Source organism: Hyla sarda, chromosome 8, assembly GCF_029499605.1.
Source record: "Hyla sarda isolate aHylSar1 chromosome 8, aHylSar1.hap1, whole genome shotgun sequence".
Taxonomy (NCBI): Eukaryota; Metazoa; Chordata; class Amphibia; order Anura; family Hylidae; genus Hyla; species Hyla sarda.
The window spans coordinates 215,840,936-215,985,114 of NC_079196.1; the positions used below are offsets into that span (position 1 = coordinate 215,840,936).

At 43.6% G+C, this 144,179-nt stretch overlaps 3 protein-coding genes across 12 annotated transcripts in view; 2 read left to right on the top strand and 1 right to left on the bottom strand.

Moving 5' to 3' along the window:
- The first annotated feature begins 4,909 nt into the window (after nt 1-4,909).
- On the top strand, nt 4,910-67,181 carry GRAP (GRB2 related adaptor protein). Of its 3 annotated transcripts, none has more exons than XM_056535574.1 (7): nt 4,910-5,015; nt 15,130-15,219; nt 16,922-17,283; nt 25,558-25,655; nt 29,245-29,367; nt 56,732-56,894; nt 66,701-67,181. In XM_056535574.1, exons 3-7 carry the CDS (start codon nt 17,206-17,208, stop codon nt 66,884-66,886), a joined length of 648 nt encoding a protein of 215 aa, XP_056391549.1. In that variant the 5' UTR covers nt 4,910-5,015; nt 15,130-15,219; nt 16,922-17,205; the 3' UTR covers nt 66,887-67,181. The 3 variants fall into 3 exon arrangements, with proteins under 3 accessions (XP_056391549.1, XP_056391550.1, XP_056391551.1); XM_056535575.1 differs by having other exon boundaries at nt 4,922-5,015; nt 66,704-67,179; XM_056535576.1 differs by lacking the exons at nt 4,910-5,015; nt 15,130-15,219; nt 16,922-17,283 and adding an exon at nt 20,139-20,358.
- Nucleotides 67,182-79,463: 12,282 nt separating this feature from the next.
- Nucleotides 79,464-144,179, bottom strand: part of SLC5A10 (solute carrier family 5 member 10) — a 293,441-nt gene continuing 228,725 nt past the window's right edge. For all 7 annotated transcript variants that reach the window (XM_056535553.1, XM_056535550.1, XM_056535551.1 and 4 more), the window contains 6 exons: nt 116,928-117,035; nt 115,930-116,080; nt 94,778-94,946; nt 83,887-84,102; nt 80,188-80,293; nt 79,464-80,060 (listed from right to left, as the gene is read on the bottom strand). In XM_056535553.1, the coding sequence (XP_056391528.1) occupies nt 79,867-80,060; nt 80,188-80,293; nt 83,887-84,102; nt 94,778-94,946; nt 115,930-116,080; nt 116,928-117,035 (944 nt within the window). In that variant the 3' untranslated portion in view covers nt 79,464-79,866. The remainder of the gene's footprint in view (nt 80,061-80,187; nt 80,294-83,886; nt 84,103-94,777; nt 94,947-115,929; nt 116,081-116,927; nt 117,036-144,179) is intronic.
- Nucleotides 134,799-144,179, top strand: part of FAM83G (family with sequence similarity 83 member G) — a 54,749-nt gene continuing 45,368 nt past the window's right edge. Inside the window, exon 1 of one of the 2 annotated variants that reach the window (XM_056535546.1) lies at nt 134,799-135,698. In XM_056535546.1, the coding sequence (XP_056391521.1) occupies nt 135,228-135,698 (471 nt within the window). In that variant the 5' untranslated portion in view covers nt 134,799-135,227. The remainder of the gene's footprint in view (nt 135,699-144,179) is intronic. The other variant, XM_056535548.1, reaches the window with a different exon arrangement.

Here is a 144,179-nt window from a genome sequence, read left to right on the forward strand (position 1 = left end):
ACTATATAGGGACTGTATTATGTAGGCATTGCATTACAGTACTATGTAGGGACTGTATTATGTAGGCATTGTATTACAGTACTATATAGGGACTGTATTATGTAGGCATTGTATTACAGTACTACATAGGGACTGTATTATGTAGGCATTGTATTACAGTACTATATAGGGACTGTATTATGTAGGCATTGTATTACAGTACTACGTAGGGACTGTATTATGTAGGCATTGTATTACAGTACTATATGGGGACTGTATTATGTAGGCATTGTATTACAGTACTATATAGGGACTGTATTATGTAGGGATTGTATTACAGTACTACATAGGGACTGTATTATGTAGGCATTGTATTACAGAACTATATGGGGACTGTATTATGTAGGCATTGTATTACAGTACTATATAGGGACTGTATTATTGTATTATGTAGGCATTGTATTACAGTACTATATAGGGACTGTATTATTGTATTATGTAGGCATTATATTACAGTACTATGTGAGGTCTATATTATTGTATTATGTAGGCATTATATTACAGTACTATGTGGCCATTGTATTGTGGTATTATGTAGGCATTATATTACAGTACTATGTAGGGAGTGTATTGTGGTATTATGTAGGCATTGTATCACAGTACTATGTGAGGTCTATATTATTGTATTATGTAGGCATTGTATTACAGTAATATGTGGGGCCTATATTGTGGTATTATGTAGGCATTGTATTACAGTAATACATGGGCACTGTATTTCAGTATTATGATGGCGCTGCAGTCCAATACAAAGTGGGCCCTGGATTGTGGTGTTATAGGTGTATTACATTACAGTGTGGGCACTGTGTAGATGTTTAGTACAGTAATGTGGACAATGTAGGTGTTGTATTTCGGTGTTATGTAGGTATTGTTTTACAGCACAGTGTGGGCAGATTATGATGCTATTATGTAGGGGTTGTATTATAGTACAATGTGGGCTCTGTATTTCAGAATTATCTGTGTTTTGTATGACATTATATTGTCAGCACTATTGTGACATGACATAGGCATTGTTTTATAGTACTATGTGGGCACTCTTTCAGCAGTATATAAAAAGTGTTGCACTACAGGATGTGTACACTGTATTTCTGTACGGTATGAATGCATATTACAATACTTTGTCTTTGGCATTAGGTAGGTGTATTACAGCTCTATGTGGGCCTTCTAATTCGGTATAAGTGTTGTATTACAATACGCTTACACTGTACTTTGGTAATATGTAAACATTTATTACATCACTATGTGGGCACTGTATTACTGGTTTATGTAAGCCTTGTATTACTGTACTATGTGGGCACTATTCTGGTATTTTGTGGGCACTGTATTAAAGGTTTATGTAAGCCTTGTATTACTGTACTATGTGGGCACTATTCTGGTATTTTGTGGGCACTGTATTACTGGTTTATGTAAGCGTTGTATTACTGTACTATGTGGGCACTATTCTGGTATTTTGTGGGCACTGTATTACTGGTTTATGTAAGCCTTGTATTACTGTACTATGTGGGCACTATTCTGGTATTTTGTGGGCACTGTATTACTGGTTTATGTAAGCGTTGTATTACTGTACTATGTGGGCACTATTCTGGTATTTTGTGGGCACTGTATTGCAGTATTATATAGGCGTTGTATTACTGTACTATGTGGGCACTGTATTGTGGTATTTTGCGGGCGCTGTATTTCAGTATTATATAGCCATTGTATTACTGTACTATGTGGGCACTGTACTCCAGTATTATATAGGTGTTACTGTATTATGTGGGCAATTTAATGCATTATTATTTGAATACTGTATAGTGGTATTATGTGGGTACTGTATTGCAGTTATGTGAACATTGTATTGCAGTATTGTGAGCACTGTCTTACAGTATTATGTGAATACTGTATTGCATTATTGTGAGCACTGTATTACAGTATTATGTGAATACAGTATTTAATGAGCACTGTATTACAGTATTATGTGAATACTATATTGCACTATTGTGAGCACTGTATTACAGTATTATGTGAATACTATATTGCACTATTGTGAGCACTGTATTACAGTATTATGTGAATACAGTATTTAATGAGCACTGTATTACAGTATTATGTGAATACTATATTGCACTATTGTGAGCACTGTATTACAGTATTATGTGAATACTGCATTGTAGCATTATGTGAATACAGTATTTAATGAGCACTGTTTTACAGTATTGTGAGCACTGTATTATAGTATTATGTGAATACTGTATTGCACTATTGTGAGCACTGTATTACAGTATTATGTGAATACTGCATTGTAGCATTATGTGAATACAGTATTTAATGAGCACTGTATTGCAGTATTGTGAGCACTGTATTATAGTATTATGTGAATACTGTATTGCACTATTGTGAGCACTGTATTATAGTATTATGTGAATACTGTATTGCAGCATTGTGAGCACTGTATTACAGTATTATGTGAATACTATATTGCACTATTGTGAGCACTGTATTACAGTATTATGTGAATACTGTATTGCACTATTGTGAGCACTGTATTACAGTATTATGTGAATACTGCATTGCAGCATTGTGAGCACTGTATTACAGTATTATGTGAATACTATATTGCAGCATTGTGAGCACTGTATTACAGCATTATGTGAATACTATATTGCAGTATTGTGAGCACTGTATTACAGCATTATGTGAATACTGTATTGCAGTATTGTGAGCACTGTATTACAGTATTATGTGAATACTATATTGCACTATTGTGAGCACTGTATTACAGTATTATGTGAATACTGTATTGCACTATTGTGAGTACTGTATTACAGTATTATGTGAATACTGCATTGCAGCATTGTGAGCACTGTATTACAGTATTATGTGAATACTATATTGCAGCATTGTGAGCACTGTATTACAGCATTATGTGAATACTATATTGCAGCATTGTGAGCACTGTATTACAGTATTATGTGAATACTGTATTGCACTATTGTGAGCACTGTATTACAGTATTATGTGAATACTATATTGCACTATTATGAGCACTGTATTACAGTATTATTTGAATACTGTATTGCAGTATTGTGAGCACTGTATTACAGTATTATGTGAATACTATATTGCACTATTGTGAGCACTGTATTACAGTATTATGTGAATACTATATTGCAGTATTGTGAGCACTGTATTACAGTATTATGTGAATACTATATTGCAGTATTGTGAGCACTGTATTACAGTATTATGTGAATACTGCATTGCAGCATTATGTGGATCTGCATGGCAATCATATGATGCTGAAGCCTGCTATTTTGGGGCACTGTACTGAGAGGATGAGGAGGACCCCACCCGAAGTTTTGCTAATGGGCGCCCACAAACCATGACCCAGACCTTTTCTTGGTGTATGACCATTTTGTGCCTGGCTTTAGGCTGGTGCACTTGGCACAGTAAACCGTACATAGACAGACTCAGCGTTATTTATTGATATAGGACAGGAGGAGTTTTCCAATTCATTATGAATCACATCCACAAAAAATAGATATTCAAAGAGTCTGGAAGGGATTAGAGCAGATCCCAGAATTTATATGACAGCACATGGCTTTAATACCATGGAAAATAACTGGGCAAATGGATGGTAAGTAGTTGGCAAAAAGTCCTGCCAGCATTCAAAGCAACAGCTAGAGGCCTGCCATAGCTAAAGGTTAATCATACAGCACACCCTAGTGGGCAAAGCTAAGCACTACATATGTACACTCCATGATTTTTATTATTAATAACTAGAGATGAGCGAATTTACAGTAAATTTGATTCGTCACGAACTTCTTGGCTCGGCAGTTGATGACTTTTCCTGCATAAATTAGTTCAGCTTTCCGGTGCTCCGGTGGGCTGGAAAAGGTGGATACAGTCCTAGGAGATTCTTTCCTAGAAATGTATCCACCTTTTCCAGCCCAACGGAGCACCTGAAGGCTGAACTAATTTACGCAGGATAAGTCTTCAACTGCCGAGCCGAGAAGTTTGTGACGAATCGAATTTACTGTAAGTTCGCTCATCTCTATTAATAATAAAATAATAATTTATTATTATTAATAATAATAATAAATTAATAATAAATTATTAATAAAAATCATGGAGTGCATATATGTAGTACTTAGCTTTGCCCACTAGGATGTGCTGTATGATTAACCTTTAGCTATATAAAATAATAAAATTATAATAATAATATTTTATATAGCTAAAGGTTAATCATACAGCACATCCTAGTGGGCAAAGCTAAGTACTAAATATGTGTACTCCATGATTTTTTTTTTATTAATAATTTATTATTATTTATATAGCTAAAGGTTAATCATACAGCACACCCTAGTGGGCAAAGCTAAGTACTACATATGTGCACTCCATGATTATTATTATTATTATTTAATTATTTACTATTATTATATTATTATTATTTATATAGCTAAAGGTTAATCATACAGCACACCCTAGTGGGCAAAGCTAAGTACTACATATGGGCACTCCATGATTTTTATTATTAAATTATTATTATTATTATTATTTATATAGCTAAATATTAATCATACAGCACACCCTAGTGGGCAAAGCTGTGTACTACATATGTGCACTCCATGATTTTTTATTATTATTAGTTATATAGCTAAAAGTTTAATCATACAGCACACCCTAGTGGGCAAAGCTAAGTACTACATATGTGCACTCCATGATTTTTATAAAAAAAAAAAAAAAAATGAATTATTTATAATTTTTTATTTATTTTGCTTATATAGTGCAGCATATGCTATTTCTGTGTATGCCTTGTGCTTACCTATTTTAGCTGATGTGGTAGGCATGGGATTTAAGCCATTTATGATTACAATTCCAGCTCTAAATTGACTTGATAGGGCTGCCTACATTTCCCATGAATCCTCTGGCTTTCGGTGTGGAGTTTGATCACTGCACCTGGTCATCTCATCAGGCTGCTGGTGCTGGAGGTTACCCAGGTGAACTTATTAGATTATTAAGCGGGTTGAGGTCAGTTCACATTATGTGCAGTTTTGATGCAAACCCATTCATAGTGCATTTTCTTTTAAAGAGAAATATTACCACGAGGAGAAATTGATCTGACAAATAAGGAGTTTTATGGGTCACGAAGCTGAAACATCAACCCGGAGTCCTCTCCTGTGCAGCGATGCGGTGGGTGGTGCAGAGCGCCAAACTATAATATAAATTATCCTAAAGCTACATTGTATCAACCACAGGTTTTATTGTATCAACTATAAGGGTACCTGGAACTGGATACAGTAACACAAAAATACAACAACACAAGAGGTGGCTGTGTACAATTGACTTTATTTACGGACTTTTTATCTATTTATTTTTTAAACTATTCTTTAACTTATCATATTCTGTGCATTTATCTTTGGTAAAGTCCATAGCAAGGGCCCTGCTTGGACATTTATCTACTAACTTATAAATATTATTGTCATACTATATACAACTAGCCTTATTCACTATTTTTTTTTATACATATATATATTAGTCTGTATCCCACATTCATTATTTTCAAATCACTTTTCTCCTCATGGTAATATTTCTTATTTTCATGTGAAATGTAGACAGCATTACAGAACCCCCATCACTGTACATTTGTAAACAAAGAGAGCCATCTCATGCCTGCTACAATAGCAAAAACAGGTAAGCACAAGGCATACACAAGAACCTCTACCTTATCTAATAATCTACTATGCTGCGATGGTGATCTGGGAAAAAAAAAATCCCATTGTTCTTTAAATGTCTATCTGTGGCAGTGTTTCCCAACAAGGGTGCCTCTAGCTGTTACAAAACTACAACTCCCAGCATGCCCGGACAGCGAACGGCTGTTCCGGGCATGCTGCGAGTTGTAGTTTTGCAACAGCTGGAGGCACCCTGGTTGGGAAACACTGGACTGTGGACTTGTATACCCAATCGGAGAGAGACATAGGATAATAGGAATAGAGGGGGTTGTCAGGGCATGATGAGAGTTGTAGTTTTCTAGCAAATAGAGAGCCAAACCACAGAGCATGAATGAGATTTTGTTTTCGCAAGTTTAACCCCTTAAGGACAATAAAACGTAAATGTACGTCCCGGTGCCCTGGTACTTAACGCACCATTTACGTCCTGTACATAAAACACAGGAGCTGCGCTGTCTTCATGAACGGCAGTTCCCGCCGGTAATAGCGGACGTCATAGATTGTGCTGATGTCCGCCATTAACCCCTCAGATACCGTCATTAATACTGATCAAAGCATCTGCAGCAATTCGGATGGCTGATCTGGTCACCCGTGGTGACCAAATCAGCCAAGATGGTGGCCAGAGGTCTCCTTACCTGCCTCCTGCTGCTATCATGGGGTCATCATGCCTTCTAGCAGACCAAAGAAGTAGATCACAAATCATACTGATCAGTGCTTTGCATAGCACTGATCAGTATCTGCAATCTAATGATTGCTATGAATAAACCCTATGGCAGTGGTCTTCAACCTGCGGACCTCCAGATGTTGCAAAACTACAACTCCCAGCATGCCCGGAAAGCCGTTGGCTGTCCGGGCATGCTGGGAGTTGTAGTTTTGCAACATCTGGAGGTCCGCCGATTGATGACCACTGCCCTATGGGGACATAAAAAGGGAGAGATTTATCAAAACCGGTCCAGAGGAAAAGTTGCCCATAGCAACCAATCAGCGCGCTTCTTTAATTTTTAGCAAGGCCTCTGAAAAATGAAAGAAGCGATCTGATTGGTTGCTATGGGCAACTCAGCAACTTTGCACAGATTTTGATAAATTACCCCCAAAAATAATAAAATAATGGTTAAAGAAAAGATTTAAAAATAAAAATCTCAACTCAGCTGTTTGGTCACATCACATTCCAAAATAACAAAATAAAAAAATAAAATAAAAAGAGTGATTAACCTGATAACGACCATGGACGTCTATGCTCGTCCAATGGCCATTACCGGGGTATGACGCGGGCTCCCGACTCGAGTCCACGTCATAACGGCCGGCCCCCAGCTGATTCTTGTAGCTGGGGGTTGGCGTTAATAGCCGACATGCGGCGATCGTCGCGGGCGGCTATTAACCCTTTAGATCGCCGCTGTCAAAGTTGACAGCGGCGTCTAAAGGTATCCTGTACCTGGCGGTCCATTGGGGTGGATCGCCCCCCTGCAGTGCGATCGCGGGGGTGGGGGGGGTTGGGGCGGGGTATGGATCCACTACTGTGGCAGCCTGAGGGCTTACCTCTCCTGCTGCAGGGGCATCGGGGCTCTGAATGATACGCCAGGCAGGACCAGGCTTTATCAATCGAGCGCAGAGCACACAGATCATTGTGGTTTTATGAAACCACAATGATCTGTAGGAGGAATCTAATGATTCCTCCTAAAAGTCCCCTAAGGGGACAAAAGTGTAAAATAAATAAATAAAAAGTTTTAAAAAAAGTTTAAAAACACACACATTAACCCCTTCCTTATTAAAAGTTTAAATCACCCCCTTTTCCCAAATTCCATATTAAAAATATGTAACCATAATAAAAATACACATATGTGGTATCGCCGTGTGCATAAATGTCCGAATTATAAATATATATCATTCATTAAACCGCACGGTCAATGGCGTACACGCCAAAAAATTCCAAAGTCCAAAATAGCGCATTTTTGGTCACTTTTCATACTATAAAAAAAGGAATAAAAAGCGATCAAGAAGTCTGATCAAAATAAAAATGGAACCGATTAAAACTTCAGATCACGGCGCAAAAAATTAGCCCTCAAACCACCCTGTACGTGGAAAAATAAAAAAAGTTATAGGGGTCAGAAGATGACAATTTTAAATGTATAAATTTTCGTGCATGTAGTTATGATTTTTTCCAGAAGTGCGACAAAATCAAACCTACATAAGTAGGGGATCATTTTAATCGTATGGACCTACAGAATAAAGATAAGGTGTCATTTTTATCGAAAAATGTACAGCGTAGAAACAGAAACCCCCAAAATTTACAAAATGGTGCTTTTTCTTCAATTTTGTCGCACAATGATTTTTTTTTCAATTTCGCCGTAAAGGTTTGTGTAAAATGACTAATGTCATTACAAAGTAGAATTGGTGGCGCAAAAAATAAGCCCTCATATGGATTTTTAGGTGCAAAATTGAAAGGGTTATGATTTTTAAAAAGGTAAGGAGGAAAAAATGAAAGTGTAAAAACAGAAAAATGCTTGGTCCTTAAGGGGTTAAAAAGTCACATACATGCAAAAGTGGTACAAAAAAAAATGTAAAAAAAAAAAAAAAAAAACTACAGATCGTGGAGCAAAAAAATTTTGCCCCATACAGCCCAGTATACAAAAAGAAAAATTATAGGGGGTCAGAATAGGGCAATTTTAAACATTTTGAAAATAAAAAGTATTTTTTTTTATTTTTTTTTTTTTTGCTTTGCAAAAAACAAGCCTCATATGGGTCTGTGGATGGAAATAAAACAAAAATGCAAAAATAACATTGGCTGCGTAGTACTCAATAAAAGTCAAAAGGTGGCGCCGTGAGAACTTTTCATTATATTTTATTCCCCCCATGGTAAATGCAAAATGTGATCTCAAGGCAAAAAGCTGTAAGTGCAGTTATAGAACAGTAAGGGTCTATTCACATGGCAGACTTTCCGAAGTGTCAACGGGAGGGTGGAATCCCTTAGAAGTGTATTGGGCTTTCATTTCACACGGATTCTGCTGGCGGTAATACCGAGAAAAGGCTTTAAGAAAATGAGGAGCCATAGAAGTATTTCCACTATACAGGACATTGTATACATTACATCACCGCACAGTCAGAGATACAGGAATCAATTCTGCTGTTTATTTCATCCGCCAAAAGTGTGTGACATTTCGGCAAAGTGCCTTTATCCGCATGATACAATTCCTATAATATTGCCTCCTATGTACAAGAATATAACTACTATAATACTGCCCCTATATACAAGAATATAACTACTATAATACTGCTCCTATATACAAGAATATAACTACTATAATACTGACCCCTATATACAAGAATATAACTACTATAATACTGCTCCTATATACAAGAATATAACTACTATAATACTGCCTCCTATGTACAAGAATATAACTACTATAATACTGCCCCTATATACAAGAATATAACTACTTTAATACTGCCCCTATATACAAGAATATAACTACTATAATACTGCTCCTATATACAAGAATATAACTACTTTAATACTGCCCCTATATACAAGAATATAACTACTATAATACTGCCTCCTATATACAAGAATATAACTACTATAATACTGCCTCGTATATATACAAGAATATAACTACTATAATACTGCCTCCTATAGACAAGAATATAACTACTATAATACTGCCTCCTATAGACAAGAATATAACTACTATAATACTGCCTCCTATAGACAAGAATATAACTACTATAATACTGCCTCCTATATGCAAGAATATAACTACTATAATATTGCCTCCTTTATACAAGAATATATCTACTATAATACTGCTCCTATATACAAGAATATAACTACTATAATACTCCTCCTATATACAAGAATATAACTACTATAATATGCTCCTATATACAAGAATATAACTACTATAATACTGCTCCTATATACAAGAATATATCTACTATAATACTGCCTCCTATATACAAGAATATAACTACTATAATACTGCTCCTATGTACAGGAATATATCTACTATAATACTGCCCCCTATATACAACAATGTAACTACTATAATACTGCTCCTATGTAGTGTTGAGCGGCATAGGCCATATTCGAATTCGCGAATATATGGACGAATATTCGTCATATATTCGCGAATATTCGCATATTCGTAATATTCTCGATTAATTTTTCGCATATGCGAAAATACGTGCATGCGAAAATTAGCATATACCCTAATTAACCTAAACGTAAATTCGCATATGCGAAGATTAGCATATGTTAATTTTCGCATATGCGAAAATTCGCACACCGGTCTCACACAGTAGTATTAGAGCCTTCTTTACACCACACAAGCTAGAAGCAGAAAGGGATGATCACTGTGATGTGTACGGTGAAAAAAAAAATTAAGTTAAAAAAAAATGAATGAATATTCGTAATTACGAATATATAGTGCTATATTCGCGAATATTCGCGAATTCGCGAATATGCGATATTCGCGAATAAATTTCGCATTGCGAATATTCGCGAGCAACACTACTCCTATGTACAAGAATATAACTACTATAATACTGCTCCTATATACAAGAATATAACTACTATAATACTGCTCCTATGTACAAGAATATAACTACTATAATACTGCTCCTATATACAAGAATATAACTACTATAATACTGCTCCTATATACAAGAATATAACTACTATAATACTGCTCCTATATACAAGAATATAACTACTATAATACTGCTCCTATGTACAAGAATATAACTACCGTATATACTCGAGTATAAGCCGACCCGAGTATAAGCCGAGGCCCCTAATTTCAACCCAAAATCCCAGGAAAAGTTATTGACTCGAGTATAAGCCTAGGGTGGGAAATACATCATCCCCCCCGTCATCATCCAGACCCCCGTCATTAACATCCTCATCACCGCCTGTCACCATCCAGACCCTCATCATCATCACCTGTCATCATCCCCTTGTCATCATCCCACCCCCCCCCCCTTCATCATCCCCTTGTCATGATCCCACACCCCCCCTTCATCATCCCCATCATCCCCTTGTCATCATCCCCACCCCCCTTCATCATCCCACACCCCCCCTTCATCATCCTCTTGTCATCATCCGCCCTCAGTGGTCTTCAACCTGCAGACCTCCAGAGGTTTCAAAACTACAACTCCCAGCAAGCCCGGGCAGCCATCGGCTGTCCGGGCTTGCTGGGAGTTGTAGTTTTGAAACCTCCGGAGGTCCGCAGGTTGAAGACCACTGCGGCCTTCGACATCATCCAGCCCCCTCTCACCCCCTTTAGTTCTGTACAGTACTCACCTCCGCTCGGCACTGGTCCGGTGCTGCAGGGCTGTCCGGAGAGGAGGTCGTCCGGTGGGATAGTGGTTCCGGGCTGCTATCTTCACTGGGGGCGCCTCTTCTCTGCGCTTCGGGCCCAGAATAGAGGCGTTGCCTTGACGATGACGCAGAAGTACGTTGGTAATGAACGTACCTCTGCGTCGTCGTCAAGGCAACGTGACTATTCTGGGGCCGGGCCCGAAGCGCTTAGAAGAGGCCTCCCCGGTGAAGATAGCAGCCCGGAACCACTATCCCACCGGACGACCTCCTCACCGGACAGCCCTGCAGCACCGGACCAGCGCCGAGCGGAGGCGAGTACTGTACAGAACTAAAGGGGGTGAGAGGGGGCTGGATGATGTCGAAGGCCGCAGTGGTCTTCAACCTGCGGACCTCCGGAGGTTTCAAAACTACAACTCCCAGCAAGCCCGGACAGCCGATGGCTGCCCGGGCTTGCTGGGAGTTGTAGTTTTGAAACCTCTGGAGGTCCGCAGGTTGAAGACCACTGCGGGTGGAGAGTTCACTCGAGTATAAGCCGAGGGGGGTGTTTTCAGCACGAAAAATCGTGCTGAAAAACTCGGCTTATACTCGATTATATACGGTACTATAATACTGCCCCCTATATACAAGAATATAACTACTGTAATACCGCCCCTATGTACAAGAATATAACTACTATAATACCGCCCCTATGTACAAGAATATAACTACTATAATACCGCCCCTATGTACAAGAATATAACTACTATAATACCGCCCCTATGTACAAGAATATAACTACTATAATACCGCCCCTATGTACAAGAATATAACTACTATAATACCGCCCCTATGTACAAGAATATATCTACTATAATACTGCCTCCTATATACAAGAATATATCTACTATAATACTGCCTCCTATATACAAGAATATATCTACTATAATACTGCCTCCTATATACAAGAATATATCTACTATAATACTGCCTCCTATATACAAGAATATATCTACTATAATACTGCCTCCTATATACAAGAATATATCTACTATAATACTGCCTCCTATATACAAGAATATATCTACTATAATACTGCCTCCTATATACAAGAATATATCTACTATAATACTGCCTCCTATATACAAGAATATATCTACTATAATACTGCCTCCTATATACAAGAATATAACTACGATAATACTGCCTCCTATATACAAGAATATAACTACGATAATACTGCTCCTATATACAAGAATATAACTACTATAATACTGCTCCTATATACAAGAATATAACTACTATAATACTGCTCCTATATACAAGAATATAACTACTATAATACTACTCCTATATACAAGAATATAACTACTATAATACTGCTCCTATATACAAGAATATATCTACTATAATACTGCTCCTATTTATATACAAGAATATATCTACTATAATACTGCTCCTATTTATATACAAGAATATATCTACTATAATACTGCTCCTATTTATATACAAGAATATATCTACTATAATACTGCTCCTATTTATATACAAGAATATATCTACTATAATACTGCTCCTATGTACAAGAATATAAAACTAATATAATGTAAAAAAAAAAAAAAAAAAAAAAAAGAGACACAGCCGCACATCCACCATTTGTATGTTGATCTATTTGCTTCTCAGCATAATTTAAAAAACGAACAGGTTGTTATTATACATTTTGATCAAAAAGTACAAGCCCACTCACCACATCAAGACCACCTAATCAGAGTGGGTCCCTGACCTAACACTGGCGTAGCGCCGGGTGGTGACCACTGCCTCTGAGACACCAAGCCCATAGGGGGAACGACCCAGTTGCCAGGAAGCCCCACTGCTTCCCAACCAAGCCCCTGGCTCCGGGCCACATCACTCCATAGACAAAGCATCACAGAAACAATGGCCGCCACAGAGCACCACACCAGTGCGACCACCTACCATGTGCTCCCTGGAAGTGCGGCTATGTTTCTGTTTCTCTATTTGTGTTGTACATTTGTAGTCTCTCCCTCCTTCCATAGCCGGCACTCCACTCCACCCATTCGGCCCAGGCGTTTTTAATTAGTAGGAGACTGTGTATGGGTTTCCTCCTAGCATTCTCCCAGCCCTATGGAAGGGAGCACATGGTAGGTGTTCACACTGGTGTGATGCTTTGTCTGTGGAGCGATGTGGCCTGGGGCTTGGTTGGGTAGCAGTGGGGCCGCCTGGCCATTGGGTCATTCCTCCTGTGGGCTTGGTATCTCAGAGGCGGTGGTCGCCTCCATTCGCTACGCCAGTGTTAGGTTAGTGGGCTTGTACTTTTTGTTCAAAATGTATACAGTGACCCCCCCCCCCCCCGACCTACGATGGCCCCGACATACGATAATTTCAACATGCGATGGCCTCTCAGAGACCATCGCATGTTTAAGGCAGCATCAACATACGATGCTTTTGTATGTCGGGGCCATCGCATAAACGGTTATCCGGCAGCACAGACTGCTTCAGCTGCCACCGGATAGCCGTTTACGGTGCCCTGTGTGGTCCGGTGATGATCACTTACCTGTCCTCGGGGCTCCGGCGCGTCCTCTTCGGGATCCCCTGCATCGTCAGCGCTCTCCATCGTCGTCATCACGTCGCTGCGCACGCCGTCCCGTCATCCAATAGGAGCGGCGTGCGTAGCGACGTGATGGCGGCGACGGAGAGTGCGGATGCCGGGGAAGCAGAGGCCTTACCAGAGCGTCGGGGACGCGGCGGCAGCGATGGACAGCAACATCCAGGGCAGCGGTGACGGTCCGGTGCGGCGGGGACAGGTGAGTACAACTTCCTCTAACAGTGGTCTACAACCTACGGACCTCCAGATGTTGCAAAACTACAACACTCAGCATGCCCGGACAGCCAACGGCTGTCCGGGCATGCTGGGTGTTGTAGTTTTGCAACATCTGGAGGTCCGCAGGTTGTAGACCACTGTCCTATACTTTACATTGCACGGACCCCTCAACATGCCATGGTTTCCACAAACGATGGTCCGTTTGGAACAGATTACCATCGTATGTTGAGGGACCACTGTACTGACAACCTGTTAATTTTTTTTAATTATGCTAAGAAGCAAGTAGATCAAAATGCAAATGGTGGATGTGCGGCTGTGTTTCTCTATTTTTGTTGTACATTTGTAACTGCTATAATACTGCCTCCTATGTACAAGAATATAACTGCTATAATACTGCCTCCTATGTACAAGAATATAACTGCTATAATACTGCTCCTATATACAAGAATACAACTACTATAATACTGCTCCTATATACAAGAATATAACTACTATAATACTGCCTCCTATATACAAGAATATAACTACTATAATACTGCTCCTATATACAAGAATATAACTACTATAATACTGCTCCTATATACAAGAATATAACTACTATAATACTGCCTCCTATATACAAGAATATAACTGCTATAATACTGCTCCTATATACAAGAATATAACTGCTATAATACTGCTCCTATATACAAGAATATAACTGCTATAATACTGCTCCTATATACAAGAATATAACTGCTATAATACTGCTCCTATATACAAGAATATAACTGCTATAATACTGCTCCTATATACAAGAATATAACTGCTATAATACTGCCTCCTATATACAAGAATATAACTGCTATAATACTGCCTCCTATATACAAGAATATAACTGCTATAATACTGCTCCTATATACAAGAATATAACTGCTATAATACTGCTCCTATATACAAGAATATAACTGCTATAATACTGCTCCTATATACAAGAATATAACTACTATAATACTGCCCCCTATATACAAGAATATAACAACTATAATACTGTTCCTATATACAAGAATATAACTACTATAATACTGTTCCTTTATACAAGAATATAAATACTATAATACTTTACTTTAGTACATGTGTATAGACACAACACAGTGACAGTGACTTATCCTGGGACTGTCATGCGGCCTTGTGTTTCAGCTCAGTGTTTTACAGTAACATCCTGTTTGTCTTTATCTTACACACAAAAAAAAAAAAAAAAAAAAAAAAAGACTTTTGCGGGAGAGAAAAGAGTCTCTTCCTTTGCAGGCTCAGCAGAGCGGAGATGAAACTGCAGTCACAGCATCTCACAGTCCTATTAGGTGAGTGGTCCCCAGGATTGACGCGGTTAATGGGCTTCCATGTGTAACAGGTGGGTTAATAAAAGGGCCCCCTCCTATACATTTGTTTAATGCAGCCCTAGCTCAGTGTTTCCCCAACCAGGGTGCCTCCAGCTGTTGCAAAACTACAACTCCCAGCATGCCCGGACAGCCTTCGGCTGTCCGGGCATGCTGAGAGTTGTAGTTTTGCAACAGCTGGAGGCACCCTGGTTAGGGAAACCCTCCCCAAGCCACATTCCTCACAGCTGCTTATGTAGAGCACCTGTATCGTCTCAAGAAGGTAGCTATTAGAGATGAGCGAACTTACAGTAAATTTGATTTGTCACGAACTTCTCGGCTCGGCAGTTGATGGCTTTTCCTGCATAAATTAGTTCAGCTTTCAGGTGCTCCGGTGGGCTGGAAAAGGTGGATACAGTCCTAGGAGACTCTTTCCTAGGACTGTATCCACCTTTTCCAGCCCACCGGAGCACCTGAAGGCTGAACTAATTTATGCAGGAAAAGTCATCAACTGCCGAGCCGAGAAGTTTGTGACGAATCGAATTTACTGTAAGTTCGCTCATCTCTAGTAGCTATCACAATGGCTTAAAGGGGTACTCCGGTAACAATTTATTTTTCTTTTTTTAAATCAACTGGTGCCAGAAAGTTACAGATGTGTAAATTAGTTCTATTAAAAAATCTTAATCCTTCCAGTACTTTTTAGCAGCTGTATGCTACAGAGGAAATTATTTTATTTATTTTTTTGTCTTGTCCACAGTGCTCTCTGCTGATGCCTCTGTCCGTGTCAGGAACTGCACAGCATCAGATGTCAGCAGAGAGCACTGTGGACAAGACAAAAAAAAAAGAAATTCAAAAAGAAAAGAATTTCCTCTGTAGCAGACAGCTGCTAAAAAGTACTGGAAGGATTAAGATTTTTTAATACAAGTGATTTACAAATTCGTTTAACCAGTTGATTAAAAAAAAATTATAATTCCAACAAGTATCCCTTTAAAGGGGTACTCCCGTGGAAAACATTTTTTTTTTTTTTTTAAATCAACTGGTGCCAGAAAGTTAGACAGATTTGTAAATTACTTCTATTAAAAAATCTTTATCCTTCCAGTACTTTTCAGCGGCTGTATAGTACGGATGAAATGCTTTTCTTTTTAGATTTCTCTGATGTCACGACCACAGTTCTCTCTGCTGACACCTCTGTCCAGTTTAGGAACTGTCCTGTGCAGCATATTTTTGCTATGGAGATTTTCTCCTGCTCTGGACAGTTCCTAAAATGGACAGCAGAGGTCAGCAGAGAGCACTGTGGTCATGACATCAGAGAAATCTAAAAAGATAAGCATTTCCTCTGTCCATACCAGGAACTGTCCAGAGCGGCATAGGTTTGCTATGGGGATTTTCTCCTGCTCTGGACAGTTCCTGATATGGGCATCATATGTCAGCAGAGAGCACTGTGGACAAGACAAAAAAAAAAGAAATTCAAAAAGAAAAGAATTTCCTCTGTAGCAGACAGCTGCTAAAAAGTACTGAAAGGATTAAGATTTTTTTTAATAGAAGTAATTTACAAATCTGTTTAACTTTCTGGCACCAGTCGATTAAAAAAAAAAAGTTTTCCACTGGAGTACCCCTTTAGACGCCACCTATATGTAGCCTACTTTTCTTTGCATTAATGTTGCACTATTTTTTTCCTCTACCCTAGGCACTGGCTGGCGACGTCTTCTCTTGGGGTAGAAGCGGTCCACCCCTCTGGATTTCCCAGGCCCGGCCTCCGGTCTTAGGCATGCATGACTTGGTTTCCACTACTAAGTTCTCTCTGCACTTCTTCTTCTTCTTCAGCACTTGAGAGCCCAGGGGAGGCTGTCACCCACCCAAATACTTTCTTTTTTATTTTTTCCGTCGCTGCATGTAATCTGCTGCCAGTGGTCATTTAACCCGCTGCGAGTGCGAGGTCCTCCCTCCCCCACCCCACTCAAACCAGAAGACATGGAGGCCATGGCCATATACAACTTCAAGACCTCCGAAAGGGATGAGCTGCCGTTCAGCAAGGGCGACATACTGAAGGTGAGACCCCCCCCCCCCCCCACTGATGATGATATAGTCATATTGAGAAGTTATAAAGACGGTGATTCTTTAAGGGGATTATAAGAGGATGATATCATCACATATGATGTAATATATAGAGGTTATATCAGTACTGGAGCGTTATAAGAGGAGCGGCTGATATCACATATGATGTAATATATAGAGGTTATATCAGTACTGGAGCGTTATAAGAGGAGCGGCTGATATCATCACATATGATGTAATATATAGAAGTTATATCAGTACTGGAGTGTTATAAGAGGAGCGGCTGATATTAGTCACATGATGTAATATATAGAGGTTATATCAGTACTGGAGCGTTATATGTGACTGATATCAGTCGCTCCTCCTATAACGCTCCAGTGCTGAGATAACCTCCAGACATTACATCATATGTGACTGATATCAGCTTCTTCTCATATAATATAATGTCTCTGGAGATTATATCAGTACTGGAGCGTTAGAAGAGGAGCAGCTGATATCAGTCACATGATGTAATATATAGAGATTATATCAGTACTGGGGCGTTATAAGAGGAGCGGCTGATATCAGTCACATGATGTAATATATAGAAGTTATATCAGTACCGGAGTGTTAGAAGAGGAGCGGCTGATATTACATATGATGTAATATATAGAGATTATATCAGTACTGGAGCGTTATAAGAGGATGATATCAGTCACATATGATGTAATATATAGAGGTTATATCAGTACCGGAGTGTTAGAAGAGGAGCGGCTGATATCATCACATATAATGTAATATATAGAGATTATATCAGTACTGGAGCGTTATAAGAGGATGATATCATCACATATGATGTAATGTATAGAGATTATATCTGTACTGGAGCGTTATAAGAGGATGATATCAGTCACATGATGTAATATATAGAGGTTATATCAGTACTGGGGTGTTATAAGAGGATGATATCAGTCACATATGATGTAATGTATAGAGGTTATATCAGTACTGGAGCATTATAAGAGGAGCGGCTGATATCACATATGATGTAATGTATAGAGATTATATCAGTACTGGAGCGTTAGAAGAGGAGCGGCTGATATCACATATGATGTAATATATAGAGGTTATATCAGTACTGGAGCGTTATAAGAGGAGCGGCTGATATCACACATGGTGTCATGTCTGTGGAAGTTAAGTTGTGGTGCCCACAAGGAGGATAGGAGTAGTAGTCCAGGACCAGCTGGGGGTCCCAACTTTTGTAATTGGGGGTCTGCATAGTACGGGTGGTCCTGGCCCCTGGGGTACACTATAGCCAAAGGCTGTCCAAGCATGCTGGGAGTTGTAGTTTTGCAACAGCTGGAGGCACTCAAGTTGGGAAAACACTGCATTCTAGTTTTACTCTGTGTTGGTCCCATGGTTTTGACCAATATACCAGATGTGAACCAGACCTAAGAAGGGGAAGAACAGTTCCTGTTTTTTATTATTGCAGAATTTCTTTATCTTATCTGTATCCTTTGCTTTATATTGAGAATTATAAGCACTTTTGCAGAGTTTCCCCCCTGGGTTAGAGATAAGAGAATTCGACAGAGAACTTTTGGGCCAGTTACTTCATACAAACTCGATACAAGGGTCAGGAACTGGTTTCTATGGGACAGACGCAGTGCCGTGCATAGAAGATAGGGGGCCCCATAGCAAATATATGTAAGTAAATGATAGGTCGGCCCTGCAATATTCTCCCGGTGCTCGCGGATAGGTAACAGTAGTAGATAGTGATAAATCCCGGCACTCTAGAAATTATTTTAAATGCTCTTTACTTTGCTTCTTACTGCATATACAGCATTGAATGTAGCAGCACGCGTTCCGGCAAAGATGCCTTTCTCAACTGACAGTTCTTTGCCGGAACGCGTGCTGCTACATTCAATGCTGTATATGCAGTAAGAAGCGAAGTAAAGAGCATTTAAAATCATTTCTAGAGTGTCGGTATTTATTACGATCTACCATAGCAAATATAGGCCTCCTGGGGAGATTTATCAAAACCAGTGTAGAGGGTTAATTGTGCAGTTGCCCCAAGCAACCAATCAGATTGCTTCTTTCATATTTCACAGGCCTCTATCTGATTGGTAGCTATGGGCAACTGCGCAACATTTCCTCTACCGGTGTTTGTTTCACCCTTTGCTTTCCATGACCCATAGGCCAATACCCCCCTACACATTAAAGGGGTACGCCGGTGGAATTTTTTTTATTTTTTTATTTTAAATCAACTGGTGTCAGAAAGTTAAACAGATTTGTAAATTACGTGAATTCAGGTAGAAGAAACAGACATGGTCGCACATCTACAAATTTGTATATTGATCTAATTGCTTCTCGGCATAATATCAAAAACTAACAGGTTGTTAGTATACATTTTGATCAAAAGGTACAAGCCCACTCGCCACTTCAAGGCCACCTAATTTGAGTGGGTCCCTAACGTCCCTAGCATAAAATGATGTAAATTACTAACGCCACGCCCCTTCCCACAGGCTTGCATAGAGGGGCGGAGCATGACGTCACACGGGGGCGGAGGCGTGACGTCACACGCGGCCGGCCCGGTGGTCGTCTGTAATCAGACCCAGAGCTAACGCACTCCGGGGACTGATTACAAACTGGGTGCCGCGTGCAAGATTCCGGGGGTCCCCAGCGGCGGGACCCCCGCGATCAGGCATCTTATCCCCTATCCTTTGGATAGGGGATAAGATGTGTAAGCACCGGAGATCCCCTTTAAGATTTTTTTATTGATTTTTTTTATAGAAGTAATTTACAAATCTGTTTAACTTTCAGGCACCAGTTAAAAAAAAGTTTTTCCACCAGAGTACCCCTTTAAGGAATGGGACCAACCAGGTTGTGGCCACCTATCCAAGGGCCCCATAGCAGCAGCATGGTCTGTCATTATGGTGCGGAGGGGATCTTTGCAGCTTAGTAGACTCCAGGGCCCGGGTGTGAATACAACCACTATGGAGCAGTAGATTCATTTACCTAAAAAAAATCTACGTATTCCGGGAAGATCAGAACTGTGTGCAGAACAATGGCGAACACGCAGCCATCTTCGTGGTATGTGATGAGAATGCTAGGACGTCTGTGAAGACTCACATACAGAATGATGGCGTAGCTGAGCTTATAATCAGTTATGTATCAGTTCACACTAAGAATATTATGTGCACAGACGCAGCCTGAATCCATCGGACATGCGCCGTCTCCATTGATGACAATGCATTTTCGAGTGGATTCCACTGAAAGAATGAGCATGTTTATTCTTTTGGTGGAGTCTGGAACTTGGAATTATCTGCTGCAGGAACTTCTCCAGTGTGCAGCAGAATTTTATTGAAAACAATGAGGGGCTGCTGCAGCAGAAAATTCTGTAGTGTGAATGAGGACTTTTAACAGGAAATCTAGTAATCGTGATCTTCTGATAAATATGAGATAAAGAGAAATATACAGATAGACCGATATGCAGTAGATATGATAGATATAGACAGACATAAGGGAGATGGGTATGGGAGATATATATGGGATGGATGGACGGATGAGAGACGGATATTACAGAGATCCTACCAGGTACAGTTTGTAGATCAGTGGTGTCCCATAAGATAGATTCCACCAATATCATCTCATTTCAGTCTACCAAAATGTTCCCCAACCTGTTGCGATTTATCCAGCTGTTGTAAAACTACAACTCCCAGCATGCCGAGACCTATGCTAATCTGCAGCATAGCACATGATCCTTTTTACTAGATAACCTCTAATGCACATTCATGTAACGGTTTGTGTGGTAGCCCTTGGGGGGTGTATGGTAGTTGGGGCGTTGTATCGGTATATGAGGGGTTAATGTTAACCCTATAGTTCGTGACGCCAGGCTGAGGGCTAGTATGCTGAGGTAATTCTCCGGCCTATCGCCGCCCTTCCCAGTAACGATAGGTGCATGTAATAAAATGACTGAAGATCCACAAGGTAGTTGAACTTTAACTTGTAGAACTTTACTTAAATGTTTGCGGTACATCCAATGAACAATAACAGTCTCAAGAAAACAGTCTCTATATATCTCAATGACTGACAATTGTTGCGGACCTTGAATGATATTAAAGTCTCTGAATTTAGGGTAATTATTGCAGATCCGTCCAGATTTAGGGGATAGATAAGGTCCGGTGATCCTGCAGAGTGCTTAGGGATTGATACTCGCGATCCTGAATAGATCAGCCGTTGTCGCAAGGCTCAGGCCTAACTCGCTGCGATAGACAGCTGCGCAGATCCTGCTCGTTTGACAGCCCGGGAACAAGAGAGAGAACAATGGCCGCCGCTCCCTTATATGGGCAGGGGGCGGGTGAATCTGATTGGTCCGAACATCCGTCATTCACCGTTAGTGTCGGGATTGACTACGTCACAGTGACCTCCAAAGGTCCTTAAGCAGAAATACCATAGAGTTCACCTGACCACGTGACCCGCAGGTCCTGCTACGCTAGGGACAGGTAATTAACTATTTATTTACATTTAAACAATCCTATATATCCAAATCCTAAATAGTTACTGGGCAACTATCAACTGGATGGGAGGTGACTAGGGGTGAATTAGACAATTAGGACCCTGACGTCCTAGGGACTCTGGCTAAGGGGACCCACATACACAGGTACCGGATAGGATACGGTACTGGGACACCACATATGTATTTACAATGAGGGGCTGCTGCAGGAGATAGGCGGCCACCAAGCACTATTTAAACGCTGATCCTGCCTCTCTTATGTCTGTAAGTGGGAGACCCACAGATGCTGCATTTCTACTGGATCGCATAGAAATCAAAGGGATCCACTCGGTTTATTGCGTTAAGTGAAAAAAAAAAAAAAAACCTGCAAAGCTGATCAAATAGAGAAGTGAAAGAATAAAACGTAATATCTGTATTTGTGTGGTACGGTGCCTGTATTTGTGTGGCATGTGCCGCCAGCATGTGGATCACAGGTTGTCTATAGTACATAGTGTTTCCTAACCAGAAGGTCTCCAGCTGTTGCCAAACTACCACTAGTTTTGCAACAGCTGGAGAAACACACTTGAAGTCTTCGATGATCTGACTTATTAAGAGGTTAATAACTGAGGAATCTGCTTTATTCTTGGTAACAGGTCAACGGCGAAAAAACATATAAAATATCTGCACAAACAGGATGTTTCTTTTCCTTTTCGCTGCAGTACACAGCCGCGCTATTCTTAGGTCTTTTACATTGTGTTTACCTGCCGCCTTGTTTTGTCTGGGTGGTCAGACCTGAAATGTCATGGGCCATTGTGTCTATCTATACAGGAAAAAAAAAAAAAAAAAATATATATATATATATATATATATATATATAAATAAATATATTATAGAATTTCTGTATAGATAGACACAATGGCCCGTGTGTATATGTGTGTGTGTATATATATATATATATATATATATATAATATATATAGAATTTTTTTTTTTTTTTTTAATTCATGGGCCAATGTGTCTGTCTATACAGATTATAAATATGGAAACCTGGTAATTGGTTCCGAAGCCCCAAAATGTCATCCAAAAGTAGGTAAATTTGAGGATTAAACAAAAATAAGTAGATAACTAATATAGATAAAGCAAATCCTTACATATAAAAGTAATAAAGATCTGCTGGAGCTGTAATCACTGTCTATGTAGAGGACAGGAGCTTCTTTGGGGTCCTGTACAGTACACAGTGTCCTAAAAAGTAACAGGGAGCCGCCCTCACCTGGTGTCCAAAGGAGCAGCTAACCCTGGTACAGGTAAATAGTACAGAACATGTAATACCTCCCTGTACTGTAGGGAGCGCTACCAGACACCAGTCAGTGCATACACTTCAGTAATACAGGTAAATAGTACAGAACATGTAATACCTCCCTGTACTGTAGGGAGCGCTACCAGACACCAGGCAGTGCATACACTTCAGTAATACAGGTAAATAGTAGTACAGAACATGTAATACCTCCCTGTACTATAGGGGGCACTACCAGACACCAGTCAGTGCATACACTTCAGTAATACAGGTAAATAGTAATACAGAACATGTAATACCACCCTATACTGTAGGGGGCGCTACCAGACACCAGTCAGTGCATACACTGGTGCTGAAATCCATTGACTTTAATGCGCCAACCAGAGTCACCATTTGACTCCGGTCAGCTAATTTCTGCCCTGTATCTGGTTTTGTGACAAACGGTGACTCCGGTCAGCTCATTAAAGTCAATGGATTTCAGCACCAGTCCTGCTGGGGTACGGGAGCGCACGGTTTTCCCCTCCCCCAGCAGCCGTAGGCTGAAAACGTGGTGTGAAAGTACTCGAATAGGAATGGAGAGCTATGGAATGGAGAGCTATGGAATGGAGAGCTAGATAGATATAGGGGAAGAGAGAAAGGTGAGGTAGGTGGATATAGGGGAAGAGAGAAAGGTGAGGTAGGTGGATATAGGGGAAGAGAGAAAGGTGAGGTAGGTAGATGAAATAGATAGAGAATATTGTCTTTCATCTATTCTTATCAGTGTTGTTCCATCAAAAACACTTTGACTAAAACTAAATAAAAACCAAGTTCTGATAACTTAAACTTAAATCTATCAACATTTTCGTCCATTAAGTAAAACTAGACTAAAATGTTAGAAGATTTGGGGAGAGATCCCACCAGAACGGACTTATTGTCTATATTCAATGTTCAGGGGCGGACTGACCGGCCGATCTCATCGGACGTGGTCCGAGGGCACGCCGGGTAAAGGACCCACCACTGTTGCCTCTCCTCAGGATCCAGGACACATGTCCCGGATCTCCAGTGGACAGCGCTGCCTTCTCCTGTATGTGCGGTACACACACATAAAGGAGAAGGCATCCCCTCTGTGTGAGCTGCATCTGCAACCTACACAGGAAACGTGTATGGGAACAAACTACCAAACTAATAGGAGGGCTACTTACTAACTACATAGGGGGTTTTCATAGTGCCCCTCCCGAGACTAGACTGTGGATCCACCACTGGGTGGAGGGGGTGCTGGCTACCTACATGACTAACTTCCTGGCTACCTAACTTTGTACCTGGATGCCTAACTACTTACCTACATACCTGGTTGCCTAACTACCTACCTACATATCTTGCTACCTATGTACATACCTGGCCTTCATACATGGCTGCCTAACTACCTAGCTAGCAGCCTACCTGACTAGTCACCTACCTACATATCTGGCTTCCTGATCTACCAACCTAGTTAACTATTTACCTGGCTACCTACCTACCTGCCCATTTACTGTACAGGACACCAAGGAGGGCATTATTACAGTTTGTGGGCTTATAGATGGAAAGATTGTGTAGAGGGGACGGCACTGGAAAAATGTCGAACAGGTTTGTCCTGCAGATGGTAAGATTGACATGGCGGTCTGATCTGTCCATCTCTGGACGGAGAAGAAAAGGGGCCGCCGCCGATCAGAAAAATCGTAATTGTGAGTCCCTTGATGTAACTGTAATCACTTATATGGTATACAGATCCTGTGCGCAGCTGGTATCTACTGCCATATGGACCTGTATATAATCACTTATATGGTATACAGATCCTGTGCGCAGCTGGTATCTACTGCCATATGGACCTGTATATAATCACTTATATGGTATACAGATCCTGTATGCAGCTGGTATCTACTTCCATATGGTCCTGTATATAATCACTTATATTGTATACAGATCTCTGTACAGCTGGTATCTACTGCCATACGGTCCTGTATATAATCACATATATTGTATACAGATCCTGTATAGTATACTGGTCTGTGTATAGTGGTTTTAGTCAGTACAGTATGGTGGTATTATACAGTTATTGTGTGATGGTATATATTTCCTCCTTGTATACTGGTATTATTGGTCATGGAAAATCTTACCTACCTTAAAGGGTTTATGTATAAAATGTAGTTTATTTTGTGTGTAGGGCTGGTGGAGGGATTTGGGTAGAATAGGGGCAGAAGTGTGACCCTTACATTTTTTTTGGTCCGGGGGCGCTGAGTGTTGTCAGTCCGCCCCTGTCAATGTTCACACCTTAATCCCACAGAGGTTAATGGCGTTCGCTTCAGGAGTATAGAATCTTTTTCTTTAAGCTTTTCTCTACTATTTGCCTTGCAATTTGACCAATTTTCATCTACTGTAAATACAGAGCGAATCCTTCTTACAGTCAGCCGGCTACAACCATAAATGGACGACTAAAATAAATGATGATTTGCTGTCAGAATTAACCCCTTTCATCCCCCCTCCTTTAGATTCTTAACATGGAGGACGACCAGAATTGGTACAAGGCCGAACTCTACGGCATGGAAGGTTACGTTCCCAAAAATTACATCAAAGTAAAACCCCACCCGTAAGTGTTTCTATCACATCTTCATCACATGCAACTAATAAAGAGAAGTATACAGCTAAACCTCCGCCCTCCGCTGATCACCCCCCCCCCCCCTGCTTCTTGGTAAATTCTAAGACGACATCTTATGATCTGTATTTCCCTGAAGACACAGATGTATAAATAAGAAACTGAAACCACAGCCGCCCGTACAAAATCTGTATTATATGTATTACTAGCGCTGAGTACATGGTATTACCCAGTCTTTCTTTGTAAACCTTGTGGGAGAGGAAAAGCAACGCTCTTCAGGAGACTGGGAAAGCTGGGTGGCACGCATAGCGTGCCACCCAGCTTTTCCAGTCTCCTGAAGAGCGAGCAGTGATTGGTTGCTCGTCCTCCCCGCACTTCTTCTTACTGCACTAGCGCTCCCTGCTCCCACACTGCTGTCTTCACTTTTCTGTTGGGGTGCAGTCACACGGCCGGCTGTCCCCATTTTTTATTTTTAGTTTTTTCCCGTTTAGGTTCCGTTGCTGCTGCTTGTAAATGGATTATAAACTGTTGTAAAATAATCCCATTGATGTCAATGGGATTTTTTTTTTTTTTTACAATCCTTTCACATCAGTTTGCACCCGTCTGCGCTCATTTCCGTTTTATTTATTAATTAATTTTTTTTTTTTTTACGGGAGAAAAGACGGTGCATACAGTAATTTTTTTTTTTCTCCCGTCAAAGGAAGAAAAAAAAAAACGGATACAGTAAATTTAACATTGAAGTCTATGGAAGATGGATGAGCCTTTAATGTCATCCGTTTGCATCAGTTTTTTCAATCTGTTTTTTGAGCATGCTCAGAACAAAAAAAAAACTTTTTTTTTTTTTTTTTGTTTATTAACTGAACAATAATGGATCCAAATGGATAACATCTGTTTGCATCCCTTATTGTCCGTTTTTTTTAAGTCCGTTTTTATTTTTGATGGGAGAACAACGGGACGGGTGTAGACGGCGGTGTGAACGCAGCCTTAGGGTACGTTCAGACGAGCGGATATTCCGCGCGTTTTACGCTGTGGATCTGCCGCGGAAGGACCTCCCATATGCTGCCTTTACATGTGCCTGCTCGGAGTGGCAATACGCCGCTACGAGCAGACACACTGGGATGTGCGAGTCGTGAGCGTGCGCAGTATACTCTCACATCGTGGCAGCTCTCTGCCTAGCTCATTGAGCCGGGTACACTGCGCATGTGCGGCGACTTGCACATCGCTTCAGTGTGTCTGCACGTAGCGGCGTATTGCCACTCCGAGCAGGCACATGTAAAGGCACCATACAGAGGGTCCTTCAGCGGTTGATCTTCAGCATAAAATACACTGTAAATCTGCTCGTTTGAACGTACCCATAGGCCCCTTTCACGCTACATAATTACTCCGTTTTCGAAGTTCCGTCAGAAAATCGGCAGTAAAACGGCAGTTACAAAATCCTATACGGCTGTTAGAAAAATCCCATAGACTGTAATGGGATTTTCTAATAGCCGTTTTAACCCGTTATAGCCCGTTTTTAATAACGGACGTTATTTTGTGACGGATAGTAACGGCAGAAATAGTTCATGAACTATTTCTCCCGCTACTATCTTCTGTCACAAAATAACGGGTTAAAACGGCTATTAGATGAATCCCATAGACTATAATGGGATTTTCTAACGGCCGTATAGAATTTTGTAACTGCCGTTTTTCTGACGGAACTTCAAAAACCGAGTAATAATGTAGAGTGAAAGGGGCCTTAGCCTGTAATAAATCTCCCCCCATCCCCTCTCCCGAACTATTCTCTGCACTTGCCTGTTGAACAGTTAAATCAAACTATACCATGATGTTGGTCCGGCGGCAGGATGTTTAATGGTAGGGTCACGGGGGACAGATCTGCAGCTTAATTTATGCTGCCTATCTGCCGATGGACCCTACAGTGTGCCTCCAGCTGTGCCTGCTCGTAGCAGAAATACGCCGCCACGAGCAGACACACACAGTGATTCGTGAGTCACCGCACACATGCACAATGTACTCGCACACATCGCGGCTGCTTTCCGCTTAGCTCAGGAAGCATGGGGGATGATTGTCTATACACTGCGCATGCGTGCGGCAGCTTACGGATCACTGTGTGTCTGCTCGTAGTGGCGGATCCATTCCGTGTGAACATACCCTAAATCTTACGGATAATCTCCAGAGTTTGAAAGTAATGAGATCAGGAGATGTTCCAGAAGTTCTGTTGACCTGCATGGGACTTCTGATACATCTACTGATCACATTACTTGGGCTGCAGAGAGTGAGAGAAACTCTACTTTATTATTGATAGTAACATGTACAAAGTTTAATGGAAATATCTCAAGCTGTTTGGAAGTACATATATATATGTGTGTATATACATCTATACACACTTACATATACATGCATATACTGTATACAAACATGCATGGATACATAAATACATATAGATGCATAAATACTTGAATAGTCATATATACATATAAAACATGTACATATATAGATACACTCATACATTCACGCATATATAAATACTTATATAGATACGCTGATACATACATATTATACACATACATACACTCATACATACTCAGAGAGATACACACACTTATACATACAAATAAGGCTGCTTTCACACGGCAGTCTAGACCCGTCCCGTTCTTTTCCCATCAAAAATAAAAAGGGACTTTAAAAAAACAACTGACAATAACTGATGCAAACTGATGTTATCAGTTTGGATCAGTTATTGTTCAGTTAATAAACAAAGAAATTTTTTTAAATTTTTTTTTTGTTCTGAGCATGCTCAGAAGTAAAAACTGATAAAAAAAAAAAAACGGATTGAAAAAATGGATGCAAACGAATGACATTAAAGGCTCATCTGTTTTCCATGGACTTCAATGTTAAATTTACTGTATATTTTTTTTTTGATGGGAGAAAAAATACTGCATGTAAAGTCTTTTCTCCCGTTAAAAAAATGTAAAAAGAAAAAAATGGAAATGAGCGCAGACGGGTGCAAACGGATGTGAAAGGATTGTAAATAAAAAAAAATCCCGATTAAATCAATGGGATTATTTTACAAGCGTTTGTAATCCGTTTACAAGCAGCAACAACGGAACCTAAACGGGGGGGGGGGGGGGGGGGAACTGGGGCAGACGGCCGTGTAAACGCACCCTAATAAATTCATATATAGATACTTATCTACATGCATAAATATGTAGATACACACGTGTGTGTGTGCGCGTGTGTGTGTGTATATGTATGTGTGTATGTATATGTGTGTGTATATATATATATATATATATATATATATATATATATATATATATATATATATATATATATATATATATATATTTTGCACTTACACATGTCTAGATCACTCTCTTAATGTAAGAGTTTCCCAATCAGGGTGCCTCCAGCTGTTGCAAAACTGGACTGCCAACAACATGCTAGGAGTTGTAATTTTGCAACAGCTGGAGGCACCCTGGTGTAGATGTTTTGTTTTTACCTACCATCATAGACCAAGTTATTTATCAATCATTATCCCATACCCACAGTCCGCTCTTCCTCACACGCTGTGTTCCCCGTACAGGTGGTATGGTGGCCGGATCTCCAGGGTAGTAGCAGAAGAAATCCTCTTGAACCGGAGGTTTACCGGAGCCTTCCTAATCCGAGAAAGCGAGAGCTCCCCGGGGGAATTCTCAATCTCTGTAAAGTAAGTCAGACCCATTCTGGTTTGAATTTTGAGGGGGGACTTTATCATTAGCGGCAGAGCGGTTTTCTTGTCTATTATAGGTGCCAATTTTTGGGTGTGCCCCATTTCTTTATTTATTTATTTTTTTATTGATAAATTTGGCTTAAGTACAAAAAAAAACTGATTAGCTGAAATCTGTGGTGTTCATATTTCTTGCAGCACCACCACAGGACAGTTTAGGTATTACACAGCTATCAGATTGCCAGGGAGTGGGAGATGTTGTTTATTAAAGCCCCCATCCAATCAGACGAGTAGATAAAGAGTCCAGAAAGCGCCGACTATTAAAGGGGTACTTTTTTATTTTTTATTTATACATTTTTTTAATCAGCTGGTGTCAGAAAGTTAAACCAGTTGATTAGCTGCTATATACTACAGCGAAAGCTTTTTGGATTTCTTTTTTTTTTTTTTCTGACCCCAGTGCTCTCTGCTGACACCTCTGTCCGTAACAGGAACTGTCCAGAACAGGAACAAATCCCCATAGCAAACCTCTCCTGCTCTGGACAGTTCCTGATACAGACAGAGGTGTCAGCAGAGAGCATTGTGGTAAAAAACAAAAAAAACTAAAACGTTCTCTGTAGTATACAGCCACTAATAAGTACTGGAAGGATAAAGATTTTTTAATAGAAGCAATTTACAAATCTGTTTAACTTTTTGGCAACAATTGATTAAAAAAATTTTTTTTTCCCACCGGAGTACCCCTTTTAAAAGGGGACCCTGTGAAGGATAGGACATATCTAGAACAAGTCGTGGATCCTGGAAATTCAGAAATACAGGAACTCCCCATTAGAGGGCAGGATAGGAGTGCGGTTGTTCTCTTCCAGTATAAACCACTAGCCGGAGTGCCAGAAACAACTATGATTCACAATGATTATTTTCAACCATACAAACATCAATATAATTATATTTCAACTAAGGTGCCTCCAGCTGTTGCAAAACTACAACTCCCAGCCTGCCTGGACAGCCTTTGGCTGTCCAGGCAGGCTGGAAGTTGTAGTTTTGCAAACACTGCTCTGGAGGACCTCTCCTGTCCTGTATCCCACTAATAACACATTTGAATGGACATTGTGTAATACTTTATTTCACCTGTGGGAGCGCTGCAGGGAAATTTACATGGACACTTACTTCCAGGCTTCCCAACAGATAAGAGCTGATGTTTTGAGGTCTTAGCTCGGGGGGCACTGTGGGATCAGTTTATTATTTACCAAACTTTCAACCGAAGCGGAGAACCCCTTTAAAGCATTAATGGGGTACTCCGCCCCTAAACATCTTAGGGGATAAGATGTTCGACGGCAGGAAGTCCGGCCACTGGGACCCCCCGCAATCTCCTGGTTGGCCTGGAGCTTATGTTCGTGACGTCACGCCCCCTCTCTACTCATGTCTATGTACATGTGTGGTGGTCGCTAGAGATGAGCGAACTTACAGTAAATTCGATTCGTCGTGAACTTCTCGGCTCGGCAGTTGATGACTTATCCTGCGTAAATTAGTTCAGCTTTCAGGTGCTCCGGTGGGCTGGAAAAGGTGGATACAGTCCTAGGAGACTCTTTCCTAGGAATGTGTCCACCTTTTCCAGCCCACCGGAGCACCGGAAAGCTGAACTAATTTACGCAGGATAAGTCATCAACTGCCGAGCCGAGAAGTTTGTGACGAATCGAATTTACTGTAAGTTCGCTCATCTCTAGTGGTTGCCTTGAGGGTGTGAGTGGTGGTTATAAAGGGTGTTATTAACCCTTGTCAGTCGTGACGCCAGGGTGTGGGTTAAATGCTAAGTGTATTGGCCTATCGCCACCCTTCGCCAGGACGATAGGTGTTTGCAGAATAAAGTATTGTCCACAACCAGAGCTTCGCTGAAAACTTGCATAAACTTTACTGAAGATTTTCTGTAACATGCGAACATAAGAACAGTCTTTGTACAGAGTCTATGAATCGCTTGGCTGAGATTGACCGTTGGTTGGGACTTCTAGTAAGTTCTTTAATTTGTAGGGATTTAGTATGTGCAGATCCGCTGGATATAGGGTTATATTTAGGTCCAGGGTCCTTGCGAATAATTGCGGAGAATTTAGAAGTGCTATTCAGCCGAGGCCGCAAGGCTTTGGCCTAGGAATTGTCGTTGAAAGTTGCGGAGGTCCTACCTCATTCAGTGACAGCAACCCGAGAGACAGAATAATGGCCGCAGCTCCCTTTATATGGGCAGGGGCGGCCCGTTCTAGGATTGGTCCACGCCATCTGTCAATCAGCCTCACAAAGCATTGTGGGTATCACATGGCCTATGAACCTCCAAAGGTCCTTTGCATTAACCATAGAGACTAAACCTCGTCACGTGACCCGCAGGTCCTGCGACGCTAGCGCAAGGTAAGTACACTTTTTATATACATTTACCTTAACAATATATTCACTACCTAAGGGGTGGCTAGGGGAAGACTAGACCTGAGGACCCCACAGTTCCTAGGAACTCTGACTTTGGGGACACATATCAAGGTACGGTATGTAATACGGTACCGGGACACCACACACGGCAGTCACCCCTCCTCCCTTAGACATAAATGGAGGGGACGTGACAGCTGTAGTCGCCCGTCATCGGACACGGAGCGAAGTTCGCTCCGTGCACCAGATGACTGAGGCGCCGGGCTAGAGATGACGGGGGGGGGGGGGGGGGGGGGGGAGAACCTGATGGGCAAGACAGTCCTATTACCCTTCATGAGAGCTCTTGTTGTACTAGTGACTCCCCAGCTGTTGCAGAACTACAAGGCCCAGCATGCCCTGAAAACCAAAGGCTTGTTTAGATAGGGCCACAGGCGGGTAAACACGGGCTTCGTGAGAGAGCAGAGCATGATGGGAGTTGGAGTTGTGCAACACCAAAAGAGCCACTTGTTGGGCCACGGCTATGATGACTTTGTAGTCTCTTCTTAAAGGGCCAGTGCCCTGAATAACTATATTGAGGTGCTCTTGCTCTTTAAGCTCTTTTTGGATTTTTGCATCTGAAAAATAATTTTAAAAAAATTCACGTCCCCCCCCCCCTCCCCCCCCCCCCCCCCTAACAACCGAGAACCTGTCTGCGGAATACAAGTTCTTATCTGCCATCTTATCTTACCATCACAAACCGCATTAAAACAATATTTATAACCGGGTTTCCCAACCAGGGTGCCTCTAGCTGTTGCAAAACTACAACTCCCAGCATGCCCGGACAGCCGAAGGCTGTCCGGGCATGCTGGGAGTTGTAGTTTCGCAACAGCTGGAGGCACACTAGTTGGGAAACACTGCCTTATAACCTACAAATTCCCATATAAGGGAGATTTTAAATATATATATTTTTTTTTTGGCAAGGTAATTGCCCCTTCTATGTAATGCCCCTGTTCTGCCAGCAGGGGTCAGTGACATCAGATTGGGGGGGGGGGAGGTGACACATTCTTAATAACTTTTAAAGAAAATCGTATAATATAATGGTTGTTTACAGCCCAGCGCCGCTCGTGTGACTTCCTCTACAGCTAATGCGTCCGGAATGTGCGCCGCGCCACACCGTGCCACTCAGGAGTATAATAGTTATAGAGTTAACCCTTGGTCTGATGCCAGGCCTCGGTGATTGTCCGGATTAGTTCCTCAATCCGATTCCCTGTAATGAGAATTTTATTCACCATTTTCCAATGAGTCAGTGTCTAAATAGGCGCCGCATTAATCTCCCTTTTATAGCGGGCGGCACAGATCACCGTGTTGCCGCTGCCAGGTACCTGTAGTGGCGTTGATGAACAATGGGCGTATGTCATTGTCAGTGATCAGCACAGCTAGAGAGCGGAGCATCAAACCTGCAGTCATAACGACGTACATAATACGGTAATACCCCATGTAAAATTTCCCCATAATAGTGCCAGCTAGAGTGCCCCCCCCCTTAAGGGTGGCAATGGAGCCCCAAAGCGGTGCTTGCGCAGTGCACCCATGACTAACGCCATGTGCCAAAAGCAGCATCACCATACCAGCAAGATTGTCCCATAACAATGGCTGGAACTGTTACGGGGTACTGTGGCATAGCTATGGGGGACATTGTGACACTGCTTTTGGGACATTTATGGGATACTATGGCATTGTTCACTGGTGCACTGTGACATTGTTTTGGGGACAAAATGGCTAGAACTGTTTTAGGGTACTGTGGCATTAAAGGGGTACTCCGGTGGAAATTTTATTTATTTATTTTTTATTTATTTTTTTTTTAAATCCACTGGTGCCAGATTTGTAAATTACTTCTATAAAAAAAAAAAAAAAAATCTTAATCCTTCCAGTACTTATTAGCTGCTGAATACTACAGAGGAAATTATTTTTCTTTTTGGAACATAGCGCTCTCTGCTGACATCACGAGCACAGTGCTCTCTGCTGACATCTCTGTCCATTTTAGGAACTGTCCAGAGCAGCATATGTTTTCTATGGGGGATTTTCCTCCTACTCTGGACAGTTCTAAAAATGGACAGAGGTGTCAGCAGAGAGCACTGTGCTCGTGATTTCAGCAGAGAGCACTGGGTTCCAAAAAGAAAAGAATTTCCTCTGTAGTATCAGCAGCTGATAAGTACTGGAAGGATTAAGATTTTTTTTTTAATAGAAGTAATTTACAAATCTGTTTTAATTTTCTAGCACCAGTTGATTTAAAAAAAATAATAATTTTTTTTCTACCGGAGTATTAAATAATGCCAGCTAGAATGCTCCCATAACCGTACAAGTTAGAATGTAAGCGAAACCAACATCAGAGTAACAATGACAGATAAAATGCCCCATAAGGCGGGGTTCACATCACGTTTTTGCAGTACAGTTCACATATACGTTTTCATATATATATATATATATATATATATATATATATATATATATATATATATATAATCGCTATCTATCCGTATACATTGACTCTCCATTGAAAACTGTATGCCAAATGATGCATCAGGTTGTTACCGTTTTTCCATTGGATTGCACGACTCCGCCCCCGTGTGACATCATGCCCCGCCTCCTCAATGCAAGGCTATGGGAGGCGGCGTGACTGCCCCTTTAACATGAACCTGAGTTCTGAGTCACCGGACCAGGAGCGGGAAACCAGTATTACCAAACCCCCTATAAATAGAGCCGCCCACCATGGGTCCCCCTCCACACCCTGCCAGGTATCAGGTTGTTGTGCCTGGATCAGCTCCAGGTGTGTGAATACGATCCTATCGCCTGTATATAAATGATCCCAGTATTATAGATGGGGTGGAGTGACGTATGGCACAGATAAATCTGCCCACAGATTTGCCGCCCCGCTGGGAAGTGACGGTATCTACAAGTGGGTGGTGTCGTACTATATCATGTAAATCTTGGATGAGTAATCAGATGGCAATGCTAAGAATAGAGACAGGGCTCGTCTGAGATGGCATTGCTAATTGTCCTGGGATTAATTACCCACAAAACTTTGCAATTCCCGGTCGACTAAGATTGGCACATTCAGCTGTAGTTTGGAGAATAGGTTTGGAAATTGCGTATTTATCAAAGTTTAGACTCCAAAATCCTGGAATATTTTAAAGGAATAGAAAAAACGGCGCCACCCCTGTTCTCAGGTTGTGTGTGGTATTACAACACGGCTCCATTCCCTTCAATGGAACTGAGCTGCAATACCACACACAGCCTGAGGATAGGGGGTGATGCTGTTTTTTTTAAAGAAATTAGTTCCGTTTTTCTATTACTGGATAACCCCTTCATGTCCAGCCCGTTCCTGCCAGGAACTCCCATAAGAGTCACCGAAAAATCCCTCTGATGCAAATAGGCATTACCTCCGGTTCGTAAGAAAGTCCCTAAAAACCAGAATTAGAAATTCTAAACACCCCACTCTTCACACCAGAGCATTGTTTCCTAATCGGGGTGTCTCCAGCTGTTGCAAAACTACAACTCCCAGCATGCCCGGACAGCCGTTGGCTGTCCGGGAATGCTGGGAGTTGTAGTTTTGCAACATCATGGAAGAGATCGGTCACGCTGTCTTAGGCCTTATTCACACTACGGAATATCCACCCAGAGATATTCCTTGCGGAGTCTCCATCTGCTGCCGGAGTCAATCGGCTCTAGGACTGGGTAGACCTGCGGCGTCACCATTGACGGCAATGCAGTCCGCGCAGGATTCCGGCAAAAGAATGAACATGTTCATTCTCTTTGGCGGGTCCGGAATCCTGAATTTCCGCGGCGGAAATTTTGCAGTGCGAATGAGTCAACTGTAAACCCATTCACGCCAATGTTGGAATCTACCGCTGGAATGTTCCGCTGTATGAATCTGTGTGGCGCGGATCCACAGCGTATTTTACGCTGCGGATTCGCCGCCGAAGGACACCTACATGGTGCCTTTTTAGATGTGCCTGCACGGAGTGGCACACAACGCCGCTACGAGCAGACTCACTGCTGTGATGTGCGAGTCACCGTGCATGCGCTGTGTACTCGCACACATTGCGGCAGCTCCCCCTGCTCTGTGCTAGGCCGCGCAGCCATGATGTGCAAGTATACTGCGACTCGCACATCGCAGTGTGTCTGCTCGTAGAGGCCTATTGCCGCTCTGAGCGGGCACATCTAAAGGCACCCTGTAGCGGTCCTTCGGCGGTGGATCTGCAGCGTAAAATGGATCCGCTCATCTGAACGAACCCTTAGGCCGGTTTCACACTACGGAATCTCAGGAAGGACGGAATCGGGACGGAGATTCCGAGTGTGGGCGGCGCCGACTGATTCAGTCAGCACTAGGACCACGCAGACTTTGCTGTCCCCATAGACGGCAATGTCTGCAGAGAGGAGATCCGCTAGAACATTGATAGAGTTCAGTGTTTTGGCAGAATTTTTCGAGGGGATTTTGCGGGCGGTAAGTCCGCCTCGAAAACTCTGCAGTGGGTCTCTACTACCCCTGAAATTCCACAGTGTGAAACTGGCCTTAGGGTCTGTTCACACAGAGTTCAGTGAGGGAAATTTAAAACAGAAATAATCCTCAATCAGCGGAAATTTACCACAGACATAGGCGCCGTCCCACTGACAAACAAAGCTTCTCTGGTCGATTGCGCGTGTGAAATCTTTCACCTCCGGAATCCAATTCCTCCCCGAAAGTTCCGTCAAGGATGTTCCGCCACGTGAACGGGGCACCGCAAAACCCATCGAAATCTATGGGAGGGTGCTGCAAGGTGGATTTTGTTTTCTCGTTGAATATCGTGAATGGGGCCTTATAATAAGGGTTTCTTTGTTGCCCACGCCGGCACCGTGCTTCACAGGAACCCCACAAGAGCATCCTCACACATTTCCACCCCAGTGATTGCCTTCCTCAGGTCCAAACATAAAGTTCACTCTCTGTGTGCCGAAACGCGTCGTCCGTTGTCAAATAAAATAATTGTCCTGTGCTGGCTCAAGTCTCTCCATTTGTGACCACTTTCGTGCAGCGCCTCCAAGTCCGTTTTTTTCCCCCAATATCCACAATTTGTTGCCCATAGCAACCAATCACAGCTCTGGGAAAATGAAAGTTGTGCTCTGGTTGCTATGGGCAACAAAGACTACCTAAGACAGCATGAAAAAAATCTCTGTTTTTGTCTGCCATTTTCAAGGTCTCTGCTTGCTGTCAGTGAATGGGAACATTCTCATTCACTTTTAGCGGCTAAAAACTTGTCTTAGTGATGTCCAAATAAGACATGTACATGAGTAAGTTGGACTAGTCCAGTGGTCTCCAAATTGTGCACCTCCAGCTGTTGCAGAAGTCCATACCTCCCGTTTTTGGGATCATGTCCCGCTTCTGAATTAAACTTTCCGGCTGTACAAGCAAACACTGCAGAGCTGGGAAGTTTAATTAGAACCACAACACGTTACTCACAGAGAAGGGGAGGCAGGTCACATGATCGTTCAGTGACCAATCAGGAAGCAGCACCACCAGGACACCAGGGCTCTAGTGTTCAGCTGTGCGCTCCTATTCCGCTGCCAGGAGTCTGAAACTGCAGCCTAAAGTCCAGCAGGAGCAGGAGCAGGAGCAGGACCTCCATCAGGGTAGAACAGACTGCAGCAGGGGCCCGGGCCAAATGTCTGCAGGCTGATCTGCAGGATGCTAGGTGAGCCTGGGGAGATGATCTGCAGGATGCTAGGTGAGCCTTATGCCTGGTGAGATGATCTGCAGGATGATAGGTGGGCCTTATGCCTGGGGAGATGATCTGCAGGATGCTAGGTGAGCCTTATGCCTGGTGAGATGATCTGCAGGATGCTAGGTGAGCCTTATGCCTGGGGAGATGATCTGCAGGATGCTAGGTGAGCCTTATGCCTGGTGAGATGATCTGCAGGATGCTAGGTGAGCCTTATGCCTGGTGAGATGATCTGCAGGATGCTAGGTGAGCCTTATGCCTGGGGAGATGATCTGCAGGATGCTAGGTGAGCCTTATGCCTGGTGAGATGGGGCGAGCGGGTCATAGGGGTTTTCGACAACTGCAGGAGGCACAATATGGGTCAGGTCACCTGCGTATCCGCAGCGTAAAATACCCTGCGGATACGTTGTGTTACCCTACCCTTTCAGAAGTGCGAATTTTGGGCGTGGTTAGGGGTGTGGCTGAGGGCGTGGCTTGTTCCTCTTTGCTCGAAGCATAAGTTGGGAGGTATGGCAAAACTACAACTCCCAGCATACAGCCAACGGCTTTCTGGGCATGCTGGGAGCTTTAAAACAGCTGGAGGTTGACAGTTTGGAGACCAGTGGGGTCAGTATTTTACAAGGGGAACATCTATGAACTTCATTTTAAAGTCAATGGGCTCTGTTGGTGTCCATCATGCAGCTGATCAGGTGGCTCTGTTCCTTTTTTTTCGTTCTTCTGCGCCTAGTTGTAGCCTCCGCAGATGTGAACTCAGCCTTAGGTGGCGGCTTACGACAGGACCTGATAACCATTAGGTGCAATGTCACAATGCGCCATTCCGATCTTCACGTCACATGGCCAAAGTCGTCCTGTAGTCCTAGCGGCAGAATTGTCCTCCGCCGAAATTCCTCAGTGTGAACGGATCTCGCGGAAGACCCATTCACACTGATGTTAATGTTAACTGCGCGGAATTCCGCAGTGTGAACGTACCCTTAGTCTCGCCAAGGATTTTAACTATTTCTAGATTTCCCTAAATCTCATCCAGCTTAACCTGGATGAGATATGAGCTTCCTGCAACCACATACGACAGGTACCTTGGGAAAATATAGCGATCCCAGACCACCGTTACTTTCACAGCTGTGTTTCCCAACCAGGGTGGCTCCAGCTGTTGCAAAACTACAACTCCAAGCATGCCCGGACAGCCACCGGCTGTCCGGACATGCTTGGAGTTGTAGTTTTGCAACAGCTGGGGGCACCCTGGTTGAGAAACCCTGGCCCGCAGTGTTTGTCAGTTTTAGGCTTTTGCCTGAGGCTGCATTCACGCCACGTTTTTGCAGTACAGTTCCCGTATCAGGTTTTTGATGAAAAATGGATTTCTCAAAACCCGACTAAACTGTATCAAAACGTGTGTACAAATTTTAACCCCTATAAGGTTTGAAAAATGATGTCCGGTTGCATCTTCGAAAAAAAAAGTGTACGTTTTTTAACTTTTCATTCAATTATGAATAAAGTTTCACTTGAAATTTCAAGAAAAAAAAATGTGCAAAGTAAAAAACTGGTGCAAACCGGATGGAACCGTACGCACATACGGTTCTGTACGGTTCCCATTGACTCCCATGTTTAAAAAAAAAAAAAAAAAGTATACGGTTTAAAGGGGTTATCCAGGGAAAAACTTTTTTTTTTATATCAACTGGCTCCAGAAAGTTATACAGATTTGTAAATGACTTCTATTAAAAAATCTTAATCCTTTCAGTACTTATGAGCTTCTGAAGTTAAGGTTGTTCTTTTCTGTCTAAGTGCTCTCTGATGACACGTGTCTCGGGAACCGCCCAGTTTAGAAGAGGTTGGCTATGGGGATTTGCTTCTAAACGGGGCCGGTTCCCGAGACAGGTGTCAGAGAGCACTTAGACAGAAAAGAACAACCTTAACTTCAGAAGCTCATAAGTACTGAAAGGATTAAGATTTTTTAATAGAAGTAAGGCTGGGTTCACACTACGTTTTTCAACTACGGTTCCCGCATACGTTTTCTATCAAAAACCGTATGGGAAAAATGGATGGAACAGTATGGGAAAAAGTAAACCGTATGCGTTTTTAAACAGTATACTGTTTTTATAAGTGCATACAGTTCCGTCAGTTTATATAGAAAAAAAAAACATACGTTTTTGAAAATTTTGTCCATTTTTAATGGGTGGGGACTTTAGGATTCAAATGCGCATGTGCAAAGTAAAAACGTATACGTTTTTCCCGTATGGAACTGTATACATGTGCGTTTCCAATTGACGTCCATGTAAAAAAAAACGGAGACAAAATCGTGGTCAACCACAGTTTTGACTCCGGTTTAAAAACCGTACTGCAACCGCATACGTTTTTTTTTAACATGGACGTCAATGGGAAACGCACATGTATACGGTTCCATACGGGAAAAACATATACGTTTTTACTTTGCACATGCGCATTTGAATCCTAAAGTCCCCACCCAAGACCCCTCCCGTTAAAAATGGACAAAATTTTCAAAAACGTAAGGTTTTTTTTTTCTATAAAAACTGACATAACTGTATGCACTTTTAAAAAACAGTATACTGTTTAAAAACGCATACGGTTTACTTTTTCCCATACTGGTCCATCCATTTTTTTCCCATACGGTTTTTGATAGAAAACGTATGAGGGAACCGTAGTTGAAAAATGTAGTGTGAACCCAGCCTAATTTACAAATCTGTTTAACTTTCTGGAGCCAGTTGATATATATATATAAAAAAAAAAAAGTTTTTTCCTGGATAACCCCTTTAATACGGTTTTCACCCGGACCAAACCGAGGTAAGCTACAGTTTTGGGGAGGGGGAAACCCGGACAAGACGCAAAACTGATGTAACTGGATGCGTTGTTTGGCATCCGGTTTTCAATGGAGAGTCAATGCTTACGGTTTTCAATAGGTTCCATACGGTTTTCACATTGAAAACGTATACGGGAACTGTATTGCAAAAACGTGGTGTGAATGCAGCCTTACAGACAGGAAAGGTGGGATGACATGTTTTGTATAGATTTTTAGAGATTGCAGCTATTATTGTGTTACATCACCCTTTCAGTGTTTGGATAAGTAATGGGCACATAGCTTGTTGAAGGTAGGGCGACCTGGGTTGAGTGGAGGTACTATATGTGATGGTCTCGTGACCTTTCCCAAAAACGTTCTGATCCACAATGATGTATTTTCATACCTCCCCGGAGCGATGCTGATGCCACAAGCTAATTGCCGGGTGACACTTATCGATCACAATGTTCCCGTCTGCAGTCTCTTCGCTCCTGTTCGTAAGCGTCGTAAACAAATGAAATTCTGATTTATGACGCTCCACCTCATGTCACCTGCCAAAACAGATACATCCCCGAATATTGGAGGCAATTAGCTCACGGCAATCTTCACACAGGATAAACAGGCAAGGTGTTATTCTACGGGATAATGTCAAACCAAACAGTGTTAAGTCATCTGTGTAGTCATCCAAGGATGCACTGTGGTCCCTGGCTGACTAACAATGGAACGGAGAAGTCATATGGGGTTACAGCGGATGAGGATGAGAGCAGGGTAATGCGGGACCATTGCTTCTCATCTGCGCTGAAGACGATCAACATTTCACTTTGTAGCGGTGACCTGTAGTGGAATACACTGGTCTTTGTATTATAGATCCCTCAGGATAAAGTGACCCTTAGGATGATGTGTGATCTTTGTTACATCATAATTCTGGATCCGACCTCATTATGTGCCAATTTGTTGGCTTCAACTTCCTTCCATCTTTTATATAAGTGGTGTTTCTCAGGTTGCACGTATCGTTTGGGTCTTTAGACTTCTCACTGATGCATTTGTGGTGCCACGGGGTGGTGTTAGGAGAAATACCTGATCACTTCGTGACGCCAGGGCACCGTTATCCTACACACTGACATCAGGTTACAGAGAACTGTCTTTACTGAGCTGGTGCAGATGGTAATACACATACAGCTGGCTTTGGGTGAAAGAGTGCAGCGTAACCCATTGGGAGCCCTGTTGCCTTGCTGGGACTTGTGGCGCTTACACCAAACAGATTAATACTGACATGGGAGACGGAAAGATGAATCCTGGTAGCTGGGGTCCTGTCAAGGTATTGAAGCCTTTTCTGCTGGGGTATGAACTTCCACCGTGCGAGTGATCCGTGCAGAATGACCAGCTTGAATACATTTGATCTGGGCCTTCCCTTGAGACTTCCACACACAACACACTTGAACCACACTGTTGCTCAGACTTGCACTAGGCTCAACTGGCCTAAGACTCTCAACTGGGCCAACTCCTCCCCCACTACACTATATGGGTGAAAATTTAGGGGTTCATATTGTCAGGTAGGGTCATATGGGGTTAACTGCTCTTTTAAAGGAGTAGTCCAGTGGTGAAAAACGTATCCCCTATCCTAAGGATAGGGGATAAGTTTGAGATCGCAGGAGGTCCGACCGCTGGGGCCCCCTGCAATCTCTCTGTACAGGGGTCAGGCTCTCCGGCCAGATAGCGGGTGTCAACCCCCGCACGAAGCGGCGGCTGACACGCCCCCTCAATACATCGCTATGGCAGAGCCGTAGATTGCCGAAGGCAGCACTCCGGCTCTGCCATAGAGTTGTATTGAGGGGGCGTGTCGGCCGCCGCTTCGTGCGGGGGGTCGACACGCCCCCTTCGCACAGGCTGTCGGGGCCCCATACAGGAGATCGCGGGGGGCCCCAGCGGTTGGACCCCCCGCGATCTGCAACTTATCCCCTATCCTTAGGATAGGGGATAAGTTATTCACCACTTGTTCACTACTGGACTACTCCTTTTAAGGGTTCAGTAACACAGGAATAACACATATACATACAACAGTAATACAGTCATGGCCGTAAATGTTGGCACCCCTGAAATTTCTCAAGAAAATGAAGTATTTCTCACAGAAAAGGATTGCAGTAACACATGTTTATTCCCTTTGTGTGTATTGAAACCAAAAAGGGAGGAAAAAAGCAAATTGGACATAATGTCACCAAACTCCAAAAATGGGCTGGACAAAATTGTCTCCCTTTCAAAATTGTGAATAAATAAGATTGTTTCAGGCATGTGATGCTCCATTAAACTCACCTGGGGCAAGTAACAGGTGCGGGCAATATAAAAATCACACCTGAAAGCAGATAAAAAGGAGAGAAGTTCACTTAGTCTTTGCATTGTGTGCCTGTGTGTGCCACACTAAGCATGGACAACAGAAAGAGGAGAAGAAAACTGTCTGAGGACTTGAGAACCAAAATTGTGGAAAAATATCAACAATCTCAAGGTTACAAGTCCATCTCCAGAGATCTAGATTTGCCTTTGTCCACAGTGCGCAACATTATCAAGAAGTTGTCAACCGATGGCACTGTAGCCAATCTCCCTGGGCGTTAATGGAAGAGAAAAAATGATGAAAGGTGTCAACGCAGGATAGTCCGGATGGTGAATAAGCAGCCCCAAACAAGTTCCAAAGATATTGAAGCTGTCCTGCAGGCTAAGGAAGCATCAGTGTCAGCGTGAACTATCCGTCAAAATTTTAATTAAATGAAACTCTATGGCAGGAGACACAGGAGGACCCCACTGCTGACAGAGACATAAAAAGCAAGACAACATTTTGCCAAAATGAACTTGAGTAACCAAAATCCTTCTGGGAAAACGTCTTGTGGACAGATGAGACCAAGATGGAGCTTTTTGGTAAAGCACATCATTCTACTGTTTACCGAAAACGGAATGAGGCCTACAAAGAGAGGAACACAGAACCTACAGTGAAATATGGTGGAGGTCAATGATGTTTTGGGTTGTTTTGCTGCCTCTGGCACTGGGGGCCTTGAATGTGGTAATCCTCAGATTTCATGATGCTTTGTACAAAGGATTTTGGGTTGCACTGTACAGCCCAGTGTCAGAAAGCTGGGTTTGCGTCCGAGATCTTGGGTCTTCCAGCAGGACAATTACCCCAAACATACATCAAAAAGAACCCAGAAATGGATGACAACAAAGCGCTGGAGAGTTCTGAAGTGTCAGCAATGAGTCCAGATCTAAATCCCATTGATCACCTGTGGAGAGATCTTAAAATTTCTGTTGGGTAAAGGCGCCTTCCAATAAGAGACCTGGAGCAGTTTGCAACGGAAGAGTGGTTCAACATTCCGGCTGAGAGGTGTAAGAAGCTTATTGATGGTTATAGAAAGTGACTGATTTCAGTTATTTATTTTCCAAAGGGTGTGCAACCAAATATTAAGTTTAAGGGTGCCAATAATTTTGTCCAGGCCACTTTTGGAGTTTGGTGACATTATGTCCAATTAGTTTTTTTTCCTCCCTTTTTTGGTTTAGTTCCAATACACACAAAGGGAATAAACATGTGTATAGCAAAACATGTGTTACTGCAATCCTTTTCTGTGGGAAATATTTCAGGGGTGCCAACATTTAAGACCATGACTGTATAATTCAGACAAATAATTATTATTTGGCAATAGAATGTGAACATAACAGGTCTCTCTGGGCCCAACACAATGTGCTACCAAGCTGCCCGAAACAGTCCAAAGCCGCAGGACAGATGTTGGGGCTGGGACACCACACATTCATGACTCTTGTGGTCTTCTCCATCCATCTTGGAAATCCTTTTCCCACTGAACTAGTTATTCCCATACTACATCCAGGATATGATCTATCTTTCAGTCTGGCCAATAGTGTGTCATGTGGTTGAAAAGACTTGGCTTAAAGCCAAGGGGTTGTCCAGGATTGGAAACACATGACTGCTTTTTTTCCATAAACGGTACCACGGCTGGCCAGAGGTTGTGTGTGGTATTAACAGTCGGCCCCATTCACTTCCATGAAGCTAAGCAGACACAACCTTTGGCCTGGTGTGATGCTGTCGGCTCAGCTGAACATGCATGTCTTTTCAATGGGGAGAATTGAGCCACTGTCAGACACCTCGGTCCCAACCGGAGTTTTCTGGTGGTGGCTTATCTTCAGGGAGAACAAAAGGATCAGGCATTAAAATTCTACATGGCTGGTCCAGTCTACATGGCTGGAATTAAAATTCTACATGGCTGGTTTCCAGGGCTTAAGGGTGTCGCCATCCAGATAAAATAATTGATCAGTTCAACTGTGGATTTTCACCAATGGAGGGCATTTAGGCAAGGGTCTACTAGTCTGTAGGTTGATCAGAACCCTAATGCCTTCAGAGTACCGGAATATCTTCCAATGGGCAGAGGCTGTAACTCAATAATTACCCTCAAAGGCTCCTGCAGAAGAAAACACCATTTGGAGCTGCCCTTCAAGTCCATTACTTGCCCCAGGGGTCTATTGCTTATGGCAGTGATCCCCAATCTGTCGCTTTCGTGTTTTTGCAAAACAAGTTGTGGTTTCTCGACAGGAGATGAATAGTTTCAGTTTATGGTATAGGATCTTATTGATGATATGGCCGTACCCATGGTGGCTGTTTTAGGGTCACTTTCTCCCTGTGATCAGTCAACTCCAGCCGTGTTGATTAGCAGAGAGATTTAATGCACATGTATACAGGTGGGTGTTCTTACATGCAGAGAAACCGCTCCGCAGAAGAAAATCATACCCCAAAATAGATTACAGCCCTTTATGGCAACACTCTAAGTGTGAGCTGATTGGCTAAGGAACCCCGGTGGTTCATGGTGTATAACTTTATTACCAATCACAGGGTTCCTTTTTACACTTTTTTTTTTTTTCTTATCATAGAAAAAGCTTGTTATCCAACAAAACCCTCATTATTTACCAAGGTCATTAGGATAGTTTTTGAGCATCACTGGGCGCTGGCCAGAACTAAGACAATGGTTAATAGAAAATAGATAAAACCGGCCAACACCATCTAAAGTTATACTAAAATATACGATTCTTTTGTATGTCGGGGCAATCGCATAAACGGCTATCCGGCAGCGCAGACTGCTTCAGCTGCCACCGGATAGCTGTTTAAGGTGCCCTGTGTGCTCCGGTGATGGTCACTCAGCTGTCTCCGGCACTTGAGACCGTTCTCTTTAGGATCCCCTGCATTGCTGTCGCTCTCCTTCGTCGTCGTCATGTCGCCGCGCACACCGTCCCGTCATCGAATAGGAGCGGCATGCGCAGCAACGTGATGAAGAGCGACTATCCCGGGCAGCAGAGACGGAGCGGCGGGTACGCGGCAACAGCTATGGAAGGAGACATCCAGGGCAGCGGTGACGGTCCGGAGCGGCAGGGACAGGTGAGTGTAACTTCCTATTCTTTCCATTGCACGGATCCCTCAACATACGATGGTTTCAACTAACGATGGTTCATTTGGAACGGATTACCATCGTATGTTGAGGGACCACAGTATAAGTACATTCTGGGTGGAATTGCTTTCTAGCATCTGACATCCACCTCTCTAACCTTCAGATGACAGTTCAGAGGTTTTGGCCCTTGGATGTGACATGGCGGTCCTCCCTCTGTGGCTTTGATCGGAGCTGTACGGGATTAACCACATCAATGCTGACACTAAGCCGTGCATTGTGTTTTACATCTCATAAAACGTTTACGATGCCTGTCATGTAGCTGTGAGCTCATCACTCAGACACGCTCTACAGCTGGTGCCCGGGCTTCATGTGCCTACTGCTGCCTGACGTGGCGTCCTCTGACCCCCCCCCCCCCCCCCCTCTCTCCATCGTGGACAGATTTTACTAGCGTAAACAAACATGGAACCCACTGGGTGGATCCATGAATCCTCTTAACCTACATGAGTCACCCCAAGCATCCAGTCCATTGTTTGCTTGTATAACCCCATCTCCTGGAGGCTCTTCCAGGGCAGGTCCTCCCGGCTGTCAGTGCCCTCCAGTCCAGATTTATTGCTGGCAAAATAAAGTCAAGAACCTGATCCCTGAGGAATACAATGTCTTATTGTTTAGAAAGTAGAGCTGCAATGACGTGTGCATGAGCTTAACACAACAGCACGTCTCTCCTGTCTGGGGTCGCCACCTTTCTTGCCAAAAAATACCGGCCATGCTAATTTGCAGAATTAATTATATATGCGTGACATCACAGGATACTCGTATGCGGGGAAAATGTCCTAATCTGACCCTATAACCTTTTTTATTTCTCCCTATACGGGCCTGTATGAGGGCTCATTTTTTTTTCTTTTTTTTGCGCCACGATCTGTAGTTAACAGTACCATTTTTTTTGTTTTGATGTGACTTTTTGATCGCCTATTTTTTATTAAATTCGTGGGTTGCCGTTAGTTACTAATAGGGATCGACCGATTATCGGTATGGCCGATATTATCGGCCGATATTCACGATTTTGGACGTTATCGGTATCTGCAAATACTTTGACGATAAACCGCGGCGGCGGTCTCTGGGCAGAGGATAGGCGGGGGGGGGGGGGGGGGGGGGGGGGCAGCGGCGGTGGTGGGACTCAGGAGGACCCCAGGACAGGCAGGGGGAGAGAAGTGGGCGGGGGCAGTCTCTGGCCAGAGGATGGGGGGGGGGTTGGACTCGGGAGGACCCCCGGACAGGCAGGGGGACAGAAGCAGGTGACAGCGGCTGCGGTCTCTTCTGGCCCCGCAAATGCCGCTGCAGTTCATTGATCTAAAGTGCCCGCTTTAAATCAATGATCTGCAGCCGCTTCTTCGGGGGGTGGGGGTGGAGAAATAGCCGATAACTTATACCGGAATATCGGTATAAGTTATCGGCTATTGGCCTGAAAGGCCACAGATTATCGGTATCGGCCCTAAAAAATATACCGGTCGATCCCTAGTTACTAACTACAACTCCCAGCATGCCCTGATACAGCCTGTGGCTCAGCAGCTGCCCCAAACGAAAACTACAACTCCCAGCATGTTGGACTATATAGTAGTATATAGTATAGGTCAGTGTTTCCCAAACTGGGGCGCCTCCAGCTGTTGCAAAACTACAACTCCCAGCATGCCCGGACAGCCAACGGCTGTCCGGGCATGTTGGGAGTTGTAGTTTTGCAACAGCTGGAGGCACTCTGGTTGGAAAATACTGATATAGGTTATGGTGCAACATTATGGGAGTTGGGGGGATTGGTTGGACAAATACCGGCCATTGCATTGCCGGTATTTTTATACTAAAAATACCGGCCGGGGGCAATAATACCGGCTGTGATGGTAAAATACCGGCCAGGTGGCAACCCTACTTCTGCCCTCGTAGTTTGTTACAATATATCAGTGCAGGTCTAATTTATCTGGCTCACAGAGGATTGTCTGGATACATCTGTGACATTCCCTAAGCTGTCTCTAATGTCTCTCGTGTATGTCCCGTAGACTCCCAAAGGCCGCACACCGCCATGTTTACCCCAGATCTGTCAATGAGCAATAAGACGTGTGCAGCCCATAATTTTGAAATAATCTATCGGGAAACTATATAGAAAATTCCCCTTGTAAAAAATGAAAGGAGCAGGTTCAGACAACATAGCAGAGCTGAGCTGTGGATTAGTCACCGGGCTGCGGACTCCACCGTGTACACACTGCATGCTACACCTACTACACACCTGTCTGATCACAATGGGGGCCGCCATTTTGGCTGAGCCAGTATATGTACCATATCGTTATACTGAATGAATGCCGATTCTAATATACAACATACGCTTTTGTGGTGGCCCAGTAGAGGAGTTGTACCCTAGCTGTCCTGTCAGGCAGCCTCCCTGCGGTGTCCCCTGGGCCCCCCGCTTCTGTTCCCCTTGGTCAGTCATTGTTATGCTATGTAATGTATATAAAATATTGTAGCTTTAAGAACATCTGTCATGTGATTGTAACCCAATGAGGTATCAGTGACCATGTGACCGAAGGGTGACCTATGGGACCCCACCAGAGTTTCCCCCATATAAACCCTGGGAGGAGTCTCTTCGTTCTCTTCTCTTTGGAGACTAAGGGGAAGATTTATCAAAACCTGTGCAGAGGAAAAGTTCCTGAGTTGCCCATAGCAACCAATCAGATCGCTTCTTTCATTTTTAATAAGGCCTCTGCAAAATGAAAGAAGCGATCTGATTGGTTGCTATGGGCAACTGGGCAACTTTTCCTCTGGACAGGTTTTGATAAATCTCCCCTTAAGTCTTGGCTGAGGTCCAGTGCAGTCAAGTCCTAAGAGTGTCTGGAGTCCAGAGGAGGCCACAAGTCAACCACACAGCCACCAGTCTACCAGTCCACAACCCCCAGGTCCCAGTCAGAGCCTGGTAAGCTACAAACGGGGTATAGTCAGTCCCAGTCAAGTCAGTCAAAGTCAACCTGTCCTCAGTCAGCGTGGCCTGCACCAAAATTGTCCCAATCCACTGCAAGTCCCAACAATCCCTAAGGTCTCTGAAGTCACTGGTCACCTCCGTGGGCCTGACTACACTGTATAGACTATTCCACCTGTCTAACTCAGTAAAGCTACTGTGGTTCCATAACTCTGCATCGGAGTAGTTATTGCCCCCGTGCCTAGCCCAGGACCCAGCGATATATCTTTAGGTGGTATTGAGGATGAACCACGCCCTGGCGTCATGAATACAAGGGGTTAATGCCATCTGCCCCTAGGGTAATTCCATCTGCCCTCATCACTCCCTCTACCACACTTTCCCCTTTTTTTAGCATCTGGTTGTGTGTCTGCTTTTGAGGATGGGGACAATCATTGTATCTGCCATTACAGCTCTTACAGGGGTTCTAATGACATCACTGACCACTCGGTGCATTTATAATGACATCACTGACCACTCGGTGCACCTATAATGACATCACTGACCACTCGATGCATTTATAATGACATCACTGACCACTCGGTGCACCTATAATGACATCACTGACCACTCGGTGCACCTATAATGACATCACTGACCACTCGGTGCACCTATAACATCATTGACCACTCAGTGCACCTATGACATCACTGACCACATGGTGCACTTATAATGACATCACTGACCACTCGGTGCACCTATGACATCACTGACTACTTGATGCACCTATGACATCTCTGACCACTTGGTGCACTTATATCACTGACCACCCAGTGCCCTAATGACATCACTAACCACTCGATGCAACTATAATGACATCACTAACCACTCGATGCAACTATAATGACATCACTGACCACTCGGTGCACCTATACTGACATCACTGACCACTCTGCACTTATGACATCACTGGCCACCCGGTGCATTTATAATGACATCACTGACCACATGGTGCTCCTATAATGACATCACTGACCACATGGTGCACCTATAATGACATTACTGACCACTCAGTGCACCTATGACATCACTGACCACCCGGTGCATTTATAATGACATCACTGACCACATGGTGCTCCTATAATGACATCACTGACCACATGGTGCTCCTATAATGACATCACTGACCACATGGTGCTCCTATAATGACATCACTGACCACATGGTGCTCCTATAATGACATTACTGACCACTCAGTGCACCTATGACATCACTGACCACCTGGTGCATTTATAATGACATCACTGACCACATGGTGCTCCTTTAATGACATCACTGACCACCCGGTGCACTTATGACATCACTGACCACATGGTGCACCTATAATGACATCACTGACTATAAAGTCACCATGTAGCCCCAGCTCTTAGAAATCTCTCTATAGATCAATGTTGTTTCACCTCCAGTAATTCGGAGCCTTATAGAGAAGACGCCACTTTGTAGATAATCCCTCCTGTCAGCCGGGTGTTTTCTTTACTTCTTCACCTTTTTTGTTATGTCACAGTTATGTCATTTCTATGTCAGATTAATTTCCATGGTTCCTCTGTTTGCTTGAAATTGAAAATATTCTTTCAGTAAGATCACATTGTGGGGGAGAAGAGGGTTTTAGGATATAGTAGGAAATTGCGCTGATGTATGTAAAGATGTAACAGAGCTCAGTTTTTACATAGGACTGCGGGTTAACTTACTGGATTTAACTGCATTTAAATTGCACAAATGACCAACTCAGCTCAGCTATAGCTGCATACAGTGTATAGACTGACCACAATACAGATCCCAGCATTCATTTATTATGGGAACAGGGAGATCAAAACAAGTTAAAAAAAAAAAAAAAAAAAAAAAAAAAAAAAAAAGGAATGTTTGTTTTTTTTCTTTCTATTTTTTATTTACATTAAAAAAGTATTTTGGGGTTTTTTTTGGTTTTTTTTTTTTGTAATTCCAAAATAAAATGACACCGAATCACGCACAGGCATTGGTTTGAGAACATAAGAAATTCGAAAATCCTATGCTAGTGCGGTGTTGCCCAACGCTGCATCGTGTTCTGTCCCCCCCGACAGTGCCCCCTCAGGTGAAAGTGTGTATTACACCATCCATGTGCTCTCGGTGTAATGGTGTTTCCCAAGCAGCGTGCCTCCAGCTGTTGCAAAACTACAACTCCCAGCATGCCCGGACAGCCTTCGGCTGTCCGGGCATGCTGGGAGTTGTAGTTTTGCAACAGCTGGAGGCACGCTGCTTGGGAAACACTGGCTCATCTCGGTCCTCCCATATGGGAAGCAGACTATCTCTACAACTACATCTGTTTTGTGGCGGCGTCTTTCTGCCTTAATCTGCATCTACACTGAGTGTACAGTGAACAGTAGCCGTGTTGCGCAATTCACACCCACACAGATAATCCGCAGGATCTGCATCGCCTTTCCCCATGTTGTGTTTTTTAATGAACCCACAACAAGCCGTATAATTCCTTCATTACCTCCGTCACTGCCCAACGTGTAATCACTATTCATTGTAACCTGGCGGCAGCATTAAAAGATAATAACAAAATTGTAGGATTCAAAGATGGTATTGTATACCGCACAACATAAATGTGTAACAAAATGTAGCAAAATACAAGACGTGTTACAAGAAGTATTTTGTGAGGGGTAAATGGTCGAATGTTGGTTTGTGCCGCAGAATGTTGGTTGGTTGGTGTCGCAGAATGTTGGTTGGTTGGTGTCGCAGAATGTTGGTTGGTTGGTGTCGCAGAATGTTGGTTGGTTGGTGTCGCAGAATGTTGGTTGGTTGGTTTCGCAGAATGTTGGTTGGTTGGTGTCGCAGAATGTTGGTTGGTTGGTGTCGCAGAATGTTGGTTGGTTGGTGTCGCAGAATGTTGTGCTGATACAGTAGATTGCTTTGTGTTACCTTATATTGTGTCCTGTTACAGAATGTTGGTTTGTATCAATAGAATGTTGGCTTGCGTCGATAGAATGTTGGCTTGTGTCGATAGAATGTTGGCTTGTGTCGATAGAATGTCGGCTTGTGTCGCAGAATGTTGGCTTGTGTCGCAGAATGTTGGCTTGTGTCGCAGAATGTTGGCTTGTGTCGGCAGAATGTTGGCTTGTGTCGCAGAATGTTGGCTTGTGTGGCAGAATGTTGGCTTGTGTCGGCAGAATGTTGGCTTGTGTCGGCAGAATGTTGGCTTGTGTCGGCAGAATGTTGGCTTGTGTCGGCACAATGTTGGCTTGTGTCGGCACAATGTTGGCTTGTGTCGGCACAATGTTGGCTTGTGTCGGCACAATGTTGGCTTGTGTCGGCACAATGTTGGCTTGTGTCGGCACAATGTTGGCTTGTGTCGGCACAATGTTGGCTTGTCAATAGAATGTTGTGCTGATACAGTAGATTCCTTTGCGTTACCTTGTATTTTGTCCTGTTACAGAATGTTGGTTTGTGTCAATAGAATTTTGCCAGCAATATATCTGGACTGGAGGGCACTGACAGCCGGGAGGACCTGCCCTGGAAGAGCCTCCAGGAGATGGGGTTATACAAGCAAACAATGAGGACTGGATGCCAATTTGTGTCAATAGAATGTTGGCTTGTGTCAGCAGAATGTTGGCTTGTCAGCAGAATGTTGGCTTGTGTCAGCAGAATGTTGGCTTGTCAGCAGAATGTTGGCTTGTGTCAGCAGAATGTTGGCTTGTGTCAGCAGAATGTTGGCTTGTGTCAGCAGAATGTTGGCTTGTGTCGATAGAATGTTGGCTTGTGTCGATAGAATGTTGGCTTGTGTCGATAGAATGTTGGCTTGTGCCGATAGAATGTTGGATTGTGTCGATAGAATGTTGGCTTGTGTCGATAGAATGTTGGCTTGTGTCGATAGAATGTTGGCTTGTGTCGATAGAATGTTGGCTTGTGTCGATAGAATGTTGGCTTGTGTCGATAGAAGGTTGGCTTGTGTCGATAGAAGGTTGGCTTGTGTCGATAGAAGGTTGGCTTGCGTCGATAGAAGGTTGGCTTGCGTCGATAGAATGTTGGCTTGCGTCGGCAGCATGTTGTGCTCATACAGTAGATTGTGTTGTGTTCTCTTATATTGTGTTGTGTTACCGAACATTGTGTCCTGTTACAGAATGTTGTTCTGTGATACAGATTGTTTTGTGTTACAGAATTGTGTTTTAGGTCACAAAAGATTGTTAACGAATGTTGTGATGTGTGACAATGTTGTTTTAGGTCACAGAATTGTGTTTTGTGATGTCGAACATTGCTTTATGTCACAGAAGAGTTTTTGTTTAACAATGTAGTTTTGTGTCTCAGAATATTGTCTTATGTCCTATAAGACAATTTTATATCTAATGTTGGTTTTTGCCACAGAAATGTGTTTTGTGCTAGGAGATTGCTTACTCTCTAGTATGGTTTTGTGGCACAGAATATTATTTTATTTTAAAGGTTTTTGCTTTGTGCCACATAATGTCGTTTTGTAGACTGTTACCAGGAGGAACACTGGGGCATATTTTTTTTTTTGTGTGTTTTAGACATCGTATTGTATCACAATTTGTTGTGTGTTATGGGCGCCACATTTTCAGGAAAAAAGGAGAGGGGGGTGGCCTAGGCTTTTGGGAAAACTGCATTAGATATTCAAAGTGTGCCCTGTTTGGACACATAAAAATGGCGCAGTTTATAACCCCTGGGGTGTCAACAACCCTACAGCAGAGCACAGGCCTGGTTAAAAAGTGGTTTTATGTTCCAGAATGGTGATTTGTGTTCTGGAATGTTATCCCTTTTTCCCACATATGTATTCTGGGGCACAAGGCTATTCTGCAGAACGTGTTAATCAAGGAACCAGCAAAACGTCTTCTCGGTTTTATTTTTTCCTGGAAATGAAATATTGTCAAGAAGATCAGGAAACAGGTGAATGATGAGCGGCCGATAAGAACACAAGGCTCTGAGCTCAAAATAACATCCAGATGGTGGAGATGTCGGGTGCAGGTGGTACAGATGCCAGTTGGCCCCATCAGTCTGGCACCATTTATAATACTGGGGTCTTGTCATGTGGCAGGGGAACCTTTGGCTCAGGTGCAACCGCAAAATCCAAATCCCTTATAACTGCAAAGCTGCGGCCTCCAACTATTGCAAAACTACTCTTCCCAGCATGGCTGCTGGGAGTTGTAGTTCTGCAACAGCCTGAGAACACTCAGCGAATACTAGAGCGACATGATGCCTAGCTTCTGTATTGAGCTCACAAACCCCTCTGTTCTGCTGCTCACTCATCTTGACATCCACTGCTCAGGAAGAGGCTTGTCTGAGGCAAGCACTGAGCCCCCCCCCCCTCACACACCATGCAGTCACTTCCTCCCTGAGTCTGATGTGCTGTGCTGGGTCTTTTCATCCAATCACTGCAGGCTGCTCTGTAACCCTCTCCTCTCTCTGTTTTCATGCTGCAGTCTGATAGTACAGGAGTGAGCACAGAGGAGTGCTAGTCCCACCATCACTTACTGGACTTTGTCCATGCCTGTGCTTCAGCTGCTGATGTGAGGGGTGCAGGTGGTACAGATGCCAGTTGGCGCAATTAGCCTGGCACCATTTATAATACTGGGGGTCTTCTCATGTGGCAAGGGAACCTTTGGCTCAGGTGCAACCGCGACCTCCAAATCCCTTATAACTGCAAAGCTGTGGTCTCCAACTATTGCAAAACTACTCTTCCCACCATGGCCGCTGGGAGTTGTAGTTCTGCAACAGCTTGAGAACACAGGGTGGAGATTACTAGAGCTACATGATGGCCGTCACTGGTGTTTGCACTTGATAAAAGCAGATGGTTCACGGCTTGTATTCCAACCCTTAAAGGGGTACTCTGCCCCTAAATACCTTAGCTTCGGGCGGCCGTGATGTCCCGTCATGCCCCCTCCATTCATGTCTATGGGAGGGGGCGTGACTACCGTCACGCCCCCACCCATAGACATGAGTGGAGGGGGCTTGGTGTGACGTCACAACCACGGCCACCCAAAGCATTCAGAACGCCGCAATCGGACATCCATTGGATAGGGGATGAGATATCTAGGGGCGGAGCACCCCTTGAAGAGGCTCAGATCGCTGGTGTGTTCACGATTACCAGTATGACATTGTCTTTACGGTTCCAGTATAACTGGTTTACATGATCATTACCGGTAAGCTCTTTATTTTAAGATTAGGTTTTGTTGCGGTTTGTTGTGCCAGGCTGCCACTTTATTTTTTAATTTTATTTTTTTATTACTTTTGGGGTAAAAAAAAAGTGAAAAGTCATAGTTTGCTAATTGTGGACACGTCAGGCCAGTCAATGGGCCACAGAGTGGTTATGGGTTAAGTGTAAACTTAAATATGACTAAACTACATTCTGTGTCCCTGTTTATACTTTTGCCAGCAGTCCTCATTTTTTAGGTACAACCCTGCAAAGCTGCCCGCCATAGGGTGTGGTTTATGAAAATACTACCCAAAAAGTAGCCAGGAGCAGCCAATATCCAGCACCAGGATCCATAATGTAACGGTGAAGCCAATGAAGAGCAGAGGTGGAAGTTCCTGAAGAACCCCATAAGGACAGATGAGTAGGATGGCACTAACGGCGTGAATAAGGCAACTATTTTTGGACTGATATGATGATACAAGAAGTTTTATTTTGACTGCTGGACTGGCTGTGGTTTTTTTTAAATTTTTTATAGAAAATAAGGCTTCTATATGTTCCTCACTAGGTCATGCTGATGCTTTACATGTATTTATGTGTCTAGCTTCTGTATTGAGCTTACAAATTCCTCTGTTCTGCTGCTCACTCATACTGACATCCACTGCTCAGGAAGAGGCGTGTCTGAGGCAAGCACTGAGCCCGCCCTCACTCATCATAAATTTACTTTCTCCCTGAGTCTGCTGTGCTGGGTCTCTTCATTCTATCACTGCAAGCTGTCTGTAACCCCCTCCTGTCTGTTTTCATGCTGCAGTCTGATAAGACAGGAGTGAGCACAGAGGAGTGTTAGTCCCATCCTCACTTGGGGTGCATTCACTCCACGGTTTGTTAATACGGTTACTAGATCCAGCTAGGGGGAGTGAAAATCGGGCACTCCCGTACCCCAGCCGGACCCACGTCCGGTTTTGCGACCGGACTTAAAACCGTGGTATACTCCGGTTTTAAGTCCGATTTTCACTCCACTTCTATCCCCAAGACGGATCCGGTGACCGTATTAACCGCGGTGCTTTTTTATAAGCCATGATTTCTATAAAGATAATTTTTTATTTAAGTATATTAGAAAGGTTAATGTTCTTGCAAACATATAAAAAGTTTTGGATTCTGACAGTGCCTATTTAATTTTACTGCTATTTATCCCTGTGAATACTGTATAGACGTAAGGGCCTAAATAAGAATGAAGTGTATCACTAGAAATGCATTGTCCAACTGTCCAAATTGTAGTTTTTTTGTGCAGTACCGGTTGTTACCTTTTTCGCGGGTTAGTGCCATCCTACTCATGTGTTCTTTACAGAGTTCTTTGGGAACTTCCACCTCTGCTCTTCATTGGCTTAAAATGTTAGTAACTATGATCTTAATATGCACACAGGATAAAAAAAATTGGTTTAGGGGGAAAAAGTCAAATATTGTTAGTTGTATTTGGTCAGAAAAGGCATTTGTGTTTAAAAAAAAAATAATAATAAAATGTTATGTACACTGGTATAGGACCTTTTTCTACAGCTAGACTGAAGAGCGACTACAAAGAGCGTCTCTTACCTTGGAGGACCGGACATGTCCAGCCATCACATGAACAGTTTCATTTCAATGGGAAGGGTGTAATGCTTTATGTCTTCAGTGGTGGCACTGCAGGAGAAATGTAACACTTGGCTCTTGGTTTTCCCACAGAATATTATTGTACCCACCACTTTGAACCATTACCTATATACATGCAAAGTCCACCTGATCCCAGCAGATTGGGGGCTCCCAGGCCACTTCTTACAATGCTGTTTAGTAATTTTTTATTTGTTTGAAGAGTATTTGTTGCATAACTTAAAAAGTCTCCACTTTGTGTTTGTTCTTCTGTTGTCTCTGCAGTTACGGCCATCACGTGCAGCACTTCAAAGTACTGAGGGAGCCAAATGGGACGTACTACCTGTGGGAGACCAAGTTCTCCTCCCTGAATGAGCTGGTAGAATATTACAGGTCCAATTCCATTGCCAAAACCCACCTAGTGCTCCTACGAGACGAGGAGGAGAAGGTAATGACGCTGGGGGGACTGGGAGAGAGGTGACAACTATGGGGGGGAACATAATATTATCTGTACCCATTGTTACTAGATGTTCAGTGTGTATCACTATTTCATTATCGCCTTGTCACCAATTACAACCGAAAGTGAAATCTCTGTGCTGTGCTGTCCGACCAGTCTACAGGGAGAGATAAAGGGAAGAGGGTGAGATAAGACTCAGAATACATTAGAGATCAGGTTTTAGGCATGAAAAGCCACTCCCTGATATAATTCTGCACTCAGAATCATTAAAGGGGTACTCCAGTGTTTTGTAATCTTGATGATAGGGGATAATTGATCGCTGGGGGTCTGATCACTGGGGACACGCCCCCTCCCATAGACATGAATGGAGGGTATGTGGCGTGACGTAAAAAGGGGCATGGCCGGGACATCACGACCACTGCCGCAGGAACACAGCATTTGTTTAAAACGCCGGGTGCGGCGGGAGATCGCGGGGGCCCCGATCAGATATCTTATCTCCTATACTTTGGATAGGGAATAAGATGTCTAGCAGCGGAGTACCCCTTTTAATGTTCCTGTGTTCTGATAAGTCTTAGGTATCGATCAATAGTTTTTAGACCAAATTTGAAAAACCATTAGCTTTTGTTACACATTTACGGACATAAGAGGCGTATCTGCAGACCCCATTGCGGTTCCCTTTTTTTGGTTTGTTCTCAGCAGTAATAGGAGGACTATGAGAATATTAGGTAACATTTCCTTTTCCTTATACCTTGAATTCCAGAGCACTTTTTCAAAGGCTCCAGGGCTCTTGGGTTACCTGCTGCATATAATATATTTGTCTAAAAACATGTTTTCTCCCAAGTGTGCACTGAGTTTACTGCGTGTTTATAATATGGGCAGGACACAGTGCCCGGGGCATGTAAATAATTGTAATGATTACTCTGCGATTTTTGTGGCTTCATACCTCCCTGCATTATATAGGCTAGGGATTGTCACTTATAAAAGGCAACCCCGGCATCTGATTGGCAGCGGGATTATAGCGCAATAATGACAATGATCTGCAGCCAGAGCTTTTATTACACCCGGGAATGTGCTTGTAAACATCACAACCACACAACGGAATGGGAATGTTCAGTCAAATGGTTGTGTATAGGTGAGCAGACGGTGACCCCATGACAATCTTTCCCTGCTTTGGCAGCTCCGTATTATCATAGGGACACTATTTCATGGTCTGGCATATGTAAGGTGGACATGTTCACCTCTGGGACCTGCTAATATCTACAGAACAAAAGATTCCGGTCCTAAAGTGAAGCAGATATGACAGCATTGTCCCCATGAAATATGCAGATAGTGAGACATTGTATTTTTGGTGTCCGCCAAGGCTTTTTTTTGGGACCCCTATTCTTCTCCATATATACTTTTGGCCCGAGACTGATTATAGAATTCCATGTCTTCTAGTACCACCAATCCTGATGACTCTAAAACACCTCCCTGGTCTGCATGTCCCCTCTCTATTATCCAGGATCCCAGAGTGTCTGTCCGGTTTTCTAGCTTTTTCTCCTCCCATTTTTTTCCCCATCTTGCCCCACCCTGATTTATCAATTACAGTCACTGGCTCCACTTTCTTCCCAGTCCCACAAGTCCACTGCCGTGGGATCACATTTCGTTCTGCTCTGTGCTTCAAACCCCACATCCAGATCCTTACCGCCTTCTGCAGCCTCCACCTCAAAAACATTTCTTAAATCCACTTTTTTCTCAACTTTGACTCCACTAAGCTACTTGAACATGCTCTCATCATCTCCCGCTCAGACTACTGCAACCTCCTCCTCTGTGGCCTTCCATCAAAATACTCCTAACAATACCCCCACCCCCCCTCCAATCCAGATGTATCTACCTCTCACGCTACCCGCTGCCCACCAAATTCAGTTTAAAGGGGTACTCCACTGCCTTAGCGTTCAGAACATTTTGTTCCAAATGCTGGGTGCAGGCCGCGGGGTAGTACTGGACGGTATGACCAAAAATGTATATCGCGGTATTTTTATAAATTACGACGGTTTCACGATATTTAACAGTATTTCCGGGGGGGGGGGGGGGGTTCCTCACTATAGTGTCAGGTAGTCGGGTCCTCACCATGGTCGGTCAGGCCGCTCGGTAACTCTCCGCAGTTCTGTTGTAGTCCCCTCCCAGCTCCTCAGTCAGTTCAGTGCGGCTCGGACTACACTTCCCAGAGATGCTGTGCGGACGGACGTTTCTCTACGCCATCACGCATTGGAGTTGGTTTCTATGGAAACGGTATTGCGGTATGTGAAAAATTCAGATCGTAAAGAAAAAACACACCGGTATTCGGTATGAACCGGTATACCACCCAGCACTACCGCTTGGGTCGGGCCGTCACGCCCATGCCCCCTCAATGCAAGTCTATGGGATTTGCATTGATGAGGTGTGGTGTGACATCACAGGGGGCATGATGTCCCAACCCCCACGGCCCGCACCCAGCATTCGGAACAAAATGTTCCGAACACTAGGGCAGTGGAGTACCCCTTTTAACTGTTCACTAGGACATACAAGTCTGTCCACAACCTTTACCCCTCCCCATGTATCTTTGACCTGATCTCCGGATACCTGTGCTCTCCTTTTGTGGTGGCCCAGTACGGGAGTTGTTTCCCCGTACCCTGTCAGGCAGCCTCCCTGCAGTGTCCCCTGGGCCCCTCCTGCATCTGTTCTACTGTAATTGTATATTATCCCCTATTTTAAGTATATAAGAATGTTGTATCATTAAGAAAGGTTAACATGTGATCACCAGCTGTCATGTGATTGTTACCCAGGAGGTATCAGTGACCAGGTAACTTAAGGGTGACCAATGGGATCCCACCAGAGTCTCCCCCATAAATCCCTGGGAGGAGTCTCTTCTCTCTCTTAGTTCCTGAGTCTTTGCTGAGGTGCAGTCGAGCCAAAGAGTCTGGAGTCATTGGAGCCTCAAGTCAAGTCTGCAGCCACAAGTCTACAAGTAAGATAAAGTCACTTAGTCTGTCTCCTGTCAAGTCAAAGTCATCGGTCAATTCAACGTGGCCTGCACTAAATTGTCCACCTCTACTACAAGTCCCATCAAGCCCTTAAGGTCTCTGAGGCACTGGTCACCTCTGTGGGCCCTGGATGAACTGTATAGACTTTACCATCTGTCACTCAGTAAAGCTACCGTTGTCCGTAACTTGGCGTCGGAGTCATTATTGCCCCCCCCCCCCCCCCCCCCGGTGCCTAGCCAAAGATCCAGCTGTATACCTTCGGGTGGTATTGAGGATAAACCACGCCCTGTCGTCACGAATACAATGGGTTAATGCCATCTGCCCTTAGGGTAATGCCATCTGCCCTGCATCTCACACCCCATACCACACTTTCGTTTGTACTTCACAACTGTCCCCAAGACTTCTTCCGAGTTTCCCCCGTACACTGGACCACACTACCCCGACTCATTCGGCTCCCACCTGTAATAGATCCTGGTTGTGCCCAGTGAAGATCTGCCCCCGTCCTGATTAGTTTATGAAGAGCGGTGCACACACCAGAACTAGAGATGAGCGAACTTACAGTAAATTCGATTTGTCACGAACTTCTCGGCTCGACAGTTGATGACTTTTCCTGCATAAATTAGTTCAGCTTTCCGGTGCCTTGGTGGGCTGGAAAAGGTGGATACAGTCCTAGGAAAGAGTCTCCTAGGACTGTATCCACCTTTTCCAGCCCACGGGAGCACCTGAAAGCTGAACTAATTTATGCAGGAAAAGTCATCAACTGCCGAGCCGAGAAGTTCGTGACGAATCGAATTTACTGTAAATTCACTCATCTCTAAAAATAATAAATAATAATAATATAATAATAAGATAACATAATAAGATAAAATAAGATAAAATAATAAGATAAAAATATAATAAGATTAAAATAATAAAAATTATAAAAATAATAATAATTAATAAACATCTTGAGGGGGATTGAGCTCACGCCTTTTGTCTGTGTATGGCACATCTTCACTGTATAGGTTATTTTGTGCACCCCCTTCCCCCATCTTAGATGAGAACAATGAGCTTCACGAGTATTAGTCTCACAAATATAATTTTTTTTTTTTTTACATTTATACATAAAAATGACAGGATGGAAATATACATGGTTTCACTTCTTGTATTGTACAGCCGCCGCCTACAGCCAGTTGCGCCCCTAAGAGTTTGCAGCTACAGGTGGGGGCAGCCAGGCATGACAGACGTATTAACTCTTATTTCATCACCACCATGTTCTATCGTATTCATGTTGCAGGACAGGAATGATATTTAGTTCACCATTAAATGCTGGACAGATGCCAGATGATCAAGTGTTCTGGATTATCCAATGGACATGATATGTGCCAGGGTGGCATGCCATTCGTCTGACTAGTTCTCACGGTTTACTTTTTTGCATCGTGACTGTTCAGGTGGTAGATTATTTTATTGTGCACATAAACACTGGTTTATAAGACATTCTGGACTGCCGGAATAAAGGAATTTACTATGTATATAACTATGTGCTACTATATATATATATATATACTCTTACTATGTATAACGTTACGTGCTCCCATAAGAGGGAGAATATCCCAGTGAAAGCTTGCTGCTGAATGTTGTCATTTTACTAGAGGAAAAAAAATAGTTTGGACCTGTTTTCAGTACTCACAACAGTACTAGAACGATGCTGTTCGGCAGGAAACGCTATGCTGACGCTGTTCGGCAGGAAACGCTATGCAGCCGCTGTTCGGCAGGAAACGCTATGCTGACGCTGTTCGGCAGGAAACGCTATGCTGACGCTGTTCGGCAGGAAACGCTATGCTGACGCTGTTCGGCAGGAAACGCTATGCTGACGCTGTTCGGCAGGAAACGCTATGCTGACGCTGTTCGGCAGGAAACGCTATGCTGACGCTGTTCGGCAGGAAACGCTATGCTGACGCTGTTCGGCAGGAAACGCTATGCTGACGCTGTTCGGCAGGAAACGCTATGCTGACGCTGTTCGGCAGGAAACGCTATGCTGACGCTGTTCGGCAGGAAACGCTATGCTGACGCTGTTCGGCAGGAAACGCTATGCTGACGCTGTTCGGCAGGAAACGCTATGCTGACGCTGTTCGGCAGGAAACGCTATGCTGACGCTGTTCGGCAGGAAACGCTATGCTGACGCTGTTCGGCAGGAAACGCTATGCTGACGCTGTTCGGCAGGAAACGCTATGCTGACGCTGTTCGGCAGGAAACGCTATGCTGACGCTGTTCGGCAGGAAACGCTATGCTGACGCTGTTCGGCAGGAAACGCTATGCTGACGCTGTTCGGCAGGAAACGCTATGCTGACGCTGTTCGGCAGGAAACGCTATGCGGACGCTGTTCGGCAGGAAACGCTATGCTGACGCTGTTCGGCAGGAAACGCTATGCGGCCGCTGTTCGGCAAGAAACGCTATGCGGCCGCTGTTCGGCAAGAAACGCTATGCGGCCGCTGTTCGGCAAGAAACGCTATGCGGCCGCTGTTCGGCAAGAAACGCTATGCTGCCGCTGTTCGGCAAGAAACGCTATGCGGCCGCCGTTCGGCAGGAAACGCTATGCGGCCGCCGTTCGGCAGGAAACGCTATGCGGCCGCCGTTTGGCAAGAAACGCTATGCGGCCGCCGTTTGGCAAGAAACGCTATGTGGCCGCCGTTCGGCAGGAAACTCTATGCGACCGCAGTTCGGCAAGAAACGCTAGGCGGGCGCTGCTTGGGTGATGCACACTGCTGGCACTGGATACCTTGCTATTTGTGGGTGTAGTTAGCATAATGTACTGGCCCTTTAAATAATATCATGGGACTTTCTCCTGGGAATTTAGTACAATACAGCACACTAGGGTATGCAAATTTTACTTCACATGTAACCAGAACATGTAACATCTGGGACACATGTTTTTTTAATCTGCTCCTTCCCTGTCATTAGCTCCTGTTGTCCCCCCCGGGCCCTTGTGTCATTTTGTATATGTATTTTGTGTAATAAAAAGTGCAGGGTTATTAAAAGAAGAGGTGTTCATTGTAACTGGCATCCTGTAGCATCACCTCATACCAGGCAGGACGCCAAATGCTTAACATCTGTTTTTCACAAATAATTAAATTGCAATAATAAGGAAAAACCAAGCTCCCTCCCCGGCCGCAGGGCTGCAGTCCGCGCCGGGGTTGTGAAAGTTATGAGCCGAGATTGACGGTTGTGAAGTGTCAATGCCACAACTGCTTGTGTAATGAGAAGTAACATTAGGTGACACTAGAACTGTGATCATGTCCGTCTGAATAGTGGAGAAAACCTCACATAAGATCTTTCCCAGAGTATGGGGCGATTTTTGTTGCCATTACAGTACCCTATTTATTAAATTCGGCTTTAAACTGGACCTAAATACAGATATACACCACGATAAACCACATTCCTAGATCAGTAGGATAGATCCTCACCCTGTAACAGTGGACTCAAACTGTGGTCCTCCAGATGTTGCAAAACTTCAACTCCCAGCATGCCCGGACAGCCAACGGCTGTCCGGGCATGCTGGGAGTTGAAGTTTTGCAACATCTGGAGGGCCACAGTTTGAGACTACTGCTCTGTACCAAACAAGATAGCTGTCTGACCACAGAGCGGAGTACCCCTTAAAGGGGTACTCCGGTGGAAAACTTTTTTTTTTTTATCAACTGGTGCTGGAAAGTTAAACAGATTTGTAAATTACTTCTATTTAAAAAATCGTAATCATTCCAGTACTTATTAGCTGCTGAATACTACAGAGGAAATTCTTTTCTTTTTGGAGCACAGTGCTCTCTGCTGACATCACGAGAACAGTGCTCTCTGCTGACATCTCTGTCCATTTTAAGAACTGTCCAGAGTAGGAGAAAATCCCCATAGAAAACATATGCTGCTCTGGACAGTTTCTAAAATGGACAGAGATGTCAGCAGAGAGCACTGTGCTCGTGATGTCAGCAGAGAGCTCTGTGTTCCAAAAAGAAAATAATTTCCTCTGTAGTATTCAGCAGCTCTTAAGTACTGGAAGGATTAAACAGATTTGTAAACGAATTCTATTAAAAAATTTTTAATCCTTCCAGTACTTAGTAGCTGCTGAATACTACAGAGGAAATTCTTTTTTTGGAACACATAGCTGTCTGCTGACATCACGAGCACAGTGCTCTCTGCTGATATCTCTGTCCATTTTAGGAACTGTCCAGAGCAGCATATGTTTTCTATGGGGATCTTCTCCTACTCTGGACAGTTCTTAAAATGGACAGAGGTGTCAGCAGAGAGCACTGTGCTCATGATGTCAGCAGAGAGCACTGTGTTCCAAAAAGAAAAGAATTTCCTCTGTAATATTCAGCAGCTAATAAGTACTGGAAGGATTAAGATATTTTTAATAGAAGTGATTTACAAATCTGTTTAAATTTCTGGCACCAGTTGATAAAAAAAAAAAAAAAATTTCCACTGGAGTTCCCCTTTTTAAAATGATTTGTAAATTACTTATATTAAAAAAAAATCTTAATCCTTCCAGTACTTATCAGCTGCTGTTATGATCCACAGGAAGTTGTGTAGTTCTTTCCAGCCTGACCACAGTGCTCTCTGCTGACACCTCTGTCCGTCTCAGGAACTGTCCAGAGTAGGAGCAAATCCTCATAGAAAACCTCTCTTGCTCTGGACAGTTCCTGAGACACAGACAGGTGTCAGCAGAGAGCACTGTTGTCACACAGAAAAGAGCAACTCAACTTCAGCTTCTAATAAGTAGTGGAAGGATTAAGATTTTTTTAATTTAAGTAATACACAAATCTGTTTAACTTTCTGGAGCCAGTTGATATGAAAAAAAAAAAATATATATATATATATATATATATATATATATATATATATATATATATATATATATATATATATTATATATATATAATTTATTATTATCTATATATAAATATACAACTTTAAATGTTATTCCCTTTTCACAGAATAGGTGATAACTAGCTGATCGGTGAGGGTCTAACTGCTGGGAACCTCACTGATCACAAGAATGGAGGCCAATTTTCCTACAAATGAATGAAGCAGCGGCGCACAGGCTCAACCTCTGTTCTATTGATTCTCAATGGGACTTCAGAGCATTGCCAAGCACTAACCTACATTCCAAAGTTCTATACACATGCATGGAGTGATCGAGCATGTACGCTACTGCTCCATTCACATTAGGGACAATTGACCTCTCTTCCCATGACCAATATGGTTTCCAGCGGTCAGACCCCTTCCAATCAACTGGTTGTTTCCTAGCCTGTGGGTAGGTAGGCTGTCCATCAAAATAAATCCGAGTTTGTTTTCTTTTATTCTTCTTAGGGCCCGACATCCTCCGGCCATTTACTCTGAGTAGGACTATTTAGCTCTGAGAGAAACTGGCTGATGCAGATTTTTTGCTGATTTTGCTCAGTGTACAGGGAGTGGTGGTGATCACGTGTTTGGGGAAGATGAAACGTCTGGGAGCAGCCATAGCCTTAAGCTTTCTGGAAAAAAACATTTTTTTTTATGCAATCTTGAGTCACATGTCTTTCCAAAAGTAGAACAAAAAGAAAAAATAGAAACAGGCATTTAAACCTAAAATACACACCAAAAAATAGGTAAAGGTGACAAAAATGGGCCAAACATCCCACCCATGGCGGTCCCCAATTTTCTTTGATTATCTACTATTAAAGGGGTAGACCTCTGGAAAACATTCTTTTTTTTAATCAAATGGTGCCAGAAACTTAAACAGATTTGTAAATTACTTCTATTATAAAAAATATTAATCCTTCCAGTACATATCAGCTGCTGTTATGATACACAGGATGTTCTTTTCTCTTTGAACTTCCTTTCTGTCTGACCACAGTTCTCTCTGCTGACACCTCTGTCCAGAACAGGAGATGCTTGCTATGGGGATTTGCTCCTACTCTGGACAGTTCCTAAAATGGACAGAGGTGTCAGCAGAGAGCACTGTGGTTAGACAGAAAGGAAATTCAAAAAAGAAAAGAACTTCCTGTGGAGCATTTTATATATATATATATATATATATATATATATATATATATATATATATATATATATATATATATATATATATATATATGTATAATTATATATTTATATATATTTATATTTATATATATTTATATTTATATATATTTATATTTATATATATTTATATTTATATATATTTATATTTATATATATTTATATATATTTATATTTATATATATTTATATAATTATATATTTATATATATTATATATTTATATATATTATATATTTATATATATTATATATTTATATATATTATATATTTATATATATTTATATTTATATATATTTATATTTATATATATATATATTTATATATAATATATTATATATATATATATAATATATATATATTTATATATATAATATATATATATTTATATATATAATATATATATATTTATATATATAATATATATAAATATATATATAATATTTATATATAAATATATATATAATATTTATATATAAATATATATATATAATATTTATATATAAATATATATATATAATATTTATATATAAATATATATAATATTTATATATAAATATATATATATAATATATATATATATATATATATATATATATATATATATATATATATATATATATATATATATATATATATAATAATATTATAATTTATATATAAAAATATAAAGTTTTCCAGTGGAGTACCCCTTTAATCTGTTGACGTGAAGTCACATGAGGCCACTAGTAATATTCTGTCTTCTGTCCCAGCAGAAAAAGAAGCAGTATGTCCAGGCTCAGTACAACTTCTTCTCAGACAAATCTTCAGAACTGTCGTTTCAGCGAGGGGACATCATTGAAGTCACGGACAACTCGGATCCCAACTGGTGGAGTGGAAGGATTTCCGGAAGGATCGGTCTCTTTCCACGGAACTATGTCAACCAGATCCACCAATGACCTCCATTGTCAAGGTCATATTTTTGAGACTTTTTACAAGAGGTGCCAAGAACTGACAATGGCCTCTACTCAATGGTGGAGACCGTCACTTTATAGGCTCAATATATCTTCTCTTCATTATTGCAAGAGACTTTTACATAAGAAATGGGTATTTTACATTATTGAGGGCTAGAGGTTGTGCCCTAACAGCGGAGCATCTGGGTTTATAAGGGAATTAGATTATAGGTATCTCTTATATCAGTGTTTCCCAACCAGGGTGCCTCCAGCTGTTGCAAAACTACAACTCCCAGCATGCCAGGACAGCCGAAGGCTGTCCTGGCATGCTGGGAGTTGTAGTTTTGTAACAGTTGGAGGTAGAGATGAGCGAACTTACAGTAAATTCGATTCGTCACGAACTTCTCGGCTCGGCAGTTGATGACTTTTCCTGCATAAATTAGTTCAGCTTTCCGGTGCTCTGGTGGGCTGGAAAAGGTGGATACAGTCCTAGGAAAGACTCTTTCCTAGGACTGTATCCACCTTTTCCAGCCCACCGGAGCACCTGAAGGCTGAACTAATTTACGCAGGATAAGTCATCAACTGCCGGGCCGAGAAGTTTGTGACGAATCGAATTTACTGTAAGTTCGCTCATCTCTAGTTGGAGGCATCCTGCTTGGGAAACACAGGGTTCACATCACGTTTTTCCCATACTGTTTTCAATCAGTTTTTCTAAAGAAAACCGTATGGCAAAAAAAACGGATGGAACTGTATGGGAAAAAGTAAACCGTAGGCGTTTTTTAAACCGTATACTGTTTTTAAAAGTGCAAACAGTTCCGTCCGTTTTTATAAAAATTAAATAAAAAACATACGTTTTTGAAAATTTTGTTAATTTTTAATCAGAGGGGTACTGGGTGGGGACTTTAGGATGCAAATGCATGTGCATGTGCAAAGTAAAAACCGTATACGGTTTCCCGTATGGAACCATATACATGTGCTTTCCCGTTGACGTCCATGTTAAAACAAAACGTATGCGGTTGCGGTACGTTTTTTTAAACCGAACATGGACGTCAATGGGAAACGCACATGTATACGGTTCCATACGGGTTCCATACTTTGCACATGCGCATTTGCACCCTAAAGTAAAAACGGTATACGGTTTCCCATATGGAACCGTATACATGTGCGCTTCCCATTGATGTCCATGTTCCGTTTAAAAACCGTACTGCAACCGAATAAGTTTTTTTTTTTTTTCATGGACTTCTATGGGAAACGCACATGTATACGGTTCCATACGGTAAACCGTATACGGTTTTTACTTTGCACATGTGCATATGTATCCTAAAGTCCCCACCCAACACCCCTCCCATTAAAAATGGACACAATTTTCTAAAACTTTTTATATATTTAAAAAAAAAAAAAAAAACAGATGGAACTGTATGCACTTTTAAAAAAACAGTATACGGTCTAAAAACTCATACGGTTTACTTTTTCTCATATGGTTCCATCAGTTTTTTTTTTTTTTTTTTTTTTTGCCATACAGTTTTCTTAAGAAAAATTGATTGAAAACAGTATGGGAAAAACGTGGTGTGAACCCTACAGTTGTCACGGTCTCATAATCTTTGTCCATCAGACTAGACCCCCTAGTTCCGACATAGGCAACCTTTGGCACTGCAGATGTTTTGGACCACATCTCCCATGATGCTTTGGCAGAATTTTGGCTAAAAGAGCATCATGGGAGATGTAGTCCAAAACATCTGCAGTGCTGAAGGTTGCCTATGCCTGGTCTAGTCAGACGCTTGTTTCAACCTTCTTTGGGCTATGTTGCTTACAGCTTTAGTTTTTTGCTTTTAGGCTTTTGTACCGCAGACGAGACCACAAGTTCCGGTGCAGTATCCTGCATTGTATGTATTCCAGCTATATAGTAGGTTTCTGTCATCTACCAACATGCTTAGCTCCAGAAGCAAAATATGGAACCCACCAGAAGACAACCCCCAAATCATGTTTCTCATCATCAAGGTTGTGGGTACTCCGCCCCTAGACATCTTATCCCCTATAAGATGTCTGACCCCCGTGGGGACCCCCGTGATCTTGCACGCAGCACCCCATTATAATCAGTCCCCGGAGCGAACATGCTCCGGGGACTGATTATAATGGGGTGCTGCGTGCAAGATCACGGGGGTCCCCAGCGGTACTCCATCCCTATCCTTTGGATAGGGGATAAGATGCCTGACCGCGGGGGTCCCGCCGCTGGGGACCCCCGTGATCTTGCACAGGAGCGAACATGTCCCCGGAGTGAACATGCTCCGGGGACTGATTATAATGGGGTGCTGCGTGCAAGATCACGGGGGTCCCCAGCGGTACTCCGTCCCTATCCTTTGGATAGGGGATAAGATGCCTGATCGCGGGGGTCCCACCGCTGGGAACCCCCGTGATCTTGCCCGCAGCGCCCCGTTCTAATCAGTCCCCGGAACGTATTCGCTCCGGGTCTGATGACTGGCGATCACGGGGGCCGGAGCATAGTGACATCACAGTCCCGCACCCGTGTGATGTCACGCTCCGCCCCCTCAATGCAAGCCTATGGGAAGGGGGCGGGGGGCGTGACAGCTGTCACGCCCCCTCCCATAGGCTTGCATTGAGGGGGCGGAGCGTGACGTCACACAGGGGCGGGGCCGTGATGTCACAATGCTCCGGCCCCCGTGATCGCCAGTCATCAGACCCGGAGCGAACATGCTCTGGGGACTTATTATAACTGGGTGCTGCGGGCAAGATCACGGGGGTCCCCAGCGGTGGGACCCCCGCGATCAGGCATCTTATCCCCTATCCTTTTGGATAGGGGATAAGATGTCTAGGGGTGGAGTACCCCTTTAAGAAATGTCTGACAGCACGTTATGGATTTCAGAACGTAGCTCGCTATAGATAGTGTGGGTGTCTGCAGCTGTGCGGGCGATAACCACGGGGCGACGATGACTTTTGGAATCCCAGTGAACTTCCTCTTTCAGCACCTTTTTTTTTTTTTTTTTGTCTTTATGCAAAGCAGGATTTACTGCAGCTGCCAAAATTAGATTGTGGGCGCACATGCTGACTGGAAAAATGACATTATGTGACGTTATTTACCACAGGATGGGTCTCACAGATGACTTCACACCATTATTATTATTATTATTATTATTATTATGATTATTTTAAGGAACCGCAGGGATTAATAAATAAAAAGGTAGTTTTGGGATTAGTTAAGAGTCCCCCTTTTATTCCAGAAACAACTCCGCAGCTGTCCATGGGTTGTGTATGGTACTGCAGATAAGCCTTATTCAAGTCAATACAAGCCGCAGTACCTGACATGGCCTCTGGAAACTTTTGGCGCTGTTTAGTAACAAAAATAACAAGGCAAACGCTGAATTCTTCCAGGACGCCCGCTTGTGGTCACTTTCTGCAGTTTGTCCATTTCTGTTGCAGAATAAGCACAGATTAAAAACCCACAATAAATCTGCAATACAATATACAGTGGCCCCTCAAGTTACAATATTAATTGGTTCCAGGACGACCATTGTATGTTGAAACCATTGTATGTTGAGACCAGAACTCTATGGAAACCTGGTAATTGGTTCTAAAGGCACCAAAATGTCATCCGAAAATAGGAAAAAGTGAGGATTAAAGAAAAATAAGTAGATAACTAATATAGATAAAGCAAATCCTTCCATATAAAAGTAATAAAGATCTGCTGGGAGCTGTAATCACTGTCTAGGTCAGGGTTTCCCAAGCAGGGAGCCTCCAGCTGTTGCAAAACTACAACTCCCAGCATGCCCGGACAGCCAAAGGCTGTCCGGGCATACTGGGAGTTGTAGTTTTGCAACAGCTGGGGGCGCCCTGCTTGGGAATCACTGTCTATGTTGAGGACAGGATCTTCTTCAGGGTCCTGTACAGAACACACAGTGTCCTAAAAAAGTAACATGGAGTCGCCCTCACCTGGTGTCCAAAGGAGCAGCTAACCCTGGTACAGGTAAAGAGCACAGAACATGTAATACCTCCCTGTACTGTAGGGGGCGCTACCAGAAACCAGTCAGTGCATACACTTCAGTAATACAGGCAGAGTATACAGAACATGTACCGTAATACCTCCCTGTACTGTAGGGGGCGCTACCAGACACAAGTCAGTGCATACACTTCAGTAATACAGGTGTTTTACCAGTGAATGCCCATTCTGATTGGTCGGTTCTTCCGGCCATTGACACTTTTCACAGATCTGGACTGTCTGTACATTGTATGTTGAGTCTGGTTTCAACTTACAATGGTCCAGAAAAGACCATTGTATGTTGAAACTATTGTATGTTGAGGCCATTGTAAGTTGAAGGATCACTGTATATCAATTTGGTCTTCAGTGGCAAATCCACACCTAGTCTACCCCAAAATCTGTGCCAGTACAGGTACTAGAGCTCTTCTGTAACAAACCATGTACTTGTGTGTCAATCAAATAACCAGGACACATGTTTGTCTCCATGTTAGACTAGGGGGGGGCAGTAGGTTTCCTTAAAGGGGTACTCCGGTGGAAAACTATTTTTTCAAATCAACTGGTGCCAGAAAGTTACACAGATTTATAAATTACTTAATCCTTCCAGTACTTATCAGCTGCTGTATATTAAAGGAAATTCAAAAAGAAAAGAACTTCCTCTGTGTCTGACCACAGTGCTCTCTGCTGACACCTCTGTCCATCTCGGGAACTGTCCAGAGCAGGAGAGGTTTGCTATGGGAATTTGCTTCTACCCCTGACAGTTCCCGACAAGGACAGAGGTGTCAGCAGAGAGAACTGTGGTCAGACTGAAAAGAACTACACAACTTCCTGTGGCTCATAACAGCAGCTGATAAGTACTGGAAGGATTAAGATTTTATTAATCGAAGTTATTTACAAATCAGTTTAAAGGGGTACTCCGCTGGAAACCTTTTATTTATTTATATATATTTTTTTTAATCAACTGGTGCCAGAAAGTTAAACGGATTTGTAAATTACTTCTATTAAAAAATCTTAATTCTTCCAGTACTTATCAGCCGCTGTATGTTCCAGCGGAAGTTATTTTCTTTTTGAATTTCCTTTCTATCTGACCACAGTGCTCTCTGCTGACACCTCTGTCCATTTTAGGAACTGTCCAGAGTAGAAGCAAATCCCCATAGCAAACTTCTCCTGCTCCGGACAGTTCCTGACATGGACAGAGGTGTCAGCAGAGAGCGCTGTGGTCAGACTAGAAAGAACTACACAACTTCCTCTGTACTATACAGCAGCTGATAAGTAGTGCAAGGATTAAGATTTTTTTTTTTTTTTTTATAGAATAATATAATTTTCAAATCCGTTTAACTTTCTGGTAATGTTTTCCAGCGGAGTCACCCTTTAACTTTCTTAAACAAGTTGATATGAAAAAAATATTTCCACCAGATTACCCCTTTAAGGTGACTGCCATATTGGCCTATGGTGATCTGTACAGTGCAATGCTCCATGGGAAAAAAGTTATGCAAAGTAGTTCAATTCTAGAAGGAAAGAAAAAGATTGCTCCACAGTGCCACCTACTGGAGATACAATACTTTCAAGTCAACATTTGACTCTATAGCCTTCCAACGTGATTAGGGATTATTGGGGAGATTTATCAAAACCTGTGTAAAGGAAGAGTGGGGCAGTTGCCCCTAGCAACCAATCAATCTATGGGCAACTGCACACCTCTTCCTTTACACAGGTTTTGATAAATCTCTCCTTATATACTGGGCCGCAATATCTCCCAACTGCAACAAATAGTAACCCAACCCCCCCATTTAGTAAATGACCTATTGTTGAAATAGGTTTAAATATTAGCCATATTTTCTAAGAATTTTTTGTGAGTTTTTTTCATTATTTTTTTGCAAAATTTCCATTTTACAATCTATATATTAAAATAATCCCAAAATCTTGCAGTTTCCATTCTGACCACTAGGGCTGGTTTAGCACTGATTGCGCTTCTTCCGGTCTCGTATCAGAGGCCGGAAGAAGCGAAAGCAGTCGCCTCTGAGCGCCCTGCAGCGGGTCTGACACCGGAGACGTCCGTGAGAGCCGACACAGCAGACTCGTTCCACTGAAGCCTAGCGGTGAGTGCGAGGAACCGCTTTTTTTGTTGCGCGTACCTAAAACTAAGCTGAGATGTCCTGTTCTGTACAGACCATTTCCCAGCAGCCTCCTCCTGATACACAAAGACAGGATAAAAGTGAAGAGTGACACCGGTACATAGATAAGACATCACAATAGCTGAAGCTCACAGCTCAGCCTCCCCCTCCCTGTGGAATGATTTCTGCACAGGTCACAGAGCATGCCCAGTAACATTTCCGATCTATTGTTGCCTATGTCTATGGGTCCTGCTGTAAAGCATATGACTAAATACTGTTTCAAAAAAAAAAAAGCCCAGGCAAGATGGCAACCCCCCCCCCCCCCCCATAATAATGTACAAAAAATGAGGTTTCTCCCACTTTATTATGCATTTGGCGCCATTTTAATGATTTAATGGAATATTTTGGAATGTTTGATGATGATCCTAATGTAAATGGCTGGTGATCTGACAGTGTTTACCCAACCAGGGTGGCTCCAGCTGTTGAAAAACTACAACTCCCAGCATGCCCGGACAGCCTTCGGCTGTCCGGGCATGCTGGGAGTTGTAGTTTTTCAACAGCTGAAGCCACCCTGGTTGGGAAACCCTGCCATAGAGGTTTTTATGTCCTGTCATGCTGGGAGTTGTAGTTTTGCAACAGCTGGAGGCACCCTGGTTGGGAAACCTTGCCATAGAGGTTTATATGTCCTGTCATGCTGGGAGTTGTAGTTTTTCAACAGCTGGAGGCACCCTGGTTGGGAAACCCTGCCATAGAGGTTTTTATGTCCTGTCATGCTGGGAGTTGTAGTTTTTCAACAGCTGGAGGCACCCTGGTTGGGAAACCTTGCCATAGAGGTTTTTATGTCCTGTCATGCTGGGAGTTATACATTTGCAACAGCTGGAGGCACCCTGGTTGGGAAACCTTGCCATAGAGGTTTTTATGTCCTGCCATGCTTGGAGTTGTGGTTTTGCAACAGCTGGAGGCACCCTGGTTGGGAAACCTTGCCATAGAGGTTTTTATGTCCTGTCATGCTGGGAGTTGTAGTTTTGCAACAGCTGGAGGCACCACACTAATCTATGGTCTCGGCAAGGGGGTTGTGACACTGTTCGGGGGATCCTTTAGCAACCCTACTCCCCGATCATATGATGTTCCCTTATTGTTCCATGCGCACAATGCTCAGCCTATATCCTGGCTGTTCCAAAGCCTTTAATTGCCTGGAAATATCTGCATAGTAAGCGAGGGCTGGTGACGGTAATTGCGCTAATGGCGAGTCATTTTCGCAGGTTTAGCTGGTTTACAGACAGCTCAGCAATTTCCTCATTTGCTTTCATTACTTTTAATTTCCCCATGTAGATCCCTGATCGACTGATATTTCCCAGGGTGCAGTATTTGGCAGAATGACCACACAAAGGCAACATGTCAGCAGAAGTATTACTATATAATATTATTAGGATACAGCAGGTGTATGCCGCCTCTGCCAGGGCACAATACAGATGATACGAGCATATAGAAAGTGGGTCCTCTGAATGAAGGCGCTTCTCCCAGTAGATGTATGGTTAATATTTTATTGCAACGCGTTTCAATCCCGAACTGGGATCTTCATCAGGCACACAGTACATGAGACATGAACAAGTTATAAGCAGTGTGCAAACTGCAGGTCGTAAAAAATGCAGATGGCAATGGAATAATAAAAGCAAAAGAGGAATAAAAAAAAATATATATGCAATTTAAAATAATCAATATAACAAGGCTGCAGGTAAAAATCCAAAGTGTGAAAGACAATCATATAAATAACTGTATGAATCGATGAGGCAAAGAAAATTCATTACTACACAATCGATCCATACAGAGAGATATATATATATATATATATATATATATATATATATATATATATATATATATATATATATATATATATATATATATTATATTTTTTTTCTTTTGCTTTTATTATTCCACTAGCTGAGTACCCGGCGTTGCCCGATTTTTTTATTTATTTTTTTTCCTTCCTAATCCTTGTTGGGGAGGAAAATCAACAAAGGAGGAAGCTTTTGACTTCATATCTCGTCCTCATATATTGTTGTCATATCCCAACCCCATATCTCATCTTTGTATCTCGTCTTTGTATCTCAAGAGGATAAAAGGCTTCAAAGGACCCCGGTTCCACGGTGCTGAACGACCACAGCAGGTGAAGGATTAAAAGGATTTTATTGTCCAGAATGCAACGCGTTTCGCTGCGCATGCGCAGCTTCATCAGGCATCCTGATGAAGCTGTGCATGCGCATCGAAACGCGTTGCATTCTGGACAATGAAATACTTTTAATCCTTCACCTGCTGTGGTCGTTCAGCGCCGTGGAACCGGGTTCCTTCTGAAGCTTTTTATCCTCTTGTCTTATATCTACCGGAGGGCAGCAGACGACCTAATATCTTCCTACGCCTACATCATTGCTGTGTATGAAGTTGCACAATCACCCAGGGTGAGCAATTTATTTATATAATTACCTCACCATTGGATCTTAAACGTTACTACTCTATGGATCGCCTGTTTTCCTTATTTCCAGACCTCCTATCTCGGCCTCCTATCCCGACCTGTAATATGTGTACCAGGTATTGAAATGTCTCCAGCCGTACAGAAGTTATGTGGGAACATACATTTCCCATTGATTTGCATGGGACTTTAAATAAAAACCCCGACCCTCACAAATGGGGGTAGTTAAGGGTTAAATTAACTATCGTATATTTAAGTGGACATATAAGTAACATGTGACCAAGTATTATCGAAATATCTCCAGCCGTTTGGAAGTTATGCAGTAACATATATTTCCCATAGAGTTGTATGAGACTTTAAACATAAACCCCGAAATGGGGGTGAGTAAGGGTTAAATCACCTATCCTATGTTTGTTGGTGACATATAAGTAACATGTGACCAAGTTTCATGTTTATATCTTTAGCCGTTTGGACGTGATGCTGGAACATACATACATATATATATACATATATACACACACACACACATACACACACATACACACACATACACACACATACACACATATACACACATATATATACACACATATACACATACATACACACACATATATACACATGTACACACATACACACACATACATACATATATACATGCATACACACATACGCACACACGCATACGCACACACGCATACGCACACACGCATACGCACACACACATATACACACATACATATATACATACACACATATATACATGCACACACATATATACATACATATATACACATATATACACATATACATACATATACACACACACATATACATACATATATACACACACATATACATACATGCATACACACACACACATATATACATGCACACACATATATACATACATATACATACATATATACACATATACATACATATATACACACACACACATACATATATACACACACACATACATACATACATACATACATACACTTGCAATCAGCATTTTTTATTTTTTTTTGCTACCTGCAGTTTGCACACAGCTTTTCCTGGTGATCCGGATGTGGTCATCATGTCATGTGTATAACTTGTTCATGTCTCATGTACTGTGTGCCTGATGAAGATCCCAGTTTGGGATTGAAACGCGTTGTAATAAAATATTAACCATACATCTACTGGGAGAAGCGCCTTCATTCAGAGGAACCACTTTCTTGCTCGTATCATTTCCCTACCGGATTGACTGACATCACCCCCGGGAGTTCCTCGTGGCAGCCTTCCCGCATCTTTCTCTCCAGACACTACTGTAGGTGTTGTGCCCTGAGCGCAACACCTTGGGGTAAGGACCCTATCGTTTTTTTACGCTATTTAACCTTCATAACGGTCCTCACGAGGGGCGCACCCTGTGTAGTTGTTTCTTACTCCATTTATAGGGCACAATACAGGACCTCCGTAATATGGTGCCCAGTGGAACATGACACCTCCATATACCTGGGTACAGTATAGGCCCATAGACTTCTTTTACGGATCCTTACCCAATCCTGAGAAATGGGCTACTTAGACCCACCTAAATTTTGGTCAACTTTTTGTGGTATATCGAGTTAGTAAACCAAAAATGGTGAACGTTTCTTAAACTGCTTCTACAGGAAATCACAATGATGGTATCGCATGCAGAAAAGCACCATAGTGAGGCACTGGGGCTGTCACTTTTAGGCAATTCCGCCGTGTGAATATACCCTAATGGGGGCACTGTGGCTGTCACGGTTATGTTGACCATGTGGTTGCCCTTGTTATGGGGGCACGATGGCTGTCCCTATTATGTTGACACTGTTGTCGTTGGGACGCTGTAAATGTCACCATAATGGGGGAACTGTGGTTGTCACTATTAATGGGCACGGTGGCCTTCACTGTTATGGGGCACGGTGGCCTTCACTGTTATGGGGCACAGTGGCCTTCACTGTTATGGGGCACGGTGGCCTTCACTGTTATGGGGCACGGTGGCCTTCACGGTTATGGAGTGCCGTGGTTGTTATGTTTGAGCATTGTGGCTGTCAATGATATGGTACCCGATGGCTGTCACTGTTACGTTGACACTGTGGTTGTCATTGTTATAGGACGCTATAAATGTCACTGTTATGGGGGCACTGTGGTTTTAACTGTTGTTGGGCACTGTGGCTGTCACTGTTATGGAGATATAACACCAGCTGGTATCCCGATGGTGCTCGTCTCTTACTGCTTGAGCACTAGTTCTCTACGGAACGGTCTAAAAAAAATAAAATAATATATGAATTGCGAAGTGTTATTTATTGTGTCTGTGAAGCCTTAGCTCTTGGGTCCATGGACTGTGAACCTGCAAACCTTCTCCATACTGAATAGTCTTTGAAGAGCCAGGCCGCCCATCCTCTGCTGCATTTACAACAAGGCTCCAAATCCATGGGACAATACGTCATTCAACCTGCGGACCTCCAGCTGTTGCAAAACTACAACTCCCTGCATGCCAGGACAGCCGTTGGCTGTCCGGGCATGCTGGGAGTTGTAGTTTTGCAACAGCTGGAGGTCTGCAGGTTGGAGACCACTGGCGTACAGTATAGAGTTCCAGCGCCGGCGGCCCTCAACAAAGAGGAGGAAGGCAGTGCTTGCGGGTGACATGTGAGTAGTACCCAACTGGGCTGATAATTGGGGGGAGAGCAGAACAGTGCTGGCGGGTCACATGATTTGGGGGGAGCAGAACAGCGCTCCCGGGTAACATGATTTGGGGGGAGCAGAACAGCGCTCCCAGGTATCATGATTTTGGGGGGGGGGGGGGGGGGGAAGCAGAACAGCGCTCGCGGGTCACATATGATTAGTTCCCCGATGTGGGGACAGTGCAGCGCTGGGCTGATCATTCATTCCCGAGGGGGAGGGGCCAAACCGGTATTGCGGTATGGGGAAAAATTCATATTGTGCACCACAAAAATTTCGGTATTCGGTATGAACCGGTATACCGCCCAGCCCTACGTGTACCCTTCAGGTGAAAGTCAAAATCTGGTAAGCAACCACAGGTGAGAAGTCTAGTCAGTCATAGTCAAGTCTAAAGTCAGCGTGGGACTGCTTAATTGATTTCAAGTCTACTTCAAGACCCAGCAAGCCCTCAATTCTCCTAAGTCACTGGTCATCTCATTGGGCCTAACTGAGCTGTAAAGACTATTCCATCTGTCTGCCTCAGTAAAGCTGCCGTTGTTCCGTAACCTTGCATCGGAGTGATTATTTGCCCCGCGCCTGGCCCAGAAATCAGCGGCCATACCTCAGGTGGTGTAGAGGATAACCATGTCCTGGCATCACGAATACTAAGGGTTCATAACATCTGTCCTAAGGGTAATAACATCTGCCCTTCATCACACCCCCACCACAGGGCCATGATTGGCCATCCACCCTGAATGGTCTAAATTCTCTTCCCACCAGCATCAACATGTGTTTCAGAAAACATTCAAAATAAATGGCACATGCTAAGAGGCCCACTCTTCCTTATCCCTGGGTACCTTTCCGACTCTCCTGTGTACAACTTGGACTGTTAACTACACCTATCTGCCTGACCCACTTGTGCCATGAACTTGTACTATCTGGCTCACTGGGCCAGCCTTTACCCACACCAGGACCATGGTTGAGGAGTGACCTGGGCGTCTCTAGCAGCAGAACTCCAGGCTCTGCATTCTGGAGCAGGATCGATGGTTAAGGCCTAGTGGTCCAAATCCATACTGGTTCAGTAGCTCTGCGGGTCTACTCTGTTGAACGTTACAGGAGTGATGTGGTTTCACTATTCTAGGGAAAACTGTGGCTGTCAATGTTGTGTTTACTAGGTTTTTACCTAATATATTGACAGTAACAGCGTTTTCCTCATACGTCTTGAGTGTCTGTCAGTCCGTGAGTCACTGTTTGATGTTAGGGATTATTTGTGACACTCCATGATTTTCTGAGAGTCATCACAATAAAAAGACACCACTAAGAGCCCCTGTTATGGGTAATAAACAGAAGGCCGCTCCATTAATAATACGTTTTATTTAGTAATTGTACTTTATGACTGCGCACATTCTCAGGAATGTCACCGTGCCGCCTGTTCAGCCTTGGTGGTCCGCCAAGCATGCGTTATGCAGTGTGAGGTTACCAGGGCAGGAACCGTATACTGCTGACATTTTATACATGCACGCTGTATAGTCCTTCCCATGGCATGTGCTTCTCGTGAGCAGCCAGTAATAAGCTGAGCCATGGCATGAGCTGGCAGTGGATGTTGTTATATGGAGGCATTTTCCAAGCCGGAGAATGGATTGACATCAACTGTGACCATGTACTAATGGCTAAACAGTTAAAGGGTTAATGTAAAGGGCACTTTTGGGTAATGTTAATTCAGTGTTTTCCCGCTCCTTTTTGGTCTTTATGCGAAATAGGCGTAAAAGAAAATGTTGACGCACATGAGAATGATGGCATTAATGCAGCACACCCTTGCCCAAAATGGATCCTCTCTAATGCTTCTTTGTTGAATGGCGGCAGGAGATTCCACTGGTTCTGAGGGGGATTTGCACAACATGCTGCTCCAGGTCCGGCTGCGGGGGGAACAGTTGGCTTGGACTGTCCAATGAAATGGAAAAAAAAATAATGGATGTAAATAAGGGTCAAAGGGCATCAACCCCCAACCATTCAGATAATGTATCACAAACTACCCAGACAATACCACTGGTGCTTATAGTGAACCCACCTTCATTCTCTCTGGGGGATGAATGGCTTCGAGTGGACACTTTCCTTAGTGTGATCTCAGGTGGGCTTCTTCCTCGGGGTATAGTCCACCACGTGAGGTTTTTTATCTGTTGTGAAGAGAGACTACAGTGTGATTGTTCTTTAAGAAGATCAGTGATCTGGTAGAGTGTGTAGACCTGGGATTCCTGGCACCAACTATAGTGACCACTAACAACTATGTAACTTTTTGTTGGCAGCCATGGCTATTCAAGACCATACGGGTACGTTGATGATGTCCTTTCACTTTAACTTTGCTGTCTTCTCTATACTTTACATCTTAAACACCAGATGGTCACCAATAAACAACCGAAATGTTTGTGTATCATGGTGCATAGTGTTATTGTCTGGGATAACATAGTGACGGGGGCAGGGGAGGTCAGGGGACTATCTGTAATATGGACGAACATAAAAAACATAACAAAAATAGCTTTGGATTTTGGCACCGGTGTTTGGCATTACACACAGCTGTTTTGCCTGGCATTTCTCTAGTATTCTTGGCATTAGATGTGGATCTGGTGCCTATAAAATATTTTGCTGCTTTCTACATGTACCAATTGCTGTGTTTTCCTTGTTTCATAATGTTTTTATGTAATTATACAGCAAAATACAATACAAAACTTCGAAAAATATGGATAACAGGATGGGTAAAAGAAGCATTTGCCCCAGGCTTTACCATCTAGGGGCATCCACTGCCACCACGCCCCTGTAGAGAGGATATTTGGCCACAGTAGATAATCTGGCTGGTAATATAGGTATTATTAAGGCAATGTATAGTATAATGTCTGCAGGAAAAGTAGGTGAGAGAGTGAGGCTATTCATTTCTATTAAACTAGATGATAAATTATCTAGACCCAGATCGAGGAGAACAGAGGTCAGGAGCAAAATGGCTGACATAGGAAGAAACCATCAAGCTGTGACAGAACAAGATGAATTTTCAGTACATGACGTGAACCCTGCTCCTTACTACAGGAGTCCCTGCGGTGTATGATCTGCCATCTTATGGTGTTTGTGGTTCTCCAGACATGATGACATCTTCAGCTTTGTCCCATCCTACCCTGATCTCTCATCTGGTTCCTACATGTGATTCCGGTGCAGACATGATGCCCCCTCCCCTCGTTTACCCCTATTGCTGCCAATGGCTTTGGTATGTGATGACATCATACTCTATGAAATACTGAGGTCACTGACTCCAGCTCAGGTCATGACATCATTCTACATTCCTGCTATTCTCCCTTATTACCCCCTTATGCTACAGCTCTTCGGGGAGCGGTTGGACCATCTGTGATTCCACACTCTGCACCCCCATCAGCCTGAGCCCAGAGGGGACAATAACCCAATGTGTCCATGGAAACTGAAATAGACAAAAGCTGCAATAACTGTAAACCTGGCCTAAACTAAATGGTGGAGGAGGGAGAATCCTATTTTCGGAGTTGTAAGTGTCAGATTCTGTAACTACATGCAAAGAGTAAAGCGACACCAACATTCCTCTCGCGTCACTAGGGGGCTCGTAAAAACCCAAAGATACATTGCTTCTCTCTGAATGTTTAAGACCAGGAGCCCATGAATTTACCAGTAATCCTACTATAGTAGCACATGTAGTATAAGTGAATAAACTAACTTATAGAATTGCCACCTTGTTAGAGCCCCCTATGTGGTGTCCCCTTGGACCATCTGACCAGATCATGTTTCTCTATAGAGATCTGGATCCATCTGACCAGGATATGTTTCTCTATAGAGATCTGGATCCATCTGACCAGGTCATGTTTCTCTATAGAGATCTGGATCCATCTGACCAGGCCATGTTTCTCTATAGAGATCTGGATCCATCTGACCAGGACATGTTTCTCTATAGAGATCTGGATCCATCTGACCAGGCCATGTTTCTCCACAGAGATCTGGATCCATCTGACCAGGCCATGTTTCTCTATAGAGATCTGGATCCATCTGACCAGGTCATGTTTCTCTATAGAGATCTGGATCCATCTGACTAGGCCATGTTTCTCTATAGAGATCTGGATCTATCTGACCAGACCATGTTTCTCCACAGAGATCTGGATCCATCTGACCAGGCCATGTTTCTCTATAGAGATCTGGATCCATCTGACCAGGCCATGTTTCTCTATAGAGATTTGGATCCATCTGACCAGGCCATGTTTCTCTATAGAGATCTGGATCCATCTGACTAGGCCATGTTTCTCTATAGAGATTTGGATCCATCTGACCAGGCCATGTTTCTCTATAGAGATCTGGATCCATCTGACCAGGCCATGTTTCTCTATAGAGATCTGGATCCATCTGACCAGGCCATGTTTCTCTATAGAGATCTGGATCCATCTGACCAGGCCATGTTTCTCTATAGAGATCTGGATCCATCTGACCAGGCCATGTTTCTCTATAGAGATCTGGATCCATCTGACCAGGCCATGTTTCTCCTCCACAGAGATCTGGATCCATCTGACCAGACCATGTTTCTCCTCCACAGAGATCTGGATCCATCTGACCAGGACATATTTTTCCACTGCTCAGTGATACATTTTTGCTTTATTACCCCCTGCATTTTCGTTTTTTTATTGCCTATTGACATAATTGCCCTGGAGCTGGTCATGTGCGTTTTTATAGCCCATCTGTAGTAGGGAGCAGTGACTTGTGGGGTTGGACACTGCTTTGTATTCAGCTGCAGGTTCCTGACTGAGCTCCTCCTGTTCCTCAGAAGATTCCTGACAATCTCCTCTGAAATCTTTCAGCAACAATCTGTTTCTATCTACAGTATTCCCCTTTTGCTGGATGTTTTTCCTCAATTGCACCATTCTCTGTATACTGTCTACACCAGTGTTTCCCAACCAGGGTGCCTCCGGCTGTTGCAAAACTACAACTCCCAACATGCCTGGACAATCCTTGGCTGCCCGGGTATGCTGTGAGTTGTAGTTTTGCAACAGCTGGAGGCCCCCCGGTTGGGAAACGCTGGTCTACACTGTTGCAGGAGAAAAACCCCCTCAAGGTTAGCAGTGAGATCTCGGCCATGGCTAGTCTAGTGTCATCTAATGTGGATTTAAGGGGGTTATCCAGGATATATATATATATATATATATATCTCAACTGGTTCCAGAAAGTTACAGATTTGTAAATTACTTCTATTAAAAAATCTTAATCCTTTCAGTACTTATGAGCTGCTGAAGTTGAGTTGTTCTTTTCTGTCTAAGTGCTCTCTGACGACACCTCTGTCTGTCTCGGGAACTGTCCAGAGTAGAAGCAAATCCCCATAGCAAACCTCTTCTACTCTGTGCAGTTCCCGAGACAGACAGAGATGTCAGCAGAGAGCACTGTTACCAGACACAAAACAACAACTCAACTTCAGCAGCTGATAATTATTGGAAGGATTAAGATTTTTTTAATAGAAGTAATTTACAAATCTTATTAACTTTCTGGAGCCAGTTGAGATATATATATATATATATATATATATAGTATTTTTTCCTGGAATACCCCTTTTAATCTCAATATGATCCATGTAAATCTGATCACGGGATTGTATACTGCATTCAGGAGCAATGGCTCTAGTCTCCAAACAGGGTGGATCCAATCATGAAATGGAAGGTGTCTGTAATAAATCGACAATTCAGTGTATTTCAGCTTATTGGACGGTCTTTCCTTCAACACCTACCTGAGCGTGGAGCGGTGGCTCCGTAAGAAGACTTATCCCGACTACTACTCCTATTGTCAACGCACATAAAATGATGGCAAAGTGCAGGTAATGAACATCCTTCAGAATGGACGGCCTTTCATCATAAACTCCACACCGAGGGATGGGATACACAAACTCCAGAATCATTCGAGCTAATCCAACCACCAGTCCGACCATAAGACCCCAGAACGCTCCCTGTGAGGGGAAAAGAGACGACATTGGAATTCTTTTTATATAGCGCCGAGGAAAGTGCTCTCGAATTGCCCAAAGTGCAAGAAAAAGTGCAAACGTGTTACACAAAAAAAAAGTGCATAAAGCATGCGGTCTATCCGATAGGAGAGAGGCCCCCAACAAACCTTACCCTTCGCCTCCGGACCATAAGTTACCTGCGAGGTTCCAGGTTCGATGCCCCTTTTTGCCTAAACTACTAAGGGCCCACTGATAGAATTGGGTAGAAGAGACTCCATTTTGTTTTCTAGAGAATCAATTTTTTTTTTAAAGTCTACGGGGGAGATTTATCAAAACCTGTGCAGAGGAAGTGTGGTGTAGTTGCCCATAGCAACCAATCAGATTGCTTCTTTCATTTTCCACAGGCCTCTTTAGAGGCCTGTGGAAAATGAAAGAAGCAATCTGATTGGTTGCTATGGGCAACTGCACCACTTTTCCTCTGCACAGGTTTTGATAAATCTCCCCCTAAGTGACTGCATTCTATAATTCTTGTTTTTTTTTCTACATAACTCCTGAGAATAGACTAGAGACAATTAGCATCTTCTATTCAAGGCTAACGGGATACAATGAAGGAACATCTTATCTCTTTCTACCACAGATGTGTCCTCGAAACAATGGTTCATTATACCTCAGCGTAAGCAAACGAATCCTTGTATCTAATTTTTTGCTGACTACGCAGATTTACTGTTCGCTGTCTTTGATACAATTTAAAGTTTACTGCGCGTGCCCCATATACGTGTACTAGAAAGCTTTTTAAGGAAAAGAGCCAGTTCTTAGAGACCGCATTTGACTTGGTCACAGCGGATGTGTCTGTGTCTTGATTGGAGTGGCCGGTGGTGTGGAAGGAACGTAGGGTGACTGCAGCCCCTTACAAGCCTTCCACACACTAATTGGGCATCCACGGACAGAAGACGTCTCGGCCTTTGAGGTCAAACCTAACACCCACAAATGCTCCCGGCCTCCCCCTTGGCGTTAGCCGAGGTATCTGCCCGCAAAGCCGATAACGGTCGGTACCCTGCTCTTTGCAGGGAGGTGCGGAACCTAATGGCCACACACACCTCCCCTAGACTGCCAGGAGGGACACCCAGAAGGGCCACCGCACCTTGACAAATCCTGTGGACACACAACACACAAAAAGTGACCAAAAATAAATAAATAGGTTAATGTGCGCAGGTACACTGCCTGGACATCCGGCCGGATCTATAAAAATGTCTCTGATCCTAGCCAGAAGGCAGGTGAGTGCCACAAGGTGAAGAGTTCATGGTGCCCATGCTTCCAGTGAGTTTCGGCCCCTCGGGGTCACCACTCCCTGAGGCACTAAAATACCTCGGCTCTAGACCCTCTCGGCCTCATGGTGAGACCCGGAGGAAACGGGTCACATCGGGGAAGCCGTCGAGCTGATTCCTCAGAACCAGCCCCGGAACGCCCCGGTACACCTGTCCCCTACCATGCATCACCCATCCCCTCCAGCTCCACACTGGCGTCGCCTGCATGAAACTGATAAAAACAGATCCTACACTTGATCTTAGCCAAAAGGCCAAAAAAGCGATTTTTTTTTTTAATATTCTGGTTCTCTCCATACTAAGCCCTTGTCGTGGGGCAGTGTTCTGACCTCTAGGACCCTCTGTATGCACTGAACCCCTTAGAGTCTCCTCACTAAATAGGGTGGTAGATGGCATGCGCTCCATTCACTGTCTATGGAGGGGGGGGGAGATCAAGGATACCCAAATGATGTACTCAGATATCTCTGTGCACCCAAAGACAATGGCCCTTATTTACTAAGAGTGTTGTGTAGGTTTCTTTGTGGGTTTTATTTCCCTACAATTTATTTTCCACGGTATTTACTAAGGTTTCCCTACATTTTCCACTTTCCCTACACTTTGCTTTTTTACACGTGTTCTGATCTGTCGGGTTTTCCTCAGCTCAAATCCACCACATTTTCTGTGGAAACCTTAGTAAATATGTAGTTTTTTTGTGAAAATGTCGGGAACACGCCCCTTTTGGAGACCACGCCCCCTTTTCCCGGCAGTCTCACCCCTTTTTCGGGTTTTCTTAGCAAACTGGAGAGTTAGTGGGGGTTTTTACAATTCTGGCACAAAATCTGGCGCAGACAGAATGGCGCAATGTGACAGAATCTGGCGCACAACCCGACAAAACATGGGTTTGCAATAGTAAATGTACTGTCTACTGCTCTATTTATTGTGGAGGGTTTAGGACTACATTCTAACAATTGCGGGGTCCCATAGGTAGGATCCCCACCAATAAGTAGTGTTTAAGCACGCGTATTCGTAATGTGAATTTTTATCGCGAATATTTAGAATATATTGCTATATATTCGTAATGACAAAGATTTGTTTTTTCCTTTTTTTTTCACATGCTAATTTTTGAATGCAAATTTGTATGCTAATTTCCCATGTCAATTTTTGCGAATATGTGAATTTCACGAACATAGGACGAATAATCGTCAATATATTCTTGAAATATTGCGAATTTGAATATGGCCCCTGCTGCTCATCACTAGTAATAAGTAATAATTTTTTTTCAGCTGGAATACCTTTGGACTGTCTGACGTGTCCAAGATGAACAGATATGCATTTGGTTACTAAACAATACCCTGTCATATATTCTATTGGTAAAGATCAGGGACATGCACAGACATTTGGGGGGGGGGCCGGGCCTGAAGTTAAAAAAAAGGACACTTCTCCTACTTAATTATTTAAAGGGGTACTCCATTGGAAAACATTTTTTTTTCCTTTAAATCAACTGGTGCCCGAAAGTTAAACAGATTTGTAATTTGCTTCTATTAAAAAATCTTACTCCTTCCAGTACTTATCAGCTGCTGTATGATCCACAGGAAGTTCTTTTCTTTTTAAATTTACTTTCTGTTTGACCACAGTGCTCTCTGCTGACACCTCTGTCCATTTTAGGAACTCTCCAGAGCAGGATAGGTTGTTTATGGAGATTTTCTCCTGCTCTGGACAGTTCCTGACATGGACAGAGGTGTTAGCAGAGATACTGTGGTCAGACAGAAAGGGAAATTAAAAAAGAAAAGAACTTCCTGTGGAGCATACAGCTGCTGATAAGTACTGGAAGGATTAAGATTTTTTAATAGAAGTAATTTACAAATCTGTTTAACTTTCTGGCACCAGTTGATTTAAAAAAAAAAAAGGTTTTCCAGCAGAGTACCCCATTAAATTCACACATAACGATGCTCTACTGCCCAGTGTCAAAAGGGGCGGGGGCTTAAGCCCCCTTTCTTGTCAATGTGTGCACATCCCTGGTAAAGATTCAATCAATGTATCGGCATGGGAAGGGGAGGGCTCTCCTGTAGTGATTGTCTGGGTGACCAGGTGACAGAAAAACCAACCCCATGAGACATAATATGGCTGACAAAGGAGAACAGATACTGCGTGGCATCAGACTACACAAGGTTTGTTTGTAGTCTGTTACCATGGAAACACAAAAATCAATCTACACAAAATGCTTAGAGATTTTTCATCAAAGTTACTTAAAGGGGTACTCCGGTGAAAACCTTTTTTTCTTTTAAATCAACTGGTGGCAGAAAGCTAAACATATTTGTAAATTACTTCTATTAAAAAAATCTTAATCCTTCCAGTACTTATTAGCTGCTGAATGATAGAGGAAATTCCTTTCTTTTTGGAACACTGATGACATCACGAGCACAGTGCTCTCTGCTGACATCTCTGTCCATTTTAGCAACCATGCACAGCAGATGTATGTTAAGGGCAGCATGGTGGCTCAGTGGTTAGCACTGCTGCCTTGCAGTGCTGGGGCCTTGGGTTCAAATCCCACTAAGGACAACAATAAATAAAGCGTTATTATTATTATTATAATAACGTCAGCAGAGAGAACTGTGCTCGTGATGTCATCAGAGAGCATTCCAAAAAGAAAAGAATTTCCTCTGTAATATTCAGCAGCTAATAAGTACAGGAAGGATTAAGATTTTTTAATAGAAGTAATTTACAAATATGTTTAACTTTCTGCCACCAGTCGATTTAAAAGAAAAAAGGTTTTCACCGGAGTACCCCTTTAACCCCTTAAGGACTCAGCCCATTTTGGCCTTAAGGACTCAGACAATTTAATTTTTACGTTTTCATTTTTTCCTCCTCGCCTTCTAAAAATCATAACTCTTTTATATTTTCATCCACAGACTAGTATGTGGGCTTGTTTTTTGCGCGACCAGTTGTCCTTTGTAATGACATAACTCATTATGCCATTAAATGTATGGCACAACCAAAAAACACTATTTTTGTGGGGAAATTAAAACGAAAAACGCAATTTTGCTAATTTTGGAAGGTTTCGTTTTCACGCCGTACAATTTACGGTAAAAATGACGTGTGTTCTTTATTCTGAGGGTCAATACGATTAAAATGATACCCATTATTACATACTTTTATATTATTGTTGCGCTTAAAAAAAATCACAAACTTTTTAACCAAATTAGTACGTTTATAATCCCTTTATTTTGATGACCTCTAACTTTTTTATTTTTCCGTATAAGCGGTGGTATGGGGGCTCATTTTTTGCGCCATGATCTGTACTTTTTTTTGATACCACATTTGCATATAAAAAACTTTTAATACATTTTTTATAAATTTTTTTTTAATAAAATGTATTAAAAAAAGTAGGAATTTTGGACTTTTTTTTTTTTTCGTTCACGCCGTTAACCGTACGGGATCATTAACATTTTATTTTAATAGTTTGGACATTTACGCACGCGGCGATACCAAATATGTCTATAAAAAAAAAATTTTACGCTTTTTGGGGGTAAAATAGGAAAAAACGGACGTTTTACTTTTTTATTGGGGGAGGGGATTTTTCACTTTTTTTTTACTTTTACTTTTAAATTTTTTTACATTTTTTTTTACACTTGAATAGTCCCCATAGGGGACTATTCATAGCAATACCATGATTGCTAATACTGATCTGTTCTATGTATAGGACATAGAACAGATCAGTATTATCGGTCATCTCCTGCTCTGGTCTGCTCGATCACAGAACAGAGCAGGAGACGCCGGGAGCCGCACGGAGGAAGGAGAGGGGACCTCCGTGCGGCGTTATGAATGATCGGATCCCCGCAGCAGCGCTGCGGGCGATCCGATCATTCATTCAAATCGCGCACTGCCACAGATGCCAGGATCTGTATTGATCCCGGCACCTGAGGGGTTAATGGCGGACGCCCGCGAGATCGCAGGCGTCGGCCAATGCCGGCGGGTCCCTGGCTGCGATCAGCAGCCGGGATCAGCCGCGCATGACACGGGCATCGCCCCGATGCCCGCAGTTATGCTTAGGACATAAATGTACGTCCTGGTGCGTTAAGTACCACCGCACCAGGACGTACATTTACGTCCTGCGTCCTTAAGTGGTTAAAAAGTATTGTGGATGCACAATGGTACATACCCTAATATGAATAGTACTTAGGATTAGTGTTGGGCGCGAATATCCGCAAATTCGTGAATATTGAGACTATAGCGCTAAATATTTGCAATTACGAATATTCACCTTTTTTTTTTTTTTTTTTCCCCCAGTACACATCACAGTGATCATCCCTCCCTGCTTCCAGCTTGTGGTGTAAACAAGGCTCCAATAGTAGTTACTGTGTGAGACTGGCAGGCGGAATTTTCGCGCATATTGATCCCTCCCTTCTTTTAGCTCTTATCACGCATGCAAATTTTATGGTGCATCGTAAAAAAAAAAAAAGGCAGTGAATATGCGAATTTTGCGAATATATGACGAATATTCATCCATGTATTGGCGAAATATCGCGAATTTGAATATGGCCTATGCCGCTCAACACTACATAGAGAACATCAGGATGTCTGACTCAATGAATTTTACCAGATAAAGTTTCCATCCCCCACAGGACACGTCTGTGTTTGTATCCGAGCAGATATTGTGTAAAACTCAGACTTTTACCGGGAGAGAGAGAGGAATTAATGGCGGCATTAGGATTTGTTCTGAACCCAGAAATCTCCACACCCCTTTTCACAATGCGGCAATTATCACGAATGAAGATGACGGCTCTGTCCTCCAGGCTGTCACATTACGAGGGATTATCCAGCCTTGTGTTTGGCTTTATACGCCCCTTACTGGCTGTCAATATGCAGGGATACGTCCTAGGATACTACAGATTTTACGGTTTGCACACCCGCCGGAGGTCCTGTGTTTACAACGTGCTGCCGCGGTCTCAGACCGCGGCAGCGCGTTGTAAACACAGGACCTCCGGACCAGTACCCCATTCTGTATGCTCTACAAAATCTGGGGTACTTTTTTGGAAGTGAGGAAGGCACAAGTTGAAGGGGTTAACTTTTTTTTTTTTTTTTTAAATCAACTGGTGCCAGAAAGTTAAACAGATTTGTAAATTACTTCTATAAAAAAAATCATAATCCTTCCAGTACTTATTAGCTGCTGAATACTACAGAGGAAATTCTTTTCTTTTTGGAACACAAGAGCTTTCTGCTGACATCACGAGCACAGTGCTCTCTGCTGACATCTCTGTCCATTTTAGGAACTGTCCAGAGCAGCATATGTTTGCTATGGGGATTTTCTCCTACTGTGGACAGTTCTTAAAATGGACAGAGATGTCAGCAGAGAGCTCTGTGCTTGTGATGTCAGCAGAGAGCTCTGTGTTCGTGATGTCAGCAGAGAGCACTGTGGTCGTGATGTCAGCAGAGAGCTCTGTGTTCCAAAAAGAAAAGAATTTCCTATGTAGTAGTCAGCAGCTAATAAGTACTGGAAGGATTAAGATTTTTTTAATAGAAGTAATTTACAAATCTGTTTAACTTTATGGCACCAGTTGATAAAAACATTTTTAAAGTACCCCTTTAAGTGCCGAAACGCGTCGTCCTGAAATAAATTACGCGTTGTCCTGTGCTGACCTTGGATCTTTCTTGCGTCTGAGTCTTTCGTGCGGCGCCTCCTAGACCAATTCTTTGTTTGTATTTCCACTATTTGCCTACCAGCTCTCTGTCCATGTCAGGAACTGTCCAGATTAGAAGCATATCACCATAGAAAACCTCTCCTGCTCCGGACAGTTCCTGGCACGGACAGAGGTGTCAGCAGAGAGCACTGTGGTCAGACTGGAAAGAACTACACAACTTTCTCTGCAGTATATCTGTAGCATACAGCAGCTCATAAGTACTGGAAGGATTCAGATTTTTAAAGAGAAGTAATTTACAAATCTAAAGTATGAGAAAGATAAGACAAGCGCACTCACCACTTCAGCAGTAAAAAATTTGACTTTATTGCGAACATCCAGGTAACAGACATCAGGAGTGCAGGGGAACAGGAAAGGAGGTAGTGGCGGGCTACAGCACCGTCTCACGCACAGCAGCGCTTCTTAAGGCCCCTACTTACTTACTTACTTAAGGCCCCTACTATACTTACTCCATCGTGAAGCACAATACTGGTCGATGTCTGCAGATAGTTTTATTGATCATTCAGTCGTCATTACAAATCATACAATAAATAACAATCACACAAAGCATGACCGTACAATATGCAGCACAGGTTCCCTAAGCTATACACTATACCACATGCTATGCTAACATTCCGCTCCATCACTCGTTATGAAAGAAACAATGTTGAGAAAACAATACATTACAGCTGTTTTGGGGTTTTTGCTCCTCATCAGAACAGTATACAACATGGCTGGATGGGAAGCTTTTGGCCCAACTCTGGGGGTTCTGGTTTTCATAGGAGAAGGAGTCTTACTGGCAATGCTCTATGGGAAAAGAAAGTATACATACTGGATCCTCAAAGAAGAAGACTTGTGTAGTGGGACCCCCTGTCATTCAAAAAATCACTTTTAGGGTTAAGGCAACCCCTTTTGAGGTCACAGACGTTCTTCTGCCTCCATAGGTTAGTCTTAAAGGGGTACTCCGCCAAAGGATAGGGGATAAGATGGCTGATTTAAAACGCTGTGTGCGGGCAGCAGGAGTCATGATGTCACAGCCACGCACCTTATGATGTCACACCTCCTCAATGCAAGTCTATGGGAGGGGGCGTGGTGGCCACCATGCCCCCTCCCATAGACTTGCATTGAGGGGGCGAGGCGTGACGTCACAATGGGCATGTCCGGGACGTCACGACTCCCGCCGCCCGCTCCAAGTTCCGAACGCTGGGGTAGCCGAGTACCCCTTTAAGGAACCTGTCATTTTCTCCAAGGTACAGTCTATCCCTTCACCCATTTCGGAAATAAAAGGGCAATTGTTCCACAGAGAAACGGTTATATTTTCAGCAATGGAAATGTCTATCTATCGAGAGAACTGTAGACAGTGGCCAATATCTACTTCTCAGATTACAACAAATTTGCACAATTTTTTTTATCTTTCCTCGCAACTTGCTAAATATGATAAGAAAAGTAGGTGTTGTCTTCAAGGGGACGTAGTTTAGGCTACATTGATTATGAAAACTGGTGTAAATTTTGGTGCAAGCCATAGCAGATATAGAGCTGGGTTACAGATGCACCATCCATGTGACCTTTCCAGAGGTCAAGTAAAGAAGTTTACAGCTACCCAAACTCCAATAAAGGGGGCGCTACAGCTGCCATTTTACACCCACTATTCTGATCTGCCCTAGGTATCTTATAGATGTAATCTGAAATGTCTTTGTCTCCAGTCCAATATGGTGGAACCATCCAAACTTACGATATCTTCAGGTATAAAGAGATTAAGAAGGTCAAGAGGAGACAGTCTTATCATGACATCATTATACACTGCTCAAAAAAATAGAGGGAACACTTAAACAACACAATGCAAGTCAGTGACACTTCTGTGAAATCCCACTGTCCACTCAGGAAGAACACTGATTGACAATCAATTTCCCATGGAACAGACAACAGGTGGAAATTATAGGCAATTAGCAAGACACTCCCCAATAAAGGAGTGGTTCTGCAGGTGCTGACCACAGACCACTTCTCAGTTTCTATGCTTCCTGACTGATGTTTTGGTCACTTTTTAATGCTGGCGGTGCTTTCACTCTAGTGGTAGCGTGAGAAGGAGTCTACAACCCACACAAGTGGCTCAGGTAGTGCAGCTCATCCAGGATGGCACATCAATGCGAGCTGTGGCAAGGTTTGCTGTGTCTGTCAGCGTAGTGTCCAGAGCATGGAGGCGCTGCCAGGAGACAGGCCAGTACATCAGGAGACATGCAGGAGGCCGTAGGAGGGCAACAACCCAGCAGCAGGACCGCTACCTCCGCCTTTGTGCATGGAGGAGCAGGAGGAGCACTGCCAGAGCCCTGCAAAATGACCTCAAGCAGGCCACAAATGTGCATGTGTCCACTCAAACGGTCAGAAACAGACTCCATGGGGGTGATATGAGGGCCCGACGTCCACAGGTGGGGGTTGTGCTTACAGCCAAACACTGAGCAGGATGTTTGGCTTTTGCCAGAGAACACCAAGATTGGCAAATTTGCCACGGGCGCCCTGTGCTCTTCACAGATGAAAGCAGGTTCACACTGAGCACATGCGACAGACATGACAGAGTCTGGAAACGCTGTGGAGAACGTTCTGCTGTCTGCAACATCCTCCAGCATGACCGGTTTGGCGGTGAGTCAGTAATGGTGTGGGGTGGCATTTCTTTAGGGGGCCGCACAGCCCTCCATGTGCTTGCCAGAGGTAGCCTGACTGCCATTAGGTACTGAGATGAGATCCTCAGACCCCTTGTGAGACCATATGCTGGCACGGTTGGCCCTGGGTTCCTCCTAATACAAGACAATGCTAGACCTCATGTGGCTGGAGTGTCAGCAGTTCCTGCAAGATGAAGACATTGATGCTATGGACTGGCCGCCCATTCCCCAGACCTGAGTCCGATTGAGCACATCTGGGACGTCTCGCTCCATCCACCACAGACTGTCCAGGTGTTGGCGGATGCTTTAGTCCAGGTCTGGGAGGACATCCCTCAGGAGACCATCCTCCACCTCATCAGGAGCATGCCCAGGCATTGTAGGGAGGTCATACGGGCACGTGGAGGCCACACACACTACTGAGCCTCATTGTGACTTGTTTTAAGGACATTACATAAAGTTGGATCAGCCTGTAGTGGGGTTTTCCTCTGTGATTTTGAGTGTGACTCCATATCCAGACCTCCATGGGTTGATACATTTGATTTCCATTGATAATTTTTGTGTGATTTTGTTGTCAGCGCATTCAGCTATGTAAAGACGAAAGTATTTCATACGATTAGTTCATTCATTCAGATCTAGGATGTGTTGTCTTAGTATTTTTTTTTGAGCAGTGTATAAGACGCCACCTGACAGGACGGGCCATTCTATTGTGCTAAGACCTAAATCTTGTATCTTTAGTGGAATTATGTGTCACTAATATGTAACAAATGACATCCACTTGTAAGTTAGAGTAAAACGCTTTGGGTAGAAATAAAGAACAATCCGCTTAGTGACACGACGGTGAACCACTCCCCAGTCATCCTCAGTGAAGTCACTCGTGATTGTCAGGAGACTTCATGTTCACATTCATTGTGACCAGTGACCTTATTTGCTTGAGCAGAAAGTGACTGTGTATTGTGTGTGCTGCGATACATTGTGTTCATTGGGTGCGCCCCATTGTGGGACGACTATTGTTCAGCATTGTGTGTACAGGACTGGCACACATGGGGCTTACCTGCTCGTTGGCTCTCTTCCAAAATACTGCCAAGCCAAACACAGCTGTGACCGGGGGGGCCAGGTAGCTGGTGACAGACTGGATGTACACATAGAGCTGCCCACTGTTGGCGTTCTGTAAGATTGGAATCCAGACCACGCTGATGATCACAAGGACCACAGTCACTATCCTGCAGACACGATGGAGAAAAACATATTAACATGTTAGATTCACGCCGGGAGAAATACTGTCTTATTCTATCATTGGCTATGCTCAGACTTTGGCTATGCTTGGTCTTTGGCTTTGTCTTATTGTTCGCTAGGTTCAGCCTTAGGCTTAGTTCTGTATTGGACTATATTGGCTATAATGTTCTATCATCAGTCATGTTCTATATTCAGCTTCATTCTACTATTGGTTATCAGACTTTGTTCTATCTTTGGCTATGGTTTGTCTGTGGTTATGTTGTAACATTGGCTATGCTATGCTTTTGGCTGTGCTCAACCTTTGGCTATGTTCGATCTTTGGCCATACTTATACTTTGGCTTTATTCTCCCATTGACTATGTCCCATAAACAATTATGTCTAACTATGTCTAGCTATGTTGTATTATTGGCTATGCTCAGACTTTGTTCTATCCTTGGTTGTTGCTATGATCTTCAGGTATTTTGAATTGTTGACTATGTTCTGTCTTCACAATTTCCTGGCCTATATACTTCCCATTCCTCGGCTATATTCCAGGTGATCCTATTGATGGCAGCTGAATATGACAGATGAGGATCCTCGCCTGTTTTAATCACTGAATTTCTATCTCCATGCCACATATTTGGGCAGTGATTTGCATGGATAACATACTTTATGTCAAGTGACCTAATATTTTATTATTATTCCGTTCTTATGCAGCACCCGCATGCTCCACACGTCATTCGTTCCAGTGATCTGTATTCTTTGTGAGGTGCTTATGCAATTCTCCAAGAGGAAAAGTGTTAGGGCAGGCAGCCTACTCGTCTTAGCATGTCTTCCAAGGGTCCATATCTACCGCAGTGTTTTCCAAGTCTTTTCAGCTTTTGCACATATTGGGAAAATGTTTTACTGTGGGACATACCAACCCATCCCCCCACCGCCCAGTATGCACTTTGCCCCTGTATGTAGGACCACCCTGTAGGTAGCTTGTGCCCTGTATGTAGGGATCCCTGCCGGGAATTTGACCCCTGTATGTAGGACCCCCCATAGGTAGCTTGCTTCCCGTATGGAGAACCCCCTGTAGATAGTTTGCCCCTCTGCATACAGTTAGCTTCCCCCTGTAGTTAGCTTGCCAGTTGTACGTAGGACCCCCTGTAGGTAGCTTTCCCCCTGAAGATAGCTTTCCCCCTGTATATGGGGTCCCCTGAAGATAGCTTTCCCCCTGTATATGGGGTCCCCTGTAGGTAGCTTTCCCCCTGTATATGGGGTCCCCTGTAGGTAGCTTTCCCCCTGTATATGGGGTCCCCTGTAGGTAACTTTCCCCCTGTATATGGGGTCCCCTGTAGGCAACTTTCCCCTGTAGTTAGCTTGCCCATTGTACATAGGGCCCTCCTGTAGTTAGCTTTACCTCTGTATATAGGGTGTATATAGGGCCCTCCTGTAGTTAGCTTTACCCCTGTATATAGGGCCCTCCTGTAGTTAGCTTTACCCCTGTATATAGGGCCCTCCTGTAGTTAGCTTTCCCCCTGTATATAGGGCCCTCCTGTACTTAGCTTTACCCCTGTATATAGGACCCTCCTGTAGTTAGTTTTACCCCTGTATATAGGGCCCTCCTGTAGTTAGCTTTCCCCCTGTATATAGGGCCCTCCTGTACTTAGCTTTACCCCTGTATATAGGACCCTCCTGTAGCTAGCTTTCCCCCTGTATATAGGGCCCTCCTGTAATTAGCTTTCCCCCTGTATATAGGGCCCTCCTGTAATTAGCTTTCCCCCTGTATATAGGGCCCTCCTGTACTTAGCTTTACCCCTGTATATAGGACCCTCCTGTAGTTAGTTTTACGCCTGTATATAGGGCCCTCCTGTAGTTAGCTTTCCCCCTGTATATAGGGCCCTCCTGTACTTAGCTTTACCCCTGTATATAGGACCCTCCTGTAGTTAGCTTTCCCCCTGTATATAGGGCCCTCCTGTAATTAGCTTTCCCCCTGTATATAGGGCCCTCCTGTACTTAGCTTTACCCCTGTATATAGGGTCGTCCTGTAGTTAGCTTTACCCCTGTATATAGGTAGGTAGGACATACTTACAGTGGATCCCCCCCCCCACTGTCATCTTCTCCAGCTTCGTCCTGCAGCCACTAGAGGCTGGCCGGGAGCTTCTCTACCTACAGGACGTGCATGATGATGTCATTATACGTGTCCCAGGTGAAGTGACTTTCCCAGCCTCTAGTGGCCGCAGGTAGCGTCACTAGAGGCCGGTAGCCCTAGCACGTACAGTATTGCCCCACATTTGTTTTGGGCTGCACAGCACTCTACCGCAAGGTGTGAACCCAACAATGACTGTCTGGTAGGTGCGGACTATTTTACCTGTCATTAAGTTAAATTCACCATAACATGTAAGTATTACAGAGATGATGTGAGCGCACGGAGCCGTTCAGCACGTAGAGATTTATGTGGTTCTTGGATCAAACAATAGAAAATTGACTAGACAAAAGGTTCAGTGAGTCTGTATGATGTGGAATCACGCCCTACCCCTCAGACAAGAGCTCTTCATCCAGACGAGAGATTTGTTTGAACAAATCATATATCACAATAGCAACCTGAGGTAAATAGGGGAGGTTCAGGCACCCAAGGATTCATCAAAACGGGGGCTTCGGCACCTCGTCCTATCGTAGTGCCACATTGAATGGGAATGTAATAGGGCGCCCATAGACATGTGTTGGCCAATTCTGCCAAATTTGGTGAGACCAGCTGACTATCTAACGCAGGGTTTCCACACCAGGGTGCCTCCAGCTGTTGCAAAACTACAACTTCCAGCATGCCCGGACAGTCGAAGGCTGTCCGGGCATGCTGGGAGTTGTAGTTTTGCAACAGCTGGAGGCACCCTGGTTAGGAAACACTGCTTTAATGTGTATTGGGGTATATTGGGTAATATGTATATTACTGTCAAACCAGTACCGTCTACTGCCTATCACTGCTAAAGCTTCAGGAGACCCGGAAAGCAGGTGGCATACAGTATGTATGCCATGCAGCTTTCCCAGTCTCCTGAAGAGCTCCAATATGGCTTTTTTACCAAACAGTTTTGCAACAGCTGGAGGCACCCTGGTTAGGAAACACTGCTTCAATGTGTATTGGGGTATATTGGGGTAATATGTATATTACTGTCAAACCAGTACCGTCTACTGCCTATCACTGCTAAAGCTTCAGGAGACCCGGAAAGCAGGTGGCATACAGTATGTATGCCATGCAGCTTTCCCAGTCTCCTGAAGAGCTCCAATATGGCTTTTTTACCAAACAGTTTTGCAAGAGTTGGAGGCACCCTGGCCGGGAAACACTACTTGATGTCAAAAAACACCATCTTAAATTGTTTTATTTGAGAAATGCAGGGAAGGCAAGCAACCTATCACTGCTAGGGCTGCAGAAGGCCAAGAAAGCTGGGTGGCACACATAAAGCATGCCACTCAGCTTTCCTAGTCTCCTTAAAAGCTCCAATATAGCTACTTTACCAGACAGATATTATCTTCAGGAGACTAGAAAAGCTGGGAGTTTTAGTTTTGCAACAGCTAGAGGCACCCTGGTTGGAAATTTGTATATTACTATCACTGCTAAAGCTTCAGGAGACTCTGAAAGCTGGGTGTCATGCAGTATGCATGCCACTTAGCTTTCCTGGTCTCCTTAAAAGCTCCAATATGGCTACTTTACCAGACAGATATTATCTTCAGGAGACTAGAAAAGCTAGGAGTTGTAGATTTGCAACAGCTGGAGGCACCCTGGTTGGAAATTTGTATATTACTATCACTGCTAAAGCTTCAGGAGACTCGGAAAGCTGAGTGGCATGCAGTATGCGTGCCCTCCAGCTTTCCCAGTCTTCTGAGGAGCTCCAATATGGCTTCTTTACCAAACAGATATTCTCTTCAGGAGACTGGGAAAGCTGGGAGTTGTAGTTTTGCAACAGCTGGAGGCACCCTGGCCAGGAAAAACTGTACTCGATGTATGTTACTGTCAAAAAATACTGTCTTAAATTGTTTTATATAATAAGTGCAGGGAAGACAAGCAGCCTATCACTGCTGGGGCTTCAGGAGACCAGGAAAGCTGGGTGGCACACAGTATACCTGCCACTCAGCTTTTCCAGTCTCCTTAGGAGCTCCAATATGGCTGCTTTACCGGACAGATATTTGTCTTCAGGAGACTGGAAAAGCTGGAAGTTGTAGTTTTGCAACAGCTGGAGGCACCCTGGGGAAACACTAGACTCGATGTATATTGCTGTAAAAAAATACTGTCTTTGTTTTTTTTTCTTTTAGGGGACGCTGATACAGCACCTCGCCAGGGGCACATGTACGCTAGGAATGAGTCTAACCTCCCATATTTGCCTATCCTTCTATTGATCAACCTTTTTTTTAGTTACAGGTGGTTTAAATTATGGCGCATTTATATAAAGCATGCGCTAACATATCTACTTGCCTACTCCAGGTCGGATCACGTGACACATTTTATTGCCCACCGCCGGCAAAAAAAATTTGTGCCAAATTGTTTGCAAAATTAGAATTTTCTAAATTTTATTAAAATGTTATAAAGGTGCCAATTGCGTCATCTCGTCATGCTTTGTTTTTAATTAAATCCATAAATATAAATATATATCAATCTAGTATTTCAGAACGTAGTCAAATCCAAAATAATACGTAACGCCGCAGCCAATAGGAACATTTTAGCTACTTTCCTAAATATTTTTTTTTTGTAACTCGCTTTGGTGCCAATGACTGGAAACTGCCAAGTTTTTTCCTTGATTTACAGCTGGGTCGTCCTCACCGGGAAAGTTTTAATTGAAATCTCTGCGCGTGAGACGAAAAGCCGAAAACAATTACAGAGGTGTGGCGTACAACATTTTAGTGGCTTCCTTTGCCTGGGTGGAATTAAAAACGCTGCTGAATGTCGGGGTGTGCCCGCGCCTACAGTGCTTGGTGGGGAGTCTGACTGACAGGATCGCTTGCAGGATTTTTACCGCGTTCGGGTTCAATCGTCAGCTCTTTATTACGGCGAGGAGAAAGAGTGCGCCATTTCTAATGTCAAGTGTGGTGCCCAGGCTGAGCGCCTTATCTATGGGCAACGAATGCCCCCTGCCCCACAGTCATTTTTCCAACACTTCAGTCAAGAAAAAACGGGGGCGCGAATGATAGGGCGCGCGCCACAATAAAACGCTGCACCGGCAAACTTCTAGGCCAGTGTTTCCCAACCAGGGTGCCTCCAGCTGTTGCGAAACTACAACTCCCAGCATGCCCTGACAACTTTGAGCTCATAACGTCGCGCTTCATGGGCTGATCACTTAATCTGTAGGGAAACAGTGTATCAAGTGTTCAATTCCCCAACAGTGCCCCCACATGTAAAAGTGTGTACTACACCATTCCAAATCTAAACCTAAATTAAATTCTCTGTATTATGCACTGTTTCCCAACCAGAGCACCTCCAGCTGTTGCAAAATTACAACTCCCAGCATGCCCAGACAGCCGAAGGCTGTCTGGGCATGCTGGGAGTTGTAGTTTTGCAACAGCTGGAGGCACTCTGGTTGGGAAACACTGGGCTCTCCTCCTATATAAGAAGCCAAAGGCTGTCCAGGCATGCTGGGAGTTGTAGTTTTGCAACAGCTGGAGGCACTCTGCTTGGGAAACACTGGGCCCTCCTCCTAAATAGAAGCCAAAGGCTGTCCAGGCATGCTGGGAGTTGTAGTTTTGCAACAGCTGGAGGCACTCTGGTTGGGAAACACTGGGCTCTCCTCCTATATAAGAAGCCAAATGCTGTCCAGGCATGCTGGGAGTTGTAGTTTTACAACAGCTGGGGGCATCCGGATTGGGAAACACTATTCAAAGCAGTATTGTGAAATGCTTTATAGACATTGATGGAGCGTGTAGTACTCTGCCAAAACCTATCCACTAAAAGACCCCTAAATAGGGTGTGGTAAAACAAAAGCATCCACTAAGCAGCCCCCTAAAGTGGGAGGGGCAGAAAATGTACTCCCTGATTCTGCGGAGGCACATGATACATCACATGATCTAGCTCAGCCAGTCTGTAGCTTCTTAAAGAAGCATGAGAGCTGATGATGGGCCGAGAGAGATCATGTGATGCACCATGTGACTCCACAGAACCAGGAAGTAAATTTTTTTGTCCTTCCCACTTTAAGGGGACTGCTCCGTGGACACAGTTATCGCAGTCAGGGGGGACAAGCAGCCTATCACTGCTGGGGCTTCAGGAGACTGTGAAAGCTGGGTGGCACGTAGTATGCATGCCCCCCAGCTTTTCCAGTCTTCTGAAGAGCTCCAATATGGATGCTTTACTAGATGTTCTCTTTAAAAGAATAGGAAAGCTGGGGAAATACTGTGACCCCCTACATTCCCAGTCTCCTAAAGAACACCGGGTCCTCAGTTGGTCTAATATAAAGGCCTTAACTTCATGGTTATCGAGGTAACATTCTGTGATGACAAAAACTTTCCTTTAAACAAATACTTACTATTATTATTATTGTTATTATTATTACCATCATAATTATTATTTTATTTAATGACTTCTTCTTTAAGACAATATATATATCCACCTGACACATAAGCCCCGCCCCTCCTCGTCGTGATTCATTATCTCCCCGGTCACTTAGTCATGGTATTTTTTTCCTCCTTAACCTCAACAACACTCCTTCATTAAATTCAATTATAAAAAATAAAAAAAAGTTATCGAGGTCATTTGGCACACATGCCAGCCTCATGCACGAGAAGAGGGCGTCACTGGGGCTGTCAAAATACCAACAGTCTATGAACAATACCAACAGGAAAGGATCCTGGGAGATGACACATGGAAGATAAGTGTATAGTACCCGCTGATGCTGCTGGTAAGTCTACCATTAGGACACATCAGAAGAATGTATAAGTATATGGTTCTTGTTGTGACAAAAACGTGTCCTCACAAATGACAGAATTTCTCGAAGCGCGGGATATGGCACGGGCGTCCATGTCAAACATGGCCATCGCAATGTCAATCGGATTGGGAGATACGGGACCCTGATGTAGGCTCCTATATCTATCTATAAAACTCAACCCATGTGTGTGTTTGTATACATATGTTCCAGTATGACTTACGTTACTTATATGTCAACAAAAAATATAGTAGAATTAGGGGATGTCCTGAAAGCCCGGACAGTTAAATCATACTTAACCATGATGTTGATCCGGCAACAGAATGTCTAAAACTCCTGGGCAATCTCCGCAGCCCAAGAGTAATGTGACCAGGAGATGTACAGGAAGTCCCATGTAGGATGTCCCTGTACCATCAATTTTCACATCCAGAGAGTAAAACAGCAGAGCTCCATGCAAGTCTATTGGACATCTGGTACATCTCCTGATTATGTTACTCTCAATCTGCGGAGATTGCCCAGGAGTTTTAAACATCCTGCTGCCAGATCAGCATCATGGTAAAGTATGATTTAACTGTCCAGCAGGCCAGTGCAGAGAATAGCTAGTGTAGGGGAAGGGAGAGGGGTTGGGATGGGTATGGGGAGAAGATTTCCGCAGGGTGAAAGAAGAGTGAGGGGGGAAAAGAAGACATCAGAGCAGGGAGAGGGAATGGCAGCACTATTGCAGTTAGGAGTGCAGGGAGGACGAGCAGCCTGACACTACCTGGGCTTCAGGAGACTGGAAAAGCTGGGTAACACTAGGTATGCGTGCCACCCTTCATAGTGGAAACAGGCAGATTTCATAATCAGGGATCCCCATAAGTATTATTAACTATTACTCTGTCTCTCATTACTGTAGGTAAAAAGCAATAAGGAAACGATGAGCTGTACTTCTGAAATTATAAGAGATCATTGGTGAAATCCAGCAGTGATGATCTCCCATAGAAAATAACCCTTCACACCTTGCATAATTGGAGCCAATAATAGAGCCCAATGATAATGTGATAGATATGTTAATTGTTATTTCATTTCCAGACTGTAAAAATTAGTCACATCAGATAATGTTCTAATGAATTAAAGGACAAAAACCACTGACAGTGCAAGAAAGGAGTAAATGAAGGTAGAATCTATAGATATTATCTGTGTATTTAGTGCTGGGAACACTGATAAATTCGGAGAAGATGTCCATCCAGGACTGCCACCTGATCAGGGACTATTCCATCATAGACAGTCCAGACGTCAAGAAAGAAGAGGATAAACATCTCTCTCCTTCCCCTTCTCCCCTCGTTGTGTTTTGTCTCTCAATAAACCTTTAGGCCTGTGGTCTCCCCTCCCTATTCCCCTCTTTTCTAACCCCCATGCCATATTACTGTCTGTAATGCTTTATTTTTTGACTTTGTTTAAAAATTTGTGCAGGAATGTTAGCGTAGCATGTGGTATGATGTATAGTGTAGGGACACCTGTGCTGTATGTTGTACTGTTATGTATATAATGTGTGCAGGAATGTTAGTGGAGCATGTGGTATGATGTATAGCGTAGGGACACCTGTGCTGTATGTTGTACTGTCATGTATATAATGTGTGCAGGAATGTTAGTGTAGCATGTGGTATCATGTATAGCATAGGGACACCTATACTGTATGCTGTACTATTCGCTATGTACACTGCTCAAAAAAAATAAAGAGAACACTAAGATAACACATTCTAGATCTGAATGAATGAACTAATCGTATGAAATACTTTTGTCTTTACATAGCTGAATGTGCGGACAACAAAATTACACAAAAATTATCAATGGAAATCTAATTTATCAACCCATGGAGGTCTGGATATGGAGTCACACTCAAAATCACAGAGGAAAACCCCACTACAGGCTGATCCAACTTTATGTAATGTCCTTAATACAAGTCACAATGAGGCTCAGTAGTGTGTGTGGCCTCCACGTGCCTGTATGACCTCCCTACAACACCTGGGCATGCTCCTGATGAGGTGGCGGATGGTCTCCTGAGGGATGTCCTCCCAGACCTGGACTAAAGCATCCGCCAACTCCTGGACAGTCTGTGGTGGATGGAGCGAGACGTCCCAGATGTGCTCAATCGGATTCAGGTCTGGGGAATGGGCGGCCAGTCCATAGCATCAATGCCTTCCTCTTACAGGAACTGCTGACACACTCCAGCCACATGAGGTCTAGCATTGTCTTGTAGGAGGAACCCAGGGCCAACCGCACCAGCATATGGTCTCACAAGGGGTCTGAGGATCTCATCTCGGTACCTAATGGCAGTCAGGCTACCTCTGGCAAGCACATGGGGGCTGTGCGGCTCCCCAAAGAAATGCCACCCACACCACTACTGACCCACCGCCAAACCGGTCATGCTGGAGGATGTTGCAGACAGAAAAACGTTTTCCACGGCGTCTCCAGACTCTGTCACATGTGCTAAGTGTGAACCTGCTTTCATCTGTGAAGAGCACAGGGCACCAGTGGTGAATTTGCCAATCTTGATGTTCTCTGGCAAATGCCAAACGTCCTGCACGGTGTTGGGCTGTAAGCACAACCCCCACCTGTGGACGTCTCGGGCCCTCATACCACCCTCATGGAGTCTGTTTCTGACCGTTTGAGTGGACACATGCACATTTGTTGTCTGCTGGAGGTAATTTTGCAGGGCTCTGGCAGTGTGACTCCTGCTCCTCCTTGCACAAAGGTGGAGGTAGCGGTCCTGCTGCTGGGTTGTTGCCCTCCTACGGCCTCCTCCACGTCTCCTGATATACTGTCCTGTCTAATGGTAGCGCCCCCATGCTCTGGACACTACGCTGACAGACACAGAAAACCTTCTTGCCACAGCTCGCATTGATGTGCCATCCTGAATGAGCTGCACTACCTGAGCCACTTGTGTGGGTTGTAGACTCCGTCTCATGCTACCACTAGAGTGAAAGCACCGCCAGCATTCAAAAGTGACCAAAACATCAGCCAGGAAGCATAGGAACTGAGAAGTGGTCTGTGGTCACCACCTGGAGAACCACTCCTTTATTGGGGGTGTCTTGCTAATTGCCTATAGTTTCCACCTGTTGTCTGTTCCATTTGCACAACAGCATGTGAAAGGGATTGTCAATCAGTGTTCTTCCTGAGTGGACAGTGGGATTTCACAGAAGTGTCAGTGACTTGGAGTCACATTGTGTTGTTTAATAGTGTTGCTCGCGAATATTCGCAATTCGAATATTATTCGCGAATATCGCATATTCGCGAATTTCGCGAATATAGCGCTATATATTCGTAATTACGAATATTCGTTTTTTTTTGTTGTTTTTTTCTTCACAGTACACATCACAGTGATCACCCCTCTCTGCTTCCAGCTTGTGTGGTGTAAAGAAGGCTGTAATACTACTGTGTGAGACTGGCGTGCAAAAATTCAAATATGCGAAAATTAGCATATGCTAATTTTCGCATATGCGAATGTTCGCACGTGCTAATTTTGCGTATGCGAATTTTCACATATTTTAATTTTCGTATACGCGAATCTTCGCGTATGCGAAAATAAAACGAGAATATAACGAATATGCGAATATTCGCGAATATATACGAATATTCGTCCATATATTCGCGAATATTCGCGAATTCGAATATGGCCTATGCCGCTCAACACTATTGTTTAAGTGTTCCCTTTATTTTTTGAGCAGTGTATATTAATTGTATTAATTTATTGTGTCTAGAAATCTGAAACTGAAAATAGTTGATGCTCACAAAGATGGAGAAAGCTGAAGAAGAACATTTTCAGATGTCAATATTCTGTTCAGAATGTAATTAAGAAATGGCAGTCATCAGAACAGTAGAAGTTAAAGAAAGATCTGGAAGACCAAGAAAAATATCAGACAGAACAGCTCGCAGGATTGTGAGAAAAACAATTCAAAACCCACGTTTGACTGCACAATCCCTCCAGAAAGATCTGGCAGACACCTGAGTTGTGGTACACTATTCCACTATAAAGAGATACTTGTACAAATATGGTCTTCATGGAAGAGTCATCAGAAGAAAACCTCTTCTACGTCCTCACCACAAAAATCAGCGTTTGAACTTTGCAAATGAACATATAGACAAGCCCGATGCATTTTGGAAACAAGTTCTGTGGACCGATGAGGTTAAAATTTAACTTTTTGGCCGGAATGAGCAAAGGTACATTTGGAGAAGAAGGGGAACAGAATTTAATGAAAAGAACCTCTGTCCAACTGTTAAGCATGGGGGTGGATCAATCATGCTTTGGGGTTGTATTGCAGCCAGTGGCACAGGGAACATCTCACGAGTAGAAGGAAAAAAGGGTTTCAATAAAATTTCAGCAAATTTTGGATGCTAACTTGATGCCATCTGTGAAAAAGCTAAAGTTAAAGAGAGGATGGTTTCTACAAATGGACAATGATCCTAAACACACCTCGAAATCCACGGGGGATTACATCAAGAGGCGTAAACTGAAGGTTTTGCCATGGCCTTCACAATCTCCTGACCTCAACATAATTGAAAATCTATGGATAGACCTTAAAAGAGCAGTGCGTGACAGACAGCCCAGAAATCTCAAAGAACTGGAAGACTTTTGTAAGGAAGAATGGGCAAAGATACCTCAAACAAGAATTGAAAGACTCTACAAATTTTTACCTGGGGTGCCCAAACTTTTGATCCCCTTTGTGTGTACTCATGTCAACAGACTTGGAATCTGCCCGGTCCTTTTTTTTAATGTATTTAAAAAAAAAAAATTTGTTACTTTTATACTGTATGTGAACAAAGCGACTTGTTGTTGGGTACATTTGTATTATGGTTTTGATGAATATCTTTAGCAGAAGTTTGGCATTTCTGCTATAATCCCTGACCTAGATGTGTGATCTGATGTAATTGATGGATATAATCCTCCTTAATGAGAGCAAAGAGTGTCGAAAATACTTATCTATCAATATATTTTTACGACTTATTCTATATAGCGCCAAAGAACTACCGCCAGAGCTGTCATAGTGACGGAGAACGGGGCTTTAAAAATGCATAGCCTATCTTCGGGGTAGGCTGTCACTATTAGATTGGCAGGGGTCTGACTCCAATGTGTCTCCAGCTTTTGCAAAACTATAACTCCCGGCATGTCCGGGCAATTGTTGGCTGTTGCAAAACTACAACTCCCAGCATGCCCGGACAGCCTTTGGCTGTCCGGGCATGCTGGGAATTGTAGTTTTGCAACAGCTGGAGGCACACTGGAGGGGAAACACTCTGCAGGGAGGATAAGCAGCTTAGCACTGCTGGAAGCTTCAGGAGACTGGGAAAGAAGTGTGGCTTGCAGTATGCATGCCACCCTGCTTTCCAAGTAATTTCTGAAGAGTTCTAATATGGCTGCTTCAGGAGACTGGGAAAGCTGGGATTTGTAGTTTTGCAACAGCTGGAGGCAGACTGAATGGGAAACGCTGTGCAGGAAGGACAAGCAGCCTATCACTGCTGGGGCTTCAGGAGACTTCAGAAGAATGGAAAAGCAGAGTGGCCTACAGTATGCATGCCACCCTGCTTTTCCAGTCTTCTGAAGAGTTCTAATATGGCTGCTTCAGGAGTCTGGGAAAGCTTGGAGTTATAGTTTTGCAACAGCTGGAGGCAGACTGAATGGGAAACGCTCTGCAGGAAGCACTAGCAGCCTATCACTGCTGGGGATTCAGGAGACGTCAGAAGAATGGGTAAGCAGGGTGGCCTACAGTATGCACGCCACCCTGCTTTCCCAGTCTTCTGAAGAGCTCTTATATGGCTGCTTCAGGAGACTGGAAAAGTTAAAAGTTGTAGTTTTGCAACAGCTGGAGGCAGACTGAATGGGAAACACTGTGCAGGGAGGACGAGCAGCCTATCACTGCTGGGGCTTCAGAAGAATTGGAAAGCAGGGTGGCACGCAGTATGCATGCCACCCTGCTTTTCCAGTCTTCTGAAGAGCTCTAAAATGGCTGCTTCAGGAGACTGGGAAAGCTGGGAGTTGTAGTTTTGAAACAGCTGGAGGCACCCTGGTCAGGAAATGCTGCTCTGGAGGCCAATAAGTGAGACACAAACCTGTCCTAATCACCTATGAACCCTACCGGTCACTCTTATGTAGGCAATGCTGGATACGTAACCTCCTGTACCAGACACAACACACACTTTGTCACCGTCAGAGTATGTGGACCGGTATGGGAAGTCGATTCTGGCTGCTGCTGGGTCGCTGGTTGTCTACGTGACGGATTATGGATGTTGGGATGGATAACATCTTGCGGATGCTCAGACTGATGACAGATTTAAGGAGAGGCCAAACAATGCAGGTCACTGCCGATGCCAGATATTCACATATCCTTCTATTACGCCTCAGAGATAATGGTACGTCCAGGAATAAGTAATTAATTAATGAGAATTATGGAAATTGGAGGTTGTCGTGCATGGTAAGGAGGCATCGTGAGACCATTACTCAGGGCCCTATAGCTGTTAGTGTTGTTGTCACTGCGACTGTAAGTGTAGTTATTATTAGGGGGCATTATAGTCGTCACTCTTATATAGTGGGATTAAGGTTATCAATGGGCTCAAGGGGCAGTGATGTCACAGTACAGGGATAATACACACAGTGATGTCACAGTACAGGGATAATACACACAGTGATGTCACAGTACAGGGATAATACATACAGTGATGTCACAGTACAGGGATAATACACACAGTGATGTCACAGTACAGGGATAATACACACAGTGATGTCACAGTACAGGGATAATATACACAGTGATGTCACAGTACAGGGATAATACACACAGTGATGTCACAGTACAGGGATAATATACAGTGATGTCACAGTACAGAGATAATACACAGTGATGTCACAGTACAGGGATAATACACACAGTGATGTCACAGTACAGGGATAATATACACAGTGATGTCACAGTACAGGGATAATATACACAGTGATGTCACAGTACAGGGATAATACACACAGTGATGTCACAGTACAGGGATAATATACAGTGATGTCACAGTACAGGGATAATACACACAGTGATGTCACAGTACAGGGATAATACACACAGTGATGTCACAGTACAGGGATAATACACACAGTGATGTCACAGTACAGGGATAATATACAGTGATGTCACAGTACAGGGATAATATACAGTGATGTCACAGTACAGGGATAATACACACAGTGATGTCACAGTACAGGAATAATACACACAGTGATGTCACAGTACAGGGATAATACACACAGTGATGTCACAGTACAGAGATAATACACAGTGATGTCACAGTACAGGGATAATACACAGTGATGTCACAGTACAGGGATAATACACACAGTGATGTCACAGTACAGGGATAATCCACACAGTGATGTCACAGTACAGGGATAATACATACAGTGATGTCACAGTACAGGGATAATACACACAGTGATGACACATTAGAGCATAATATAAGGGCCCATAGTTCACCTAAGAACAGGGCCACATTACCTCTCATAGCCATCACTAACCGCACCATGTCGCGTCCTCTTACTTGTTTGGACCCATATACCTGCCACCCCTGGTGGTTCTGCCCATGGAGTCTCTGCATCTCTCATTATTGGGCCCTATAGTTGTTGCGATTCGCGGGGGCGACAAATTGCTTGTTAAAGTGGTGAGTTCAAGGAAACATGTTATTGGTTATTGTGCGAGGCGGAGATCTATAATACAGTATGTAATTACCTCATTACAATATCTCTAAATAGACAAGATACGAGGAAACCAAAACCTCATTCCCAGACTGACCAGACTGGCTCCGGATTACCCAATCTCATCGCAACGTCCCTGAGGGCATTACACTATCATTGGTACAGGAAGATGGCGGGCACAAATCTGTAAACGGGCCAAATAAAAATGGGGGGTATTTACCAAAGGATTTATGTGTGTTTTTTCACGTATCTTTGGTGCAATACTTTGGCGCATCTTTTCCACTGTCATTTTTACAACTTTCTCAAAATCACACGGTCCTGTGTGTGATTTGAACTTTAGTCAGTAATTCATAAATTGCGCCAATCGATCATTTGCGCAAATCACATTTTTTTTGGCACAAATCCCCACTAAGAAATTTTGCACATGGAAAACACACTTAGCAATGTCAGAAAATGTAAAGGCGTCAAAATACATTATACATTTTTTTTTTGTGAAAGCAGCTAGGGATCGACCGATTATCGGTATGGCCGATATTATCGGCCGATAATCACGATTTTGGGCATTATCGGTATCGGCAATTACCTTGCCGATAAGCCGATAATGCCCCGCACCGCCCCCACCGCACCATGACCGCCACCCCCCCGACCCGCCGCACCGCATCCCCGACCCACCGCACCGCGTCGCACCCCCCACCGTGATGCTGGGCGGTATACCGGTATGGATTTTTGCCCATACCGCTATACCGGTCGGGCCCCTCCCCCACCCTCCGAGTCAATAAAAAAATTAAACTTACCCGTAATGGGGTTGGTCCGGGCCATCCTTCCTTCCTGTAGTGTCCGGGGGCGTTCCGGGTGAAGAGTGAACCGGTCCGGGCTGTCCTTCTTCTCTGGCGGTCATCTTCTCCACTCCGAGCAGGCTCCGGCCTAGTACGCTGCATAGACGCCGCTACGCCGTGACGTCAGGTGCGTCGCTGCGCACGGGCGTCACTGCGCAGCGACGTCTATGCAGCTTACTAGGCCGGAGCCTGCTCGGAGTGGTGAAGAAGACCGCCGGAGAAGAACAGCCCGGACCGGTTCACTCTTCACCCGGAACGCCCCCGGACACTACAGGAAGGATGGATGGCCCGGACCACCCTGACAGGTAGGGGGAGAGAAGCGGGTGGTGGCGGCGGCCTATGGCACCACAAAAGCCACTGCAGATCATTGATTTAAAGCGCCCGCTTTAAATCAATGATCTGCAGCGGTGTCGCAGGGGGTTAAATAGCCGATAACTTATACCGGAATATCAGTATAAGTTATCGGCTATCGGCCCTAACCTGCACCGATTATCGGTATTGGCCCTAAAAAAACGATATCGGTCGATCCCTAAAAGCAGCGACGCCTCCGGGGGCTGCTCGATACTATCCTGCGACATGGTTGTCTCTGAGGAACCTTCACCCTCCGTTGAGCCACCATTGGACATGGCCGCACAGGTTCAGGAAAGGTAAGCACTAAAGCAGTGGTCTCCAACCTGCGGACCTCCAGATGTTGCAAAACTACAATTCCCAGCATGCCCGGACAGCCAACGGCTGTCTGGGCATGCTGGGAATTGTAGTTTTGCAACATCTGGAGGTCCGCAGGTTGAAGACCACTGCACTAAAGTAACAAAAAAAAAAACTACCCAAATTGAAAATAAAATCCATTTCACATGGTGACTATAAACCCCACAATAGAAAACAACTCACGTCGCTTGCAGAAATACTGCAGGAGGGACTTCGAAATGGCTGCTCTACAGGGTAAAATACGCGTCCTCTGTGGTGGTAAGTTCTGTGTAAAAGGCGCTGTATACGGTTGATTTCAACATTTGAGCCAAAATTACTAACAACTTGCACCAAATGATAAATTTGGGGCATGTCCACGAAAACCAAAGTGAAAAAAAAAGGGTGAAAAGAAACGGTCAACAGGCAAAATTGATAAATACCCCCCTATATTCCTAGGTCTATGGGTGAGTCCTTTCGTCCTTTCCAGCTTCTTCTCTAGTGCACTCCCGGACAGTGCACCCAAATGAGGAGAGGCCTCAAAGCCTCATGGGAAGTTTTAGGTCTTTTGACTTCTAACATGGCATTCTATAGTTATTTTGCACTTCTATGCCAATTTGTGGTGTAAACTATCCTGTGTGACCATTATTTAGAGACGTTTTGAAGTCACATTGTCAGACCAGGACCAGATGGGATGTGCACTCACCTTTACAGATAAGAGACCGGGACCGTCACCCAATAAATAACACAACGCGTACAAGAAAAGAAACCATCGACTATAAATCACTTCCCTAGAAATCCACAGATATATATAATTACTGGATATAAATCTTCCTTTCATCTTCAGGTAACTCATAAAACAGAAAAGCTGCAGCAAAGACGGAGGTAAACCACAGCTGTATTTCCTAACCAGCGTGCCTCCAGCTGTTGCAAAACTACAACTCCCGGCTTTCCCAGTCTCCTGAAGAGAATATCTGTTTGGTAAAGAAGCCATATTGGAGTTCTTTAGGATTCTGGGAAAGCTGGGTGACACACATACTGTATGCCACCTAGCTTTCTGAGTCTCCTGAAGCTTTAAAAGTGATAGGAAGTAGACAGTATTGTTTGACAGTAATATACCAAATTCAAACCAGTGCACCTCCAGCTGTTGTAGAACTACAACTCCCAGCATGCCCGGTCTCCTGAAGCCCCAGCAGTGATAGGCTGCTTGTCTTTCCTGCACTTCTTAAATAAAACAACAATTTAAGACGGTATTTTTTGACAGTATTATACATCGAGTACAGTGTTTCCCCGCCAGGGTGCCTCCAATTGTTGCAAAACTACAACTCCCGGCTTTCCCAGTCTCCTGAAGAGAATATCTGTTTGGTAAAGAAGCCATATTGGAGTTCTTTAGGATACTGGGAAAGCTGGGTGACACACATACTGTATGCCACCTAGCTTTCTGAGTCTCCTGAAGCTTTAAAAGTGATAGGAAGTAGACAGTATTGTTTGACAGTAATATACCAAATTCAAACCAGTGCACCTCCAGCTGTTGCAGAACTACAACTCCCAGCATGCCCGGTCTCCTGAAACCCCATCAGTGATAGGTTGCTTGTATTTCCTGCACTTCTTAAATAAAACAACAATTTAAGACAGTATTATACATCGAGTACAGTGTTTCCCCGCCAGGGTGCCTCCAATTGTTGCAAAACTACAACTCACGGCTTTCCCAGTCTCCTGAAGAGAATATCTGTTTGGTAAAGAAGCCATATTGGAGTTCTTTAGGAAACTGGGAAAGCTGGGTGGCACACATACTGTATGCCACCCAGCTTTCTGAGTCTCCTGAAGCTTTAAAAGTGATAGGAAGTAGACAGTATTGTTTGACAGTAATATACCAAATTCAAACCAGTGCACTTCCAGCTGTTGCAGAACTACAACTCCCAGCATGCCCGGTCTCCTGAAGCCCCAGCAGTGATAGGTTGCTTGTCTTTCCTGCACTTCTTAAATAAAACAACAATTTAAGACAGTATTATACATCAAGTACAGTGTTTCCCCGCCAGGGTGCTTCCAATTGTTGCAAAACTACAACTCCCCGCTTTCTCAGTCTACTGAAGAGAATATCTGTTTGGTAAAGAAGCCATATTGGAGTTCTTTAGGATACTGGGAAAGCTGGGTGGCACACATACTGTATGCCACCCAGCTTTCTGGGTCTCCTGAAGCTTTAAAAGTGATAGGAAGTAGACAGTAGACAGTATTGTTTGACAGTAATATACCAAATTCAAACCAGTGCACCTCCAGCTGTTGCAAAACTACAACTCCCAGCATGCCCGGACAGCCTTCGGCTGTCCGGGCATGCTGGGAGTTGTAGTTTTGCAACAGCTGGAGGCATGCTGGTTGGGAAACACTGAACTAGAGAGTGGAGGGATCTCCATGCCAGATGAAGGGTCACACCACCCGACGTAAACTAATCCTCAGCAAATAGAAGCCCATGAGGCGTCTTCTGGTGTAAGGATGTTAGGGTGCATTCCCGTTGCGATTTTACCATCCTACGTTTTCTCACGATTTTTTACCTTCAAATCGTATCCATTGACTTCCATTGAATAATCCTATCCAACACATGCGTCAGTTTTGATCCGCATCCGAATTTGCACGATTTTAGATGGGGGGTGGGGGGGGGGTTAAAAATCTGGTTGACCGCGATTTTTCGCCCATATTCAAAATAGGATCAAAATTGTGTCAGGTTTTTTTTTTTTATTATGATTAAAGGGGTACTCCCCTGGAAAACTTTTTTTTTTAAATCAACTGGTGCCAGAAAGTTAAACAGATTTGTAAATTACTTCTATTTAAAAATCTTAATCCTTCCAGTACTTATCAGCTTCTATTTGCTCCACAGGAAGTTATTTTCTTTTTGAATTTCCTTTTCAGTCTGACCACAGTGCTCTCTGGGAACTGTCCAGAGCAGGAGAGGTTTGCTATGGGGATTTGCTCCTACTCTGGACAGTTCCTAAAATGAACAGAGATGTCAGCAGAGAGCACTGTGGTCAGACAGAAAGGAAATTCAAAAAAGAAAAAAACTTCCTGTGGAGCAAATAGAAGCTAATAAGTACTGGAAGGATTAAGATTTTTAAATAGAAGTAATTTATAAATCGTGTTAACTTTCTGGCACCAGTTGATTTAAAAAAAAATGTTTGCCAGGGGAGTACCCCTTTAAGGCCTATGTAAATCGTATTGAATCGTGTGACTGTGCGATTTCCTCAGATTTATTGCACGCAATTTCTTTTTACACATGCGCAGTAGTGTCTTAAAATAAACTTTACTGTCCTTGACATACATATAATTTTCCAAACATGATCAGATTTTTTGTGAAAAACCGGATGAAATTTTCAGCTTTTTTTTTTTTGATACGATTTTAAATCGGATACCAAACATTTATTTAAATACGATTGTATACAATTTCGGTAATCCGATTTTGTCTGATTTCACTGTCTGTTAATTGGATGGTAAAATCGTGATGTGAACCAGGCCATAGAATTTATACTGGTTTTTGGGGTTTGCTTTTTCCAGGTCGGCTCACTAATCCTAGACACCCAGGATTTGGGTACTTCCTCTTTTGGTGCTTTTATGGAATATGCAGCAAAAAAATTTGGAAAAGTGTCCCCAGCTTCCAAAATATTTTTTTTTTTTAATTCATATAAGGTATGGTAAAAAAAAAAAAAATAGTGGAAAAATACAAATAAAACACTGAATGCACGCCAAAACGTTTCAGTCTATTATCAGGTCTTACGTATGGCGCACTGTGTCCTGTCTCTCCATGCTCTCATCTGATGTCTTGTATTCCCCTTGAGATCCTCATTAAGACTGGTGCAAACTGGAGGTGGTTTTCAAAATTATAAAATTGCCCTTTTATTTCTCAGCCAAGTGTCAAGGAGGCGGGGCTGAGCTCTAGTGCCAAAGAATTGCATACCTCCTCACTCACCCCCACCTCATAGTTTCTACTTAACTGATATAGAGGGCCTTAAAGGGGTACTCCGCTGCTCAGCGTTCAAAACAAAATGTTCCCAATGCTGAGCAGCGGAGCACCCCTTTAAACATCTGTCAAGGAGGGTCTGGGAGGTGGGGAGAGCGAGTAGGTGTACCAGGGTGTTGATCTAAAACATCTTTGCACTCTTAGCAGTCTTGGGAGTTTGTAAGGTTATTGGCCACAATGGACTCTTTTTTACCACAGAGCAAATCCTGGGCCCATTATGGTTCCTATATTTTTTTGTGTTTATTTTTTTTAGATAGATGTGAGTTTTCCTGCAGGAACCCAAATGACCATTGGAGTGAACACAATGAATGCCGGAAGCCACCATGAGATGCTACTATGTCTATATGTTCCAGCATTGATACTCTTTAAAGAGTACCTCTCACCAAAAAAAACTTTTTATATTTTATAGATTGAAGTATTCTGAACAACTTTCCAATTGAATGTGTTTAAAAATAATCTTCTTTTCTATTTTTAAGCTGAAAAAGTCACCACTAGGGGTCTCCCTAGCTGACATGTGAGAAGCACAGCGCAGCCCCCCACCTGTCAATCAGACAGGCTGGAGCGAGCGCTGTGCTCGTAGCCCTACAAAAGATCCAGCGCTCCACAAGCATCGGGTCTGCCTTCCCTTCCCTGCGATGATCGAGGTCTTCCTATGCATTATTATAGATAAAAGCAGTTATAATTGCTGCACAGGAAGAAGGGCGGAAGTGAGCCCAGGCAGCTTCACATGATGTTGCGCCTGCCGGGCCATTCCCTCTTCCTCCCTCACTCTCGGCCGGCAGAGTGAGCAGTAAGACTCAGGGACAGATGGGGGGGGGGGGGGGGGGATTAGGGATGGTTTAGTTCATGATAGGTACTCTTTAAGGTCAACTCACCTTCCCACCAGAAGAAGTTCTTTCTCGTTGGCATTCTTCCTGATCTTCCTCCAGATGTCCATAGTAAAGAGGGTGCTGCTGCTGTTAAATATGGAGGTTAATGAAGACATGAGAGCCGCCATCATGACTGCGATCATCAGACCACGAAGGCCTTCCCGAATAAGGAGAGGTCAAAAAAGAAAAAATATATAAAATGGGTTAATTTCTTTAAATAAAGATAAAAACACAAGCCTGTGACTTTATTAGGCAAAGATTTTAATATTTTTTTTAGGCTTCTATCTTTGGTGGGCCCAGCTGACTAAGTTGTATGAGAGCGTCCCAACTCTCCGTTGACGTCAGATGTCGGAGGAAAGAAGGATTGGGAACGCTGGATTTCAACATACCTCCTCCTGTGTTCTCCCCGGAGGAGACAAGCCTATCAGTAATCCCACTAGTCCCAAGTATTGAGCGCCACATGGTGCCCGTACACATGAGAACAAAGTCGGCCAAGCCCAATGATTATCTTAGGTATGGGAGTTTGCGGACTACACCCCAAGAGATGATGGCAGGGGAACGAAGGATTGGATCAGGCATGTTGAAATCTAACATCTGGTCCTTTTGTTCTGAAGGGACATAAGACAACACCAGAGGTGTCTGGCAGCAGCTTCTTCCCCTGATATATATTCATAAAGACGTATATCCGTTCTTTAGATTTTTCGAGAATATGGAAATATTCGCGAACATCGGCACTTCCAGTCAGAGGACACTGACCCCTCCCTTTTTTTAGGTGACGGATATAATCGCTCCTGCGCTCTATGCAAACGTCATTATGAATTTTCGCATGGAAAAAAAAAGAACCGACCATAGCGAATATGCGAATTTCGCGAATATAGGACGTATATTCATCCATATATTCGCGAAATTCGAATATGGCCTATGTCGCTCATCACTAGTGTATAACTTGACGTAAATATTATACTAGATTGATCCTTATCACATCCATCATCCATCCATCTTACCACTAGGCATCAGTTCAGTAACCAGCTTCGGGTAGGCAATATTGGAACAACCAACTTCAGCCCCGCAAAATTTGATGCACTCCTCAGGGACAACACATCCGACCGAATCTGCAAGACATAAATGATCAGATATAAGACAATGCGTCACATGGCGTCTGCCCGATGTTATGGTGTCAGTACTGTACATACTGCAACGACATTGCAACAGTTATGGTCGCCTGTTCATAAAAGGGACACTGCGGAGTTGGAAAGGGTGCAGAGACGTGCGACTAAACTAATATGGGGCATGGATCATCTTAGCTATGAGGAGCGATTAAAGGAGTTACAATTGTTTAGTCTTGAGAAGAGACGTTTAAGGGGGGATATGATAAACGTATATAAGTATATAAATGGCCCATACAAAAAATATGGACAAAAACTGTTCCAGGTTAAACCCCCCCCCCAAAGGACGAGGGGGCACTCCCTCCGTCTGGAGAAGAAAAGGTTTAGTCTAAAGGGGCGACACGCATTCTTTACCGTGAGGACTGTGAATTTATGGAACGGTCTACCTCAGGAACTGGTCACAGCAGGAACAATTAACAGCTTTAAAACAGGGTTAGATACATTCCTGGAACAAAATAACATTAATGCTTATGAAGAAATATAAAATCCCATCCCTTCCCCTTATCCCCTTACACCCTTCACTTCAATCCCCTGGTTGGACTTGATGGACATATGTCTTTTTTCAACCATACTAACTATGTAACTATGTAACATAGATGACTTGGGCAACTGGATCACTATATTTTAGTGGCGGGACGGAAGCGAGAATTGGTCACATAGGGGAATCATGTAAGAGGCATGGGTGGCCTAAGAATGATGTGGACTCTCAAGATTAGACTTATAATGTTCTAGCACCCAAAAAGTTCATATGACTTAATAGGAGATCTTCAGGCAATTGATCAAAAGTGTAATATCCCAGTACAGAACATAGTCCTGTATTACACTTAGGGACTGTCAGGATGAGTCCCTCAGGGACCTGGGGGCTCTCCTGCAGTGTCTCCCCTGCTGTAATTATAGTGTTATTTACTGTAATAGGTATATAGTCAGTATGCTAATGTATAGACAGTATAAAGGACCTTTGGAGGACTAATGTAATTGTCTAAAGGACCTTTGAGATGTCACATGTTGTGTTTATGTTACCCAGAGAGTCACCAGCTTAACACATGACCTGCAGCTTGACCTATGGGCTTTTGGCTCAGCCCCCCCCCCCCCCCCCTCCATACAAGGGGACGGCCATTACAATTAGCTCTCTTTTCTCTCTCTTTGTACTGGGATACAGTCAAGACCAGATGTCTCAGTGCTAGTGTCCAGCTACCTGGAAGGCCTCAAATCTACCGTCACTTCCAGTAAGTCAAGTCTACGTCTGCTGTCACTGCCTACAGTCCAGTCCAGCCTAAAGTCAATGATCTAAAGTCCATTACCACTATAATTGGTCCCAGCAAGCTGCGAGGTCCTTCTGCGTTCCTGGCCACCTCTCTGGGATTCTGGCCGAGCTGTAGAGACTATAACAACTGTCTGACCTCAGTAAAGCTATTACGTTAAACTATAACCTGATCGTGGACTCTCATTTCACTGCCTAGCCATTGGGAAAGCGGAGATATCGTTTGGGTGATTCCCGATACCCAAAAACCCTTCTGGCGTCACGAACATTAGGGCTTAATAACACCTTGCCCCTGGGGTTAATACCATCTTGCCCCATCCACCTACATCGCTACACCCCGTGGTCCCGCCATTCACCGTGGGTCACCACAAAAGGTCCATCTGTCATCTACACGGGACAGAAGGTGGGACTATGAGCACTGAAGCACTGTAAGTCTGTCCACCTAGTCAGCTGTGTCCTTTTTAGATTGAAGTGATGATGTCAACTAGAGATGAGCGAACTTACAGTAAATTCGATTCGCCACGAACTTCTCAGCTCGGCGGTTGCTGACTTTTCCTGCATAAATTAGTTCAGCTTTCCGTGCTCCAGTGGGCTGGAAAAGGTGGATACAGTCCTAGGAAAGAGTCTCCTAGGACTGTATTCACCTTTTCCAGCCCACGGGAGCACCGGAAAGCTGAACTAATTTATGCAGGAAAAGACAGCAACTGCCGAGCCGAGAAGTTTGTGACGAATCGAATTTACTGTAAGTTCGCTCATCTCTAATGTCAACCTCTAAGGATCCAGAGCGGAGTAGACTTTTCTTGACCATCAGTGTGGTAAGACCTCTTCTCATCTATGGTCCATCTATATCAGTGGTCTCAAACTGTGGCCCTCCAGATGTGGCAAAACTTCAACTCCCAGCATGCCCGGACAGCCGTTGGCTGTCCGGGCATGCTGGGAGTTGAAGTTTTGCCACATCTGGAGGGCCACAGTTTGAGACCACTGATGTATATGGACTATTATTATATTCACTATTATTATATTCACAAGTATGTCATTGGGCATCAAAGTATATGACCCTATAATATATGATCCTATAATTAATCCTATAATAAATCCCAGACTCTGACAGAGCCTTCATGTTTGTTTTCTGGGTTACCTATTCGGCAGATAAGAACCATTTGGCCCATCTAGTCTGCCCAATAATCTGAATCCTATCAATAGTCCCTGGCCCTATCTTACATGAAGGATATAGCCTTATGCTTATAGATATAGGAATACGGCTATCCTTCATATATGATAGGGCCAGGGACTATTGATAGGATTCAGATTATCGGCAGACTAGATGGGCCAAATGGTTCTTAGGGTGGGTTCACACCACATTTTTCAAGAACGGTTCCCGTATAGGTTTTCATTATAAAAATACGTATGGGACCGTATTGAAAACCGTATACAACCGTATACATGCGTACGGTTTGCTTTCAATACGTTTTTTTTTCCCGTACTCAAAACCGTGGTTGACCACGGTTTTGTGTCCGGGTTAAAAACTGTATTGCAACCGCCTACGTTTTTTTTTTAACATGGACGTCAATGGGTAATGCACATGTATACGGTTCCATACGGGAAACTGTATACGGTTTTTACTTTTCACATGCGCATTTGCATCCTAAAGTTAAAATTGTAAAATATTTATTTATTTTAAAAGGAAAACTGTCAGCTTTCTCCCGTCGCACTAACTAGCGGTACTGGCTGGTAGTGCGGGGGACACTGATCAGTTTGATTCTTACTGTGCCCGGATCCGCTGCGCCGTTCGGCCGTAATCTTCTATTTCGGTATATGCAAATGAGGTGCTAACTGGCACCGGCTGGGCTAAATGGCACTGTGACGTCAGTGCCGGTGGCCGCAGCGCCGCCCAGATCATCAATATACCTCCCCACAGAAGATTATGGCCGAATGGCGCGGCGGATCAGGGCACGGGAAGGATCAAACTGACCACCATCCCCCGCACTACCAGCCAGTACCGCTGGTTAGTGCGGGGGGAGAAAGCTGACAGTTTTCCTTTAAATAAAATTTTTAAAAACTTATGTTTTTTCATTTTTTTTTATTAAAAGCGGACAGAACCATATGCACTTAAATCAGTATACGGTTTAAAAACCCATACAGTTTACTTTTTCCCATACGTTTCCATACGGTTCCTTACGTTTTTTTTGTCATACGGTTTTCTTTAGTAAAATTGATTGAAAACAGTATGGCAAAAACGAGGCGTGAACCCAGCCTTATCTGACAACACATTCTATGTTTCTATTGGCAGGACAGTATGGTGGCTATGATGATAACTCATTGCACTGTGAAGGATCGCGCACAGATCTATCCAAAAATCTAATTATTAAGGCAAGACAACAATGAATATGGGCAACATGCATTAAAGGGGTACTCCAGTGGAAAACATTTTTTTATTTTTTTATTTTAAATCAACTGGTGCCAGAAAGTTAAACAGATTTGAAAATTACTTCCATTTAAAAAAAAATCTTAACCCTTCCAGTACTTATTAGCTGCTGTATACTACAGGGGAAGTTCTTTTCTTTTTGAATTTCTGTTCTGTCTGACCACAGTGCTCTCTGCTGACACCTCTGTCCATGTCAGGAACTGTCCAGAGCAGGAGAGGTTTGCTATGGGGATTTTCTCCTGCTCTGGACAGTTCCTGGCACAGACAGAGGTGTCAGCAGGGAGCACTGTGGTCAGACTGGAAAGAAATTAAAAAAAGAAAAAAAACTTCCAGTGGAACATACCACAACTGATAAATACTGGAAGGATTAAGAATTTTAAATTGAAGTAATTTACAAATCTGCTCAACTTTCCGGCACCAATTTATTTATTTAAACAAAAAAAAAATTTTTCCAGTGGAGTACCCCTTTAAAAGGGGACCACCCATGATCTTTATGCTCTTGTAGAGATCAGTAAGGTCACCTCCAATGATACAGAATTACTGCTTGCATGTATTGCCGATGCTCCACCACGACATCAATCTCAGGGACAGACGGCTGATGATCCCCAGTGATGGAGCTGGAATTTCCTGGATTTCCTATTGTCGGAAAACGCCTCGAGTAACCTCTGAACTTTCACCATCAAGACATTTCTGGATGTGTGTGATCGGTTCTATGGATACCTGAAGACCAGGCTCCACAAGCCTTCATTTATGTCTATCTTTTCCAGAATTCTCTAGAACTTTCTAGATGAACGCCACTCCTGTCTATATACACATAGAAGATTGGTCTCGGCCCCTTTCCTTACGTTGCATGGAACTCAAATGGATGGACACCTGATCCACACAGTCCCTGGAAACCATCAATTTCAACCTCTTCAGTGCTACCACGCCAAGCATCAACAGCAAATGACATCAAGCGAAAAGAAAATAGCGGAGCACTCACCAGGTCAGTAAATGGCTTCTTTATTGATCATGCCGATCAGTCGGGATACATGCAAGGGAGGATGGGATGGAAGCGGGGTTACAGAGAGCGGCGACGGACCGTTTACGCGCCGAAGCGCTTCATGTCAATCAGTTGGGATACATGCAGGGGAGGATGGAATGGACGCGAGGGGAAAAGAGAGCGGCGACGGACCGTTTACGCGCCGAAGCGCTTCATGTCAATCAGTCGGGATACATGCAGGGGAGGATGGGATGGACGCGGGGGTACAGAGAGCGGCGACGGACCGTTTACGCGCCAAAGCGCTTCATGTCAATCAGTCGGGATACATGCAGGGGAGGATGGAATGGATGCGGGGGTACAGAGAGCGGCGACGGACCGTTTACGCGCCGAAGCGCTTCATGTCAATCAGTCGGGATACATGCAGGGGAGGATGGAATGGACGCGGGGGTACAGAGAGCGGCGACGGACCGTTTACGCGCCGAAGCACTTCATGTCAATCAGTCGGGATACATGCTGGGGAGGATGGAATGGACGCGGGGGTACAGAGAGCGGCGACGGACCGTTTACGCACCGAAGCGCTTCATGTCAATCAGTCGGGATACATGCAGGGGAGGATGGGATGGACGCGGGGGTACAGAGAGCGGCGACGGACCGTTTACGCGCCAAAGCGCTTCATGTCAATCAGTCGGGATACATGCAGGGGAGGATGGAATGGATGCGGGGGTACAGAGAGCGGCGACGGACCGTTTACGCGCCGAAGCGCTTCATGTCAATCAGTCGGGATACATGCAGGGGAGGATGGAATGGACGCGGGGGTACAGAGAGCGGCGACGGACCGTTTACGCGCCGAAGCGCTTCATGTCAATCAGTCGGGATACATGCAGGGGAGGATGGAATGGACGCGGGGGTACAGAAAGCGGCGACAGACCGTTTACGCACCGAAGCGCTTCATGTCAATCAGTCGGGATACATGCAGGGGAGGATGGAATGGACGCGGGGGTACAGAGAGCGACGACGGACCGTTTACGCACCGAAACGCTTCGTCAGGCCGGTGCTAGCACCAGCCTGACGAAGCGTTTCGGCGCGTAAACGGTCCGTTGCCGCTCTCTGTACCCCCACGTTCATTCCATCCTTCGCTGCATGTATCCCGGCTGATTGACATGATCAATAAAGAAGCCATTTACTGACCTGGTGAGTGCTCCGCCATTTTCTTTTCACTTGATGCCACTCCTGTCTATGGTCACACAGTTTGCTGGTATACACAGCGCCGTGCACTCACACGAACCGTCCCGCCAAGTGCAATCCTGTTCATTAATCTCTCTCCAGCTCAGAACTTGAGAAAGAATTTGGGGATTTGAAGTCTTCTGGCACCATTGTATGAAATCTTTGTTCCAGATAACAAATCCCAGACTAAAGTCTCAGCACGCATTATTTCCTGGCAGATCGATGTTTGTACGCTGTGCACCACAGTTAACTCTTAGAGGTTCTCCGCCCCTAGACGTCTTATCCCCTATCCAAGGATAGGGGATAAGCTGTCTAATTGCGGGGGTCCCGCCACTGGGGACCCCTGCGATCTCCCTGCTGCACCCAGCATTAGTTTAGGTGGGTGCAGCACCAGAGGCTCGTGATGTCACGGCCACGCCCCCTCAGGACGTCACGCCCCAACCCCTCACTGCAAATCTATGACTTGCATTAAGGGGAGTGACAGCATGAGGGGGCGGGGCTATGACATCACAAGCTCACGGCGCCGGCTCCAGCGTTCAGAACAGTTTGTTCCAAATTCTGAGCAGCGGAGTACCCCTTTAATGGATCCTAGAAAATGTGGGCCCTAAACACCTGAATGAGCTGTTATACCATTGTGGGGCGCTAAACCACACAGCACTTTTGTATACCAAGACTTCAGAAAGGAACCAACCTTGATGGAAAAGGACCTGCATTGTGTTCCTAGAACTGTGACGAGGACTGGAACTGCTATGGGGGCATTGTGGATGATTCTATCTTTGGAACATTTTGACTGTCTCTATTATGGGGGCACTGTAAACATATTTACTGACTCTATTATGGGGGCACTGTGAACATATTTACTGACTATTATGGGGGCACTGTGAACATATTTACTGACTATTATGGGAGCACTGTGAACATATTTACTGACTCTATTATGGGGGCACTGTGAACATATTTACTGACTCTATTATGGGGGCACTGTGAACATATTTACTGACTCTATTATGGGGGCACTGTGAACATATTTACTGACTCTATTATGGGGGCACTGTAAACATATTTACTGACTCTATTACGGGGGCACTGTGAACATATTTACTGACTCTATTATGGGATCACTGTGACCATATTTACTGACTCTATTATGGCGGCACTGTGGCTGGTTCAATTATGGGGACACATCATGGGAACATTTTGACTGGCTTTATTATGGAGGCACTATGGATAGTTTTAGGTAAAGGCTCAGTATTCAGTATAGAGAGTAAATGGTCAGGATTCAGTATAGAGAGTAGAGGCTCAGGATTCAGTATAGAGAGTAAAGGCTCAGGATTCAGTATAGAGAGTAAAGGCTCAGGATTCAGTATAGAGAGTAAAGGCTCAGGATTCAGTATAGAGAGTAAAGGCTCAGGATTCAGTATAGAGAGTAAAGGCTCAGGATTCAGTATAGAGAGTAAAGGCTCAGGATTCAGTATAGAGAGTAAAGGCTCAGGATTCAGTATAGAGAGTAAAGGCTCAGGATTCAGTATAGAGAGTAAAGGCTCAGGATTCAGTATAGAGAGTAAAGGCTCAGGATTCAGTATAGAGAGTAAAGGCTCAGGATTCAGTATAGAAAGTAAAGGCTCAGGATTCAGTATAGAGAGTAAAGGCTCGGGATTCAGTATAGAGAGTAAAGGCTCAGGATTCAGTATAGAGAGTAAAGGCTCGGGATTCAGTTTAGAGAGTAAAGGCTCAGGATTCAGTATAGAGAGTAAAGGCTCAGGATTCAGTATAGAGAGTAAAGGCTCAGGATTCAGTATAGAGAGTAAAGGCTCAGGACTCAGTATAGAGAGTAAAGGTCCAGCATTCAGTATAGAGAGTAAAGGCTCAGGATTCAGTATAGAGAGTAAAGGCTCAGGATTCAGTATAGAGAGTAAAGGCTCAGGATTCAGTATAGAGAGTAAAGGCTCAGGATTCAGTATAGAGAGTAAAGGCTCAGGATTCAGTATAGAGAGTAAAGGTTCAGGACTCAGTATAGAGAGTAAAGGTCCAGCATTCAGTATAGAGAGTAAAAGAAAAGGATTCAGTATAGAGAGTAAAGGCTCAGGATTCAGTATAGAGAGTAAAGGCTCAGGATTCAGTATAGAGAGTAAAGGCTCAGGATTCAGTATAGAGAGTAAAGGAAAAGGATTCAGTATAGAGAGTAAAGGCTCAGGATTCAGTACAGAGAGTAAAGGTCCAGCATTCAGTATAGAGAGTAAAGGCTCAGGATTCAGTATAGAGAGTAAAGGCTCAGGATTCAGTATGGAGAGTAAAGGCTCAGGATTCAGTATAGAGAGTAAAGGCTCAAGATTCAGTATAGAGAGTAATGGCTAAGGATTCAGTATAGAGAGAAAGGAACAGGATTCAGTAGAGAGAGTAAAGGCTAAGGATTCAGTATAGAGAGTAAAGGCTCAGGATTCAGTATAGAGAGTAAAGGTACAGGATTCAGTATAGAGAGTAAAGGCTCAGGATTCAGTATAGAGAGTAAAGGCTCAGGATTCAGTATAGAGAGTAAAGGCTCAAGATTCAGTATAGAGAGTAATGGCTAAGGATTCAGTATAGAGAGAAAGGAACAGGATTCAGTAGAGAGAGTAAAGGCTAAGGATTCAGTATAGAGAGTAAAGGCTCAGGATTCAGTATAGAGAGTAAAGGCTCAGGATTCAGTATAGAGAGTAAAGGCTCAGGATTCAGTATAGAGAGTAAAGGCTCAGGATTCGGTATAGAGAGTAAAGGCACAGGGTTCAGTATAGAGAGTAAAGGCATAGGATTCAGTAAAGAGAGTAAAGGCTCAGGATTCAGTATAGAGAGTAAAGGCTCAGCATTCAGTATAGAGAGTAAAGGCTCAGGATTCAGTATAGAGAGTAAAGGCTCAGGATTCAGTATAGAGAGTAAAGGCTCAAGATTCAGTATAGAGAGTAAAGGAACGGGATTCAGTATAGAGAGTAAAGGCTCAGGATTCAGTATAGAGAGTAAAGGCTCAGGATTCAGCATAGAGAGTAAAGGCTCAGGATTCAGTATAGAGAGTAAAGGCTCAGGATTCAGTATAGAGAGTAAAGGCTCAGGATTCAGTATAGAGAGTAAAGGCTCAGGATTCAGTAAAGAGAGTAAAGGAACAGGATTCAGTAAAGAGAGTAAAGGAACATAATTCAGTATAGAGAGTAAAGGAACAGGATTCAGTATAGAGAGTAAAGGCTCAGGATTCAGTATAGAGAGTAAAGGCTCAGGATTCAGTATAGAGAGTAAAGGCACAGGATTCAGTATAGAGAGTAAAGGTTCAGGATTCAGTATAGAGAGTAAAGGCTCAGGATTCAGTAAAGAGAGTAAAGGAACATGATTCAGTATAGAGAGTAAAGGAACAGGATTCAGCATAGAGAGTAAAGGTTCAGGATTCAGTATAGAGAGTAAAGGCTCAGGATTCAGTATAGAGAGTAAAGGCACAGGATTCAGTATAGAGAGTAAAGGCTCAGGATTCAGTATAGAGAGTAAAGGCTCAGGATTCAGTAAAGAGAGTAAAGGAACATGATTCAGTATAGAGAGTAAATGAACAGGATTCAGTATAGAGAGTAAAGGAACAGGATTCAGTATAGAGAGTAAAGGCTCAGGATTCAGTATGGAGAGTAAATGCACAGGATTCAGTATAGAGAGTAAAGGCTCAGGATTCAGTAAAGAGAGTAAAGGAACATGATTCAGTATAGAGAGTAAATGAACAGGATTCAGTATAGAGAGTAAAGGCTCAGGATTCAGTATAGAGAGTAAAGGCTCAGGATTCAGTAAAGAGAGTAAAGGAACAGGATTCAGTAAAGAGAGTAAAGGAACATAATTCAGTATAGAGAGTAAAGGAACAGGATTCAGTATAGAGAGTAAAGGCTCAGGATTCAGTATAGAGAGTAAAGGCTCAGGATTCAGTATAGAGAGTAAAGGCACAGGATTCAGTATAGAGAGTAAAGGTTCAGGATTCAGTATAGAGAGTAAAGGCTCAGGATTCAGTAAAGAGAGTAAAGGAACATGATTCAGTATAGAGAGTAAAGGAACAGGATTCAGCATAGAGAGTAAAGGTTCAGGATTCAGTATAGAGAGTAAAGGCTCAGGATTCAGTATAGAGAGTAAAGGCACAGGATTCAGTATAGAGAGTAAAGGCTCAGGATTCAGTATAGAGAGTAAAGGCTCAGGATTCAGTAAAGAGAGTAAAGGAACATGATTCAGTATAGAGAGTAAATGAACAGGATTCAGTATAGAGAGTAAAGGAACAGGATTCAGTATAGAGAGTAAAGGCTCAGGATTCAGTATGGAGAGTAAATGCACAGGATTCAGTATAGAGAGTAAAGGCTCAGGATTCAGTAAAGAGAGTAAAGGAACATGATTCAGTATAGAGAGTAAATGAACAGGATTCAGTATAGAGAGTAAAGGAACAGGATTCAGTATAGAGAGTAAAGGCTCAGGATTCAGTATGGAGAGTAAATGCACAGGATTCAGTAAAGAGAGTAAAGGAACATGATTCAGTATAGAGAGTAAAGGCTCAGGATTCAGTATAGAGAGTAAAGGCTCAAGATTCAGTATAGAGAGTAAAGGAACGGGATTCAGTATAGAGAGTAAAGGCTCAGGATTCAGTATAGAGAGTAAAGGCTCAGGATTCGGTATAGAGAGTAAAGGCACAGGGTACAGTATAGAGAGTAAAGGCATAGGATTCAGTAAAGAGAGTAAAGGCTCAGGATTCAGTATAGAGAGTAAAGGCTCAGCATTCAGTATAGAGAGTAAAGGCTCAGGATTCAGTATAGAGAGTAAAGGCTCAGGATTCAGTATAGAGAGTAAAGGCTCAAGATTCAGTATAGAGAGTAAAGGAACGGGATTCAGTATAGAGAGTAAAGGCTCAGGATTCAGTATAGAGAGTAAAGGCTCAGGATTCAGCATAGAGAGTAAAGGCTCAGGATTCAGTATAGAGAGTAAAGGCTCAGGATTCAGTATAGAGAGTAAAGGCTCAGGATTCAGTATAGAGAGTAAAGGCTCAGGATTCAGTAAAGAGAGTAAAGGAACAGGATTCAGTAAAGAGAGTAAAGGAACATAATTCAGTATAGAGAGTAAAGGAACAGGATTCAGTATAGAGAGTAAAGGCTCAGGATTCAGTATAGAGAGTAAAGGCTCAGGATTCAGTATAGAGAGTAAAGGCACAGGATTCAGTATAGAGAGTAAAGGTTCAGGATTCAGTATAGAGAGTAAAGGCTCAGGATTCAGTAAAGAGAGTAAAGGAACATGATTCAGTATAGAGAGTAAAGGAACAGGATTCAGCATAGAGAGTAAAGGTTCAGGATTCAGTATAGAGAGTAAAGGCTCAGGATTCAGTATAGAGAGTAAAGGCACAGGATTCAGTATAGAGAGTAAAGGCTCAGGATTCAGTATAGAGAGTAAAGGCTCAGGATTCAGTAAAGAGAGTAAAGGAACATGATTCAGTATAGAGAGTAAATGAACAGGATTCAGTATAGAGAGTAAAGGAACAGGATTCAGTATAGAGAGTAAAGGCTCAGGATTCAGTATGGAGAGTAAATGCACAGGATTCAGTATAGAGAGTAAAGGCTCAGGATTCAGTATAGAGAGTAAAGGCTCAGGATTCAGTAAAGAGAGTAAAGGAACATGATTCAGTATAGAGAGTAAATGAACAGGATTCAGTATAGAGAGTAAAGGAACAGGATTCAGTATAGAGAGTAAAGGCTCAGGATTCAGTATGGAGAGTAAATGCACAGGATTCAGTAAAGAGAGTAAAGGAACATGATTCAGTATAGAGAGTAAAGGCTCAGGATTCAGTATAGAGAGTAAAGGCTCAAGATTCAGTATAGAGAGTAAAGGAACGGGATTCAGTATAGAGAGTAAAGGCTCAGGATTCAGTATAGAGAGTAAAGGCTCAGGATTCAGCATAGAGAGTAAAGGCTCAGGATTCAGTATAGAGAGTAAAGGCTCAGGATTCAGTATAGAGAGTAAAGGCTCAGGATTCAGTATAGAGAGTAAAGGCTCAGGATTCAGTAAAGAGAGTAAAGGAACAGGATTCAGTAAAGAGAGTAAAGGAACATGATTCAGTATAGAGAGTAAAGGAACAGGATTCAGTATAGAGAGTAAAGGCTCAGGATTCAGTATAGAGAGTAAAGGCTCAGGATTCAGTATAGAGAGTAAAGGCACAGGATTCAGTATAGAGAGTAAAGGTTCAGGATTCAGTATAGAGAGTAAAGGCTCATGATTCAGTAAAGAGAGTAAAGGAACAGGATTCAGCATAGAGAGTAAAGGTTCAGGATTCAGTATAGAGAGTAAAGGCTCAGGATTCAGTATAGAGAGTAAAGGCACAGGATTCAGTATAGAGAGTAAAGGCTCAGGATTCAGTGTAGAGAGTAAAGGCTCAGGATTCAGTAAAGAGAGTAAAGGAACATGATTCAGTATAGAGAGTAAATGAACAGGATTCAGTATAGAGAGTAAAGGAACAGGATTCAGTATAGAGAGTAAAGGCTCAGGATTCAGTATGGAGAGTAAATGCACAGGATTCAGTATAGAGGGTAAAGGCTCAGGATTCAGTATAGAGAGTAAAGGCTCAGGATTCAGTAAAGAGAGTAAAGGAACATGATTCAGTATAGAGAGTAAATGAACAGGATTCAGTATAGAGAGTAAAGGAACAGGATTCAGTATAGAGAGTAAAGGCTCAGGATTCAGTATGGAGAGTAAATGCACAGGATTCAGTAAAGAGAGTAAAGGAACATGATTCAGTATAGAGAGTAAAGGAACAGGATTCAGTATAGAGAGTAAAGGCTCAGGATTCAGTATAGAGAGTAAAGGCTCAGGATTCAGTATAGAGAATAAAGGCACAGGATTCAGTATAGAGAGTAAAGGTTCAGGATTCAGTATAGAGAGTAAAGGCTCAGGATTCAGTAAAGAGAGTAAAGGAACATGATTCAGTATAGAGAGTAAATGAACAGGATTCAGTATAGAGAGTAAAGGAACAGGATTCAGTATAGAGAGTAAAGGCTCAGGATTCAGTATAGAGAATAAAGGCACAGGATTCAGTATAGAGAGTAAAGGTTCAGGATTCAGTATAGAGAGTAAAGGCTCAGGATTCAGTAAAGAGAGTAAAGGAACAGGATTCAGTATAGAGAGTAAAGGAACAGGATTCAGTATAGAGAGTAAAGGAACAGGATACAGTATAGAGAGTAAAGGTCCAGCAATCAGTATAGAGAGTAAAGACTCAGGATTCAGTATAGAGAGTAAAGGCTCAGGATTCAGTATAGAGAGTAAAGGCTCAGGACTCAGTATAGAGAGTAAAGGCTCAGGATTCAGTATAGAGAGTAAAGGCTCAGGATTCAGTATAGAGAGTAAAGGCTCAGGATTCAGTATAGAGAGTAAAGGCACAGGATTCAGTATAGAGAGTAAAGGCTCAGGACTCAGTATAGAGAGTAAAGGCTCAGAATTCAGTATAGAGAGTAAAGGCTCAGTATTCAGTATAGAGAGTAAAGGCACAGGATTCAGTATAGAGAGTAAAGGCACAGGATTCAGTATAGAGAGTAAAGGCTCAGGATTCAGTATAGAGAGTAAAGGCTCAGGATTCAGTATAGAGAGTAAAGGCTCAGGATTCAGTATAGAGAGTAAAGGCACAGGATTCAGTATAGAGAGTAAAGGCTCAGGATTTAGTATAGAGAGTAAAGGCACAGGATTCAGTATAGAGAGTAAAGGTTCAGGTATAATAATAGGTATGTGTATATCTCTAATGCCTATAATATGCAGGGGAATGTCTCTAACTTCAGTGCACCAGCACCCCCCTTTATACATGGCTCTTCTACAGGCTTCCTCTCTGAGGAACTCCATTTATGGAGAAAGAGGGGGACCAGTGACCCCCATACTGCAAAGCAGAGTTTCAGGGATTAGCAGCGGGCTTATTATGTTACCTTCTAATGTGACTTAGCCGTACTGTCCCTTTAAGGGCATGTTACCTGCATGTTACCTGGACAGACTGGTTTCCCGCTATCGGTGGTCTTATCTCAATGATGTCACCGCTGCTTCATATTACACAGAAAGCAATGAGGCCCAAGGGTATGGAAATCCTTAATCTACTGTAAATCTGCAGACGGGGCAGTCAGTGGGAACTGAGGCATAAAAGCAGCGCAGGACATATATAATCTATACTGTGTGTATGGGGGAGGGGTAATATCTCCTTACACACACACACATATATATTATTTATGGCTTCTATAAGCGCTATCTTCCTTCAGTGTCCACAGTGTGAGTAGTTATGGGGGTGCAGGGAGTATAAAGCACTGATCCCTGCCTCTGAAAGTATTAATACTCCGGTCGTAACAGCTGTAGTACCATCAGTTATGAGAAACCCTCAGCCACCATCTGGGGGGCGCTCCATCCAGACGTACATTTAACTGTAGGACATACATATGGCTAGAATTGTATGTGAGCACTGGTTGTAATATGGGGACTCTCTGGCCTGCACATTTTTTTAGTGAAATCTAGTTATATTATGGGACTCTGGCTGGCACTGTTATATGTCACCCTGGTTATATTATGGGACTCTCTGGCTGGCACTGTTATATGTCACCCTGGTCATATTATGGGACACTCTGGCTGGCACTGTTATATGTCACCCTGGTTATATTATGGGGCACTCTCGCTACATAAGGGGACACTCTGGCTGGCACTGTTATATGTCACCCTGGTTATATTATGGGACTCTCTGGCTGGCACTGTTATATGTCACCCTGGTCATATTATGGGACACTCTGGCTGGCACTGTTATATGTCACCCTGGTTATATTATGGGGCACTCTCGCTACATAAGGGGACACTCTGGCTGGCACTGTTATATGTCACCCTGGTTATATTATGGGGCACTCTCGCTACATAAGGGGACACTCTGGCTGGCACTGTTATATGTCACCCTGGTTATATTATGGGACACTCTCACTACATAAGGGGACACTCTGGCTGGCACTGTTATATGTCACCCTGGTTATATTATGGGGCACTCTCGCTACATAAGGGGACACTCTGGCTGGCACTGTTATATGTCACCCTGGTTATATTATGGGACTCTCTGGCTGGCACTGTTATATGTCACCCTGGTTACATTATGGGACTCTCTGGCTGGCACTTTTATATGTCACCCTGGTTATATTATGGGGCACTCTCGTTACATAAGGGGACACTCTGGCTGGCACTGTTATATGTCACCCTGGTTATATTATGGGACACTCTGTCTGGCGCTGTTATATGTCACCCTGGTTATATTATGGGACTCTCTGGCTGGCACTGTTATATGTCACCCTGGTTACATTATGGGACACTCTGTCTGGCACTGTTATATGTCACCCTGGTTATATTATGGGACACTCTGTCTGGCACTGTTATATGTCACCCTGGTTATATTATGGGACACTCTGGCTGGCACTGTTATATGTCACCCTGGTTATATTATGGGACTCGCTGGCTGGCACTGTTATATGTCACCCTGGTTATATTATGCGGCACGCTGGCTGGCACTGTTATGGGGCACCCTGGTTGTACTATGGGGGCACTCTGGCTAGCACTGTTATGAAGCACTGGATCTATTATGGTAGTACGCTGTTATAGTTATGTGGGCACTGGCTATGGGGGCACTCATGAATCCACTGTTATAGAGAACTGGTCCTATTATGGTAGTTCTCTGTCTGTTGTAGTTATGAGGGTACAGGTTATGGGGCTGTCTGGCTGACACTGCTGCGGGGACACTTTGGCTGGCACTTTCATGAAGCACTTGTTCTACTCTGCCTGCTATAGTTATAGGGGCACACTGGCTGGCATTGTTATAGAGCACTCGCTCTTTTATGGTAGTGCTCTGATTTTATATGGGCACTCTAGCTGGCACAATTATGAGGGCACTCTGGCTGGAACTGTTATAGAGCACTGGTTCTATTAAAGGAGTATTCCAGCTCAAAATAATTTATCCCCTATTCAAAGGATAGGGGATAAGTTATAGATCGCGGGGGGGTCCGAGCGCTGGGCCCCCCCCCCCCCCCCCGGGATCTCCTGGACGGGGCCGCGGCAGTCTGCAGGAAGTGAAGTTTCGTCCCCAACAGAATGCCGCGGCAGACACGGCCCCTCCATGTATCTCTATATATGGAGGGGGGTGTCGGCCGCCGCTTCATGTGGGGACGGGACACCCCCTTTCCAGCATACTGCCGCGGCCCCTTCCAGGAGATCCCGGGGGCCCCAGCGCTCAGACCCCCCGCGATCTATAACTTATCACCTATCCGAAGGATAGGGAATAAGTTATATTGCACTACAGATCTCCTTTAAGGTAGTGCTCTGCCTGTTATAGGGTCCCTCTGGCTGGCACTGATATGGGGGCACTCTAGCTGGCACAATTATGAGGGCACTCTGGCTGGCACTGTTATAGAGCACTGGTTCTATTAAGGTAGTGCTCTGTCTGTTATAGGACCACTCTGGCTGGCACTGTTATGGGGGTTCTCTGGTTGTAGGGTTGTCACCTGGCCGGTATTTTTAATGCAATGGCCGGTATTTATCCAACCAATCCTCCAACTCCTGGAATGTTGTACCATATACTATACAGTGTTTCCCAACCAGAGCGCCTCCAGCTGTTGCAAAACTACAACTCCCAGCATGCCCGGACAGCCAACGGCTGTCCGGGCATGCTGGGAGTTGTAGTTTTGCAACAGCTGGAGGCACCCTGGTTGGGAAACACTGACCTATACTACATACTACTACATAGTCCAACATGGGGCAGCTGCTGTGCCACAGGCTGTATCAGGGCATGCTGGGAGTTGTAGTTTTCGTTTGGGGCAGCTGCTGTGCCACAGGCTGTATCAGGGCATGCTGGGTGTTGTAGTTAGTAACTAACTGCAACTCGTGAATTTGATAAAAAGAAAGCGATCAAAAAGTCACATCAAAACAAAAATGGTCCTGTTAAAAACTACAGATCGGGGCGCAAAAAATGACCCTCACACAGGCCCATATAAGGAGAAATAAAAAGTTATAGGGGTCAGAAATGGACAAAATTTCCCCTGCATATGTGTATCCTGTGATGTCATGCATATATAATTAATTATGCAAATTAGCATGGCCAGTATTTTTATTTTTTATTTTTTTGCAAGAAAGGTGGCGACCCTATCTGGTTGGCACAGCTATAAAGTGCCCTGTTAGGGCGCATTCACATCACGGTTTTACGCTCCTACTTCATCTCGCAATTTTTTACTTTGAAATCGTACAAATCTGTATCCATTGACTTCCATTCATTATTGATAGACAACAAATGCATCCGTTTTTTATCTGTATACGGTTTGAAAAGTGATGTCCGGTTGCATCCGTTTTTTAAGAAAAAAAACGCATATGTTTTGAACTTTTCACTCCATTATGAATAAAGTTTCACTTGTTTGATTGAAATTCCAAGAAAAAAAAAACGCATACGGGTCAATACGGTTTTTCACCTGGACCAAAAACTGTGGTAGGCCACGGTTTTCTGTCCTGAAAAAAAAAAGTAAAACACCGTGTGGTGTGAAAAACGGAGACAACCGTATGCAATATGGTGTATACGGTTTTAAATGGAAGTGTTTCCCAACCAGGGTGCCTCCAGCTGTTGTAGTTTTGCAACAGCTGGAGGCACCCTGGTTGGGAAACTCCCCTCGGTCTCTTGGCCGCAGAGCTCACACTCCATTCGCTCCCGGGGGCGGCGCTGGGGATAGATCACCTGACGCGGAGGCCTGGAGGGGGCGGGGCCGGATGACGCTGTGAGGGGCGGGGCTGAGCAGAGCCGCTGCTGTTCTTACCTGTACAGTCCGGGGAGCGGCTGCCGCACACTGTACAGAGATCCGGGAGTGAGACCGGCTGCGGGACGGCGGGGACCCGGGAACTTACTGCGGGGACAGGGGGTCACTGCCGGAGCCATGGGTGAGAGCGAGCGCCAGGGAAGGAGCAGCGCCGGGCACCACTAGATCCTTACTAAGGATCGGGATCCACCTCTGCGCCCAGGGTTTGGGATCCACTTCTGTACCGAGAGTTTGGGATCAACTTCTGTACTCAGGGTTTGGGATCCACTTCTGTACCCAGGGTTTGGGATCCACTTCTGTACGCAGGATTTGGGATCCACTTCTGTACCCAACTTTGTACCCAGAGACATCTGCCAGGATTGCCCTAGTTCCAGTTCTTCTTTAGCTCTCCTGCAGGGATCTCCTCCGGGGATCTAGTGGATCCACCAGCATGGCCCTCTCCCAGCTGCAGTGCCTGGACAATAACAATGTCAACTGGAGATCCAGTGAGACCAAGCCTGAGTTCTTCTACAGTGAGGAGCAGCGTCTGGCGCTGGAAGCCCTGGTGGGCTCTGGGCAGGACGCCTTTTATGATGTGGTCAAGAAGGAGAACATCCGAGACTTCCTGTCCGAGCTGGAGGTGGTCGACATCGAGGGCCGGGTGGAACCCTTTGATCCTGACTCCAGCTATCCCAGGAAAAGTGGGTCGGATGGAGAAGGGGACCCCGAGGAGGGCGTAGAGCATTCCTTGGAATACTGGCCGGATAGGTCGGACTGCTCCATCCCGGAATTGGATTTGGGGTGGCCAGACACGGTGGCCTACAGAGGGGTGACCCGGGCAGCGGTGTACATGCAACCACCCATCGATGGCCAGCCTCATATCAAAGAGGTGGTCCGGAAGATGATCACACAAGCCCAGAGGGTGAGTAACTACTTGGCTTTAGCACAGGTTGGCTTCTTACCAGTGGGTGAAGGATGACCGAACGTTGGTCAACGAGAGGTGGAATCAACTATGATAATGGTGTGACCAGTGCCAAGAATGGTGGCCGATATACGTTTTGCCATGAGCCCTACAGCTGTGATCACCAACCTTCTGCTATAGTTTGGCAAAAGGCAGAAAGCCACAAGTTTGTTGGGGGGGGGACCTACTAACTTTTTGGGTACAGCAATGGGAACATATTTGAGCAGTTCACACCCTGACACATCAGGGTCACCTACTACCTAGTGTGGACAACTTGTACCCACTTATCATAGGTATCTATAAGGATGCTTTACCCCTATCCATGTATTGTATGTTGGGGCAGAACCCCTTTAGTGCACTGTTCTTGGGCATTGGAAGATCTTAGGTTGGGCACCATTTCAGTGGGTTCTCTACAATTGGGGAAACCATAAACTGAAAATTAGCCCTGTGTATTCATAGTCCAGTCATGAGCAAAAATGTATGATGAGTAAGATTCATGGCCAAAACCCTAGGGGAGACACACATGGGCCTTCTGGGCCCAAAACCCAAGGGGAGACACACATGGGCCTTCTGGGCCCAAAACCCAAGGGGAGACACACATGGGCCTTCTGGGCCCAAAACCCAAGGGGAGACACACATGGGCCTTCTGAGCCCAAAACCCAAGGGGAGACACACACGGGCCTTCTGACCCCATAACCCACTGGGAGACACACATGGACCTTCTGAGCTTACAACCCAATGGGAGTCACACATGGGCCTTCTGAGCCCACAACCAAATGGGAGACACACATGGGCCTTCTGAGCCCACAACCCAAGGGGAGACACACATGGACCTTCTGAGCCCACAACCCAATGGGAGACACACATGGACCTTCTGAGCCCACAACCCAATGGGAGACACACATGGGCCTTCTGAGCCCACAACCCAATGGGAGACACACATGGGCCTTCTGAGCCCACAACCCAAGGGGAGACACACATGGACCTTCTGAGCTTACAACCCAATGGGAGACACACATGGGCCTTCTGAGCCCACAACCCAAGGGGAGACACACATGGGCCTTCTGAGCCGATCACCTCCATATAGAATGCAGAAAGTGCCTGGGGCATTGCTAGATACAGACGCTACATTTCCCGTCCTGGTAGGATAATTCTTCTATATGTAGGTGGGGCTGTGGTGGTTTCCATTAGGAGCGCGGGCCGTGGGTTTAGGTTCCAGCACTTGATCATGGGCACATTCATGGCATTAGATGAAGGGTCGATGACTTATTATTAGTAAATAAGTGTTTTCATTGTAAGAAAAGGGGGGGGAGGTCTTTGATTTTATGACCTTGTTATATAAGACATGTACGTTATACCAAAGTTGTGGCAGTGCCCAGAGCCGTGTTTCCCCAACCTACAAGTCCCAGCATCCTCTGCCAGCCTTTGGCCTTCAGATGTCAGGGCATTCTGGTATTTGTAGTTTTTGCAAGTGCTGGAGAGCCACAGGTTGGCGACCACTGCTGTCAGGGATCATACAACTTTTTGGGTACGGCAATGGGAACATGTGCTGTAACATTATAGTTTTGCAGAAGTTGTCGGGTAAATATCAGATGGATGTTGTGCCCCTCTGTTTTGATGCCCACCCCTGTGCCCATGCAGTCATGCCAGTGTGTACCAGCCCTGTATTACCGTATAATTTGATGAATGAGCACGGCATGCTGGATCATGATCTGTGACGTGTTAAGGCAGGGCCCGTGACTTCATGGGGTGACTCACCCTTGTGCATGATCTCAGAGGAAGCATCGACATGTATGAGGGTGCCGGCAGCCTGGCATTTGTGCTGGTGATGTATGTTTATGCCTGGTGATGTGACCTTTCACCAGTTGGCGTCTGATGGGCAATTCGTTTAGGTCAGGACTTTTAGAACTGGCGTAATCCTATCCAAAGGTCATTTACTGTGGAATTATTACCAGTATGAGCGCCCAGTTCCTGACTGGTTTCCATCTAAATCAGCCCTGTAATTTTGTACATCAAAATTAGGAAATTTAAAGGGGTACTCCACTGAAAAACATATTTTTTTTTCTCTAAATCAACTGGTGCCAGAAAGTTAAACAGATGGGTAAATTACTTCTATTTAATAATCTTAATCCTTCCAGTATGTATCAGCTGCTGTATGTTCCAGAGGAAGTTCATTTCTTTTAGAATTTCTTTTCTATCTGACCACAGTGCTCTCTGCTGACACCTCTGTCCATGTCAGGAACTGTCCAGAGAAGGATAGGTATTCTATGGGGATTGGGGCAGAGAGCACTGTGGTCAGACAGAAAGGAAATTCAAAAAGAGAAGAATTTACAGCAACTGATAAGTACTGGAAGGGTTAATATTTTTTATTTATAAGTACAGTCATTTACAAATCTGTTTTACTTTCTGGCACCAGTTGATTTTGAAAAAAATGTTTTCCAGTTGAGTACACCTTTTAACAAGGGTTGTCTGGTTTATGGTCAATAAAGTTGAGTGAAACAAACATTCCATTCCACTAAGGTGGTCCCTGGGTGGGAAGGTCAAGGACTGTGGCTCCATGGACTTTGCTTGTTTTCCTACATCCATGGACCAGGTCTGCTGCTGTAAACGGGACCTGTCAATGCTTCTTTTATAGAAAAATAACAGCATTAAAGGACCGAGCCCTTTTTCACCTTAAGGACTCGGCCATTTTTTGCAATTCTGACTACTGTCACTTAAAACATTAATAACTCTGGGATGCTTTTTGTTATCATTCTGATTCCGAGATTGTTTTTTCGTGACATATTCTACTTTATGTTATTGGTAAAAATTTTGTGGTATCTTGTATCCTTTCTTGGTGAAAAATCCCAAAATTTGATGAAAAATTTGAAAATTTAACATTTTTCTAACTTTGAAGCTCTCTGCTTGTAATGAAAATGGGCATTTCAAAGAATTTTTTTAAATTCACATATACAATATGTCTACTTTATGTTTGCATCATAAAATTGATGAGTTTTTACTTTTGGAAGACACCAGAGGGCTTCAAAGTTCAACAGCAATTTTTCACAAAATTTTGAAACTTGCTTTTTTTCAGTGACCAGTTCAGGTTTGAAGTGGATTTGAAGGGTCTTCCCATTAGAAATACCCCATAAATTACCCCATTATAAAAACTACACCCCACAAAGTATTGAAAATGACATTCAGTCAGCATTTTAACCCTTTAGTTGTTTCACAGGAATAGCAGCAAAGTGAAGGAGAAAATTCACAATCTTAATTTTTTACACTCGCATGTTCTTGTAGACCCAATTTTTGAATTTTTGCAAGGGGTAAAAAGGAGAAAATTTTTACTTGTATTTGAAACCCAATTTTTCTCGAGTAAGCACATACCTCATATGTCTGTGTAAATTGTTCGGCGGGCGCAGTAGAGGGCTCAGAAGGGAAGGAGCGACAAATGGTTTTTGGGGGGGCATGTCACCTTTAGGAAGCCCCTATGGTGCCAGAACAGCAAAATAAAAACACATGGCATACCATTTTGGAAACTAGACCCCTCGGGGAACGTAACAAGGGGTAATGTGAATCTTAATACCCCACAGATGATTCCCGACTTTTGCATATGGTAAAAAAAAAAATTTTTCCCCTAAAATGCTTGGTTTCCCAAAAGTTTTAGGGGTATTCTACGCCAGTGATTCCCAAACAGGGTGCCTCCAGCTGTTGTAAAACTCCCAGCATGCCTGGACAGTCAGTGGCTATCCGGTAATACTGGGAGTAGTTGTTTTGCAACAGCTGGAGGCTCCGTTTTGGAAACAGTGGCGTACCAGACGCTTTCATTTTTATTGGGGAGGGGAAGGGGGCTGTGTAGGGGTATGTGTATATGTAGTGTTTTTTACTTTTTATTTTGTGTTAGTGTAGTGTTTTTAGGGTACAGTCACTCGGGCAGGGGATTACAGTAGTTTCTCGCTGGCAGTTTGAGCTGCGGCAGAAAATTTGACGCAGCTCAAACTTGCAGCCAGATACTTACTGTAAACCTCCGCCCATGTGAGTGTACCCTGTACATTCACATTGGGGGGGGGGGGGGGGGGGAACATCCAGCTGTTGCAAAACTACAACTCCCAGCATGCGCTGACAGACTGAACATGCTGAGAGTTTTAGTTTTGCAACAGCTGTAGGCACACTGGTTGTGTAGCACTGAGTTTGTGACCTAACTCAGTGTTTCACAACCAGTGTGCCTCCAGCTGTTGCAAAACTGCTACTCCCAGTATGTACGGTGCATGCTGGTAGTTGTACTTTGCAACAGCTGGAGGCACACCGGTCGTGAAACACTGAGTTAGGTGAGTTTCACAACCAGTGTGCCTTCAGCTGTTGCAAAACTACAACTCTCAGCAGTCACCGACAGCCAACGGGCATGCTGGGAGTTGTAGTTATGCAACCAGCAGATGCACCACTACAACTCCCAGCATGCACTTTAGCTGTTTGTGCAAGCTGGGAGTTGTAGTTATACAACAGCTGAAGGTACACTTTTCCATAGAAAAAATCCCTAAAATATTGTTCACTTGCCCTGGGCTAATATGTTGGGGTCTGAACTGCTCGCACAAGTTCCCATTGCCGTACCCACAAAGTTATATGATTCCCCTACAACAGTGATCACCAACCTAAGGCTCTCCAGCTTGTCCCAACAGCCTAAGGCAGTGTTTCCCAACCATAGTGCCTCCAGCTGTTGCAAAACTACAACTCCCAGCATGCCCGGACAGCCTTCGGCTGTCCGGGCATGCTGGGAGTTGTAGTTTTGCAACAGCTGGAGGCACCCTGGTTGGGAAATACTGGCCTAAGGCCACAGCTATAGGGCCCCAGGTTGGAGATCACTGCCCTACAGAGAGGAGGACCCTCTGGTGGCGGGGTAGGTGACCTGCATTCCTCAGCTATGCTGCTTATTGCTATGGGGCTGTGAATGCGGAGGAAAGGGCGTCCAGCTGGTTCGTAGAGAGATAGACAGACAGTGTGTAGAGACTACAGGCTGCCATAAAACAGTCACCATGAATGATGGAGTGCCAGGTCTGTTGTACACCTACATTTAGGTCATGGTCAGGGTCATAGGATCATCTCTACCTGAAGGTCACGGGCGGCCAGTGTGCGCTCCTCCTGCCTAAACCAGACTCCGATGGTTATCAGAGAAGACAACCTCTGCCCATAATGATCTATATTAATACCATTATTATTTGTATAGCACCAACCTAGTCTGCAGTGCTGATAATCATCGGTCCCTGTCCTCAGTATGTGGGGGGGGGGGGCACAGTCTAAATGACAAACTAGCTTATCAGTATGGATGGTGCAAGGAAACTGGAGGAAACCTACACAGACAGTAGATGAGCCAGTGCTGCATGACTACAATGCTTATCACTCAACCACCATGATAGATAAACATGAGAAAGATAGATAGATATGAGATAGATATGAGAGAGACAGATAGATATGCGATAGATAGATGATAGATAGATATGAGATAGATAGATAGATAGATATGAGATAGATAGATAGATATGAGATAGATAGATAGATGATAGATAGATATGAGATAGATAGATAGATAGATAGATGATAGATAGATATGAGATAGATAGATAGATAGATAGATAGATGATAGATATGAGATAGATAGATAGATAGATATGAGATAGATATTAGATATGAGATAGATAGATATGAGATAGATAGATAGATATGAGATAGATAGATATTAGATATGAGATAGATAGATAGATAGATAGATATGAGATAGATAGATAGATAGATAGGAGAGAGATAGATAGATAGATAGGAGAGAGATAGATATAAGATAGATATGAGAGAGAGAGATAGATATGAGATAGATATGAGATAGATAAATAGATATGAGATAGATAGATATGAGAGAGATATGAGATATATATGAGATAGATAGATATGAGATATATATGAGATAGATAGATATGAGATAGATAGATAGATATGAGATAGATATGAGATATATATGAGATATATATGAGATAGATATGAGATATATATGAGATAGATGTTTCTGTTAATGCAGTTCCCTTATACATTAGTTTGGGTTGGTCACAGACGCACCTACACTTCAGTCTATGGCGTCTCTCCCCTTGGATACGTCTAATCCTTTCTACACACATGCACTCGGAGGACACGTCACTATCACTGTGCTGTCCCTTTGTAGTGAGTCTTGGCACACGGTTGCTCTCCATCTCTTTGTACTTTCCCAGTATGAACAGTCTATATGTATCACAGCCCTTCTCCCTCCTAGTATCCCTGGTGAGACCCCTGGGTGCCTGTCCGGATGCCACAGGTGGTCACCCGGGTTTTTAGTAGGTTTCCCTATGTACCCCTCCCCTGCTCCTGTATGTGCTACTCATGTCCGGTGTATCTCTGCCTCTCCTGATCATTTCCCGGAATGTGATGTCTTATGTGCCAGGAAATCCTGGCACACATAGCGGGGCAGTGATGAGCCCTGGTGAATCAGGGTATAAAAGCTATTACACCGCCATAGTGTCGTCCGCTGAGCGCCCTGCGTGGCTGCTATTCCTGGAATGTGGGCTGGGGAGATATTTGGGAAGTCTTCTAAGTTCTGCACCTCTCTAGCTGCTCCAGTTTTATGTCAGCGAAGCTTAACCCGGTTTAGCTTTCTAATTCCTCTCCGTTTTCAAGAGCTCTTCTTGCTGTCAGTGAATGGAGGCATTCCAGTTTACACCCAGAGACTAAAAGACAGCCATAGGCTCCGTATCAGTGGAACCTCCACCTGCTGCAAAACTATAACTCCCAGCATGCCCAGACAGCCGTTGGCTGTCCGGGCACGCTGGGAGTCGTAGTTTTGCAAGAGCTTGGAGGTCCAAAGTTTGGAGACCACTGATCTGTTGCCAAACTGCAACCCTCAGCAAATCCTGACAGCTGCTGGTTCGCTATCTGCTGCAAAACAACAACTCCCAGCATACCCTGACAACCTTAGACTCTATAGCTATTGCACAACTACAACTCCCAGCATACTCTGACAAACTTAGACTCTATAGATATTGCAAAACTACAACTCCCAGCATGTCCTGACAACCTTAGACTCTGTAGCTATTGCAGAACTACAACTCCCAGCACACCATGACAACCTTAAACTCTCTAACTATTGAAAAACTACAACTCCCAGCATACCCTGACAACCTTAGACTCTATAGCTATTGCAAAACTGCAACTCCCATCATACCCTGACAACCTTAGACTCTATAGCTATTGCACAACTACAATTCCCAGCATACCCTGACAGCCGCTGGTTTTCTATCTGCTGCAAAACTACAACTCCCAGCATATCAGGACAACCTTAGACTCTCTAGCTATTGCAAAACTACAACTCCCAGCATACCCTGACAACCTTAGACTCTCTAGCTATTGCACAACTACAACTCCCAGTGGCCCTGACATCTGCAGGCTCTCTATGTATTGCAAGACTCCAACCCCCAACCTTACGACCTCTGGGACCACCCCGCGATCTCTAGAACGAGGCCCCCCCAAATCTTCCCATTTCATGAGTTCTCTATAGATAGGGGAAACGGGGATACATTTTTAAACACTGGAGTACCCCTTTATGGACAAGTTCACACTACCGGGAGGAAGTCTCTGACCACTAAGACCACCCCACCATCTCCAGAACGGGGGCCCCAAATCTTCCCACCCCATGCATTTTCTATGGGAGCACCCGAGATATCAGAGCGCTCTTGCCGAGATAAGACACTTAAAGGGGCACTCCACTGGAAAAAACATTTTTTAAATGAACTAGTGCCAGAACGGTAAACAGATTAGTAAATTACTTCTATTTAAAAATCTTAATCCTTCCAGTACTTATCAACTGCTGTATACTACAGAGGAAGTTCTTTTCTTTTTGAATTTCCTTTTTGTCTGACCACAGTGCTCTCTGCTGACACCTCTGTCCATTTGAGGAACTGTCCAGAGCAGGAGAAAATCCCCATAGCAAACCTCTCCTGCTCCGGACAGTTCCTGACATGGACAGAGGTGTCAGCAGAGAGCACTGTGCTCTGACAGAAAGGAAATTCAAAAAGAAAAGAGCATGTGGAGCATACAGCAGCTGATAAGTACTGGAAGGATTAAGATTTTTAAATAGAAGTAATTTACAAATGTGTTTAACTTTCTGGCACCAGTTCATTTAAAAATTTTTTTTTTTACTGTGGAGTACCCCTTTAAGTCAATAGAGCTTTAAATTTGTGTGCTAAATTTTGCAGCAAAATTTTTCATGATTTCGACTCCATTTTTACCGTACGGCGTGGAGCGGTCACCATGTAGATATGTGTGCAGCATTCTTGAATCCAATGTGTGCACTATGGGGGAGATTTTACAAAACCTGTCCTGAGGAAAAGTTGCCATGTTGCCCATAGCAACCAATCAGATCGCTTCTTTCATTTTTAACAAGGCCTCTGC

Excerpts from the sequence above, each read along its gene's own strand:
- GRAP (XM_056535574.1), top strand. The coding sequence starts at position 17,206 with ATGGAGGCCATGGCCATATACAACTTCAAGACCTCCGAAAGGGATGAG. Across the intron at positions 17,284-25,557 it reads GCAAGGGCGACATACTGAAG|ATTCTTAACATGGAGGACGA; the intron begins GTGAGACCCCCC and ends CCCCTCCTTTAG. Across the intron at positions 25,656-29,244 it reads ATCAAAGTAAAACCCCACCC|GTGGTATGGTGGCCGGATCT; the intron begins GTAAGTGTTTCT and ends TTCCCCGTACAG.